This window comes from Gopherus flavomarginatus, chromosome 11 (assembly GCF_025201925.1).
Source record: "Gopherus flavomarginatus isolate rGopFla2 chromosome 11, rGopFla2.mat.asm, whole genome shotgun sequence".
Lineage (NCBI taxonomy): Eukaryota > Metazoa > Chordata > Testudines > Testudinidae > Gopherus > Gopherus flavomarginatus.
In genome coordinates this window covers 19503804-19647604 of record NC_066627.1, presented here as the reverse complement: position 1 = coordinate 19647604, position 143801 = coordinate 19503804, and the positions used below count along the sequence as shown (strand labels likewise).

The 143801-nt window shown below is 46.1% G+C and overlaps 8 protein-coding genes and 1 pseudogene across 8 annotated transcripts; 6 read left to right on the top strand and 3 right to left on the bottom strand.

The window, feature by feature from the left end:
- Positions 1-7043: 7043 nt before the first annotated feature.
- Positions 7044-8065, top strand: LOC127030965 (olfactory receptor 12D1-like). The gene has a single exon (XM_050917645.1). The coding sequence runs from the start codon at positions 7055-7057 to the stop codon at positions 8063-8065; it is 1011 nt and encodes a 336-aa protein (XP_050773602.1). The 5' UTR covers positions 7044-7054.
- A 15031-nt stretch (positions 8066-23096) lies between these two features.
- On the top strand, positions 23097-24016 carry LOC127030964 (olfactory receptor 10A4-like; annotated as a pseudogene).
- Positions 24017-27885: 3869 nt separating this feature from the next.
- Positions 27886-28812, bottom strand: LOC127031255 (olfactory receptor 10AG1-like). Its single transcript, XM_050918009.1, has one exon. The coding sequence runs from the start codon at positions 28810-28812 to the stop codon at positions 27886-27888; it is 927 nt and encodes a 308-aa protein (XP_050773966.1).
- A 28271-nt stretch (positions 28813-57083) lies between these two features.
- LOC127030963 (olfactory receptor 12D1-like) lies at positions 57084-58141 on the top strand. The gene has a single exon (XM_050917644.1). It carries the CDS (start codon positions 57131-57133, stop codon positions 58139-58141), a length of 1011 nt encoding a protein of 336 aa, XP_050773601.1. The 5' UTR covers positions 57084-57130.
- Positions 58142-73050: 14909 nt separating this feature from the next.
- LOC127030962 (olfactory receptor 10A4-like) lies at positions 73051-74001 on the top strand. The gene has a single exon (XM_050917643.1). The coding sequence runs from the start codon at positions 73051-73053 to the stop codon at positions 73999-74001; it is 951 nt and encodes a 316-aa protein (XP_050773600.1).
- Positions 74002-77869: 3868 nt separating this feature from the next.
- LOC127031139 (olfactory receptor 10AG1-like) lies at positions 77870-131403 on the bottom strand. Its single transcript, XM_050917910.1, has 2 exons — positions 131388-131403; positions 77870-78852 (listed from the first exon to the last, which is right to left on the bottom strand). The coding sequence occupies exon 2, from the start codon at positions 78845-78847 to the stop codon at positions 77870-77872; it is 978 nt and encodes a 325-aa protein (XP_050773867.1). The 5' UTR covers positions 78848-78852; positions 131388-131403.
- Positions 109333-110473, top strand: LOC127030961 (olfactory receptor 12D1-like). The gene has a single exon (XM_050917642.1). The coding sequence runs from the start codon at positions 109463-109465 to the stop codon at positions 110471-110473; it is 1011 nt and encodes a 336-aa protein (XP_050773599.1). The 5' UTR covers positions 109333-109462.
- On the top strand, positions 125594-126544 carry LOC127030960 (olfactory receptor 10A4-like). Its single transcript, XM_050917641.1, has one exon. It carries the CDS (start codon positions 125594-125596, stop codon positions 126542-126544), a length of 951 nt encoding a protein of 316 aa, XP_050773598.1.
- Positions 130405-131331, bottom strand: LOC127031259 (olfactory receptor 10A7-like). Its single transcript, XM_050918015.1, has one exon. The coding sequence runs from the start codon at positions 131329-131331 to the stop codon at positions 130405-130407; it is 927 nt and encodes a 308-aa protein (XP_050773972.1).
- Positions 131404-143801: the final 12398 nt, after the last annotated feature.

Below are 143801 nucleotides of genomic sequence, written 5' to 3'. Positions count from 1 at the left end.
GACTATGATGGAAGATTGAAGAAATGGGGTTTGTTTAATCTGGAGAAGAGAAGACTGAGGGGGGACATGATAAGAGTTTTCAAGTTCATCAAAGGTTGTTACAAGGAGGAGGGAGAAAAATTGTTCTCCTTAAATGCCGAGGACAGGACAAGAAGAAATGTCTTTAAATTGCAGCAAGGGAGATTTAGGTTGAACATTAGGGAAAACTTCCTATTTGGGTGGTTAAGCACTGGAACAAATTGCACAGGGCAGTTATGGAATCTCCATCATTGGAGGTTTTAAGAGGAGGTTAGACAAACACCTGTCAGGGATGTTCTAGACAGTACTTAGTCCTGTCATGAGTGCAGATGACCTCTTGAGGCCCCTTCATTTATCACAGACCCCAATGAAACGGCCCATTTTTCTGGCGATCTCACCCCAGTGCTAAAACTCTCCTGCAGCAACACCAGCCTGATCACCCCGGTTCTTTATACAGGTACCTTCCTAGGTGCACTTTCCCCATTTCTATTAACTTTGATGTCCTATATTTGTGCCATCAGCACCATTCCGTGAATCCCATCCACTAGCGGGAGGCATAAGGCCTTTTCCACCTGTTCCTCTTTGTAGCATTGTAGCACTTTACTATGGGACTATAATGCTTTGTTCTTGTCTCTTTCCAGAGAAGATAGAAGGAATGGTCTGGGCCCCAAGGAGATCACAGTAGTTTAGACTGTGCTTTTTCTCTACTCATCTGAGCGGGGCGCTGGAGGGGGAAATAGTCGCAGTTTCACAACCTCTTGTTTGCAGCTTGCTCACCAGATACTTGTTCCTGCCAGTGTCATGCTTCCCAAGGGAGATCAGGGCCTTCATTTTTGAGCCTCATTTTTGAGCCTTCATTTTTTTAAATAAAAGTAAAAATATGTCATCAATATTTAACAATGAGGACAATTAGTCATTGGAACATCACTGACAATTTTTAAATCAACATGGGATTTGTTCTAAATCAAGATCTGCTTGGGGAATTATTTTGGAGGAAGTTCTATGGCCTGTACTATACAGGAGGCCAGACTGGATGACCACAGCGGTCCCTTCTTTCCTTGCGATCTGTTAATCCTTTATCTTTCGCCAAAAGCACACCCTGCTCACAACCTGCTCTTTTCTTTCTGCGGCATTGGCATTGAGAGAGAGAGAGAGAGAGGGAGAGAGAGAGAGTACTGGTGTGGAGGGAGGAAGATTCAGGAGATGAATTAATGCAAACAGAGATTGTACTTAGATTTCTTTAAGAGAGTTAATTCTGTGGACAAGACTTTCAATTATGGGAGCCCACAGAACAGCTTCTAAAGTAAGACTTTCCAAGGGACCTAGAGGAGCACTAAATAAGAAAAATAAATGAAAAGGGCTAGACAAAAATGAGCAAGTGAACAAAAAGCCTTCAAGTCCTTTGTCGTTTATGTTTGTCTGCAAATGACCAGCAAGGCAACTATGGCGCATTCGCAGAGTCCTTTCACCAGAAATCCTGAAAACACGAGAGCCTGCTGTGACACATTGTACTTCCAAATAGTGCCCTGTAACCTCCATATTCATCCTTCATAGGTGGTTGTGATATTCCATACAGAGCTGTCCATGTAAGATATCGTAAGAAAGGTCATGATCTGCTGAAACCTGTTGTTCTATCCAAACATGTATGTCATTAGTGTGTATGAAACTATGATATTTTGCTATATTGTTGTCACTGAAATACGTTGTAAGTTTGAGAACCTCTACTGGCAAGTGGGTGTTAACAAGCCACTCATCAACTTTATGACACAGTTGTACAAGTCCACCACAAAGGGGGTTTACTTGATCCCTGTGAGTCAGCAAAGCCCACCAGGACCTGTCTGGGCAACTCTCTTCTAGGCCCCTGAACTAAGGATATAAAACAGGGGACTAGAGCATCATGCTTGGGCCTTTCTCCTCCCTCACCTATGCTGAAAGCAACAAGACTGCTGGAGAGACAGAAGACTTCAACACAGGAGCCTGGTCCCAGACTTGAGTGAGAGGCCTGTGTATTGTGAACTGTAACATCCAGTGGGCTGAGAAAATTCCTTGTTCTAAATACTGCCTCGTGTAATAAGGTTTAAGATTTAGATTATGCACTTATCTTTTATTTTCTTTGGTAACTATCTCTGACCTTTTAAGCCTACTACTTATAACAACTTAAAATCTATCTTTCTGTAGTTAATAAATCTGTTTTATATTTTACCTAAAACTGTATTTCACTTGAAGTGCTTGGGAAATCTCAACTCAGGGTACAAAGGCTGGTGCATGTCCTGTCCACATTGAGGGAGGGGCGGACTGGGTAATAAACTTACATTGGTCAGGATTCTGACCAGGGCAAGATGGTACAGCTCTGGGGTACAAGGCTGGGGAGATGCTGGGGAATTGGCTGGTGCCTTTCTCGGTGTGATTCCTGAATGGCTCTGGGAACATTCATGGAAGCTAGTTGGATGTAGGTCTCCACATGCTATTGGGCTGAGTGAACATCTAGAAGGGTTTGCTGCTTGTCACTAGCAAAGCATTGTCAGGGACAGCCCAGCTGGAGAGTTAAGGGGGCACAGTGGTACCCCAGTTCCGGGTTGTACCCTGGGGATCCCATCACACATGGACAATCTGGAAACGGTTTAAATTTGGTTTTTTTTTTTGCAACAGTCTGTGCTTCTGTCAACCCAAGTTGAGCTTTTCAAAGAGGCCTGTGGGACTTAGGGGCTAGAGGAAAGGTCTACACGTTAAATGCCACATCAGCACAATTTCACCGCTGTAGCACTTAAATGAAGGCACTCCTACACCGATGGGAGAGCTCACTCTTTAAACTGATTCAGTTGTTTGCCCCCCTACCAAACACCCATTGGGAGGCTTCTCCACAACCTCATTTCTCTGGTGATTAGAAACCAGCTTCAAATTTCCAGTCTGAATTTGCTCACGGCCAGTTCATCTCCATTTGTTCTGGAGCCAACCTTTCCTTTAACTTCAATAGCTCTTCACCATCCCTGGTATTTAACCTCCACCCAATGTATTTAGCCAGAGCACTCTGCTGTCTTTTCACTAGACTAAACAAGACAGCCTCTTCCCGTTTCCTCTCAGAAGATAGGCCTTCCGTTTCACGGATCATCCTAGTAGCTGTTCTCAGCACCCGAGCATAGCCTGGGAAAGGGCAGACGTCTCAGTGAAGTCCAGTAGGGACTCTGTTGTGCCAGTCTGTGTCCCTGGGAGGCCTCAGATAATATCAGGATGGGCAGACACCAGTACAAACAGATGGATAGACAGACAATGAAACTATTGCACAATGAAATGTTGCATGGAAGCCAACAGAGAGGGGTTCTCTGAACAAAAGTAAAACATTCACACTTGGGAGACCAGTCAGAGTTAACTAGCGCCTGCTGTTTTCTCCAAGAAACAGTGACTCCCTGCTGTTAATCCCCAGTGTGTTGAGAGGAGGAGGCCTATTAAATATGATCAGATTGTAGTAGGAATGAGAACACGCAGGGAAGAGCAGCAGCGCTGCTGCCTACGCGATTCTTCACTTGGCAGAAAGGAAGAGGTAGAACAAGCAGGTCTGTTTGCTTTGTACAATCGTTTGTTTCAAACAAAACAAAAGGGTGGAGGAATATCAAGGGGGGAAATGTTCCTGCTGGCTCCTGAACAGCTGGGAAGGTTAATTATGTACAAGACACATTCAGCTACAAGGTACGGTGCTTCAGCCAGCGCAGAGTCCCTTTGGCATTTGCCTATAGTTAAATCCTGGAATGTCTCTAACCCGCTGGCTCATCTATCCACCTTGGTCACCATGCAGAGGTCAGGGACCAAAACTCAGTGAGGAAGATACACCACTTACCAAAGGGCTGATTTTGCCACTGGTATTTCCCATTATCTATCTATCTATCTATCTATCTATCTATCTATCTATCTATCTATCTATCTATCTATCTATCTAATCTTATTCCCATTCTTTGATAACCTCCCTTTCAACTCCCTCCCTCTCCTCTTCTCTGGCATTTGCATCTTGGTTTTCAGTCCCTCAGTCTTTCTTCCCTGAAAGTCATGGCTCCTGCCAAGCTCCCCACTGCATAGTCTGTGGTCCCCTCTCAAAAACGGCTTCACTGAGCACTTTCATTTAACCCCAAGAGTGCTTTCTTGGGAGTTATTCAGATTCTGTGGTGATGATCCCCAGTATAAGTGCTTGCGTAGAAAGCTGTATAGCTAGTCATGAAACTGATAGGGAAACCAGTTGATTTTATCCAGGGCAATGTTGTTCTGATAAACTGTCTCTTAAAGACTGGACTCCTGGTGGCACTGACATTGTCACTGCGAGGTCAATGAGAGCCAGGGCTTTCCGTAAAGTCCTCACTGAAAGGGTCTCTTCTTTAGCTGGAATCATTCTTTTAAGTCACCTATGTTTCTTCTCCTCCCCAAACTTCACTCGCTAACTGGAAAAGCTGGGTTACATAGTTTGTTCTCTGTTTCTTACCTGACTGGGTTTAAGCTTCTCTCACTGTCCTAGACTATATGGAGTTTATAAACAGAGCTGGTCAGAAAATGTTTTGGTTTTGTATAGAAATTTTCAACAAAAAATAAAAACCACACAATTTTTGATCATAATTTACACTGAAAAACTGAAATACATGAAAACCCAATTTTTTTTGGCATTTTGTTTGTTGACAAAAAAATTAATATATTTTGAGGAAATCGCACTTTCTGCCAAAAACCCAATTTTCTGTCAAAATGATTGGTGGAAAACTTCTGACCAGTCCTGTGATAAATGCAGATAGGAGAGTATTTCAGCTCAGAGATTGTGGAAATGGATTAAAACAGCCTCTGTAGATAACCTGTCACATTCCTGTTCTTTTTCCTCTAAAAACCGTGCGGTTCACGCTTGCTGTCTTGACTCTGTTCAGATGGTATATTCTCCCAGTTTACTTTCAGCAAAGTCAGAGGGACTCTTCATTTCTCTTCAGTTCCTTGAACACCTGCCTCTTCCTGCCACTCCTATGAACATGCCTGTGAGTCAATCCTGGGTTTCTCACAAACCGTTGCCTCAAAAATTTCATACGAACCTAAGAATAGCCAGACTGGGTCAGATGAATGGTCTTTCTAGCCCAGTATCCTGTCTTCCAACAGTAGCTAGTGCCAGGTGCCCCAGAGGGAATGAACAGAACAGGGCAATTTATGGAGTGATCCACCCTTTGTTGTCCAATCCTAGCTTCTGGGAAACAGAGGTTTAGGGACACCCAGAGCATGAGGTTTTGTCCCTGACCTTCTGGGTTAATAGCCATTGATGGATCTACCCTGCAGGAATATATCTCTTTCTGTTTTGAACCCAGGCATATTTAGGCCTTCACAACATCCCTCGGCAATGAGTTCCACAGACTGACTATTCGTTGTGTGAAGAAATACTTCCTTATGTTTATTTTAAACCTGCTACCTATTAATTTCATTTGGTGGTCCCTAGTTCTTGAGTTATCAGAAGAAGTAATTAACATTGCCTTATTTACTTTCTCTATACCAGTCATGATTTTATAGACCTCAATCATATCCCCCCAAACTCTCTCTTTTCCAAGCTGAGCAGTCCCAGTCTTTTTATTTTCATCCCCCTAATTATCTTTGTTGCCCTTCTCTATACCTTTTCCTTTTCTAATATGTCATTTTTGAGATGGGGCAACCAAAGCTGAACACAGTATTCAAGATGGACAAGTGCAAAGTACTCCACTTAGGAAAGAAGAGTCATTTGCACACATACAAAATGGGAAATGACTGCCTAGGATGGAGTACTGCCGACAGGGATCTGGGGGTCATAGTGGACCACAGGCTAAATATGAGTCAACAGTGTAACACTGTAGCAAAAAAAGTGAATATCCAGCAGGAGTGTTGTAAGCAAGATATGTGAAGTAATTCTTCTGCTCTACTGCGCACTGATAAGGACTCAGCTGGAGTATTGTGTCCAGCTCTGGGTGCCACATTTCAGGAAAGATGGGGACAAATTGCAGAAAGTGCAGAGAAGAGCAACAAAAATGATGAAAGGCCTAGAAAACATGGCCTATAAGGGAAGATTGAAGAAATTGGGTTTGTCAAGTCTGGATAAGAGAAAATTGAGAGGGGACATGATAACAGTCTGCAAGCACATAAAAGGTTGTTACAAGGAGGAGGGAGAAAAATTGTTCTTCTTAACATCTGAGGATAGGACAAGAAGCAATGGGCTTAAACTGTATCAACGGAGGTTTAATTTGGATTTTAGGAAAAACTTCTTAACTGTCACGGTGGTTAAACACTGGAATAAATTGCCTAGGGAGGTTGTGGAATCTCCATCATTGGAGTTTTTAAAGAGCAGGTTAGACAAACACCTGTCAGGGATGGTCTAGATGCCCCATGAGTGCAGGGGCCAGGGCGAGATGACCTCTCGAGGTCCCTTCCTGTCTTACGATTTATGATTCTATGTGGGTGTACAATGGAGTTATATAGAAGCAATATGATATTTTGTGTCTTATTATCTTTTCCTTTCCTAATACTCAGTTAGCTTTTTTGTCTGCTGCTGCATATTGAGTGGATGTTTTCAGAGAACTAGCCACAATGAGTCCACAATGATCTCTTCCTGATTGGTAATAGCTAATTTAGACCTCATCATTTTATACGTATAGTTGGGATTCTGTTCTCCTATGTGCATTACTTTGCATTTATCAACTTTGAATTTCATCTGCCATTTTGTTGCCCAGTCACACAATTTTGTGAGTTCCCTTTGTAACTCTTTGCAGTTTGCTTTGCTCTTAGCTGTCTTGAGTAGTTTTGTATTGTCTGTGAATTTTGCCACCTCACTGTTTACCCCTTTTTCCAGATCTTTTATGGCTGTGCTGGACAGACCTGGTCCAATGAATCCCCACTCCCCTCAGTTTTATAAAAGAATGCAAACTGCTCTAATTATTCTGCCTCTTTTTACTGCTCAGTCATATCTGGGTACAGATTGCACCTGTGGCTGTAGCCAGAAAACAAAACCCCTAAGTGTTTGATTCCATCCAGCTCTGTTGGATTGGGAATAGGACCATTTGAGATGGTGGTGGATGCTACCTTCAGCCTGTTTGCTTTTCTCCTGCTTTGTCCTCTTCTCTCCACAGCAATGGAGAACCAGACAGCGGTGAGTGAGTTTGTCCTCCTGGGCCTGAGCCATCTCCTGGTGCTACAGCACCCTCTCTTTGTTCTCTTCCTCCTGCTCTACGTGACCAGCCTGCTGGGTAATGGGGCCATCATAGCTGTGATGTTGGCTGAGCCCCGGCTTCACACCCCCATGTATTTCTTCCTGGGCAACCTCTCCTGCCTGGACATCTTCTACTGCACGGTCACCGTGCCCAAGATGCTGATCGGCTTCCCCTCGAGGCACCAAACCATCTCCTTTGCTGGCTGCCTGGCCCAGCTCCACTTCTTCCACTTTCTGGGCAGCAGTGAGGCCATGCTGCTGGCTGTCATGGCCTATGATCGCTATGTTCCCATTTGCAACCCGCTGCGCTACAGGCTGGTCATGAGCCCACAGACCTGCCTGCTCCTGGCAGCGGCCACCTGGTCCAGTGGCTTCCTGCATGCCCTGATGCACACAGTCATGACATCACAAGTGAATTTCTGTGGCCCCAATGAAATCCAGCACTTCTTCTGTGACATCAAGCCCCTGCTGAGCCTCGCCTGTAGCAGCACCCACCTCAATTTAACCCTACTCAGTATCGTTACTGGGGGCATTGGCCTGGGTTCCTTTGCTCTCACACTCCTCTCCTACCTCTACATCATCTCCTTCCTTCTCCTGAAGGTCCGCTCCCAGGAAAGCAGGAGAAAGACCTTCTCCACCTGCATCTCCCACCTCATGGTAGTGGCATTGCTCTATGTGCCGGTCATCTTCAATTACATGCTCTCCTCTGCGGGAAGCTCCTCTGATAGGGAGATGGTCGCCACCTTCATGTACAGCATTGTCACCCCAGCCCTGAACCCTCTGATCTACACCCTGAGGAACCAGGAAGTGAAATCTGCTCTGAGGAAAGCACTAAGGAGAAACTGCTTCCTGGAAAAGAATAACTGAAGTAGAGACAATCATCAACCCAACAAAGGGTCTGCCTCTGATATTGTCATGGGGAGTGGGCTGTACAATGTAAGGCACAGTCCTGCATAGGGCACATATTTTAGGGAAACATTAATTACCATTTGTTGTATTATTTACATTACAACCGTGCAGGGAAATCACAGGGTAGGGAACCATTCTAAATTGTCCTTGTCATCTCTATCTGCATCACAGCTGTACCAAGCGAAGAGAGCATTGGGAATGAGTGAATCATCATTGTTCTAATGGTTTTTTTTTAACACCAGTGTGAATGAAATAGATTGCTGCAAATAGAAGTGAATGGATTTTTGTGCTGGCAAGGAAAAGTTAATTGAAAATTTTATATATATATATATATAATATTTGTCGATATTTTCACTGGAGAACTTTGACTGTTCATCAAAAATCTGAACACCCAAAGATCAGAAATATTTTGGTTTTCAGCAACCAAACACCAAAAATATTATTATGAAAACTGCCCAAAACCAAAAAAGTTGGGGGAGAAGGGGGAGGGAGAGATGTTTGACCAATTTTTTTTTCAGGGTCTCAGGTTTTGATCAAAATTTGAAAAAAATTGAAAAGAGCAGACTCGTTCTGTGAACAGTTTTGTTTAGTCAAAACTCATTTTTAAATTAAAATAAACAAACGATGGAAATTTTTCAATAAACTTTTATTAGCATCCTGTCTGATTTATTATTATTACCATCTCAGGGTGGTAGAAATCTGCAGGTAAATTTGCTGCAGAGCTTTCATTACAACAGAAGTGGTAAATATTTAGTTTTAAGAAATGTAAAAGTGACAAAAATGGCTATTGCAAATAACTTATAATTGTTTTTTCACGTTGGGTTTGTGCTGATTGGGTTGACCTTATGAGCTCCTCAGAAGCGAAAGATTAAAGGATTGGAGAACGTGCTTTCTAGTCGTGCACTCAGGGGGCTCATTCTATTTAGCTTAGCTAAGGGATGGTTAAGGAGTGACGTGATCAGAGTCCATAAGTACCTACATGGAGAACAAATCATTAGTAATGGTCTCTACTGGCTAGTAGACACTGGTGTAACACGATGGAAGTTGAAGCTAGACCAATTCCTAGTGGAAATAAAAAGTGCCCATTTTTCACAGTGAGGGTGATTAATCACTGGAAGAACTTAGCAAGGGTTGAGTGACTTCTCCATCAATGACAATTTTAAAATTTCCAAGGGGCTGAAGGAGTGCGCTGCCATTGGTGTTCTTGGGACCTTTCCTGAGACAGAGGCTGGCAGTCAATATTTGCTGGTCGCTCTGGACTGCTTCACAAAAGGGCTTGTTGAGGCTTGTACAATAAGAGCTCTAGAGCTGTGACAACAATTGCGGTCCTAGTGAATGAATTCTTCCCCACATGTGGGATTCCGGATAAGTAACACACAGATCAAGGGACACACTTTGAATACAAAGCATTTCTGCAGATTTGGGAAATTCTAGGGCTCCTCAAAACCTGTCCCACCCCAGCACACTCACATCTGATGGGATGGTGGAAAGGTTCGCTAGGACACCAGGAGCTGAGCAGGCTGCCTTTCTAGAACAGCACCGAAGGGACTGGGGCCAGCATGTCCCATTCCTTCAATGGCTTATAGCAGTGGTCTTCAACCAGGGGTACACGTACACCTGGGGTATACAGAGGCAAAGGCACCAACTTCCTCTCTACCTAGGGGGTGCTCGACCCCCCCTCTGCCCTATGCCCACCCCCACTCCATCTCTTCTTCCAAGTCCCCACTCCTACCCCACTTCCTCCTGCCACTGCTGCACCCCAGCCCCACCCCCACTCCACCCCTTCTTCAAGGCTCCGTCCCTGCTCCACCCCAGCCCACCCCCACTCCATCTCTTCTTCCAAGGCTCCACCCCTGCCCTGCCTCTTCCTACCCCCACTCTGTCTCCTTCCTGCCTCTTCCCATCCCCTCCCCCGAGTGCACCCCATCCCCGCTCCTCCCCTTCTCTCCCAGTGCCTCCTGCATGCTGCTGAACAGCTGTTCTGTGACATACAGGAGATGCTGGGAAGGAGGGGGAGGAGTTGATCACAGGGTCTGCTGGTGGGTGGGAGGCACTGGGAAGAGGGAGGGAGCTTGACTGCTAGTGGTTGCTAAGCACCCGCTAAGTTTTTTCTGTGGGTGCTCCAGCCCTGGAGCACCGATGGAGTGGGTGTCTATTCATGGAATTCTTCCAGAGGGTACATCAAGTCTACAGAAAAAGCACCAGCGGAGTCAGTATAAACTACAATTTCATACAGACAATGGCTTGTTCCTACTGCTCTATAGACTATACACTGAAATGGAAGTGCAGTATTTATCTTACAGTTAGGCCATTCAAGCCATTAAAAAATTAATCACACAATTAAAAAATTAATTGTGATTAATCATGTGATTAATTGCATATTTAATTGAGCTGTAAACAATAATAAAATACCATTTAAATATTTTTGGATGTTTTCTACATTTTCAAACATATTGATTTTAATTAAACACAGAATACAAAGTGTACAGTGTTCACTTTATAGTTACTTTTTATTACAAATATTTGCATTTTAAAAAACAAAAGAAATAGTATTTTTCAATTCACCTAATACAAGTACTGTGGTGCAATCTCTTTCTCGTGAAAGTTGAACTTACAAATGTAGAATTATGTCCAAAAATAGCTTCATTCAAAAAGAAAACAATGGAAAACTTTAGAGCCTGCAAGTCCACTCAGTCCTACTTCTTGTTCAGCCAATCACTCAGACAAACAAGTCTGATTACATTTGCAGGAGATAATGCTGCCTGTTTCTTGTTTACAGTATCACCTGACTGTCGTAGCTGGCACCATAAAATATTTACTTGCCAGATGTGCTAAAGATTCATGCTTCAACCACCATTCCAGGGGACATGTATCCATGCTGATGATGGGTTCTGCTTGATAACCATCCAAAGCAGTGCAGACTGACAGATGTTCATTTTCATTATCTGAGTCAGATGCCACCAGCAGAAGGTTGATTTTCTTTTTTGATGATTTGGGTTCTGTACTTTCTGTAACAGAGTGTTGCTCTTTTAAGACGTCTGAAAGCATGCTTCACACACCGTCCCACTTCAGATTCTTAAACCTTGGGTCGAATGCTGTAGCTATCTTTAGAAATCTCACATTGGTACTTTCTTTACGTTTTGTCAAATCTGCGGTGAAAGTGTACTTAAAATGAACAACATGTGCTGGGTCGTCATCCGAAATTGCTATAACATGAAATATATGGCAGAATTCAGGTAAAACAGAGCAGGAGACATAAAATTCTCCCCCAATGGGTTCAGGCACAAATTTAATTAATGCATTATATTTTTAATCAGCGTCATCAGCATGGAAGCATGTCCTCTGCAATAGTGGCCGAAGCGTGAACGGGCATATGAATATTTAGCATATCTGGCATATAAATGCCTAGCAATGCCAGCTACAAAATTGCCATGTGAATGCCTGTTGTCACTTTCAGCCGGCATTGTAAATAAGAAGTGAGCAGTATTATCTTCTGTAAATGTAAACAAACTTGTTTGTCTTAGCGATTGGCTGAACAAGAAGTAGGACTGAATGGACTTGTAGGCTCTAAAGTTTTACATTGTTTTGTTTTTGAGTGCAGTTATGTAATAAAAAAATCTATATTTGTAAATTGCACTTTCACGATAAAGAGACAGCACTACAGTACTTGTATGAGGTGAATTGAAAATGCTATTCCTTTTGTTTATCATTTTTATAGTGCAAATATTTGTAATAAAGAATAATAATATAAAGCGAGCACTGTACGCTTTGAATTCTGTGTTGTAATTGAAATAAATATATTTGAAAATGTAGGAAAACATCCAAATTATTTAACAAATTTCAATTGGTATTCTGTTGTTTAACCGTGAGATTAAAATTACTTGTAGTTTTTTTTGCAATTATTTTTTGAGTTAATCACATGCATTAACTGCAATTAATCGACAGCCCTAATAACAATCCATTTATTTTATAATGATGTGGTTAAAAATGAGAAAGAAGCAAGTTTTCAGTTTCAGTGTGGTTGTGACACTTTTGTAGTTTAGATCTGATTTTGTAAGCAAGTGGATTTTAAGTGAGGTGCAACTTGGTGGTACACCAGACAACTCAGACTCCTGAAAGGGATACAGTAATGTGGAAAGGTCGAGAGCCCCTGGCTTATAGAACCGCAGCACAAAGCGTACTCCAACATTGCTCACATAAGGGCAAGAGCTCAGGATCCAGGCAAACCTCTTGTGTGGAGTTCTGATGAGATATAAAAGATGCATGTCCTGGCTTGCCATGTGGTAACTTGCTGTAAGGGCAGGCCCTGCCAGGCTCTTGGTCTCTTCTGTGTCTCATGTGATTGCTGAAGTGTTGCTGTATTTTAACGTGTCATTTGTTTGGCGTGCAAGCTGAGTCACCCAGGAATGGTATTTTTCTTTGATGCTTCCAACACACCTGCCCGGCCCACCAGGGGCTTTCGCTACACAAGCGGTGACCCCTGTTTGAGAAACCCTGGGTTAGCAAAGCCCTGCCAGGTGGCTTTGCATGGTCTGGTTCTAGGACTGGAGGGGTAGCCATGGGTTTGATATGAAATGGGCTCAGGCTACCAAACAGTCATCCCTTTTTACCAGCATTGAGACAGCACCTGGATCCCTTCCAACACTGAGAGATGAAACGTCCAGCTGAATTTGCCTTGAGCTAGCCTGTTCCTAACAACTGGGGAACATGGGATTTAAACAGCTCACGTATAAACACAACATAATGACTCCTAAGTGGAGTTTAAAGTGTGTGCGGTGATGGAGGGTTTGCAATTAGGCCCTTTGGGTATTAATTAAAAACATTATTTCGGCATGATCGAGCCCGAGCTCAGGGCAAGGAGTTTTCATTGGCATGACTGGGCCAAATCACTCCCTGGTGTAACTGCACCAATTTCACCATGATTACACCAGGGATGTATCTGGCCCAGTGCATTGACTTCCTCGAGAGAGTGGCTGAGGTTCTGGTAACAGAGATAGAGACAGCACTGGAGCCAGTGGAATGACTCCAGATTCACACCACCATGAGAATCTGGGCCTTTGGGCAAGTTCAAAGTTCTCCAGTAGCTCAAAATACTAACGTGCCAGTTACACTAGATACTTTGCATGTGTCCGCACACCCTCCATCCCCACCACCAGGGATCTGAGTTTAGCACACTGGCTCTTTGGTGCCAAACTCGCAGGACCAGAGTGTAAAAGGCATTTATTTGCCTCAAGATGTAGCTAGGCATCAAGTGAGATGTTCAAGTGCCTCATTGCTATTGAATCAATGGGCATTCAGGGCCTGCTTCCTTCTGACAATGTCACTGGGTGCCTGCATTTTTTCTAGCCACTTAAATACCGTTCAAAATCTTGCCCTCAGGAGAAAATTGAGCTAAAGGGCAAACTCCATAGATGATATTTGTTAGAATTGGGTCCTTCTTCTTCTGTCTCTCATCACTGTGGAGTGAAATCAGAACCAAACACACAGAGAATACTCCCTTCATTGGGAGCTCCTAGATTCATACTTTCAGAGCTCTCAAAACAGAAGAGGCCATGATGAGCGTCTTGTTTTACCTCCTGCAAACTACAGGCCAGTGATTTTCTCCTCCCTCTTAAACGTGGACCAGACCCACTGAGCTAGGGGCTATTCTAATGTTAGGTCTCCTTCAGTCTCTCCTGCTGAAGCTGTTCCACTTTGGATAAATATTGAAATAGTCATTGGAGGACTCCATTTTGGGTCTTCCACAGCCCCGCTGAATGCACGACCCACCAGGCTGTAGTGTCAGGCCTGGTCTACACTACACAGTTAGGTCGACATAAGGCAGCTTCCGTCGACATAGTCATGTCAGTGTCCACATTACAGCCTTGCTCCTGGCCAGGTAAGTGTCCCACTCCCCCCACATCATCACTCCACCTCCACCAGAGCCGTAGGGCTTATGGTGCTGTAGTTAGGTTACTTTCGTCGGTTGGCTCCTGCTGTGAAATTGACAAGAAAGCCAGGCAGCAAGAGCCCAGCTGCCCCTTGCTCCTCTGGAGAGCTGGGAGGCCAGACCCCACTCCCAGCTGGGAGCTGGGGCTTCTCCACACCAGTTCTCCCAAGGGGCCGTGAAATTGACAAGGCTCTCCAGCTCCTGGCAGGGAATGGGGATTTGAGAAACCTAGGGTGGGTTCCCCTGCTCCCAGTGGAGAATGGGGAACCGAGGGTGGGGACAGCCTGCCGGGAGCCTGGGAGTCTGTGCGGCAGCCAAGCTTCCAGCAGGAAGCTGCCAGTGGAGCTGAGAGCCCGGGGTCTCAGCTCCGCACACAGCCCCTTTTAGGTCGGTGGAAGCGCTCCTCGTGAGGCCATGCACCACCGACACAGGAAGGGTTGTGTGACCATGCACCGCTGCGGTAATTACTGCAGTGGCTGTAAGTCCGCCTACTATCGGGCGACTTTACTTTCTAGTCTAAACATACTCCTAATGTCTCTCTTGCGCTCTCTCTCCTCCTGGCCCAATGACTGAATTCTATCTCTACTGCTGTGATGCTCAGTGACAGCCATGAAATTAAAGGAAGCCACAGAACTGTAACAATAAACAAGGAGAAGAAGACTTGACACGTGATTAGACTTGGCTGAAAATTTTCCATCAAAATCCAAATTCCTGAAACTGTAAACTTTCAGCTGATTTCCTTCCCCAATTTTCAGTCTCAAATTTTGAGTGTGGGCTGTTTTTGGGCCACATTTTTTTAATTTCAGTTCCTGAGAAGTGAAATGCTTTTGGTTTCCAGTTTTTCAATGAAAAGTCTAAATGTACCATGGAAAATTTGAACAAAAACTCAAACCGTTTTGTTTTGATCTAAATGTCCTCTGGGAAAGAAAAAAGACCAACAACACTTGACAGCTCCTTGCTGATCAGAATGGAAGCCGTTGGTAAGTCCCAACCTATTAGCATTAATTGACTGTCTCTGTGTAGTGAGGCGACCTGGCTCCCAGCCGCTCCAGAGAGGGACAAGCCCTTACAGATGCCAAAGTGGGTGGAGCCACAGGAGCCTCTGTCCCCCGCCCCCAGAGGTCAAGGAGCAGGGCATGAAGTATAAAAGCCCAGCCCCAGGGCTCAGAAGCTGCCTGGCCACCGGAGAGGCCAGACGCTGGTGCCTTAGCTCCCGCTGGGGAGACTCCTGCTACCTGCGACCGACCCGAGGACTAGCTGTACCTGCGGAGCCTGGACGCCGACCGGCTCTGGAAGAGCCCCTAGGCCGGCCTGTACAAAGGGACCCAGAGGAGCTGCCCAGTTTACCCCTCGCTCAGTATCCTGAGGAGCCCATGGTGTGGGACGCTGCGGAAGACACCACTGAGACAGAGGTACCGATAGATTGGAAGGTCGGAAGTAGCCCGGGGGCAGCCGACCCTAGTCTGGCTGCAGCTCACCCAGAGCCAATGTCAGTGTGTTGCAGCCAGGATCCCCACTGACACAGCAGCAGGCTGCCTGCTGCTGTTATGGCCCTGGGCTGGGAAGCAGAGGAGTGGGCAGGTCTGTATCCCCCCTGCCACCTGACTCATGGGTGGCAGTCTCCCCTCTTGCCCCGAGGCTCAGGCCCAGGAGCCTGGGCTTACCTTACAGAACTGTTTGCTCAGCCCTGCCTGAGGGTCTGAGCCCTGAACTGTTGTTTGTTGCCCCACCCTGAGCTAGGGCCCGGGCTTAAATTACTGAAGTGTTTGCTCAGCCCCTGCCTGAGGGTCTGAGCCCCTGAACTATTGTTTGTGCCCCACCCTGACTTAGTGCTTGGGCTTAATAGACTGAGCTGTTTGCTCAGCCCTGCCTGAGGGTCTGAGGCCTGAGCTTTCATTTGTTGCCCCAGTTAGTGAGGCGGCCTGGCTCCCAGCCACCCCAGAGAGGGGCGAGCCCCGACAGCACATGCTTACATGTGGTACCAGAAGTGGGGATCTCCGTCCCGAACCCTGATCCCTGTGAGGAGGGATCTGAGGAGACTTGTTCGAGGCAGCCATGGACCTGGACAAGCTTATTAAATTCTTGGCAGAGAACCAACAGCAGCAGCAGCAGGCGGCCCAGCTTCAGCAGCAGCAGCAGCAGGCCGCCAGCCAGCTCCAGCAGTAGCAGCAGGCGGCCCAGCTTCAGCAGCAGCAGCAGCAGGCCGCCACCCAGCTCCAGCAGTAGCAGCAACTGGTCCAGCAGCTTGGGACACAACAGCAGCAGCTGATCGTGGAACTGGGATGCCAGAACAGGGACCACTAGCAACAATGCCTGCAGCAGCTGGCAACATTACTGCCCCATCCCGCCGAGCCCCAGTCGGTGGGGCTCCTGGCACCACCCGGCACCACCCCGCCTATCTGGCTAATGAAGATGAGCCCTAACGACGACCCGGAGGCCTTTCTCGTAACGTTTGAACGGGTGGCAGTCGTCGCTGGTTGGGCCCCAGACCAATGGGCTATCCTCCTGGCCCCATACCTGACTGGGACCGCTCAGACGGTCTATCGGGGCCTGTGCATGGATGCAGCATGGGACTACAGCCAAGTAGAGGCGGCAATTTTAGATGCCCTGGACATGAGTCTGGAAACTTCCGGCAGCGGTTTCAGAGCTTGGCCTACCCCACAGGGGCCAGGCCCCGGATGGTGGCTCAGGAGCTAAGGAAGGCGTGCAAGCGGTGGCTGCAGCCCGAAAGACGAACTCCGGAGTTGCTCACCGAACAAATTGTGCTGGAACAATTAGTCCCCATACTCCCGCCATGAGGAAGGGCCTGGGTTCTCTGTCATCAGCTTGCGATGCTAGACGCCGCCATCACCCTGATGGAGGACTTTCTAGCCGCCGAAGTACTGGTGGGTCTGACCATTAAAGTAGCCTCCCCCCTGGGTTGGTTGCTCTAGCCCAGAGAGGAGGGGGGCGCCTGACTGGATTGACTCACAAGTTTCCTCGTGGGGTCCAGAGCCCCGAACCCGTCCAGTGGAGGCCCCAGGGCGACAAGCTCCAGCACCTTCTCCAGTCGCTCGAGGGGTCAACCGGAGCCCTCCCAGGGGAGCCGCAGGAACACGTCCATGGCTGGAACGGGCAGATCTTGGGCCCTGTTTTTCCTGCAGGGAGTATGGCCATTTACACCAGGACTGCACAGCGATGGAGTGCAACTTTGGCCAGGTTTGCTCAGGGGAAGCCTGTGCCTGAATTCCACAAGGCGCCAAGATCACAGTGCCAGTGGTCATTGAGGGTTACCCAACGGTGGCCCTCATTGATTTAGGCTGTGGCCAGACACTGATCTGCCAAAACTTAAGCTCCCAGACCGATGCCCATCTGGGGATGATCCAGCTGCAGTGTATCCACGAGAACATACGGCCCTACCCCAGTACTTGAGCCCAGGTAACAGTAGACGGGTTACCCGACCAACGGTGGTGGGTCTCGCCCTGCGCCTTGCATATCCAGTGATCCTGGGGCGGGACTGGCAGGAGTTCCCAGAAGTCCTGTGCTGCAACACCGGGGAACGCCCGAAGGTCACTCCAGTCTTGGAAGGAGACCCCCCCGAAACCAGGGAAGAGGAAGCACTCGACCCTACCAAACCAACGCGAGAATCGGAGGACTCTCCCCTGGAAGCTGTTGGGGAGCCCTCGCTTCACACTGACTTTTGCCGTGATCAAAGGGCCGATCCCACGCTCAAGCAGGTGTATGAGCAGTTGGCCACGGTCGATGGCACCATCATTGATCCACACCGGGAGGCCCAGTGGCCACACTTTGAACTGCGTCAGGAGCGCCTTTATAGGGTGGAGAGGGACCCCCGCATGGGGGAGTCCCAGGCCCAACTCCTTGTTCCCCAATGCCATTGGCGAGTCATCATGAAACTAGCCCACAACGTCCCGGCGGCTGGACACCTGGGCCACGAGAAGACTCTGTCCCATATATTGATGTGCTTCTTCTGGCCGGACATACACCAGGAGGTAAGAAACTATAAGTCCTGCCCAGACTGCCAGTTGGCTGCTCCTGCACAGACTCCAAAGGCGCCCCTGGTCCCCATGCCCTTGATCGAAACCCCCTTTAAGCGTGTGGCCATGTACTTAGTGGGGCCTCTCCCCAAAAGCATTGCCGGGTTTCAGTATATACTGGTCATGGTGGATTATGCTACCCGGTTCCCCAAGGCAATACCCCTTCAAAACCTCACTGCCCACAGTATCGCAGGTGAGCTCGTGAAGATCTTCGCCCGCGTAGGCCTGCCCCGGGAGATTCTCACAGACCAGTGCACCAACTTTACTTCTCGGCTGTTGCGACAGGTGTGTGAGCTCCTGGGGATCAAGCTGCTACGTATGTCCGTCTACCATCCCCAGACCGACGGGTTGGTCGAACGATTTAACCGGACCCTTAAGGACATGCTGCGCAAGATCCCCCAAGAAGATCTCGGCCGATGGGACCAGTTACTTCCACCTCTGCTCCTGGTGGTTTGGGAGGTTCCTCAGTCATCTACAAAATTTTCCCCTTTTGAATTACTGTACGGTCGTTGCCCAGGGGGCCTATTGGACCTAATGACGGAGACATGGGAGCAAGCCCCGTCACCCGCCTAGAGCCTGTTAAAATACATACTCCAGCTCCAGGAGCGTCTTACGCAGGCTAGGGCCCTGGCACACGAGAATTTGAAGGCCGCCAAGAAGCTCAGACACAGACCTACAACCAGGATGCTCGGACTCGCAACTTCCAACCCGGAGATCAGGTTTTACTCCTCCTCCCCTCAAGCGAATCAAAGATTCTGGCCCGGTGACAAGGGCCTTATGAGGTGGTCCGAAAGATTGGGCCTGTCACGTATGAGATCCACCAGCCCGACCGGCGCAAGAAAAGGCAACGCTATGATGTGAACCTTCTCAAACCTTGGCGGGAGCGAGAGGGACTCTTAATTAATCCATACCTGCCGGAACCTGAGCTGGGTCCCCAGATAACACGTTCGGAGGACCCCAGAGGGCCCCAGCTTGGAGAGACACTGACCGACGAATAACTCAAACAGACCCAGTGTTTCCCTCGCACCTGCACAACCAACCGGGATACACCACCCTCGTCCAGCACACCATTCAGACAGAGCCTGGGGTGGTGATCCGGGGCGTGACCAGGCCCTTGCCATATCACATGCGATAGGTCGTCGAAGAGGAAGTACAGGCCATGCTGGACTTGGGAGTCATCGAACCGTCACAAAGCGAATGGCGCAGCCCGGTAGTGCTGGTACTGAAGCCCGATGGCACCCAACGGTTCTGCATCGATTTCAGATGCATCAATGCCATCTCAAAGTTCGATGCGTATCTGATGCCCCTGGTAGATGAACTGCTCAGCTGGTTGGGAGAGGCCTGCTACATTACCACCCTCGATCTGAGCAAGGGATATTGGCAGATCCCCCTCGAGCCGGCCTCCAGGAAGAAGACCACTTTTGCCACCCCTACGGGTCTGTATCAGTTTACGCGGATGCCCTTCGGCCTCCATGGGGCCCCAGCCACGTTTCAGTGGCTGATGGACTGCCTCCTGCAGCCCCATCGGGTCCACGCTGCTGCCTACCTGGATGATGTCGTTATTTATAGTCACCAATGGGAGAACCATCTAGAGCGGGTAGCAGCAGTCCTGAGGTCCCTGTGGACAGCCGGGTTAACTGCCAACCCAAAGAAGTGCCACAATGGCTGGTAAGAAACGACCTACCTGGGGTATACCACATTGAATGGACAAGTAAAACCCCTTGTGGGAAAAGTTCAGGCCATTGCAACCTGCCCACCGCCGGGCACAAAATGCCACATATGCCAGTTCCTGGAACTGGCTGGCTATTATTGGCGGTTCATCCCCCAATTTGTGGCAATTGCGGCCCCCTTGACTGGACTGTTGACCAAGGATAGCCCGTGGCAAGTACTATGGACCCGAGAGTGCGTGAGCCCTGAACTGTTATTTGTTCCCCCGCCCTGACCTAGGGCCTGGGCTTAATAGACTGAACTGTTTGCTCAGCCCCTGCCTGAGGGCCTGACCCCTGAGCTGTTGTTTGTTGCCTCAGTTAGTGAGGCGGCCTGGCTCCCAGCCGCCCCAAAGAGGGGCGAACCCCGACAGCACACGCTTACACTCTGTTAGAACGCTAAACAGAGTGGGGAAAGTTTGAATTGCTTATAAAGTCCGAATTCCCCTGAGTCCATTTCCATCTTGCCCCTTGTGGATATTGATAGCGCTATACAGCACTTCTCCCCGAACACTAATTTGGAGCAAACAAACAAGAAGAGCATTATTAGCCTGTTTGGTGGATCACATACTTGAGGGATGAGCCACCTGCTCTATTTTGGCCATCACATTCTCTGGGGATCTTAGGGAGAGTTTAAAAGCTCCTCTTCACTCCATTCCCGGGTACTCGGCATCAGTAACACAAGCACGAGGAAACAAATTCTTCATCTCAGAGTTTGGCGTTTGCCTAGCGAGTTAGGTGTCCAGATCCCGTTGACTTTGCTCTGAAAACCCCAGCCCACTAGTGCCAAGGAAGCTCCGTCATTGCTTCAGAGGCTGCTGTGATTTGAAAAGTTTGTCCATGACAAAGATTACAAATCAGAGATTAAGCAACAAAAGGCTCCTTGGCTTGGCGGAGGGTGAGTTAAGTGGGGAGGGCTGTGTTGGTTCATCACTCACCAGCCCAGATAAGAGCAATGGAAGATGCTGGAAATGAAGAACCTCAAGGATGAAGCCTTCAATCTCACCGCTTGCTAAGCAAAGGTAATCTCATGGTGAAAGCAGTAAAGGTGGCTTCAGTCCCTCGCTTTGGGACCCTGGGCAAAGTGACATTTTTTTAAAAGCACCAAAATAATTTAGGAGCCTAAATCTCCTTGACTTTCAAAAAGATCTAGGCTCTTCCGTGTCTACAGGACAGATTGGCAACATTATTTAGGTGCCTGAAGATGCAGACAGACTCCTAGTGGAATTTTCATAAGTGTTTGAATACATTAGCTGCATAACTCTCATTGATTTCACTGGCGGTAGGTTCCTAGCTTGCTTGGGTGCTTTTGAAATTCCCAGCAGGGGCCTAAATACCTTGGAAAATCTGGCCCTTAGGCACCTTCAGAAAATTTCACCCTCGGTCACTTTGTGCCTCAGTTTTCCTATCTGAAATATGTTGTAAATAGTAGTTCATTGTCTGGCTTCTGTATTCAGATTAACATGCCCACTGAGGCAAGAACTGCCTCTCACTATGTCTGTGCAGCACCTGGCCCAATGGGGCTGTTATTCTGCATGGGCCCTGTAGGTCCTATGGTGGTTTAAATATCAATAAGATTTGTTTTGTCCCCTATGGAACAAATACCCTATGGGTGTTGGACGAGTGCAGCATCTTTCACGGCTGCTTTCTGTGTGCTTTCTGTTCTCTGGCTGATGGCAGAAATTCACTCTCACCAGCATAAAGTTCAATAAAAACATATAAATGATTGGCTGGCATATGACATATTTTGGAAAGAGACTCAGGAAGACACCAAGTCTTGAGCTGCGTACTCAGTTTTTATCCAGTCTTTACTCCTTCCAAGCTCTCGCTGACTTTGCCTGAATCCCAAGTGAGCTTCAGCATTTGAGCAACGGTGAGGGAAGTGTCAGAGAGCGTACAATGTTGCAGTGCCCTTGTAGTGCTCCGCCTATTGTGATGCTAGGACAAAGAACTACCTTAGAGACAACCTAATGCCATTCCAAAGGTAAGAGGATGCAGGAGACCCTATTCACTGTTGCTTTGCACCTTGAGTCACCATTCACAAGTGTGCAAAAGAGTGCAAAGCAGGGGTGAAATGCAACTACCAGTGTGAATGAATGGAGAGATTTTACATGGCCTTGTTTCTTTTAAAGACACATCCTGTCTTGATTTAAAAATTGCCAGTGATGCAGAATCCACCACAACATTTGGTAAATTGTTCCGATGGTTAGTTATCCTGATGGTTACAAAACCTATGGCTGATTTCCAGTCTGAATTTGTCTAGCTTCAGCTTCCAGCCTTTTGAAGCCACTTTGAATTCTCTTTGCTCAGGTGTTCAAGACAACACAGCAGACAGGGCAGTGGAAGAATTAGACCATTTTATTTTATTGCACAGGTTTCCATAAACCTTCCTGTAAGATATCTATCTATCTATCTAATCTCCTGGTCAGTGATTGACACATCTTCTCTTAAAAGTGTTGGTTGGATGAACTCTGAGTGCCTCGTGAAGGTGACAGAGAGAGGGAAGTTATGGGTGACTTGGGTTGTGAGGGATCTGTTTGCTGCACTCACTTTGCTTTTGGATGGAGGTTCATACTGAAGATCTCCATACTGCATCTCCCCTGATGCCCTGTGCTTTGCAAAAGAGCTACTTCAGCAGACAAACTTGGAACTGGAGGTGTCTGAAAGATGCCGAAAAAATGAATGATTTTTTATGAGTTTTTCTTTTTTCTGTTTAAATCTAAAATTGAATTTATGAGCATAAATTTTGAAAACTCAAAATTTGGAAAATTGAATCTTTTCTGCTTAGAACAAATCATGGATTAGATTCCCAAGGCACTGGGGCAGGCTCTTTCCTGGGGAGCCAGGGTGGGCTAGTGAATAAGAATTTAATCAGAGCTTTTCCTTTGACCTGCTGTGAGACCTTAGAAAAATCACATCTTTTCACTCTTCATCAGCTTGCTCATATGCAGAATGGAGATAATGGTACGTACTCACCTTTGTCAACTGCTTTGAGATCTACAGATTAAAAAAAGAGAAATACTCTTATGATTCAGTGTTAAAATTGTGATGGATTGTGTAGGGACAGAATCTTCTTTGGTTATTCCAGCTTCCTACTCAGAAATATCAAAGGGGTATTTTTCAGGATGTTAAAAGTTAGAATTGATGCCAGATATGTATTATGAAACCTCCAGTAAGCTAGCGGGTGTATAGAGTGGAGACTTGCTGGCCAATCCACCTCTGTCCACTACCATCAATTTATCTTCCCACGAAAACATTTAACACCTGTAAATTTCTTTGCAGTCTCCATGGACTCTGCACGAGTCAAGTAAGTTGAAGAGATGTGGAAAAGCAACCAGACCTGTGTGACAGAGATCGTGTTCCTGAGGTTCTCAGATTTCCAGGCACTGCAAGTCCTGCTCTTTGTAGTGGTATTCACCTTCTACATGGTGGCCCTGCTGGGTAACTCTCTGATAGTTATTGTCACAGTGACAGATTGGGCTTTTTGCACCCTGATGTACTTCTTCCTCAGGAACTTGTCCTTCTTGGAAATTGGCTATACCTCGGTTGTGATCCCCAAGATGCTGCTGAACCTGCTGTCAGAGATCCAGACCATCTCCTTTGCGGGCTGCGGCACTCAGATGTACTTCTTCATTCTCGTCGGCATCACAGAGTGCTGCCTGCTCTCCGTTATGGCGTATGACCGCTACGTGGCCATATGCCACCCCCTGAAATACACCCTGGTTATGAGCCAGAGAGTCTGCTCTCAGATGGCAGCTGGTTCCTGGACCATTGGTACCTTGGTGGCTTTCTGTCAAACAGCTTCAATATTTACTCTGCCTTTCTGTGAGTCTAATACTATCAGCCATTTCTTCTGTGACATTCTCCCTGTTCTCAGACTGGCCACCACAGACACCCGCAAGAATGAAGCTTCATCCCATTTTTGCTCATTCTCTTGTCCTACATCCTCATCCTCTCTGCCATCCTGAGGATGCCCTCAGCTGCGGGCCAGCGCGAAGCCTTCTCCACCTGCTCCTCACACCTCATTGTGGTTTCTCTCTTCTATGGGACTGTCACGTTCATCTATGTGAGGCCCAAGTCAGTCTATTCTCTGGGCAGTGACAGGCTGCTCTCTCTGCTCTACACGGTGGTGACGCCCATGTTCAACCCCATTGTTTACTGTCTAAGGAACAAGGAGGTGAGGAGAGCACTCAGAAAGTCAATAGTAAGACAGACTTCCTTCCTCATATGGTGTGGGTGAAGAGTGACTCTTATTTGTGGACATTGGGGGCAGGGGGAGGTCATTGCTCATTTCCAGTGTTTTCTGAAACTATTGTGAACCTGGTTTTCACCACTCTTGCATGAGCCTCCTCTGTTACTCTTGATTTACACCAGCGTAAGTAACTCCATTGGCATTAAATGGACCCAATTCTCCTCTCACTTGCTGGCTTGTAAATAAGAAATAACCACAGCTGGTTGAATGGCACTGTGCAGCTGTAAAGTCTTTGACTCTGCCCATAACTGTGCTTCCTGGACATTGGAACATGCGTATCTTATACAGATTGTTTGATTTAAAAAGCAGGGTGTTTGGCACACCAACTCGGCTCTCCTATAGCATCTCTCAGCATGGTGGGCTCTGTAAAACAAGGAATAGCGACACTCTGCAGAAAAGTGACTATGCACAAATTAGGGCTGTTGTGCCATATTGGCTGGCTAACGAGAGAAATGAGCAAACCTATAAATAAATGGTCCAGCTCCTCTGTCTGCTTCTGCTTGGGATGTTAGTTCTTTACGACTGTTGAGCTAACCATTATGGATTCATTAAAGTGTCTGTAAATCCTAGAAATTCCAGGGGATTTAGCGCAGATGATTAGTTGCTGGAAGTTCATCCCAGCAATTGATTGGTTATTTATCAATCAGAGTGAAGCAATTAGCTGCATGCAGTCAGTGACCAATCACAAATAAGGAATAGTTAAGGTGAACAATTCACGAACAACTCACTGGCTGAAAACTGTACAAGTAACATTTTCATGTGTCAATTGGTCCTGTTGTCTTCCATTGAAGCTCAGGGGGAAGTCATCACACACAATCCACAAAACCCACCAGTACAGGGAGCTGGGACTACACACAAAACCATGGACAGACACGTCTGTCACTGGAGCTAAAGGAAATAACATTAGGCTGGTAGCTGGGATGACTCTTTAGTCTTTCTGAGGCTGCATCCACAAGCGAGACCATGCTCTAATGCCAGCATATTACAAATGTTCATGGTGTGGGAAGGGAGAATGGAGGTGGCCCTCATGTTCCACTAAGCCTGCAGGTTGGCTGGAGGGCCATTACTTTATGTAGGCTTGCTGCCATGACACAGGTTTAAATCCCTCCACTGGTTCTGAGGTAGGTCAGCCATCTGGGGTAGCAAGTTAGGGAGCCCCTGACTTAGGTTCTGGAACTATGGGTGATGAGGGTGCTGCAGCACCCCCTGGCTTGAAGTGGTTTCTTTTATATCCAGGATTTGAAGTTTGGTTCAATGAGTCTCAGCACCCCCACTATATAATTTGTTCCACCACCCCTGGCCCTTGATGATGCTCAAACACAGCTAAGTTGGGTCAGAAGACTGGCTCAACCAGACACTTCATCAACTGACCCCCATCCGAGTGAGAGGATGTTGAACATACCAGAGATTTCGCTTCAGCACAATCCAGAACCAAGATGATATAATTAAAAACAAGACTTAGCACAGAACAGAGCCAGAACATCATATTACAGCTGAACAGAAAAAAGGGGCTAGGGATAGGGTTACCAGATGTCCTGATTTTATAGAGACAGTCCTGATGTTTGAGTCTTTTTCATATATAGGCTCTTATTACCTCTAATCCCCATCCCAATTTTTTACACTTGCTGTCTGGTCACCCTAGATGGGGGGAAGAGATGGAGAATGACTTTTAATTGAAAAACTAAAAATCCCCAAATCAATATATATCATTTCAACAAATGAAAACCAAAATTTTCAATTTAGATCCAGAAAAAATTCAATTTACTGTTGAGAATTTTACATGTCAAACAAAAAAAAGATATCACAACCCCCCCCCAAACAACAACAACAACAACAACAACATTTTTTTCATGGGAATTTCCATTTAGTTAAAAAGTCACTTTTTGGACAAATAAATGTTTTGGTGACATTTTCTGACCTGCTTTAACCTCAACACAATCCATGACTCAAGTGGGGTAATTAAAATCTAGAATTGTTAAGAACGGAGAGACACCATCAGATTTTAACCAACTATGCAGTATGTTAAACCAGATGGACAGTCCTCTGGGTGGTTTTGCAATAAAAGAACAGCCTCACCTTTCTAGAGAGGCCTTTTTTCCTCACTTCCTGCGATGCATTAAGCTACTTGGTATGTCAGAGAAGAATCTTACCTTGTTTCCTCTCTGTTGTTACATTGATTGCCCCGGATCATGTGAGGTACCTGGCTGTTATTGTACCAAATACACCATTATCCCGATATAACGCGACAGGATATAACAGGAATTTGGCTATAACACGATAAAGCAGCACCCTGGGGGGCTGGGGCTGTGCACTCCGGCGGATCAAAACAAGTTCGATATAACGTGGTTTCACCTATAACATGGTAAGATATTTTTGGCTCCTGAGGACAGCCAAAAATCAGGGTAGACTGGTGTTTTCACTCAGGTTTGTTCCCGGATTGATTCAGGACAATAGTAACTCTGTGGCTAAACAATTTTGATTCCCACGTTCTGGTTCCACGATTTCATCTTGTCATCACCAATTACACCAAGCAAATACGTGCTTGCAAATGCACACGCGCGATCCCCTCCACACGCACTGTTGAGGCCACACACAAAATGCTACTGATGTACCCAATCAATTGGCACGCACACCTTTAGTTATTTTTAAAGCTGGTCAAAATTTTGTTAAGAAGTTTTTTGTAAGAAAATGCTGCTTTGACAAAATTAATTTTTTTATGGGGACGTGTTAAGTCTCACAAAATGTTAGATGGAAATTTTGGAACAATTTGTTTCAACTTTCTTGTTTTGATAACAGCAAAATATTTCATGTCAACCTTTTCCTTATTACCTGGGAAGGTAACTTAGGGTTAAATGGACATTTCAGTAATAAAATAATTTCTGTGTTTAGAAATTCCTTTTGGTTGAATAGTCACTGATGTTTTGAAATTTGACTGGGATCAAGTTTACCCGGCAAGTTGCTAAGGACGTCCACCAAGGATCACATTGTACCAAAATTACCTACCCAAAAGGGAAAAAATTGGAAGCAATTTAACGTCTTGTGATAAGACTTTGATTTATTATCCTGTGATTCTAAAGCTCTTGTTATTCTTTAGCATCATGCCATATTTTACTTTAATCCATTTTAACTTTGATAGCATGGCTATAGAATTGTTTTATCTTTTGCATTTTCTTATTGATCTTTAAGTTCTGCTTTGATTAATGAAACACTCTGGGCTCTACACTTTAGGGCCTCTCTGTGAAGGAAATCAGTGCTTAACTTTAAACCTATGCTCATGTCCCATTAAAGTTTGTGTATGTTCTCAAGTGCCTGAATCAGGGCCTAGCTAAGCAACATCAACATTCAAAATGATGTGAACAATAGTGTATCTATTCTAATGCTCTCAGTATCTATCCATTGCACAGAGAGTTCCCGACCCCTAGCCATGGTTGCAAAATGCTTAAACGCTATGGTCAGTGGTGAGCTGGAGCCGGTTCCCACCAGTTCGCGGGAACCTGTTGTTAAATTTAGAAGCTTTGGTTATGAGATTTCCCCTAATATTTTTTTCTTCATTCAAAATATACATGATGAAGTTCTACATGCAAATCAAGCTATATCTTGAGGAATATGAAATGTGTCATGTTGAAGGTCTCTGAATGAATCATTTCAGGACTTCAGGATGTCTAGAATGTGTCTTGAGTAATCTAGCATGAATACTAATGAGCAGTATGTCTGATGGACTCTTCAAGTGGTCTAGATTATATCTTCAGAAATCTTGAGCATCTCTTGAGGAACCAGAAAGGTATCTTGTGGGTTCCGCGTTGTCTTAGGAGAAATCTAGAACATTATCTGAGGAACATGGTGTGTATTTTATGGAATCATTTTCTCCCTACTAATTTCCTTAGGGCAGCTTTCACTTCCTTGTTCCTCAGACTATATATGAAGGGATTGAACATTGGAGTCACAATGATGTAGAACAGTGAGAGTAGTTTGTCGGTGTCCACTGACTCCTTTGACTTTGGTTCTAAATACACAATCATGCCAGAGCCATAGAACAGAGTCACCAGAATGAGGTGTGAGGAGCAGGTGGAGAAGGCCTTATGCCGGCCCAGGGCTGACGGCATCTTCAAAATCGTCCTGGCGATTTTAATATAAGAAATAACTATCAAGAAAAAGGGGATGATTAGGAATAGCAGGACTGCCATGACGATAACCATTTTATTCCTGTAGGTGTCCACGCAGGACAGCTCCAGCACAGGGGGGACATCACAGAAGATATGGTTAATTTCATGAGACCCACAGAAGGGCAAAGAAAACACCGAATACGTCTGCCCAAAATGTAGCAGGATGCTGACAAGCCAGGACCCAGATACCATTGTAGCACAAAACTCCCTGTTCATAATGTGTGTGTAATGCAGGGGGTTACATATGGCCATGTAACGGTCATAGGCCATGGCTGTCAGAAGAAAACACTCTGTGCCAGCTAGTAAAAGGAAGAAATACATCTGGGCAGCACAGCCGATGAATGAGATACTTCCATCCTCTGCCAGGCAACTAGCCACCATCTTGGGCAGGATAACAGAGGAGTAGCAGATCTCCACAAAGGACAAGTTCCTGAGGAAGAAATACATGGGGGTTTGAAGGGCAGAGTCCAGCACTGTGACCAAGACAATGACACCATTCCCGAGCAGGATCACCATGTAGATGACCAGGAAGACCACAAAGAGCAAACCCTGCAGGTTTGTGAGGTTGGAGAAGCCCAAGAGGATGAAGCCAGGTGTTGTGGTTTGATTTCCACCCGCCATTGGATGGGTGCATTGAATCCTGAAAGACGCTAAAGGCAAAGGACAAGGGCATGTCACCTAGAGTGCAGGCACATAACGGTCTCTCACAGACATGAAATCAGGCATCTCAGCTGTCAGCAATAGAAACCTGCATAGATACCCACACCCTTATGACTGTGACAGTGGTGTATTCCATCTCATGTACGTACGGGAGCATTGTGAAATTGCTGCCCCAGCACGCCCACTTCTGGCTGGCTGCGGCAACTTCTGCCTTGGTTTTCCCCACTGTCCTTTAGCATCCAGCCACAAGAGGGTCCCAGCCCTTCATGTTTCACAGTCCTTCACCCAAAGTCCAACAGAAATGTGTATTAACCAGACCTGCAGCCCGGCTGGGTTCAGCTGGCAGCCACCTTGTCACAGCTGTGCCTCTACTGTTCTAGCCAGATCCCTGACACATTCCTCCATATGAAGGAGTCCACGCAGGCCACAGCTCTTTGGGGCACCTGAGTCCACTCCGGCTGCTAGCTCACCCCTGCAGTGATCGCTCTGCTCTACTCTTCTTTCAGGCTGCTTCCCAGAGAGAGGGAACTCTCTTCTCCTCTCCTCTCACTCTCCATTCCCGAGCTGGGCTCCCCCTGCTTGGCTTGATCTTTAACTAGACCTCGCCTATCCCTAGGTGAGAGCAGGCAGAGTCATTGACCCCTTAGACCCATTTTAACCCATTCCCAACATGCGTGGGGTGAGAGCGCCCCATCACAGGCAGCATGATCAGAACTGCTTCTCTGCTTGTCAAAGGCCTTGTCCTGTGACAGGTAACACAGGTGCTCTTTGAGCTTCAGAGCCTGAGGCCTGGGATTTCAGAGCAGGATGAATTTGGGGGGAAGGGTCACCTAAGGCTGGTTGACATTTTTTCAACCAAAAATTGAAAAATGAGATATTGACAAAAAGTCAGTGGAAAAAAGTTTTTATTTTTTAAAAAGAAGAAAAAGTTGGGAGGTAAAACACGTCCCCATGTTTTAAAACTCCCCCGTCCCACTGGAAAAGTGTTTAAAAATGTTAACAAGTAAGAAAGAAGCTGCTTTCTCTCCTATTTTAAACCTTTAAAAAGCCTCACCCCCCTGTTTGATACTGAGGGGAGTACAAGGAATTAAATAAAAACAGGAAAGAAAGTGAGTTTTCCCCATTTTCTCTCACTTTTTTCTTTCACTGGAAAAAATATTTTTTTAAACACACAAACAAGTGCTAGAAATTAAAGAGAAGGGCCACTGGCAGCAGAGTCCAGATCCAATTTTGGGTGGTTTCTGGTTTGTCCTGTTATCGGACTAGAAACCATCTTACCCATGAACTCCAAAGCCTGGCACCAGAACCTTCAGCACCTTTATCGCTCCCCTCAGCCCAGGAATATCTTAGCAGAAGCCCTTAGCCTTTGCCCTGACCTCCCTGCTTCTTTTTACCAGCTCCCTGAGGAATACCCCAGTGTCAACTGCACCCAACTCCTTCTAACACAAGGAGAAGGAACCCATGTACGGTAATATTGGCTATGAACAGTCTGTAGCAAGGAACAGTTTATTTGACTGAAAATCCAGCTCTGGTGTTCAGGCCTGATTCCACAGACTCTTATCACCAAGGTATAGTGCTTACTACCATGACCAGGTCCATTCAAAGAGGCCTAAAGTGGACAGGTAGCAGCACCTAGTGAAATTCAATTAGATTTGGGTTCCCAACCCACTTAGAATCCTTTAAAAATCCCAACCCAGACATCTGCCACTCATCCCTCTAGCGAGTGGCACCTAACTCCAGGAAGAGTCCCAGAGAATGGATATTCCTATTTGGAGATTAAGGTACTACACTGTGAGAGGGAGAACGGCACATTCTGGCCCTTGATGAATTTAAAGTAGAACCATCTTTATAAGAATTAATTAACTGAAGCTGAAAATGAGAGAGGTTTCAATAAATAAAAATGTAGATGTTATTTAAGAAGCTACAGAGAAGCTGGGACTCTGAAAGCAAAGGGATAGGATGAAAAGTGCTGAAGGCAAATCCAAACAATAGGGAAAAATCAATGGAGGAAAATATCAGAACTTCAAAAAAGTGAAAGTTTTAAATAAAATATACCTTTTTCTTAAAGATTTTGTAAAAATGTTTTGCTCAGCTCATGGAAGGGTTGGTATTTTTCAAAAATGTGAAATTTTGACCAAAAAAAAATTAAAATATAATGTTTGCATTTTTCACCAGTCCCAGGTTTTTGTTTTCAAATTAAATACAGGTCTGGGAAAATGAATAATTTGTTTCTCACATCCTCCATTGAATCCTGCCACTACTAACAGACATGAGTAATATTATTCACTAGTGTAAGCTGGCTGACTTCTGAAGTATCAATAACTTGTTGCTTTAGGAGCACAGGACAAAATACAATCCACTGAAACGTAATGGGGCAGATTCTGCTTTCAGTTATTTTGGCGTAAATCTGAGCTAGCTTCACTGAAAATGAGGCTGCCCAATGGCTAATGCATCGAATTCAGACCCTCCTCACACATGTACTGTTCCTGGTTTTCTTGTTTCGCCATCTCTAAAATGGGGCTATTGTTCATGTTGGCTGATCTTTTCCAAAGCTCAGACACAAGGGCAGAAATACACATCTGGACACAAATACACAACAGGAAGACTTAGTGGCACACTCACAAACACAATGGTATAAACACAAATGTTTTCTTGCTCACACAGAAACAAACAAACCTGCTAATTATGAGCATCAAAACATACGTGGACAAAGGGTCACAGGTATCACACATCCCAACCCCTACCCACACACTAGCAATACGTATACACAAGGACACACTCCCTAAGAAATCCCTAACAGACAGACACAGATACAGGTGCAAACACACAGTTAGAGACTGTAACACAATCACAGACAGATGCAAATAGACACCACTGCAAAGGAACTCTATTTTTGGGAACACATATTTGTTATAAACATACATGAGGACTTTTACAGACACATAAAGCTTACTTCAAACACATGCAACAATTACTGTGAAATACAGCTCTGGACTCCCCAACAAACACCTGCGCACAGACTAACAATTCAAACATGTGCTTGATATTGGTTTTTGAACGAAAAATTCATACCTTTGTTATGTTATAGCTTCTTTTTTAGTGACCTAAAATAAAAATGAATTATTTAGATGGCTGATGAGGTCACTGACTTGAATGATCTATCCTTCACCAAAGGGAAATTGTTCAGAGATGGTGCTATTCGAGCCAAAGCAGAATCTCCCAAGACTATCATTTTCTGAGCAGACCTGTCTCATTTAAAAGCAACTTTTGGAAATGCCCCAACTTAAGGGCACTACTTTGTGACTTGCCCTCTCATTGTTCGGTTTGTGTCACTCCAAAGGTCTGGAAGGGTGTTATCTGCTCTGATAGTGACCCACCAGCATATTTAAATCCATTCACTCCAAGTGGCTAGGGCCAACTCAAAAGGGGCAGAGCTAAGGTTATTTTGCAGGGCTGGCATGTACCTTAATACTTTGTTTCCTGCTCTTCAGAGATTGAAGTTTAGCTCCTGGAAGGGTGTGAGGCTGTGCTGGGTGCCTGAACTCTGCATCAAGAAAGGTTTTGGGTGGGAATGTGGACTAAGGAAATGATTTTTTAAGAGAGGGGGGTGCCCAGCAGTTCCTGTTGATAGTCCTAGCTACTGTTGAAAATCCAATCCTAACATGTTCAGGATGAATAAAGTTGGCCAGAAAATGGCTGAGAAAAAAATCTTGAACTATTGTTGATTAAATACATAAATAATAAACAAACAGATAAATAATGTGTCTTCTGCGGGAATTTTCAAAAGTATGTTAGGGAGTTAGGAGCCCCGACTTTCAAATGAACTTATTTCCAAAATTCCCTTTGGTGCTTTTGAAATTCTCACCCTTTCTTCAATAATTTTTGCAATTAAAATTTTCTAAGAAGGTCTATTCGGTATTCATATTTTATTTTCACAGAAAATAACAGCTGTCCTATCCATCCACTCACCCACCCATCCAGCCCCTTCCCGCAGCCAGGTGGAAAATTTTATGAAAATGTTCACTGTTTCAAAATTTGGTTTCAGGTTGCAATTTTCAAACCTTCCTGGCAAAAATTTATTAAAAAATAGTGTTTAGTTTAATTTTTTTTGAAGAATCAGCATTTACAAATGAATTTTTTTAAAAAAAAATTCTGGACCGGCTCCAGCCCATTATCTATCCAGCTTAAATTGCTTGTCTCTGCTGCACAAGAAGTTAGGATCCTGACACACACACGAGTAACTCCTTTCACATGCTCTCAACAGAGTCACTCGCATGAAGGAAGTGAGTCATGGGCATTGGTTTTGTAGCACCAAAGCACAAAAGATGACTGCTGAGGCTTAGTCAGATGTTTCAGACCAGGCAAGCAAGTGACCAACACAGCTTTAGCTTGACCGAGGCTGATAATGTGCAAGAAAAGTTACACTGCCCATGCCCCGCAGAGTCTCTCAGCCTGGTCTTCTGAGACAGCCAGAATCCTAGACACATATGTGTTTGCTTTTCTTTGCCTAAAGGGGGGGAAGAGATTGGTGAAATAAATGAGAGGGTTTTACCCACTTCAGGAGCAAAGATGAAAGAGGAGTGAGTCCACGCTCCCAGTAAGAGACGCTTTCTGGCCCTCTCTGTGCTAGTCGCCTTCCTGCTTTTGCATCTTTTGGAAAACACTCGAATGTCCTCAGCTGAAGAACTTTCTCATCAGTCTGTCCCCACTGGCCTATATGCATTTGTTGCAGTGATCTCTCACTGAGTGACAAGGTAGAGGCCCTGGGGCACATGGTTCCTAACCCATTCTCCAAAAGGCACTGTTAGCAGTTTTAGAAATGGGCTAGGGCTGCCACAGGGAACTTGGTCTCATTAGCTGCATCCGAGCAGCCTCGACACTAGTTCTAGTCACTTTAAGGTTACAGGGGCTGCATTCAAAAGTGAGAGGAACCCACCCACCACAGGCAGCACTGACCAGGATGCTCCAATGACAGAGCTGTGGGTCTGAAACTTGAAGGCTCAGGTGCTGTGTTGGAGGCACATAGTGGTTCTTACAGTTAAACATGATGGGAAGCCTCTTGGGGTGGGTCCGTGGGGCAGCAGGGGTGTGGGTCACTCACAGTCACTAACACACTGTGCTCACATTGCATGGAGAGTTTGTGGTCCTGGCCCAACAAGACAGTAAATATGTGGCTAAACGTTTGCATTGGAATGGTCCCACTGACTTCTATGAGATCAATCACATGCTTAGCGAAGGCCCATGCTTAGAGTCTGTGGGCAATCCCAGTCTAGAGTCTCTCTTTCGTTCTTAGAAATAAAACTAAGATTTTGTCATGGTTAGTTTTAGTAAAAGTCACGGGCAACCAAAAATAATGGGAGCCGTGACCTGTTTATGACTTCATTAAAAATAACCAGGGGGCAGGGCTAGGTAGGGGGTAGGAATCAAAGCTGGAGTCCCATGGAACCTACACGCCTGGACCCTGTAGGACAAGGGGAGTCAATTATTTTTTGTGAAGATCCAAACTTCTTGGTCAAGATCCAAGCTCTAGAGAAACGTTTTTCACACCGCAATAACAATCATGATAATAATAAGGAAGTAAAAAGCTGAAGCCAAAGAAGTCACAGAGGTCCAGTAAGGTCACGGGATCCGTGACCTTCGTGACTAAATTGTAGCCTTACTTAGAAATATATGACTTGAATGCACATGATGGAGCGCCTAATTCCACAGCTGTCCTTACCTCTGTATTGGGAGAAAGCAAAACTCTAGTTCAGAGCCCCTCAGCATTTGCAGGGAATGCTCAAACCCACATTACATGGTTTTGGCTCATCCATGGAATGGTTTGGAATCTTTTTTGTATTTGTTTTGCCATGGAAACTTTTGACAAAACAATTTTTTTTCTATAGAATTTTTCAGCAGAACATGGTGGCTTTTTGTCAATCCCCATCCGTCCATCCCCCCAAAAACCTCATCTTGAGAACAAAAATTATTTCCATTTCCTGTTGAAATGCCCACAAGGAAGATTGGAAAAATCTCAGCCTCATTTCTCAGGGCTTGTGTAGACAGTTTGCAGCAAGCCAGAGTGTAAATCTACCTTTCACTAGTGTGACACATATGGAGTGTCCATGTAGACCCTGGTGCCGCGCACTAACATTCCCTAGTGCACATTAATCTACTCTTGTTTCAAAAGAGGTGAATGAATGAATAAAAATGCATGAAGGAGTTTGGTTCATTCATAGAATCACAAACTCGTAGAAGACCCCAACTAAATCATCCCAGCCAGGACTTTGTCAACAACTTCCTTTTAAAACAAAAAGCAGGGATGGGGAAGGTGGAAAAAAGAAGAAAAAAAGAAAAAATAATGGAAAAGATAGACAGACTAAAAAAACCCCAAAATGGGGAAATGAAAAAAGAGAGAGAGAGAAAGAGCAAAAATGTAAGAAGATAGAAAAGAAAAGAATTGCCTTGCTTCAGGGCTAGATGAGCCTCAGCCCCACCTCCTGGTCTCACCGAATGGACCCACCCCAGGTGTCAGGTCATGATCCTTTGCCTCTCTGGTGAGGAATCGTGGGACTCTCCCAGGCCCGAGCAGGTCCCTGGATGACAGCACTGTGGGTACTAGTCAGGATCGCTCAGCAGCTCTGACTGGACTCGGCAGACGTGCGTGTCCCCTTGGGGAGCTGTGACCTGCAGTGATAATAGTCACCCAAAACAGCCTGTTTAAAACAAAGTGTTGTTCAATCTTTATAGTAGGAACATTGCACAGAAAGAGACAAAGATTAAAGCCCCTAGCAGGCTAAGCTTCCCTGAGAAATCCCTCAGCCTCTGGAACGTCAGGAGACTATTTTATCCCATAAAATCAGGCTCTCCTCTAATCAGGAAGTGTGTCTTTTGAAATCATTCTCAGTCTTTTGATCTTGGGGAAGCTGGTCTGGCAGGCCCCCCATGGGCAGGCAGGTGGAGGTAGTGTATCACAGTTAATTGTCATGATGTTTGCAGAGGAGCTCTTATCTGAGCTACTGTCCATCTTCCTGGGTGGTTTCCTGAACACCAAGCCGTTGAATTAACCCAATATGTGCACACAAGAATGCCTTTACAATAGTCAGATTTCAGACAAACACACGGCTCATACAGTATTCACAGATTGCAGCCCTTAGAGCTCGCTTTAGCAGTTATTTTATTCAGCAGTAAGGCAAGGAACCTGCAGGCCTGGACCCTGTAAGACAAAAGGAGTCAATTATTTTTTGTCAAGGTCCAAATTTCTTGGTCAGGATCCAAACTCTAGAGAAACATTTTTCACACCGCAATAACAATCATGATAATAATAAGGAAATAAAAAGATTTCACAGCTTGTTCAAAAGCACCTGGTGGTGTGGATTTGGCCCACAGTCCTCCTATTGACTACCTTGGCACACCATGTTATAAAAGTGGCATCCCAGCCTGTGGGCAGGAGGAGAGAGAGCATAGCCCTCGGGTTGTGCCAGGATGATGGCCACAGGTGATGAGGAAGACAATGGCTGACATTTCAGGCTGTTCTTCAAGGGATGGATGTTCAGGTGGACATTCTGTACTATCTGTATCTACTTCGCTGGGTTAGAGTGTTTGTAACTTGGCTAAACATATTAATGAATTATGACAAATACAGAAGGGTTTCTAAAGTGTGAAGGTTGCAACTGAACACATTGGGATTCCCAACTCAACAGCAATTTTAATATTACTGGGCCTGATGTTAGGATAAGAACCTGAAGAGTGATCACTGGCCATAAGTCCCATTTTGGCAGGGATAGATTCTTTTTAAGCCCTGCAGTGGCTGTCCAGACATTTCTGGAAAAGTGGACATTTGTCCCCTTTGATCAGTTGGCAAGAGCAAACAGGACACATGTGCACACTGTTGTCAAAAAGGGGAGGGCAGAGGAATGTGCAAGGAGGCGAGTGGCCATGCCAACCCTGCACAGGATGGGAGGCAGGGCTCGGGCGGTGGGCAGACAGGGCTCGGGTGATCAGTGAACCCAGCCCCGCAAGGGGAGAGGAGCTTGGGAGAGCCTAGTGTGAGGAGGGGAGGGAAAGGGGTTCGAGCTAGCCCCACATGGTGTCTTGTTTTCCCTTTAGGAAATATGATCACACTACATATGCAATACCCTCACTATCTATCTATCTATCTTCATAGAGCACCCATTAAAAGTGTACTTAGCAGCCCAGACTCTGATTACATTGTTTTCAGGAACAGAACTATGCTAAGTTCAGTGGGTGATGGTTGTGTAACTCCCTTAGGTTCCTTTGGAAATTCCAGCTCTGAATTAGAATTCTTTGTACTATTCCTTAGTATAACACAACAATCAGGGAAGAGGAAGAGCACACCAGTGGCTGACTCCCTGTGCCCTTGTACCATGTGTAATCATTTATACCAATGCAAGGTGAGTGCAAAGTGATTCCGTATCAGGATTACCCACTTCTACTGGCAGGTTCCCACAGCCAGTCAGCACTCACATGGAAATGATTACACAAAGGTACAAAGCAGAGGAGAAAAAGGACCAAGGTAGAGCTATGCACCAATGTGCTTGGTTAAAAAGAAATAACGCACAGAAAAAATATTGACTTTAAAAAAATATTCTAATCTCATATAATCATGTACTGTAAAATTTACGGGCAGTGGAGCAAACAGTGCATTTCCCAACTCTGAAGAGGCCACATCTCAAGGGGTCTGAGTATTTAAGTTCTTTTATGTCTCTATTGAGACAGGTTCCCTTATGCATTGAATCCTTGCTACGTCAAAGATTCAGAGATGAGACAAGGGCTTTTAGTTTTTCTTTGGTATGGAGAATAGAGGGTTTAAGTTTCCAGGGACAGCTGTTTTCCCAAAAACTTTTAGAAAACGGGACTTAAGTCTTTAAATTACTGATTTGAGCTTATTACTCATAAAGAACCTCACTATTTCTCTCTCTGCAAGGTCCATGTAGGAGTAAGTGCCTCACACTCTTAATATCGTGAGCCTCACAACACCCCTGTGACGTATATCATGCTATTGTCCGCAAATTGCAAACAGGGAGCAGATGCACACAGAGATGTGGGGCAGTGTGCGGGGTGTCCTTGAAAAGGTATTTAAGAGTCTAAAGATGCAGACAGGAACCTAGTGGGTTTTCAAAATCGCCTACACAGGGAACGGTCCAATTCACAAATGCACTTAGGTGACTACCTACCACTTTAGGCAGCTACAGATCCCAGATTCAGGCCCCCTGGGGTTTCACAAAACTGCTGCTCAGGTGCCACTAAACGCCATCAGTGCCTAAACTCACTGGGCTCCTACTTTTCTGCTGGAAAATTTCTCCAGGTGCCTCTGGGTATGTCCTTGGTAGCTCCAGGCCAGTCATCCTGACAGCTGATTCCCAGAGCCATGCATGAGCTGGGGAGAGAAAGCCAGGCCTTTGCCTCACTTGCCCATGGGGCTCAGCTGGATAAGCACTTTCAGAGCTCACCTGAACTCTATGGATTGGGCCTGTATAGGTGAGCTTACACAAGGCGACGACAGGCTGGAGTGTGGGGAAGAGGAGGACCTTCCTCATAAGTTTCAGCCCAGTGGTTAGGTTATGTAGCTGGGACATGGGGTAACCGTGCCTCAGGTCGCCCCTCTGCCTCAGGGGGAGGTGGGACTTGGACAGAAATCTGCCATCTCTCTGGGTTCATAGATTCCTAGGCCAGAAGGGACCATTATGATCATCTAGTCTGACCTCCTGTGTAATAGAGGCCAGAGATCTGCCCCGCAATGATTCCTAGAGCAGATCTCTTAGAAAAACGTCCAATCTTGGTTTATAAATTGTTAGTGATTGAGAATCCTCTGCAACCTTTGTTAAACTGTTCCAATGGTTAATTTCCCCCACTCTTATACATTTATGCCTTATTTCTAGTCTGAATCTGTCTAGTTTTGACTTCCCGCCACTGGATGGTGTTAGAACCTTTCTCTGCTAGACTGAAGAGCCCGTTATAAAATATTGGTTCCCCAGAAGATACTCTAAGGTGTCACGCAGGTGCTTAAAACCCTTAGTGAATCTAGCTCCTGGCAGGATTTAAAAAATTCATCCAAGCAGCATATGTACCCAAATCCCTATGAAAATCTTGCCCACAGAGACCGAGCAATTTGCCCCAAGGTCACACACAAAGTCCATGGTAGAGCAATACATTGAACCTGGATGTTCCGCCACTGGACGTAGGATGCCAACCACTGTACCGCCCTTCCGCACAACTGTTCAAGGGCAAATTCAAATCTTTTTGTTGTGTATGCTCTTCAGGGGCACAGTCTGTGGATAAAACTGAGCAGAACGAGGCCCTAGTTCTGCAACCTTTGTCAGTTCCCAGGGTAATTAAGAAAAACAACAACAACAACAATTAATTCCAAATGAATCTTTATTCAGGCAAGTCTGGATGGATGTGAACTCAGTTCAATTTCTGAGAAAATATTTCTGGGAATCGGTTAATAATATTCATCCTGATCAGTTATTAATAAAGGGATGAATCCAATTAATAAAGGGATTAATCCCTTTGTATATTGTATAATTGTATCTGTCTATTAGAGCCCGCAGAATTCCAAAGCTAGTTAAATAAAGAAGGTAAATGGCTAGAGAGAACAATTTTAATGGAAATTGGGCATTACAATCCTTGACACGGCTTTTAAAATCTAACCCATGCTGTAAATCACAAGCCAAATCCTCCACTGCTGTAAATCAGAGTTACAGTGACCTCACTGGAGTGACGCTGCTTCACACTGGCGGAGGGTCTGGCCCACTGCCTCCAATGGATTGATGCCAATTTACACTGTTGGACGGTTGACTGAAAGGGAGCTATGCTGGGGATCTGGCACTTTATTACCAGCCGGAGATCCAAGGCTGCGAGTTTTGGGAGAATATGTTGCACTTCCCATGCAAATAGAGGCAGCTGAATCCTTTCTTTAAGCGCTGAACTCACCCTTAAGGTCAGGTCTACGCAGGGAGTTGGTCAGGAACAGCTATAACTGGGGAATCACTAGCTGGGGGGCAGCACTGCGGACAAGGATCTGGAGGTTCCTCTGGGTCACAAATGGAACATGAATCAAGAGTATGATGCAGATGCGAAAAAGACTACTCTCATTCTAGAGTGTGTAAACAGGATTGTCGTATGGAAGACATGGGAAGTCATTGTTCTACTCCACTCGGCACTGGGGAGATCTCAGTTGCAGTGCTGGGTCCCATTCTGGGTGCCACACTTAAGGAAAGATTTGGACAAATTGGCGAGAGTCCAGAGGAGAGCAACAAAAATGATCAAAACCAAGGAAGGCTGTGGAGGCCCTGTCACTGGAGGTTGTTAAGAACAGGCTGGACAGATGCCTCTTGTGGCTTCAGCACAGGGGGTAGGACTGTTGAAGTCCCTTCCAGCCCGGCATTCCTATGGCTCTAACTCTCCCTCTGTGGACACACTATGGGATTTCCAAATGTGCCTAGGTGTCGAACTCCCATTGAAATCAACAGATGCTATTCTGAAAACCCCCACTAGGGGTCTTACCTGAAACCTCAGGCACCTAAACGCCTTTACAAATCTGCCCCATGATCATCCCTTGTCCTGATGGACAGAAATGACAGTGGGAAACACAGTCATTTGGACATGAGGTTTGTCACAGAGAGCCCAGAAACCATATAACCCTTTGGTCTCCTGGGATGTTTGGATTATGGGGTTCCACAGTTAGGGTGTGATGTTACCATGTGTAATCATAATGGTACCTCCACAGAGGAAACTTCCTGGATGTGCAGTTGTTATGTACACATCACACTGGGCATACGGTCTCCCCTGTGATGCTGGGTGTGACAATTTAACCACTTTGCAGAATGTAACCCCTGCAGGTAATATGGATGACAACTTGGAAGACTCCTGATCTAAGATGGCTGCAGCTAGGAGCCGGAAATACTTCCTGATAAGTGAATGCATGGGAGCCACTGTGGGAGCGGGTGCAACCAGCACTTTTCAATGTGTCTTTCCAGTCCCATAATATGGGTGGTGCACCGCAGAAAATGGTGGGTGGACTAGATACACCCCAGCTGCAGTTCATACATAGAAGTGTTGAAGCAACAATTTAATTGGGGTGTGTGTGAGGAGACATACATGGAATTATCACTGGAAAAGAGATTTGTGGGCAGCAGGAAACACAGGGTTGGGTGTATGAAGTCTGAGGGACCATGGGGTAACTAAGTAACTGATGAGCCAAAATGTGAAATTGCAGCAGCAAATCAATGAGCTAGGGGCACAAAAGCTGTCTGCAACCACAATGGGATGGAAAAGGGTGGCAAAAGTGAACCTGCGGCTAACTCAATGGACAGGAAACCTCGTGACATGAGTGGAGCATGGCTTCAAAAGGCTAACTTGGGAGGGGGAGGTGTGTATGGGGATACAAAATGCTCAATTCTGGGGCTAGCACCTGTGTAATAGTTACTGTGGTACCTTGGAATGGGACAGCTACTAACGTGGGCCCCATGAGCCCTATGGGAATAATGAGAAAGGGAGGAGCTCGCTGGGAACCACAGGGAGATAGATGGGGAGGATAGAATGGTGTAAAATGGGCAATAATTCAGTTAAGTAATTGTTTGTCCAGAGACAAGATTTGAATGTGTCCCTCCTCAAGGAGGGGTAGAATTAATGGCCTGTTGCAAATGGGGGCCATTAGGAGCATGGGGTGTTTGGGAATGTATACAACACTTGGGGACACAAGTGCAGCAGTCTCTGTCACAATTATGCACATTTATACGCTGCCATTGGGACTTCGGTGCACAAATGGATCTGTGGAACTCATTGCTGTGAACAACCGAACCAGTGCATACTACCCAATCCCATACCAAGTGGTCAAGCTGGTTTAGACAATACCCCATTTTTCTGTGAATAGTCAGTGGACTCATGATATGGACAAAAGCCTGTGAAACCTGCAGGCACAGCTCTCTGCAACTGCCAACAACTGGACACATTTCAAATGTACACTTCAGGATGGCGTTAACAGGGTTTTAACCCTGTCAGAGTAGGCAAAGCAGTGTTTCTGGTAGTGGCTCGGATGTTGGCCTATATTACGATGGGCAGGACTGACAATATTACTGGGGATTATTGTGGCTATTGGCCTCTTGTTAAGTATGCTAATTTTGCGATGTATACTGCGGTGGTTAAGGGGGACACAGACCCACAAGGTACAGCCACTAATTGTCAAATATAAGTAATGTAATAGGCCCTCCTCCCAGTGTACTAGACAACTGGGACCCAACCTTCTTGGGCCCACTATAAGGGAAAGGCTGGAACACTAATTGGAGTAGGTGCGGTATGACCGTATGAGAGAAGGTGCAGGGCATTCTACTGCATAAGGGGCAGTGGGACAGATGGAGCATCGACACATTCCACCTTGACGTCTGGCTCTATCAGGAAATGTGTCACCATATGTCCTATGCTTTTCCAGGGGATCCCAAAAGAAAAAGAAAGGGGTGGAGTGTTAGAATACAGATAATCTGGCCTGCCTGTAAAGGCCTATACTTTAGGAACTTAGGTGTATTTTTATCACTTAGCTAGTTACAGGGGTATAAAACAAAGAATCAAAATCACAGTCCACCTGTGTATGGACCTTCTCTCGCTAGGACATTCTGAGGCCTTGTTCTTAGGCTAAGGCCTTTGGCTAAGCAGCAGGGGCAGCCATAAGCTTGGAAACGTATGATCACATCCTCACATCCCAAACTGGTCACATTGAAATAAGGGGGTATTGGGCTGTTAGGAAGATGATCCTGTCCTGATAGTGCCCATCACCAGATAAAGAAACAGATCTTAAGATAGCATCCTGTCTGGCAAGAAATCACTTATCAGTGTTTGTGGTTGTGAAAACCTCATTGCTGTATTGTTTTATCTCTGTGGCCCCCACTTTCCTGTTGTTAATCTGTCTGGTTCTCTATTTATTTCTGTCTGCTGTATAATTAATTTTGGTAGGTGTAAGTTAATTAGGGTAGTGGGATATAATTGGTTAGAGAATTATGTTACAATGTGTTAGGATTGGTTAGTTAAATTTCAGTAAAATAATTGGTTAAGATATAGCTGAGAATATTACTATATAAACTGGGTTGAAACAGTAAATGGAAGGGAAATTAGAATCATGTTTGCTGGGGGGAAGGGAGGGACAGGAACAAGGAATAAGGATCAGGGACTAGGGACACAGGCAAGACTCTGTCGTGTCAGAGCTGGGAAGCGGGATCTGGGGTGAACGTTCTGCGGTGTCAGAGCCAGGAAGGGGGATGCGAGGTGAACACTCTGTAGCGTTGGAGAAGGGAAGGGAGACGTGGGGTGAAAGCTCTGTGGCGTTGGAGCAGGGAAGGGGGACGCAGGGTGAACACTCTGTGGCATCAGATCCGAGAAGGGGAACGTAGGGTGAATGCTCTGCAGTGTCAGAGCCGGGAAGCGGGACACGGGGTGAACACTCTGCAGCATTGGAGCAGGGAAGGGGTTGTGGGATGAATGCTCTACGGCGCTGGAGCCAGGAAGGGGGACGCGGGATGAACGCTCTGCGGCGTCAGAGCCGGGATGGGAGACGTGAGGTGAACGCTTTGTGGCATTGTAGCTGGGAAGGGGGAGGCAGGGTAAACGTTCAACGGCGTCAGAGCCAGGAAGGGGGATGGGGGGTGAACGCTCTGTGGCGCTGGAGCCCGGAAGGAGGGATGCGGGGTGAATGCTCTGCGGCTTCAGAGCCGGGATGGGGGACGCAGAGTGAACGCTCTGCGGTGTCGAAGCCGGGAAGGGATGTGGGGTGAACGCTTTGAGGCACTGGAGCCCGGAAGGGGGACGCGGGATGAATGCTCTGCAGCTTCAGAGCCGGGAAGGGGGACGCAGGATGAATGCTCTGCGGCGTTGGAGCCGGGAAGGGAGTGTCATAACCTAGTCCCAGATTTGGACCTTAGCGTCCAAAATATGGGGGTTAGCATGAAAACCTCCAAGCTTAGTTACCAGCTTGGACCTGGTAAAGCTGCCACCACCCAAAAAATTAGAGTGTTTCGGGGCACTCTGGTCCCCCCAAACCTTCCCTGGGGACCCCAAGACCCAAATCCCTTGAGTCTCACAACAAAGGGAAATAAACCTTTTTCCTTCCCCCCTCCAGGTGTTCCTGGAGAGATACACAAAAGCAAGCTCCGTGAATCTAAACAGAGGGATTCCACCCTCCCCGTTTCCAGCCTTGGAAAACAGAAGTACCGAGAGCTAATCTCTCTTCCCCCCTCACCCAGAGGGAATGCAAAGTCAGGCTAGTAAATCTCACACACACAGATTTCCCCCTGACTTCTTCCTCCCACCAATTCCCTGGTGAGCACAGACTCAATTCCCTGGAGTTCCCCACTAAAGAAAAACTCCAACAGGTCTTAAAAAGAAAGCTTTATGTAAAAAGAAAGAAAAATACATAAAAATGGTCTCTCTGTATTAAGGTGACAAATACAGGGTCAATTGCTTAAAAGAAATATGAATAAACAGCCTTATTCAAAAAGAATACAATTCAAAGCACTCCAGCAACTGCACACATGTAACTACAAAAAAACAAACCTATCTTTTTGTACTTACAACTGGGAAACAGAAGATTAGAAAGCAGGAAATAGAGAAATCCTTCCCATAGCCGAGAGGGACAGATACAAGACAAAGACTCAGACACAAACTTCCCTCTACCCAGATTTGAAAAAGTCTTGTTTCCTGATTGGTCCTCTGGTCAGGTGTTTCAGGTTTCTTCTTTCCAGGTGTAAGAGACATTAACCCTTAGCTATCTGTTTATGACACACCCCCCAAATTGCAGACAGTGGGGAAGCTCACTGGCTGCGATTTCCTTCTAGAACTTTAAAATAACCAGATTAATACAACACATGCACCTTTACATATACTGCTAAGTATATAACTAACAGACTTCTACATTTTAAAAACACTTTTTAACTACTGGATTCTGGGAAACTTTCACGTGAGAGTGCATCAGCTACTTTGTTAGAAGCTCCTGAGATGTGCGGAATTTTAAAATCAAAATCTTGGAGAGCTAAACTCCAACGAAGAAGTTTCTTGTTGTTCTTCTTCGAGTGATTGCTCACATCCATTCCAGTTAGGTGTGCGCGCCGCGCGTGCACGTTCGTCGGAAACTTTTTTACCCTAGCAACTCCGGTGGGCCGGCAGGTCGCCCCCTGGAGTGGCGCCGCCATGGCGCCCAATATATATCCCTGCCGGCCCGCCCGCTCCTCAGTTCCTTCTTACCGCCGTGTCGGTCATTGGAACTGTGGAGCGCGGCATAGCTGTCCTCCACGTCCCTAGCTCTCCTTGTTATCTCTCGATTATCTCTCATACTGTTATAGTTGTTAGTTAGATTGTTAAGTGTAGATAGTAGTAATTAAGTTAAATAGGTTGTAAATAGTTGTTCGCCGGGGGCTTAGCCCTTCCCGGCACCCGGCACCGGGCTCAAGTTTTTTTGGGAAAGGACCCAGAATATCCACAGCTACTCGCTGAAATGGGACCTCAATTATGGGGAGTGGCTGGAGAGGGGCCTTGACCTGGTCTTGGGGTTTTCCCACTCTTTGGCATACCTCACAAGACCGGACATACTTGGCAACGTCCTTGCCCATCCCCTCCCAGTGGAAGGACTTCCCCAACCGGTCCTTGGTTCTGTTCACCCCAGCATGGCCACTGGGATGATCATGGGCTAAGCTTAAGAGCTTCCCCCGGTACTTAGTTGGAACCACCAACTGTTTTTGCGGCTGCCATTCTTCCCGGTGTCCACCAGAAAGAATCTCCTTGTATAAAAGTCCTTGGTTTATAACAAACCGGGATCGATTTGAAGAGCTGAGAGGCGGTGGGGTGCTTCGTGCCACCGCCCAAGTTTTCTGAAGGCTGTCATCTGCTTCCTGCTCAGTCTGGAACTGTTCCCTTGAGGCTGGAGTCACCAGTTCTTCCTCAGACTGTGGACTTGGGTTTGGTCTCTCTGAAAGAGATGTAGGTGATGGGGTTGTTTCCGTTGCTGGTGAACCGCTCTCCGCTGGTGCACCTGAGGGTATTTCAGGCTCTGGGTGAGCCTTTTGGGTATGGCTGACTGTTGCTTCTGAGATTGTGGAGCACACAGCAAGCAGCAATAGCAATGGGGGTATTGGTTTCGCTGAGGTCTGAGCAAGTCAGTAAACTGTGCCAGCATCCCTTTAAATGTCCAAATGCACATTCTATCACCATTCTGTACTTGCTCAGCCGGTAGTTGAACAGCTCCTGACTCCTGTCCAGGCTGCCTGTGTATGGCTTCATCAAGGGGTAGGCTGGGTCCCCAAGGATAACTATAGACATGTCAACATCCCCAACACTTATTTTCTGGTCTGGGAAGTAAATCCCTTCCTGCAGCTGTTTAAACAGACCAGAGTTTCTGAAGATGCGAGCATCATGAACCTTTCCCGGCCATCCCATGTTGATGTTGTGATTTACCAGTGCTTGCAACACCATTGAAAACTACCCATTGTGGTTTATGTACTTTCTGCCTTGGTGCTCCGGTGCCAAGATAGGGATAGGGGTTCTGTTTATCAACCCATCACAGTTAGAGAATCCCACTGCAGGAAAGCCATCTACTATAACCTGCATATTTCCCAGAGTCACTACCTTTGATAGCATCAGCTTAGTGATTGCATTGGCTACTTGCATGACAGCAAGTAGATTTGCCCACTCCAAATTGATTCCGGACCGGTCGGTAGCTGTCTGGCATTGCAAGCTTTCAGAGGGCTATTGACACTCGCTTGTGAACTGTGAGGGCTGCTCTCATCTTGGTATTCTTGTGCTTCAGGGCAGGGGAAAGCAAGTCATAAAGTTCCATGAAAGTGCCCTTACGCATGCGAAAGTTTCGGAGCCACTGGGAATCATCCCAGACTGGCAACACTATGAGATGCCACCAGTCTGTGCTTGTTTCCCAGGCCCAGAATCAGCATTCGATAGCATGAATTTTCCCCATTAACACCATGATGTCCACATTGCTGGGGCCTGCAGTTTGAGAGAAGTCCGTGTCCATGTCCTAATCACTCTCATCACCGCGCTGCCATCACCTTCTCTCCTGGTTTTTCAGCTTCTGGTTCTGCATAAACTGCACGATAATGCACGAGGTGTTTACAATGCTCATAACTGCTGCGGTGAGCTGAACAGGCTCCATGCTTGCCGTGCTATGGAGTCTGCTCGGGCAATCCAGGGAAAAGGGCACAAAATGATTGTCTGCCATTGCTTTCACGGAGGGAGGGTTGACTGATGACATTTACCCATAACAACAAATTTTGGCCCCATCAGGCATTGGGAGCTCAACCCAGAATTCCAATGGGCAGCGGGGACTGCGGGAACTGTGGGATAGCTACCACAGTGCACCGCTCAGAATGTCGACACTTGCCACGGTACTATGGACGTACACTGCCGAATTAATGTGCTTAGTGTGGATGTGTGCACTCCACTTTATACAATCTGTTCCCAAAAATCAACTTCTGTAAAATCAGAATAATTTCATAGTGTAGACATACCCTAAGTATACGGAAAAGTTCTTGAGCTTAGCTCACGATCACTCTAGTGACCATGCTGTGGTGAACAGGACCAAGGACAGTTTGTGGAAATCATTCCACTAGGTGGGGATGGGCAAGGACATTTCTACCTATGTCCGGTCTTGTGAAGAAGGTGTGCCAGAGGGTGGGAAAGCCCCAAGACCAGGTCAAGGCCCCTCTCCAGCCACTTCCCATAATTGAGGTTCCATTTCAGCATGTAGCTGTGGATATTCTGGGTCCTTTCCCTGAGAAGACACCCAGCGTAAAGCTGGATATACTAACTTTCATGGATTTTGCCACCCAATGGCCGGAAGCAGTAGCTCTAAGCAACACCAGGACTAAAAGAGGATTCAGGAACTAACTTCCTGGCAGGGACTATGAAATCTCTTTGGGAAGCTCATGGGGTAAACCACTTGGTTCCCACCCCTTGCCACCATTAAAATGAATGGCCTAGTGGAGAAGTTTAATGAGACTTTGGGGGCCATGATACATACATTTGTGAATGAGCACTCCAATGACTGGGCAACAAATCACTCCTCAAGCCAAAACTGCAATAGAAAGGGAGATCAAGGACATGTTACATATGGGTGTAATCTGCCCCTCTGAGAGTGCATGGGCCTCTCCAGTGGTTCTGGTTCCCAGGCAGATGGGGAAATCTGCTTTTGTGTAGACTACTGTAAGCTAAATGCCATAAATTACCCAGAAAACTATCTAATGCCACATACAGATAAGCTATTGGAGAAACTAGGACATGTCCAGTTCATCTCCACCTTACACTTAACTAAGGGGTACTGGCAAGTGCCGCTAGATGACCCCACCAAGGAAAAGTCAGCCTTCTTCACCCACGTAGGGCTGTATGAATTTCATGTGCTCCCTTTCCGACTGCAGAATGCACCTGCCACCTTCCAGAGACTGGTATATAACCTTCTGGCTGGATTTGGGGAATTTGCAGTCACCTACCTTGATGATATGGCCATATTCTCAGATTCACGAGCAGAACACTTGGAACACTGCCAGGCTGTCTTCTAGGACAGTAGGATTAACCGTTAAGGCCAAAAAATGTTAAATAGGCCTAAACAGGGTAATGTACCTTTGACACCAGGTGGGTCAAGGAACTATCAACCCCCTACAGACTAAAGTGGATGCTATCCAAAATTGGCCTGTCCTGAAGTCAAAGAAGCAGGTCCAGTCCTTCTTGGGCTTGGCCGGGTATTACCGACGATTTGTACCACACTATATGTACATTTGAAGTATGGATTGATGCTTTTTCACAACTGCTCTGTGTCTCTGCTCTCCGAAGAACAACTCCACCGCACAAAGGGAAAGCTTTTCTTCCAATTTTAAAAAGTTCTAGTCGTCTCACTGGGTCTTTTGGTCAGGTGCCCACTCCCTTTCTTTTACCTGGCCAGGGAAACTTTTTAACCCTTTACAGGTAAAGCAAGCAGAGGACAGCCACCAAGAAGGACTTTATATTTGTGTGGCTGGGTGTCCATAAAAAGGAGTTCTTCCCCACCCCCTTCATTTATCACAGGGTCACAGAGAATTAATTGGGACAGCAAATACATGGATGGTCTCCAAACTAGAAATCAATTTACCTAACATACAGCTGTGAGATTTGTCCACAGTTCACACCAGTCCCTCCCACACCCCCTCCAATCCCCCAGAAATCCCCAAATAACCCCCTCCTATAGCCCCCATCTCCTTCACCTCCGCTTCCCATCCAACTCCACTGTGCTCCTGTTTAATCCCATCCAACCCTGTTGCACCATCCCCAAATAAGCACATCCAACTCCCCTCACTGAGAGGAGCCCCCACAGCAAATCTGTGAGTGAGGAGAGCCAATGTACCGGAGTGGGGACCTGAGCCCAGCCCCACCCCACAGGAGAGGACCCACTGCTGTGGGATGAGTGCAGGGTGAACTCGCTCCCCAGTCCCCCATTCTTCCCTTGCTGAGGCCTCACAGCCACACAAGGCTGGGGTAGAGACAGAGAGAGTGGGGCCTGGCAGTTTTACTGAGCTCCCCCAAAGGGAATCTTCTCCAGCCCGCAGTGCGCTGGCGCTGAGTCACCAATCCCCGGCTGGCCTGCTCTGGCCTCTGCTGGGCACCAGCTGTGCTTACCATGATCAGAATGGACTTTTTTCATCTTAAAAGCTACGAATCCCTGAGTTTCTGCCCCACACTCTCCGGAAGAGTGGGTTAATGGGGAAGTATGACTCTTGCAGGGTGGAGAGAAGGTGTCTGCATGGAGCGGGGCAGGGTTAGGAATCCAGGGACCCTCTTTCTCCTGTCCTTCCACGTGTGAGTAGAAAAGGGCACTGTGTAAACCATGCTGATCTCCTTGGGGCACAGACCATTCCTTCTCCCAAGCTGCCAGGGGGTGTAAGTGCTTTGGAGGATAGCAATAAAATTCATAATGATCTGAACAAACTGGAGAAATGGTCTGAAGTAAATAGAATGCAATTCAATATGGACAAATGCAAAGTACTCTACATAGGAGGGAACAATCAGTTGCACACATATAGAATGAGAAATTACTGCATAGGAAGGAGGAGAGTTGTAAGCAAGACATGAGAAGTAATTCTTCCACTCTACTCCACATTGATAAAGCCTCAGCTGGAGTATTGTGCCAGTCCTGGGCACCACATTTCAGGAAAGATGGGGACAAACTGGAGAAAACCCAGAAAAGAGCAACAAAAATGATGAAAGGTCTATGAGGGAAAATTGAAGAAATGGGGTTTGTTTAGTCTGGAGAAGAGAAGACTGAGGGGGGACATGATTAGAGTTTTAAAGTGCATCAAAGGTTGTTACAGGAGGAGGGAGAAAAATTGTTCTCCTTAAATGCCGAGGACAGGACAAGAAGAAATGTCTTTAAATTGCAGCAAGGGAGATTTAGGTTGAACATTAGGGAAAACTTCCTATTCGGGTGGTTAAGCACTGGAACAAATTGCATAGGGCAGTTATGGAATCTCCATCATTGGAGGTTTTAAGAGCAGGTTAGACAAACACCTGTCAGGGATGTTCTAGACAATACTTAGTCCTGTCATGAGTGCAGATGACCTCTTGAGGCCCCTTCATTTATCACAGACCCCAATGAAACGGCCCATTTTTCTGGCGATCTCACCCCAGTGCTAAAACTCTCCTGCAGCAACACCAGCCTGATCACCCCGGTTCTTTATACAGTTACCTTCCTAGGTGCACTTTCCCCATTTCTATTAACTTTGATGTCTTATATTTGTGCCATCAGCACCATTCTGTGAATCCCACCCACCAGCGGGAGGCATAAGGCCTTTTCCACCTGTTCCTCTTTGTAGCATTGTAGCACTTTACTATGGGACTATAATGCTTTGTTCTTGTCTCTTTCCAGAGAAGATAGAAGGAACGATCTAGGCCCCAAGGAGATCACAGTAGTTTAGAGTGTGCTTTTTCTCAACTCATCTGAGCAGGGGCGCTGCAGGGGGAGATAGTTGCAGTTTCACAACCTCTTGTTTGCAGCTTGCTCACCAGATACTTGTTCCTGCCAATGTCATGCTTCCCCAGGGAGATCAGGGCCTTCATTTTTGAGCCTCATTTTTGAGCCTTCATTTTTTTAAATAAAAGTAGAAATACGTCATCAATATTTAACAATGAGGGCAATTTGTCATTGGAACATCACTGACAATTTTTAAATCAACATGGGATTTGTTCCAAATCAAGATCTGCTTGGGGAATTATTTTGGAGGAAGTTCTATGGCCTTTACTATACAGGAGGCCAGACTGGATGACCACAGCGGTCCCTTCTGGCCTTGCGATCCATTAATCCTTTATCTTTCGCCAAAAGCACACCCTGCTCACAACCTGCTCTTTTCTTTCTGCGGCATTGGCATTGAGAGAGAGAGATAGACAGACAGAGAGAGAGAGTACTGGTGTGGAGGGAGAAAGATTCAGGAGATGAATTAATGCAAACAGAGATTGTACTTAGATTTCTTTAAGAGAGGTAATTCTGTGGACAAGACTTTCAATTATGGGAGCTCAAAGAACACCTTCTAAAGTGTGACTTTCCAAGGGACCTAGAAAAGCACTAAATAAGAAAAATAAATGAAAAGGGCTAGACAAAAATGAGCAAGTGAACAAAAAGCCTTCAAGTCCTTTGTCGTTTATGTTTGTCTGCAAATGACCAGCAAGGCAACTATGGCGCATTCGCAGAGTCTTTTCACCAGAAACCCTGAAAACACGAGAGCCTGCTGTGACACATTGTACTTCCAAATAGTGCCCTGTAACCCCCATATTCATCCTTCATAGGTGGTTGTGATATTCCATACAGAGCTGGCCATGTAAGATATCATAAGAAAGGTCATGATCTGCTGAAACCTGTTGTTCTATCCAAACATGTATGTCATTAGTGTGTATGAAACTATGAGATTTTGCTATATTGTTGTCACTGAAATTGTAAGTTTGAGAACCTCTACTGGCAAGTGGGTGTTAACAAGCCACTAATCAACTTTATGACTCAGTTGTACAAGTCCACCACAATGGGGGTTTACTTGATCCCTGTGAGTCAGCAAAGCCCACCAGGACCTGTCTGGGCTACTCTCTTCTAGGCCCCTGAACTAAGGATATAAAACAGGGGACTAGAGCATCATGCTTGGGCCTTTCTCCTCCCTCACCTATGCTGAAAGCAACAAGACTGCTGGAGAGACAGAAGACTTCAACACAGGAGCCTGGTCCCAGGCTTGAGTGAGAGGCCTGTGTATTGTGAACTGTAACATCCAGTGGGCTGAGAAAATTCCTTGTTCTAAATACTGCCTCGTGTAATAAGGTTTAAGACTTAGATTATGCACTTATCTTTTATTTTCTTTGGTAACTATCTCTGACCTTTTAAGCCTACTACTTATAACAACTTAAAATCTATCTTTCTGTAGTTATTAAATCTGTTTTATATTTTACCTAAAACTGTATTTCACTTGAAGTGCTTGGGAAATCCCAACTCAGGGTACAAAGGCTGGTGCATGTCCTGTCCACATTGAGGGAGGGGCGGACTGGGTAATAAACTTACATTGGTCAGGCTTCTGACCAGGGCAAGATGGTACCGCTCTGGGGTACAAGGCTGGGGAGATGCTGGGGAATTGGCTGGTGCCTTTCTCGGTGTGATTCCTGAATGGCTCTGGGAACATTCATGGAAGCTAGTTGGATGTGGGTCTCCACATGCTATTGGGCTGAGTGAACATCTAGAGGGGTTTGCTGCTTGTCACTAGCAAAGCATTGTCAGGGACAGCCCAGCTGGAGAGTTAAGGGGGCACAGTGGTACCCCAGTTCCGGGTTGTACCCTGGGGATCCCATCACACATGGACAATCTGGAAACGGTTTAAATTTGGTTTTTTTTTTTTTGCCACAGTCTGTGCTTCTGTCAACCCAAGTTGGGCTTTTCAAAGAGGCCTGTGGGACTTAGGGGCTAGAGGAAAGGTCTACACGTTAAATGCCACATCAGCACCATTTCACCGCTGTAGCACTTAAATGAAGGCACTCCTACACCGATGGGAGAGCTCTCTCTTTAAACTGATTCAGTTGTTTGCCCCCCTACCAAACACCCATTGGGAGGCTTCTCCACAACCTCATCTCTCTGGTGATTAGAAACCAGCTTCAAATTTCCAGCCTGAATTTGCTCACGGCCAGTTCATCTCCATTTGTTCTGGAGCCAACCTCTCCTTTAACTTCAATAGCTCTTCACCATCCCTGGTATTTAACCTCCACCCAGTGTATTTAGCCAGAGCACACTGCTGTCTTTTCACTAGACTAAACAAGACAGCCTCTTCCCGTTTCCTCTCAGAAGATAGGCCTTCCGTTCCACGGATCGTCCTAGTAGCTGTTCTCAGCACCCGAGCATAGCCTGGGAAAGGGCATATGTCTCAGTGAAGTCCAGTAGGGACTCTGTTGTGCCAGTCTGTGTCCCTGGGAGGCCTCAGATAATATCAGGATGGGCAGGCACCAGTACAAACAGATGGATAGACAGATAATGAAACTATTGCACAATGAAATATTGCATGGAAGCCAACAGAGAGGGGTTCTCCGAACAAAAGTAAAACATTCACACTGGGGAATCCAGTCAGAGTTAACTAGTGCCTGCTGTTTTCTCCAAGAAACAGCGACTCTCTGCTGTTAATCCCCAGTGTGTTGAGAGGAGGAGGCCTATTAAATATGAGCAGGTTGTAGTAGGAATGAGAACACGCAGGGAAGAGCAGCAGCGCTGCTGCCTACGCGATTCTTCACTTAGCAGAAAGGACGAGGTAGAACAAGCAGGTCTGTTTGCTTTGTACAATCGTTTGTTTCAAACAAAACAAAAGGGTGGAGGAATATCAAGGGGGGAAATGTTCCTGCTGGCTCCTGAACAGCTGGGAAGGTTAATTATGTACAAGACACATTCTGCTACAAGGTACGGTGCTTCAGCCAGCGCAGAGTCCCTTTGGCATTTGCCTATAGTTAAATCCTGGAATGTCTCTAACCCTCTGGCTCATCTATCCACCTTGGTCACCATGCAGAGGTCAGGGACCAAACTCAGTGAGGAAGATACACCACTTACCAAAGGGCTGATTTTGCCACTGGTATTTCCCATTATCTATCTATCTATCTATCTATCTATCTATCTATCTATCTATCTATCTATCTATCTATCTAATCTTATTCCCATTCTTTGATAACCTCCCCATCACCTTTCAACTCCCTCCCTCTCCTCTTCTCTGGCATTTGCATCTTGGTTTTCAGTCCCTCAGTCTTTCTTCCCTGAAAGTCATGGCTCCTGCCAAGCTCCCCGCTGCACAGTCTGTGGTCCCCTCTCAAAAACTGCTTCACTGAGCACTTTCATTTAACCCCAAGAGTGCTTTCTTGGGAGTTATTCAGATTCTGTGGTGATGATCCCCAGTATAAGTGCTTGCATAGATAGCTATATAGGTAGTCATGAAACTGATAGGGAAACCAGTTGATTTTATCCAGGGCAATGTTGTTCAGATAAACTGTCTCTTAAAGACTGGACTCCTGGTGGCATTGACATTGTCACTGCGAGGTCAATGAGTGCCAGGGCTTTCCATAAAGTCCTCACTGAAAGGGTCTCTTCTTTAGCTGGAATCATTCTTTTAAGTCACCTATGTTTCTGCTCCTCCCCAAACTTCACTCGCTAATTGGAAAAGCTGGGTTACATAGTTTGTTCTCTGTTTGTTACCTGACTGGGTTTAAGCTAGCTCTAACTGTCCTAGACTATATGGAGTTTATAAACAGAGCTGGTCAGAAAATGTTTTGGTTTTGTATAGAAATTTTCAACAAAAAATAAAAACCACACAATTTTTGATCAGAGTTTGCACTGAAAAACTGAAAAACTTGAAAACTCAATTTTTTTGGCATTTTGTTTGTTGACAAAAAAATTAAAATATTTTGAGGAAATCACACTTTCTGCCAAAAACCCAATTTTCTGTCAAAATGATTGGTGGAAAACTTCTGACCAGTCCTGTGATAAATCCAGATAGGAGAGTATTTCAGCTCAGAGGTTGTGGAAATGGATTAAAACAGCCTCTCTAGATAACCTGTCACATTCCTGTTCTTTTTCTTCTAAAAACCGTGCGGTTCACGCTTGCTGTCTTGATTCTGTTCAGATGGTATGTTCTCCCAGTTTCCTTTCAGCAAAGTCAGAGGGACTCATGATTTCTCTTCAGTTCCTTGAACACCTGCCTCTTCCTGCCACTCCTATGAACATGCCTGTGAGTCAGTCCTGGGTTTCTCAGAAACCATTGCCTCAAAAATTTCATACGAACCTAAGAATAGCCAGACTGGGTCAGATGAATGGTCTTTCTAGCCCAGTATCCTGTCTTCCAACAGTGGCCAGTGCCAGGTGCCCCAGAGGGAATGAACAGAACAGGGCAATTTATGGAGTGATCCACCCTTTGTTGTCCAATCCTAGCTTCTGGGAGACAGAGGTTTAGGGTCACCCAGAGCATGAGGTTTTGTCCCTGACCTTCTGGGTTAATAGCCATTGATGGATCTACCCTGCAGGAATATATCTCTTTCTGTTTTGAACCCAGGCATATTTAGGCCTTCACAACATCCCTCGGCAATGAGTGCCACAGACTGACTATTCGTTGTGTGAAGAAATACTTCCTTATGTTTACTTTAAACCTGCTACCTATTAATTTCATTTGGTGGTCCCTAGTTCTTGAGTTATGAGAAGAAGTAAATAACATTGCCTTATTTACTTTCTCTATACCAGTCATGATTTTATAGACCTCAATCATATCCCCCCAAACTCTCTCTTTTCCAAGCTGAGCAGTCCCAGTCTTTTTATTTTCATCCCCCTAATTATCTTTGTTGCCCTTCTCTATGCCTTTTCCTTTTCTAATATGTCATTTTTGAGATGGGGCAACCAAAGCTGAACACAGTATTCAAGATGGACAAGTGCAAAGTACTCCACTTAGGAAAGAACAGTCATTTGCACACATACAAAATGGGAAATGACTGCCTAGGATGGAGTACTGCCGACAGGGATCTGGGGGTCATAGTGGACCACAGGCTAAATATGAGTCAACAGTGTAACACTGTAGCAAAAAAAGCGAATATCCAGCAGGAGTGTTGTAAGCAAGATATGTGAAGTAATTCTTCTGCTCTACTGCGCACTGATAAGGCCTCAGCTGGAGTATTGTGTCCAGCTCTGGGTGCCACATTTCAGGAAAGATGGGGACAAATTGCAGAAAGTGCAGAGAAGAGCAACAAAAATGATGAAAGGCCTAGAAAACATGGCCTATGAGGGAAGATTGAAGAAATTGGGTTTGTCAAGTCTGGATAAGAGAAAATTGAGAGGGGACATGACAACAGTCTGCAAGCACATAAAAGGTTCTTACAAAGAGGAGGGAGAAAAATTGTTCTTCTTAACATCTGAGGATAGGACAAGAAGCAATGGGCTTAAACTGTATCAACGGAGATTTAATTTGGATTTTAGGAAAAACTTCTTAACTGTCAGGGTGGTTAAACACTGGAATAAATTGCCTAGGGAGGTTGTGGAATCTCCATCATTGGAGTTTTTAAAGAGCAGGTTAGACAAACACCTGTCAGGGATGGTCTAGATGCCCCATGAGTGCAGGGGCCAGAGCGAGATGACCTTTCAAGGTCCCTTCCTGTCTTACGATTTATGATTCTATGTGGGTGTACAATGGAATGATATAGAGGCAATATATTTTGTGTCTTATTATCTTTCCCTTTCCTAATACTCAGTTAGCTTTTTTATCTGCTGCTGCATATTGAGTGGATGTTTTCAGAGAACTAGCCACAATGAGTCCACAATGATCTGTTCCCTGATTGGTAATAGCTAATTTAGACCTCATCATTTTATACGTATAGTTGGGATTCTGTTCTCCTATGTGCATTACTTTGCATTTATCAACTTTGAATTTCATCTGCCATTTTGTTGCCCAGTCACACAATTTTGTGAGTTCCCTTTGTAACTCTTTGCAGTTTGCTTTGCTCTTAGCTGTCTTGAGTAGTTTTGTATTGTCTGTGAATTTTGCCACCTCACTGTTTACCCCTTTTTCCAGATCTTTTATGACTGTGCTGGACAGACCTGGTCCAATGAATCCCCACTCCCCTCAGTTTTATAAAGAAATGCAAACTGCTCTAATTATTCTGCCTCTTTTTACTGCTCAGTCATATCTGGGTACAGATTGCACCTGTGACTGTAGCCAGAAGACAAAACCCCTAAGTGTTTGATTCCATCCAGCTCTGTTGGATTGGGAATAGGACCATTGAGATGGTGGTGGACGCTACCTTCAGCCTGTTTGCTTTTCTCCTGCTTTGTCCTCTTCCCTCCACAGCAATGGAGAACCAGACAGCGGTGAGCGAGTTTGTCCTCCTGGGCCTGAGCCATCTCCTGGTGCTACAGCACCCTCTCTTTGTTCTCTTCCTCCTGCTCTACGTGACCAGCCTGCTGGGTAATGGGGCCATCATAGCGGTGATGTTGGCTGAGCCCCGGCTTCACACCCCCATGTATTTCTTCCTGGGCATCCTCTCCTGCCTGGACATCTTCTACTGCACGGTCACCGTGCCCAAGATGCTGGTCGGCTTCCCCTCGAGGCACCAAACCATCTCCTTTGCTGGCTGCCTGGCCCAGCTCCACTTCTTCCACTTTCTGGGCAGCAGTGAGGCCATGCTGCTGGCTGTCATGGCCTATGACCGCTATGTTGCCATTTGCAACCCGCTGCGCTACAGGCTGGTCATGAGCCCACAGACCTGCCTGCTCCTGGCAGCGGCCACCTGGTCCAGTGGCTTCCTGCATGCCCTGATGCACACAGTCATGACATCACAAGTGAATTTCTGTGGCCCCAATGAAATTCAGCACTTCTTCTGTGACATCAAGCCCCTGCTGAGCCTCGCCTGCAGCAGCACCCACCTCAATTTAACTCTGCTCAACATCGTTACCGGGGGCATTGGCCTGGGTTCCTTTGCCCTCACATTCCTCTCCTACCTCTACATCATCTCCTTCCTTCTCCTGAAGGTCCGCTCCCAGGAAAGCAGGAGAAAGGCCTTCTCCACTTGCATCTCCCACCTCATGGTAGTGGCATTGTTCTATGTGCCGGTCATCTTCAATTACATGCTCTCCTCTGCGGGAAGCTCCTCAGATAGGGAGATGGTCGCCACCTTCATGTACAGCGTTGTCACCCCAGCCCTGAACCCTCTGATCTACACCCTGAGGAACCAGGAAGTGAAATCTGCTCTGAGGAAAGCACTAAGGAGAAACTGCTTCCTGGAAAAGAATAACTGAAGTAGAGACAATAATCAACCCAACAAAGGATCTGCCTCTGATATTGTCACGGGGAGTGGGCTGTACAATGTAAGGCACAGTCCTGCATAGGGCACATATTTTAGGGAAACATTAATTACCATTTGCTGTATTATTTACATTACAACCGTGCAGGGAAATCACAGGGTAGCGAACCATTCTAAATTGTCCTTGTCATCTCTATCTGCATCACAGCTGTACCAAGTGAAGAGAGCATTGGGAATGACTGAATCATCATTGTTCTAATGGTTTTTTTTTAACACCAGTGTGAATGAAATAGATTGCTGCAAATAGAAGTGAATGGATTTTTGTGCTGGCAAGGAAAAGTTAATTGAAAATTTTATATATATATAATATTTGGCGATATTTTCACTGGAGAACTTTGACAGTGCATCAAAAAACTGAACACCCAATGATCAGAAATATTTTGGTTTTCAGCAACCAAACACCAAAAATATTATTATGAAAACTGCCCAAAACCAAAAAAGTTGGGGGAGAAGGGGGAGGGAGAGATGTTTGACCAATTTTTTTTTCAGGGTCTCAGGTTTTGATCAAAATTTGAAAAAAATTGAAAAGAGCAGACTCGTTCTGTGAACAGTTTTGTTTAGTCAAAACTCATTTTTAAATTAAAATAAACAAACGATGGAAATTTTTCAATAAACTTTTATTAGCATCCTGTCTGATTTATTATTATTACCATCTCACGGTGGTAGAAATCTGCATGTAAATTTGCTGCAGAGCTTTCATTTCAACAGAAGTGGTAAATATTTAGTTTTAATAAATGTAAAAGTGACAAAAATGGCTATTGCAAATAACCTATAATTGTTTTTTCACGTTGGGTTTGTGCAGATTGGGTTGACCTTATGAGCTTCTCAGAAGCGAAAGATTAAAGGATTGGAGAACGTGCTTTCTAGTCGTGCACTCAAGGGGCTCATTCTATTTAGCTTAGCTAAGGGATGGTTAAGGAGTGACGTGATCAGAGTCCACAAGTACCTACATGGAGAACAAATAATTAGTAATGGGCTCTAGTGGCTAGTAGACACAGGTGCAACACGATGGAAGTTGAAGCTAGACCAATTCCTAGTGGAAATAAAAAATGCCCATTTTTCACAGTGAGGGTGATTAATCACTGGAAGAACTTAGCAAGGGTTGAGTGGCTTCTCCAGCAAAGACAATTTTAAAATTTCCAAGGGGCTGAAGGAGTGCGCTGCCATTGGTGTTCTTGGGACCTTTCCTGAGACAGAGGCTGGCAGTCAATATTTGCTGGTCGCTCTGGACTGCTTCACAAAAGGGCTTGTTGAGGCTTGTACAATAAGAGCTCTAGAGCTGTGACAGCAATTGCGGTCCTAGTGAATGAATTCTTCCCCACATGTGGGATTCCGGATGAGTAACACACAGATCAAGGGACACACTTTGAATACAAAGCATTTCTGCAGATATGGGAAATTCTAGGGCTCCTCAAAACCTGCCCCACCCCAGCACACCCACATCTGATGGGATGGTGGAAAGGTTCGCTAGGACACCGGAAGCTGAGCAGGCTGACTTTCTAGAACAGCACCGAAGGGACTGGGGCCAGCATGTCCCATTCCTTCAATGGCTTATAGCAGTGGTCTTCAACCAGGGGTACACGTACACCTGGGGTACACAGAGGCAAAGGCACCAACTTCCTCTCTACCTGGGGGGTGCTCGACTCCCCCTCTGCCCTATGCCCACCCCCACTCCATCTCTTCTTCCAAGTCCTCACTCCTACCCCACTTCCTCCTGCCACTGCTCCACCCCAGCCCCACCCCCACTCCACCCCTTCTTCAAGGCTCCACCCCTGCCCCACTTCCTCCCACCCCTGCTCCACTCCAGCCCCACCCCCACTCCATCCCTTCTTCCAAGGCTCCACCCCTGCCCTGCCTCTTCCTACCCCCACTCTGTCTCCTTCCTGCCTCTTCCCACACCCTCTCCCGAGTGCACCCCATCCCCGCTCCTCCCCTTCTCTGCCAGTGCCTCCTGCATGCTGCTGAACAGCTGTTCTGTGACATGCAGGAGATGCTGGGAGGGAGGGGGAGGAGTTGATCAGAGGGTCTGCCGGTGGGTGGGAGGCACTGGGAGGAGGGAGGGAGCTTGGCTGCCAGTGGTTGCTAAGCACCCGCTAAGTTTTTCCTGTGGGTGCTCCAGCCCTGGGGCACCGATGCAGTGGGTGTCTATTCACGGAACTCTTCCAGAGGGTACATCAACTCTGTAGAAAAAGCACTAGCGGAGTCAGTACAAACTACAATTTCATACAGACAATGGCTTGTTCATACTGCTCTATAGACTATACACTGAAATGGAAGTGCAATATTTATCTTACAGTTAGGCCATTCAAGCAATTAAAAAATTAATCACACAATTAAAAAATTAATCGTGATTAGTCATGTGATTAATTGCGTGTTTAATTGAGCTGTAAACAATAATAAAATACCATTTAAATATTTTTGGATGTTTTCTATATATTCAAATATATTGATTTTAATTAAACACAGAATACAAAGTGTACAGTGTTCACTTTATAGTTACTTTTTATTACAAATATTTGCATTGTAAAAAACAAAAGAAATAGTATTTTTCAATTCACCTAATACAAGTACTGTAGTGCAATCTCTTTCTCGTGAAAGTTGAACTTACAAATGTAGAATTATGTCCAAAAATAGCTTCATTCAAAAAGAAAACAATGGAAAACTTTAGAGCCTGCAAGTCCACTCAGTCCTACTTCTTGTTCAGCCAATCACTCAGACAAACAAGTCTGATTACATTTGCAGGAGATAATGCTGCCTGCTTCTTGTTTACAGTGTCGCCTGACTGTCCTAGCTGGCACCATAAGATATTTACGTGCCAGATGTGCTAAAGATTCATGCTTGAACCACCATTCCAGGGGACATGTATCCATGCTGATGATGGGTTCTGCTTGATAACCATCCAAAGCAGTGCAGACTGACAGATGTTCATTTTCATTATCTGAGTCAGATGCCACCAGCAGAAGGTTGATTTTCTTTTTTGATGGTTTGGGTTCTGTACTTTCCGTAACGGAGTGTTGCTCTTTTAAGACTTCTGAAAGCATGCTTCACACCCCGTCCCACTTCAGATTCTTAAACCTTGGGTCGAGTGCTGTAGCTATTTTTAGAAATCTCACATTGGTATTTTCTTTACGTTTTGTCAAATCTGCGGTGAAAGTGTACTTAAAATGAACAACATGTACTGGGTCGTCATCCGAGATTGCTATAACATGAAATATATGGCAGAATTCAGGTAAAACAGAGCAGGAGACATAAAATTCTCCCCCAATGGGTTCAGGCACAAATTTAATTAATGCATTTTTATTTAATCAGTGTCATCAGCATGGAAGCATGTCCTCTGCAATAGTGGCCGAAGCATGAACGGGCATATGAATATTTAGCATATCTGGCACATAAATGCCTAGCAATGCCGGCTACAAAATTGCCATGCGAATGCCTGTTGTCACTTTCAGCTGACATTATAAATAAGAAGTGGGCAGTATTATCTTCTGTAAATGTAAACAAACTTGTTTGTCTTAGTGATTGGCTGAACAAGAAGTAGGACTGAATGGACTTGTAGGCTCTAAAGTTTTACATTGTTTTGTTTTTGAGTGCAGTTATGTAATAAAAAAAAATCTATATTTGAAAATTGCACTTTCACAATAAAGTGACAGCACTACAGTACTTGTATGAGGTGAATTGAAAATGCTATTCCTTTTGTTTATCATTTTTACAGTGCAAATATTTGTAATAAAAATAGTAATATAAAGTGAGCACTGTACACTTTGAATTCTGTGTTGTAATTGAAATAAATATATTTGAAAATGTAGGAAAACATCCAAATTATTTAACAAATTTCAATTGGTATTCTGTTGTTTAACCGTGCGATTAAAGTTACTTGTAATTTTTTTTGCAATTACTTTTTTGAGCTAATCACATGCGTTAACTGCAATTAATCGACAGCCCTAATAACAATCCATTTATTTTATAATGATGTGGTTAAAAATGAGAAAGAAGCAAGTTTTCAGTTTCTGTGTGGTTGTGACACTTTTGTCGTTTAGATCTGATTTTGTAAGCAAGTGGATTTTAAGTGAGGTGCAACTTGGTGGTACACCAGACAACTCAGACTCCTGAAAGGGGTACAGTAATGTGGAAAGGTTGAGTGCCCCTGGCTTATAGAACCGCAGCACAAAGCGTACTCCAACATTGCTCACATAAGGGCAAGAGCTCAGGATCCAGGCAAACCTCTTGTGTGGAGTTCTGATGAGATATAAAAGATGCATGTCCTGGCTTGCCATGTGGTAACTTGCTGTAAGGGCAGGCCCTGCCAGGCTCTTGGCCTCTTCTGTGTCTCATGTGATTGCTGAAGTGTTGCTGTATTTTAACATGTCATTTGTTTGGTGTGCAAGCTGAGTCACCCAGGAATGGTATTTTTCTTTGATGCTTCCAGCACACTTACCCGGCCCACCAGGGGCTTTCGCCACACAAGCGGTGACCCCTGTTTGAGAAACCCTGGGTTGGCAAAGCCCTGCCAGGTGGCTTTCCATGGTATGGTTCTAGGACTGGAGGGGTAGCCATGGGTTTGATATGAAATGGGCTCAGGCTACCAAACGGTCATCCCTTTTTACCAGCATTGAGACAGCACCTGGATCCCTTCCAACACCGAGAGATGAAACGTCCAGCTGAATTTGCTGTGAGCTAGCCTGTTCCTAACAACTGGGGAACATGGGATTTAAACAGCTCATGTATAAGCACAACATAATGACACTTAAATGGAGTTTAAAGTGTGTGTGGTGATGGAGGGTTTGCAATTAGGCCCTTTGGGTATTAATTAAAAACATTATTGCGGCATGATCTAGCCCGAGCTCAGAGCAAGGAGTTTTCATTGGCATGACTGGGCCAAATCACTCCCTGGTGTAACTGCCCCAATTTCACCATGGTTACACCAGGGATGTATCTGGCCCAGTGCATTGACATCACCGAGAGAGTGGCTCAGGTTCTGGTAACAGAGACAGAGACAGCACTGGAGCCAGTGGAATGACTCCAGATTCACACCGCCATGAGAATCTGGGCCATTGGGCAAGTTCAAAGTTCTCCAGTAGCTCAAAATACTAACGTGCCAGTTACACCAGATACTTTGCATGTGTCCGCACAACCTCCATCCCCACCACCAGGGATCTGAGTTTAGCACACTGGCTCTTTGTTGCCAAACTCGCAGGGCCAGAGTGTTAAAGGCATTTATTTGCCTCAAGATGTAGCTAGGCATCAAGTGAGATGTTCAAGTGCCTCATTGCTATTGAATCAATGGGCATTCAGGGCCTGCTTCCTTCTGAAAATGTCACTGGGTGCCTGCATTTTTTCTAGCCACTTAAATACCATTCAAAATCTTGCCCTCAGGAGAAAATTGAGCTAAAGGGCAAACTCCATAGATGATATTTGTTAGAATTGGGTCCTTCCTCTTCTGTCTCTCATCACTGTGGAGTGAAATCAGAACCAAACACACAGAGAATACTCCCTTCATTGGGAGCTCCTAGATTTATACTTTCAGAGCTCTCAAAACAGAAGAGGTCATGATGAGCATCTTGTTTTACCTCCTGCAAACTACAGGCCAGTGATTTTCTCCTCCCTCTTAAATGTGGACCAGACCCACTGAGCTAGGCGCTATTCTAATGATAGGGCTCCTTCAATCTCTCCTGCTGAAGCTGTTCCACTTTGGATAAATACTGAAATAGTCATTGGAGGACTCCATCTTGGGTCTTCCACTGCCCCGCTGAATGCACGACCCACCAGGCTGTAGTGTCAGGCCTGGTCTACACTACACAGTTAGGTCGACATAAGGCAGCTTCCGTCGACGTAGTCATGTCAGTGTCCACACTACAGCCTTGCTCCTGCCCAGGTAAGTGCCCCACTCCCTCCACATCATCACTCCACCTCCACCAGAGCCGTAGGGCTTATGGCGGTGTAGTTAGGTTACTTTCGTCGATTGGCTCCTGCTGTGAAATTGACAAGAAAGCCAGGCAGCAAGAGCCCAGCTGCTCCCTGCTCCTCTGGAGAGCTAGGAGGCCAGACCCCACTCCCAGCTGGGAGCTGGGGCTTCTCCACACCAGTTCTCCCAAGGGGCCGTGAAATTGACAAGGCTCTCCAGCTCCTGTCAGGAAATGGGGACTTGAGAAACCTACGGTGGGTTCCCCTGCTCCCAGTGGGGAATGGGGAACCGAGGGTGGGGACAGCCTGCTGGGAGCCTGGGAGTCTGTGCGCAGCCTAGCTTCCAGCAGGAAGCTGCCAGTGAAGCTGAGAGCCCGGGCTCTCAGCTCCGGACACAGCCCCTTTTAGGTCGGTGGAAGCGCTCCTCGTGAGGCCATGCACCACCGACACAGGAAGGGTTGTGTGACCATGCACCGCTGCGGTAATTACTGCAGTGGCTGTAAGTCCGCCTACTATAGGGCGACTTTACTTTCTAGTCTAAACATACCCCTAGTGTCTCTCTTGCGCTCTCTCTCCTCCTGGCCCAATGACTGAATTCTATCTCTACTGCTGTGATGCTCAGCGACAGCCATGAAATTAAAGGAAGCCACAGAACTGTAACAATAAACAAGGAGAAAAAGACTTGACACGTGATTAGACTTGGCTGAAAATTTTCCATCAAAATCCAAATTCCTGAAACTGTAAACTTTCAGCTGATTTCTTTCCCCAATTTTCAGTCCCAAATTTTGAGTGTGGGCTGTTCTTGGGCCACATTTTTTTAATTTCAGTTCCTGAGTAGTGAAATGTTTTTGGTTTCCAATTTTTCAATGAAAAGTCTAAATGTACCATGGAAAATTTGAACAAAAACTCAAACCATTTAGTTTTGATCTAAATGTCCTCTGGGAAAGAAAAAAGACCAACAACACTTGACAGCACCTTGCTGATCAGAATGGAAACCGTTGGTAAGTCCCAACCCATTAGCATTAATTGACTGTCTCTGTGTAGTGAGGCGGCCTGGCTCCCAGCCGCTCCAGAGAGGCACAAGCCCTTACAGACGCCAAAGTGGGTGGAGCCACAGGAGCCTGCGGTCCCCCGCCCCCAGAGGTCAAGGAGCAGGTCAGGAAGTATAAAAGCCCAGCCCCAGAGCTCAGAAGCTGCCTGGCCACCGGAGAGGCCAGACGCGGGTGCCTTAGCTCCCGCTGGGGAGACTCCTGCTACCTGCGACCGACCCGAGGACTAGCTGTACCTGCGGAGCCTGGATGCCGACCGGCTCTGGAAGAGCCCCTAGGCCGGCCTGTACAAAGGGACCCAGAGGAGCTGCCCAGTTTACCCCTCGCTCAGTATCCTGAGGAGCCCATGGTGTGGGATGCTGCGGAAGACGCCGCCGAGACAGAGGTACCGATAGAGGGGAAGGTCGGAAGTAGCCTGGGGGCAGCCGACCCTAGTCTGGCTGCAGCACACCCAGAGCCAATGTCAGTGTGTTGCGGCCAGGATCCCCACTGACACAGCAGCAGGCTGCCTGCCGCTGTTATGGCCCTGGGCTGGGAAGCAGAGGAGTGGGCAGGTCTGCATCCCCCCTGCCACTTGACTCACGGGTGGCAGTCTCCCCCCTTGCCCCGACGCTCAGGCCCAGGAGCCAGGGCTTACCTTACAGAACTGTTTGCTCAGCCCTGCCTGAAGGCCTGAGCCCTGAGCTTTCGTTTGTTGCCCCAGCTAGTGAGGCGGCCTGGCTCCCAGCCACCCCAGAGAGGGGCGAACCCCGACAGCACATGCTTACATGTGGTACCAGAAGTGGGGATCTCCGTCCCGAACCCTGATCCCTGTGAGGAGGGATCTGAGGAGACTTGTTCGAGGCAGCCATGGACCTGGACAAGCTTATTAAATTCTTGGCAGAGAACCAACAGCAGCAGCAGCAGGCGGCCCAGCTTCAGCAGCAGCAGCAGCAGGCCGCCACCCAGCTCCAGCAGTAGCAGCAACTGGTCCAGCAGCTTGGGACACAACAGCAACAGCTGATCGTGGAACTGGGATACCAGAACAGGGACCACTAGCAACAATGCCTGCAGCAGCTGGCGACATTACTGCCCCATCCCGCCGAGCCCCAGTCAGTGGGGCCCCTGGCACCACCCGGCAACACCCTGCCTATCTGGCTAATGAAGATGAGCCCCAACAATGACCCGAAGGCCTTTCTCGTAACATTTGAACGGGTGGCAGTCGTCGCTGGTTGGGTTCCAGACCAATGGGCTATCCTCCTGGCCCCGTACCTGACTGGGACCGCTCAGATGGTCTATCGGGGCCTGTCCACGGATGCAGCATGGGACTACAGCCAAGTAGAGGTGGCAATTTTTGATGCCCTGGACATGAGTCCGGAAACTTCCGGCAGCGGTTTCAGAGCTTGACCTACCCCACAGGGGCCAGGCCCCGGATGGTGGCTCAGGAGCTAAGGAAGGCGTGCAAGCGGTGGCTGCAGCCCGAAAGACGAACTCCGGAGTTGCTCGCTGAACAAATTGTGCTGGAACAATTTGTCCACATACTCCCGCCGTGAGGAAGGGCCTGTGTCCTCTGTCATCGGCCTGCGACGCTAGACGCCGCCATCACCCTGTTGGAGGACTTTCTAGCCGCCGAAGCACTGGTGGGTCTGACAATTAGAGTAGCCTCCCCCCGGGTTGGGTGCTCTAGCCCAGAGAGGAGGGGGACGCCTGCCTGGATTGACTCACAAGTTTCCTTGTGGGGCCCAGAGCCCCGGACCCGTTGAGTGGAGGCCCCAGGGTGACAAGCTCCAGCACCTTCTCCAGTCGCTCGAGGGGTCAACCGGAGCCCTCCCAGGGGAGCCGCAGGAACACGTCCACGGCTGGGACGGGCAGATCTTGGGCCCTGTTTTTCCTGCAGGGAGTATGGCCATTTACAACAGGACTGCACAGCGATGGAGTGCAACTTTGGCCAGGTTTGCTCAGGGGAAGCCCGTGCCTGAATTCCACAAGGCGCCAAGATCACAGTGCCAGTGGTCATTGAGGGTTACCCAACGGTGGCCCTCATTGATTTAGGCTGTGGCCAGACACTGAACTGCCAAAACTTAAGCTCCCAGGCCGATGCCCGTCTGGGGATGAACCAGTTGCAGTTTATCCATGGGAACATACGATTCTACCCCAGTACTTGAGCCTAGGTAACAGTAGACGGGTTACCCGACCGATGGTGGTGGGTCTCGCCCTGCGCCTTGCATATCCAGTGATCCTGGGGCGGGACTGGCAGGAGTTCCCAGAAGTCCTCCGCTGCAACACCGGGGAACGCCTGAAGGTCACGCCAGGCTTGGAAGGTGACCCCCCGAAACCGGAGAAGGGGAAGCACTCGACTCTACCAAACCAATGCGAGAATCGGAGGACTCTCCCCCGGAAGCTGTTGGGGAGCCCTCGCTTCACACTGACTTTTGCCGTGATCAAAGGGCCGATCCCACGCTCAAGCAGGTGTATGAGCAGTTGACCACGGTCGATGGCACCGTCATTGATCCATACCGGGAGGCCCAGTGGCCACACTTTGAACTGCATCAGGAGCGCCTTTATCGGGTGGAGAAGGACCCCCGCATGGGGGAGTCCCAGGCCCAACTCCTTGTACCCCAATGCCATTGGCGAGTCATCATGAAACTAGCCCACAACGTCCCGGCGGCTGGACACCTGGGCCACAAGAAGACTCTGTCCCAGATATTGATGCGCTTCTTCTGGCCGGACATACACCAGGAGGTAAGAAACTATAAGTCCTGCCCAGACTGCCAGTTGGCTGCTCCTGCACAGACCCCAAAGGCGCCCCTGCTCCCCATACCCTTGATCGAAACCCCCTTTAAGCGTGTGGCCATGGACTTAGTGGGGCCTCTCCCCAAAAGCATTGCCGGGTTTCAGTATACACTGGTCATGGTGGATTATGCTACCCAGTTCCCCGAGGCAATACCCTTCCAAAACCTCACTGCCCACAGTATCGCAGGTGAGCTCGTGAAGATCTTCGCCCGCATAGGCCTGCCCCGGGAGATTCTCACAGACCAGGGCACCAACTTTACTTCTTGGCTGTTGCGACAGGAGTGTGAGCTACTGGGGATCAAGCAGCTACGTATGTCCATCTCCCATCCCCAGACCGACGGGTTGGTCGAACGATTTAACCGGATACTTAAGGACATGCTGCGCAAGATCCCCCAAGAAGATCTCGGCCGATGGGACCAGTTACTTCCACCTCTGCTCCTGGCGGTTCGGGAGGTTCCTCAGTCATCTACAAAATTTTCCCCTTTTGAATTACTGTACGGTCGTCGCCCAGGGGGCCTATTGGACCTAATGAGGGAGACATGGGAGCAAGCCCCGTCACCCGCCTAGAGCCTCTTAAAATACGTACTCCAGCTCCAGGAGCGTCTTACGCAGGCTAGGGCCCTGGCACACGAGAATTTGAAGGCCGCCAAGAAGCTCAGACACAGACCTACAACCAGGATGCCCGGACTCGCAACTTCCAACCCGGAGATCGGGTTTTACTCCTCCTCCCCTCAAGCGAATCAAAGATTTTGGCCCGGTGGCAAGGGCCTTATGAGGTGGTCCGAAAGATTGGGCCTGTCACGTTTGAGATCCACCAGCCCGACTGGCGCAAGAAAAGGCAACGCTATCATGTGAACCTTCTCAAACCTTGGCGGGAGCGAGAGGGACTCTTAATTAATCCATACCTGCCGGAACCTGAGCTGGGTCCCCAGATAACATGTTCGGAGGACCTCGGAGGGCCCCAGCTTGGAAAGACACTGACCGAGGAATAACTCAAACAGACCCAGTGTCTCCCTCGCACCTTCACAACCCAACCGGGATACACCACCCTCGTCCAGCACACCATTCAGACAGAGCCTGGGGTGGTGATCCGGGGCATGACCAGGCCCTTGCCATATCACATGCGATAGGTCATCGAAGAGGAAGTACAGGCCATGCTGGACCTGGGAGTCATCGAACCGTCACAAAGCGAATGACGCAGCCCGGTAGTGCTGGTACTGAAGCCCGATGGCACCCAACGGTTCTGCATCGATTTAAGATGTGTCAATGCCATCTCAAAGTTCGATGCGTATCTGATGCCCCGGGTAGGTGAACTGCTCAGCTGGTTGGGAGAGGCCTGCTACATTACCACCCTTGATCTGAGCAAGGGATATTGGCAGATCCCCCTCGAGCCGGCCTCCAGGAAGAAGACCACTTTTGCCACCCCTACGGGTCTGTATCAGTTTACGCGGATGCCCTTCAGCCTCCATGGGGCCCCAGCCACGTTTCAGCGGCTGATGGACTGCCTCCTCCAGCCCCATCGTGTCTACGCTGCTGCCTACCTGGATGATGTCATTATTTATAGTCACCAATGGGAGAACCATCTAGAGCGGGTAGCAGCAGTCCTGAGGTCCCTGCGGACAGCCGGGTTAACTGCCAACCCAAAGAAGTGCCACATTGGCTGGTAAGAAACGACCTACCTGGGGTATGCCACAGGGAATGGACAGGTAAAACCCCTTGTGGGAAAAGTTCAGACCATTGCAACCTGCCCACCGCAGGCCACAAAATGCCACGTATGCCAGTTCCTGGGACTGGCCGGCTATTATTGGCGGTTCATCCCCCAATTTGTTACAATTGCGGCCCCCTTGACTGGACTGTTGACCAAGGATAGCCCGTGGCAAGTAGTATGGACCCGAGAGTGCGTGAGCCCTGAACTGTTATTTGTTGCCCCGCCCTGACCTAGGGCCCGGGCTTAGTATACTGAACTGTTTGCTCAGCCCCTGCCTGAGGGTCTGAGCCCCTGAACTATTGTTTGTGCTCCGCCCTGACCTAGGGCCTAGGCTTAATAGACTGAACTATTTGCTCAGCCCCTGCCTGAGGGCCTGACCCCTGAGCTGATGTTTGTTGCTCCAGTTAGTGAGGCGGCCTGGCTCCCAGCCGCCCTAAAGAGGGGCGAACCCCGACAGTGCACGCTTACACTCTGTTAGAACGCTAAACAGAGTGGGCAAAGCTTGAATTGCTTATAAAGTCCGAATTCCCCTGAGTCCGTTTCCATCTTGCCCCTGATGGATATTGATTGCGCTATACAGCACTTCTCCCCTAACACTAATTTGGAGCAAACAAACAAGAAGAGCATTATTAGCCTGTTTGGTGGGTCACATACTTGAGGGACGAGCCACCTGCTCTATTTTGGCCATCACATTCTCTGGGGATCTTAGGGAGAGTTTAAAAGCTCCTCTTCACTCCATTCCCGGGTACTCAGCATCAGTAACACAAGCACGAGGAAACAAATTCTTCATCTCAGAGTTTGGCTTTTGCCTAGCGAGTTAGGTGTCCAGATCCCGTTGACTTTGCTCTGAAAACCCCAGCCCACTAGTGCCAAGGAAGCTCCGTCATTGCTTCAGAGGCTGCTGTGATTTGAAAAGTTTGTCCATAACAAAGATTACAAATCAGAGATTAAGCAACAAAAGGCTCCTTGGCTTGGCGGAGGGTGAGTTAAGTGGGGAGGGCTGTGTTGGTTCACCACTCACCAGCCCAGATAAGAGCAATGGAAGATGCTGGAAATGAAGAACCTCAAGGATGAAGCCCTCAATCTCACCGCTTGCTAAGCAAAGGTAATCTCATGGTGAAAGCAGTCAAGGTGGCTTCAATCCCTCGCTTTGGGACCCTGGGCAAAGTGACATTTTTTTAAAAGCACCAAAATAATTTAGGAGCCTAAATCTCCTTGACTTTCAAAAAGATCTAGGCTCCTCCGTGTCTACAGGACAGATTGGCAACATTATTTAGGTGCCTGAAGATGCAGACAGACTCCTAGTGGAATTTTCAGAAGTGTTTGAATACATTAGCTGCATAACTCTCATTGATTTCACTGGCGGTAGGTTCCTAGCCTGCTTGGGTGCTTTTGAAATTCCCAGCAGGGGCCTAAATACCTTGGAAAATCTGGCCCTTAGGCACCTTCAGAAAATTTCACCCTCGGTCACTTTGTGCCTCAGTTTTCCTATCTGAAATATGTTGTAAATAGTAGTTCATTGTCTGGCTTCTGTATTCAGATTAACATGCCCACTGAGGCAAGAACTGCCTCTCACTATGTCTGTGCAGCACCTGGCCCAATGGGGCTGTTATTCTGCATGGGCCCTGTAGGTCCTATGGTGGTTTAAATATCAATAAGATTTGTTTTGTCCCCTATGGAACAAATACCCTATGGGTATTGGAAGAGTGCAGCATCATTCACGGCTGCTTTCTGTGTGCTTTCTGTTCTCTGGCTGATGGCAGAAATTCACTCTCACCAGCATAAAGTTCAATAAAAACATATAAATGATTGGCTGGCATATGACATATTTTGGAAAGAGACTCAGGAAGACACCAAGTCTTGAGCTGCGTACTCAGTTTTTATCCAGTATTTACTCCTTCCAAGCTCTCGCTGACTTTGCCTGAATCCCAAGTGAGCTTCAGCATTTGAGCAACGGTGAGGGAAGTGTCAGAGAGCGTACAATGTTGCAGTGCCCTCGTAGTGCTCCGCCTATTGTGATGCTAGGACAAAGAACTACCTTAGAGACAACCTAATGCCTTTCCAAAGGGAAGAGGATGTAGGAGACCCTATTCACTGTTGCTTTGCACCTTGAGTCACCATTCACAAGTGTGCAAAAGAGTGCAAAGCAGGGGTGAAATGCAACTACCAGTGTGAATGAATGGAGAGTTTTTACATGGCCTTGTTTCTTTTAAAGACACATCCTGTCTTGATTTAAAAATTGCCAGTGATGCAGAATCCACCACAACATTTGGTAAATTGTTCCAATGGTTAGTTACCCTGATGGTTACAAAACGTATGGCTGATTTCCAGTCTGAATTTGTCTAGCTTCAGCTTCCAGCCTTTTGAAGCCACTTTGAATTCTCTTTGCTCAGGTGTTCAAGACAACACAGCAGACAGGGCAGTGGGAGAATTAGACCATTTTATTTTATTGCACAGGTTTCCATAAACCTTCCTGTAAGGTATCTATCTATCTATCTAATCTCCTGGTCAGTGATTGACACATCTTCTCTTAAAAGTGTTGGTTGGATGAACTCTGAGTGCCTCGTGAAGGTGACAGAGAGAGGGAAGTTATGGGTGACTTGGGTTGTGAGGGATTTGTTTGCTGCACCCACTTTGCTTTTGGATGGAGGTTCATACTGAAGATCTCCATACTGCATCTCCCCTGATGCCCTGTGCTTTGCAAAAGAGCTACTTCAGCAGACAAACTTGGAACTGGAGGTGTCTGAAAGATGCAGAAAAAATGAATGATTTTTTATGAGTTTTTTCTTTTTTCTGTTTAAATCTAAAATTGGATTTATGAGCAAAAAATATTGAAAACTCAAAATTTGGAAAATTGAATCTTTTCTGCTTAGAACAAATCATGGATTAGATTCCCAAGGCACTGGGGTAGGCTCTTTCCTGGGGAGCCAGGGTGGGCTAGTGAATAAGAATTTAATCAGAGCTTTTCCTTTGACCTGCTGTGAGACCTTAGAAAAATCACATCTTTTCACTCTTCATCAGCTTGCTCATATGCAGAATGGAGATAATGGTACGTACTCACCTTTGTCAACTGCTTTGAGATCTGCAGTTTAAAAAAAGAGAAATACTCTTATGATTCAGTGTTAAAATTGTGATGGATTGTGTAGGGACAGAATCTTCTTTGGTTATTCCAGCTTCCTACTCAGAAATATCAAAGGGGTATTTTTCAGGATGTTAAAAGTTAGAATTGATGCCAGATATGTATTATGAAACCTCCAGTAAGCTAGCGGGTGCATAGAGTGGGGACTTGCTGGCCAATCCACCTCTGTCCACTACCATCAATTTATCTTCCCACGAAAACATTTAACACCTGTAAATTTCTTTGCATTCTTTGCAGTCTCCATGGACTCTGCATGAGTCAAGTAAGTTGAAGAGATGTGGAAAAGCAACCAGACCTGTGTGACAGATATCGTGTTCCTGGGGTTCTCAGATTTCCAGGCACTGCAAGTCCTGCTCTTTGTGGTGGTATTCACCTTCTACATGGTGGCCCTGCTGGGTAACTCTCTGATAGTTATTGTCACAGTGACAGATTGGGCTTTTTGCACCCTGATGTATTTCTTCCTCAGGAACTTGTCCTTCTTGGAAATTGGCTATACCTCGGTTGTGATCCCCAAGATGCTGCTGAACCTACTGTCAGAGACCCAGACCATCTCCTTTGCGGGCTGCGGCACTCAGATGTACTTCTTCATTCTCTTCAGCATCACAGAGTGCTGCCTGCTTTCCGTTATGGCGTATGACCGCTACGTGGCCATATGCCACCCCCTGAAATACACCTTTGTTATGAGCCAGAGAGTCTACGCTCAGATGGCATCTGGTTCCTGGACCATTGGTACCTTGGTGGCTTTCTGTCAAACAGCTTCAATATTTACTCTGCCTTTCTGTGGGTCTAATACTACCAACCATTTCTTCTGTGACGTTCTCCCTGTGCTCAGACTGGCCACCACAGACACCCGCAAGAATGAAGCTGCTGTTGCCATAGTGACAGTGGTCTTTATCTTCATCCCATTTTTGCTCATTCTCTTGTCCTACATCCTCATCCTCTCTGCCATCCTGAGGATGCCCTCAGCTGCGGGCCAGCGCAAAGCCTTCTCCACCTGCTCCTCACACCTCATTGTGGTTTCTCTCTTCTATGGGACTGTCACGTTCATCTATGTGAGGCCCAAGTCAGTCTATTCTCTGGGTAGTGACAGACTGCTCTCTCTGCTCTACACGGTGGTGACGCCCATGTTCAACCCCATTGTTTACAGTCTAAGGAACAAGGAGGTGAGGAGAGCACTCAGAAAGTCAATAGTAAGACAGACTTCCTTCCTCATATGGTGTGGGTGAAGAGTGACTTTTATTTGTGGGACATTGGGGGCAGGGGGAGGTCATTGCTCATTTCCAGTGTTTTCTAAAACTATTGTGAACCTGGTTTTCACCACTCTTGCATGAGCCTCCTCTGTTACTCTTGATTTACACCAGTGTAAGTAACTCCATTGCCATTAAATGGACCCAGTTCTCCTCTCATTTGCTGGCTTGTAAATAAGAAATAACCACAGCTGGTTGAATGGCACTGTGCAGCTGTAAAGTCTTTGACTCTGCCCATAACTATGCTTCCTGGACATGAGAACATGTGTATCTTATACAGATTGTTTGATTTAAAAGACAGGGTGTTTGGCACACCAACTCGGCTCTCTTATAGCATCTCTCAGCATGGTGGGCTCTGTAAAACAAGGAATAGCGACACTCTGCAGAAAAGTGATTATGTACAAATTAGGGCTGTTGTGCCATATTGGCTGGCTAATGAGAGAAGTGAGCAAACCTATAAATAAATGGTCCAGCTCCTCTGTCTGCTTCTGCTTGGGATGTTAGTTCTTTACGACTGTTGAGCTAACCATTGTGGATTCATTAAAGTGACTGTAAATCCTAGAAATTCCAGGGGGTTTAGCGCATATGATTAGTTACTGGAAGTTCATCCCAGCAATTGATTGGTTATTTATCAATCAGAGTGAAGCAATTAGCTGCATGCAGTCAGTGACCAATCACAAATAAGGAATAGTTAAGGTGAACAATTCACGACAACTCACTGGCTGAAAACTGTACAAGTAACATTTTCATGTGTCAGTTGGTCCTGTTCTCTTCCATTGAAGCTCAGGGGGAAGTCATCACACACAATCCACAAAACCCATCAGTACAGGGAGCTGGGACTACACACAAAACCATGGACAGACACGTCTGTCGCTGGAGCTAAAGGAAATAACTTTAGGCTGGTAGCTGGGATGACTCTTTAGTCTTTCTGAGGCTGCATCCACAAGCGAGACCATGCTCCAATGCCAGCATATTACAAATGTTCATGGTGTGGGAAGGGAGAATGGAGCTGGCCCTTATGTTCCACTAAGTCTGCAGGTTGGCTGGAGAGCCATTACTTTATGTAGGCTTGCTGCCATGACACAGGTTCAAATCCCTCCACTGGTTCTGAGGTAGGTCAGCCAACTGGGGTAGCAAGTTAGGGAGCCCCTGACATAGGTTCTGGAACTATGGGTGATGAGGGTGCTGCAGCACCCCCTGGCTTGAAGTGGTTTCCTTTATATTCAGGATTTGAAGTTTGGTTCAATGAGTCTCAGCACCCCCACTATATAATTTGTTCCACCACCCCTGGCCCTTGATGATGCTCAAACACAGCTAAGTTGGGTCAGAAGACTGGCTCAACCAAACACTTCATCAACTGACCCCCATCCGAGTGAGAGGATGTTGAACATACCAGAGATTTCACTTCAGCACAATCCAAAACCAAGATGATATAATTAAAAACAAGACTTAGCACAGAACAGAGCCAGAACATCATATTACAGCTGAACAGAAAAAGGGGGCTAGGGATAGGGTTACCAGATGTCCTGATTTTATAGGGACAATCCTGATGTTTGAGTCTTTTTCATATATAGGCTCTTATTACCCTCCATCCCCATCCCAATTTTTTACACTGGCTGTCTGGTCACCCTAGATGGGGGGAAGAGTTGGAGAATGACTTTTAATTGAAAAACAAAAAATCCCCAGATCAATATATATGATTTCAACAAATGAAAACCAAAATTTTCAATATAGATCCAGAAAAAATTCAATTTACTGTTGAGAATTTTAGATATCAAACAAAATAAGATATCACAATCCCCCCCCAAACAACAACAACAACAACATTTTTTTATGGGAATTTCCATTTAGTTAAAAAGTCACTCTTTGGACAAATAAATGTTTTGGCGACATTTTTTGACCTGCTTTAACCTCAACACAATCCAAGACTCAGGTGGGGTAATTAAAATCTAGAATTGTTAAGAACGGAGAGACATCATCAGATTTTAACCAACTGTGCAGTATGTTAAACCAGATGGACAGTCCTCTGGGTAGTTTTGCAATAAAAGAACAGCCTCACCTTTCTAGAGAGGCCTTTTTTCCTCACTTCCTGTGATGCATTAAGCTACTTGGTATGTCGGAGAAGAATCTTCCCTTGTTTCCTCTCTATTGTTACATACATTGATTGCCCCAGATCATGTGAGGTACCTGGCTGTTATTGTACCAAATACACCACTACCCCGATATAACGTGACAGGATATAACAGGAATTTGGCTATAACACGATAAAGCAGCACCCTGGGGGGCTGGGGCTGCGCACTCCGGCGGATCAAAGCAAGTTCAATATAACGTGGTTTCACCTATAACATGGTAAGATATTTTTGGCTCCTGAGGACAGCGCTATATCAGGGTAGACTGGTGTTTTCACTCAGGTTTGTTCCCGGATTGATTCAGGACAATAGTAACTCTGTGGCTAAACAATTTTGATTCCCACATTCTGGTTCCACAATTTCATCTTGTCATCACCAATTACACCAAGCAAGTACGTGTGTGCGAATGCACACGTGCGCTCCCCTCCACACGCACTATTGAGGCCACACACAAAATGCTACTGAAGTACCCAATCAATTGGCACGCACACCTTTAGTTATTTTTAAAGCTGGTCAAAATTTTGTTAAGCCGTTTTCTGTAAGAAAATGCGGCTTTGACAAAATTATTTTTTTTTAATGAGGACGTGTTAAGTCTCACAGAATGTTAGATGGAAATTTTGGAACAATTTGTTTCAACGTTCTTGTTTTGATAACAGCAAAACATTTCATGTCAACCTTTTCCTTATTATCTGGGAAGGTAACTTAGGGTTAAATGGACATTTCAGTAATAAAATAATTTCTGTGTTTAGAAATTCCTTTTGGCTGAAAAGTCACTGATGTTTTGAAATTTGACTGGGATCAAGTTTATCCTGCAAGTTGCTAAGGACGTCCACAAAGGATCACATTGTACCAAAATTACCTACCCAAAAGGGCAAAAAATTGGAAGTAATTTAACGTCTTGTGATAAGACTTTGATTTATTATCCTGTGATTCTAAAGCTCTTGTTATTCTCTAGCATCATGCCATATTTTACATTAATCCATTTTAACTTTGATAGCATGGCTATAGGAATGTTTTATCTTATGCACTTCCTTTTTGATCTTTAAGTTCTGCTTTGATTAGTGAAACACTCTGGGCTCTACACTTTAGGGCCTCTCTGTGAAGGAAATCAGTGCTTAACTTTAAACCTATGCTCATGTCCCATTAAAGTTTGTGTATGTTCTCAAGTGCCTGAATCAGGGCCTAGCTAAGCAACATCAACATTCAAAATGATGTGAACAATAGTGTATCTATTCTAACGCTCTCAGTATCTATCCATTGAACAGAGAGTTTCCGACTCCTAGCCATGGTTGCAAAGTGCTTAAACGCTATGGTCAGTGGTGAGCTGGAGCCGGTTCCCACCAGTTCGCGGGAACCGGTTGTTAAATTTAGAAGCTTTGGTTATGAGATTTCCCCTAATATTTTTTTCTTCATTCAAAATATACATGATGAAGTTCTACATGCAAATCAAGCTATATCTTGAGGAATATGAAATGTGTCATGTTGAAGGTCTCTGAATGAATCATTTCAGTACTTCAGGATGTCTAGAATGTGTCTTGAGTAATCTAGAATGAATACTAATGAGCAGTATGTCTGGTGGATTCTTCAAGTGGTCTAGATTATATCTTCAGAAATCTTGAGCATCTCTTGAGGAACCAGAAAGGTATCTTGTGGGTTCCGCGTTGTCTTAGGAGAAATCTAGAACATTATCTGAGGAACATGGTGTGTATTTTATGGAATCATTTTCTCCCTACTAATTTCCTTAGGGCAGCTTTCACTTCCTTGTTCCTCAGACAATATATGAAGGGGTTGAACATTGGAGTCACAATGGTGTAGAACAGTGAGAGCAGTTTGTCGGTGTCCACTGACTCCTTTGACTTTGGTTCTAAATACACAGTCATGGCAGAGCCATAGAACAGAGTTACCACAGTGAGGTGTGAGGAGCAGGTGGAGAAGGCCTTGTGCCGGCCCAGGGCTGACGGCATCTTCAAAATCGTCCTGGCGATTTTAATATAAGAAATAACTATCAAGAAAAAGGGGATGATTAGGAATAGCAGGACTGCCATGAGGATAACCATTTTATTCCTGTAGGTGTCCACGCAGGACAGCTCCAGCACAGGGGGGACATCACAGAAGATATGGTTAATTTCATGAGACCCACAGAAGGGCAAAGAAAACACCGAATACGTCTGCCCAAAATGTAGCAGGATGCTGACAAGCCAGGACCCAGATACCATTGTAGCACAAAACTCCCTGTTCATAATGTGTGTGTAATGCAGGGGGTTACATATGGCCACGTAACGGTCATAGGCCATGGCTGTCAGAAGAAAACACTCTGTGCCAGCTAGTAAAAGGAAGAAATACGTCTGGGCAGCACAGCCGATGAATGAGATACTTCCATCCTCTGCCAGGCAACTAGCCACCATCTTGGGCAGGATGACAGAGGAGTAGCAGATCTCCACAAAGGACAAGTTCCTGAGGAAGAAATACATGGGGGTTTGAAGGGCAGAGTCCAGCACTGTGACCAAGACAATGACACCATTCCCGAGCAGGATCACCATGTAGATGACCAGGAAGACCACAAAAAGCAAACCCTGCAGGTTTGTGAGGTTGGAGAAGCCCAAGAGGATGAAGCCAGGTGTTGTGGTGTGATTTCCACTCGCCATTGGATGAGTGCATTGAATCCTGAAAGATGCTAAAGGCAAAGGACAAGGCATGTCACCTAGAGTGCACGCACATAACGGTCTGTCACAGACATGAAATCAGGCATCTCAGCTGTCAGCAATAGAAACCTGCATAGATACCCACACCCTTATGACTGTGACAGTGGTGTATTCCGTCTCATGTACGTACGGGAGCATGGTGAAATTGCTGCCCCAGCATGCCCACTTCTGGCTGGGTGTGGCAACTTCTGCCTTGATTTTCCCCACTGTCCTTTAGCCTCCAGCCACAAGAGTGTCCCAGCCCTTCATGTTTCACAGTCATTCACCCAAAGTCCAACAGAAATGTCTATTAAACAGACCTGCAGCCCGGCTGGGTTCAGCTGGCAGCCACCTTGTCACAGCTGTGCCTCTACTGTTCTAGCCAGATCCCTGGCACATTCCTCCATCTGAAGGGGTCCACGCAGGCCACAGTTCTTTGGGGCACCTGAGTCCACTCCGGCTGCTAGCTGACCCCTGCAGTGACCGCTCTGCTCTACTCTTCTTTCAGGCTGCTTCCCAGAGAGAGGGAACTCTCTTCTCCTCTCCGCTCACTCTCCATTCCCCAGCTGGGCTCCCCCTGCTTGGCTTGATCTTTAACTAGACCTCGCCCATCCTAGGTGAGAGCAGGCAGAGTCATTGGCCCCTTAGACCCATTTTAACCCATTCCCAACATGCGTGGGGTGAGAGCACCCCATCACAGGCAGCATGATCAGAACTGCTTCTCTTCTTGTCAAAGGCCTTGTCCTGTGACAGGTAACACAGGTGCTCTTTGAGCTTCAGAGTCTGAGGCCTGGGATTTCAGAGCAGGATGAATTTAGGGGGGAAGGGTCACCTAAGGCTGGCTGACATTTTTTCAACCAAAATTTGAAAAATGAAATATTGACAAAAAGTCAGTGGAAAAAAGTTTTTATACTTTAAAAAGAAGAAAAAGTTGGGACGTAAAACACGTCCCCATGTTTTTATACTCCCCCGTCCCACTGGAAAAGTGTTTAAAAATGTTAACAAGTAAGAAAGATGCTGCTTTCTCTCCTATTTTAAACCTTTAAAAAGCCTCATCCTCCTGTTTGATACTGAGAGGAGTACAAGGAAATAAATAAAAACAGGAAAGAAAGTGAGTTTTCTCCATTTTCTCTCATTTTTTTCTTTCACTGGAAAAAATATTTTTTTAAACACACAAACAAGTGCTAGAAATTAAAGAGAAGGGCCACTGGCAGCAGAGTCCAGATCCAATTTTGGGTGGTTTCTGGTTTGTCCTGTTATCGGACTAGAAACCATCTTACCCATGAACTCCAAAGCCTGGCACCAGAACCTTCAGCACCTTTATCGCTCCCCTCAGCTCCCCCTCAAGAATATCTTAACAGAAGCCCTTAGCCTTTGCCCTGACCTCCCTGCTTCTTTTTACCAGCTCCCTGAGGAATACCCCAGTGTCAACTGCACCCAACTCCTTCTAACATAAGGAGAAGGAACCCATGTACGGTAATATTGGCTATGAACAGTCTGTAGCCAGGAATAGTTTATTTGACTGAAAATCCAGCTCTGGTGTTCAGGCCTGATTCCACAGACACTTATCACCAAGGTATAGTGCTTACTACCATGACCAGTTCCATTCAAAGAGGCCTAAAGTGGACAGGTAGCAGCACCTAGTGAAATTCAATTAGATTTGGGTTCCCAACCCACTTAGAATCCTTTAAAAATCCCAACCCAGACATCTGCCACTCATCCCTCTAGCGAGTGGCACCTAACTCCAGGAAGAGTCCCACAGAATGGATATTCCTACTTGGAGATTAAGGTACTACACTATGAGAGGGAGAACGGCACATTCTGGCCCTTGATGAATTTAAAGTAGAACCATCTTTATAAGAATTAATTAACTGAAGCTGAAAATGAGAGAGGTTTCAATAAATAAAAATGTAGATGTTATTTAAGAAGCTACAGAGAAGCTGGAACTCTCAAAGCAAAGGGATAGGATGAAAAGTGCTGAAGGCAAATCCAAACAATAGGGAAAAATCAATGGAGGAAAATATCAGAACTTCAAAAAAGTGAAAGTTTTAAATAAAATATACCTTTTTCTTAAAGATTTTGTAAAAATGTTTTGCTCAGCTCATAGAAGGGTTGGTATTTTTCAAAAATGTGAAGTTTTGACCAAAAAAAATTAAAATATAATGTTTGCATTTTTCACCAGTCCCAGGTTTTTGTTTTCAAATTAAATACAGGTCTGGGAAAATGAATAATTTGTTTCTCACATCCTCCATTGAATCCTGCCACTACTAACAGACATGAGTAATATTATTCACTAGTGTAAGCTGGCTGACTCCTGAAGTATCAATAACTTGTTGCTTTAGGAGCACAGGACAAAATACAATCCACTGAAACGTAATGGGGCAGATTCTGCTTTCAGTTATTTTGGCGTAAATCTGAGCTAGCTTCACTGAAAATGAGGCTGCCCAATGGCTAATGCATCGAATTCAGACCCTCCTCACACATGTACTGTTCCTGGTTTTCTTGTTTCGCCGTCTCTAAAATGCGGCTATTGTTCATGTTGGCTGATCTTTTCCAAAGCTCAGACACAAGGGCAGAAATACACATCTGGACACAAATACACAACAGGAAGACTTAGTGGCACACTCACAAACACAATGGTATAAACACAAATGTTTTCTTGCTCACACAGAAACAAACAAACCTGCTAATTATGAGCATCAAAACATACGTGGACAAAGGGTCACAGGTATCACACATCCCAACCCCTACCCACACACCAGCAATACGTATACACAAGGACACACTCCCTAAGAAATCCCTAACAGACAGACACAGATACAGGTGCAAACACACAGTTAGAGACTGTAACACAATCACAGACAGATGCAAATAGACACCACTGCAAAGGAACTCTATTTTTGGGAACACATATTTGTTATAAACATACATGAGGACTTTTACAGACACATAAAGCTTACTTCAAACACATGCAACAATTACTGTGAAATACAGCTCTGGACTCCCCAACAAACACCTGTGCACAGACTCACAATTCAAACATGTGCTTGATATTGCTTTTTGAACGAAAAATTCATACCTTTGTTATGTTATAGCTTCTTTTTTAATGACCTAAAATAAAAATGAATTATATAGATGGCTGATGAGGTCACTGACTTGAATGATCTATCCTTCACCAAAGGGAAATTGTTCAGAGATGGTGCTATTCGAGCTAAAGCAGAATCTCCCAAGACTATCATTTTCTGAGCAGACCTGTCTCGTTTAAAAGCAGCTTTTGGAAATGCCCCAAATTAAGGGCACTACTTTGTGACTTGCCCTCTCATTTTTCAGTTTGTGTCACTCCAAAGGTCTGGAAGGGTGTTATCTGCTCTGATAGTGACCCACCAGCATATTTAAATCCATTCACTCCAAGTGGCTAGGGCCAACTCAAAAGGGGCAGAGCTAAGGTTATTTTGCAGAGCTGGCATGTACCTTAATACTTTGTTTCCTGCTCTTCAGAGATTGAAGTTTAGCTCCTGGAAGGGTGTGAGGCTGTGCTGGGTGCCTGAACTCTGCATCAAGAAAGGTTTTGGGTGGGAATGTGGACTAAGGAAATGATTTTTTAAGAGAGGGAGGTGCTCAGCAGTTCCTGTTGATAGTCCTAGCTACTGTTGAAAATCCAATCCTAACATGTTCAGGATGAATAAAGTTGGCCAGAAAATGGCTGAGAAAAAAATCTTGAACTATTGTTGATTAAATACATAAATAATAAACAAACAGATAAATAATGTGTCTTCTGCGGGAATTTTCAAAAGTACATTAGGGAGTTAGGAGCCCCGACTTTCAAATCAACTTATTTCCACAATTCCCTTTGGTGCTTTTGAAATTCTCACCCTTTCCTCAATAATTTTTGGCAATTAAAATTTTCTAAGAAGGTCTATTCAGAATTTATATTTTATTTTCACAGAAAATATCAGCTGTCCTATCGATCCACTCACCCACCCATCCAGCCCCTTACCACAGCCAGGTGGAAAATTTTATGAAAATGTTCACTGTTTCAAAATTTAGTTTCAGGTTGCAATTTTCAAACCTTCCTGGCAAAAGTTTATTAAAAAATAGTGTTTAGTTTAATTTTTTTTGAAGAATCAGCATTTACAAATGAATTTTTTTTTAAAAAAAATTCTGGACCGGCTCCAGCCCATTATCTATCCAGCTTAAATTGCTTGTCTCTGCTGCACAAGAAGCTAGGATCCTGACACACACATGAGTAACTCCTTTCACATACTCTCAACAGAGTCACTCGCATGAAGGAAGTGAGTCATGGGCATTGGTTTTGTAGCACCATAGCACAAAAGCTGACTGCTGAGGCTTAGTCAGATGTTTCAGACCAGGCAAGCAAGTGACCAACACAGCTTTAGCTTGACCGAGGCTGACAATGTACAAGAAAAGTTAAACTGCCCATGCCCCGCAGAGTCTCTCAGCCTCGTCTTCTGAGACAGCCAGAATCCTAGACACATATGTGTTTGCTTTTCTTTGCCTAAAGGAGGGGAAGAGATTGGTGAAATAAATAAGAGGGTTTTACTCGCTTCAGGAGCAAAGATGAAAGAGGAGTGAGTCCACGCTCCCAGTAAGAGACGCTCTCTGGCCCTCTCTGTGCTAGTCGCCTTCCTGCTTTTGCATCTTTTGGAAAACACTCGAATGTCCTCAGCTGAAGAACTTTCTCATCAGTCTGTCCCCACTGGCCTATATGCATTTGTTGCAGTGATCTCTCACTGAATGACAAGGCAGAGGCCCTGGGGGACATGGTTCCTAACTCATTCTCCAAAAGACACTGTTAGCAGTTTTAGAAATGGGCTCGGGCTGCCACAGGGGACTTGGTCTCATTAGCTGCATCCGAGCAGCCTCGACACTAGTTCTAGTCACTTTAAGGTTACAGGGGCTGCATTCAAAAATGAGAGGAACCCACCCACCACAGCCAGCACTGACCGGGATGCTCCAATGACAGAGCTGTGGGTCTGAAACTTGAAGGCTCAGGTGCTGTGTTGGAGGTACATAGTGGTTCTTATAGTTAATCATGATGGGAAGCCTCTTGGGGTGGGTCCGTGGGGCAGCAGCGGTGTGGGTCACTCACAGTCACTAACACACTGTGCTTACACTGCATGGAGAGTTTGTGGTCCTGGCCCAACAAGACAGTAAATATGTGGCTAACCCTTTGCATTGGAATGGTCCCACTGACTTCTATGAGACCAAACACATGCTTAGCATAGGCCCATGCTTAGAGTCTGTGGGCAATCCCAGTCTAGAGTCTCTCTTTCGTTCTTAGAAATAAAACTAAGATTTTGTCATGGTTACTTTTAGCCATGGCAGCCAAAAATAATGGGAGCCGTGACCTGTTTATGACTTCACTAAAAATAACCAGGGGGCAGGGCTAGGTAGGGGGGAGTAATCACAGCTGGAGTCCCATGGAACCTACACGCCTGGACCGTGTAGGACAAGGGGAGTCAATTATTTTTTGTTAAGATCCAAATTTCTTTTTCAAGATCCAAGCTCTAGAGAAATGTTTTTCACACCGCAATAACAATCATGAGAATAATAAGGAAGTAAAAAGCTGAAGCCAAAGAAGTCACGGAGGTCCAGTAAAGTTACGGGATCCGTGACCTTTGTGACTAAATTGTAGCCTTACTTAGAAATATATGACTTGAATGCACATGATGGAGCGCCTAATTCCACAGCTGTCCTTACCTCTGTATTGGGAGAAAGCAAAACTCTAGTTCAGAACCCCTCAGCATTTGCAGGGAATGCTCAAACCCACATTACATGGTTTTGGCTCATCCGTGGAATGGTTTGGAGTATTTTTTTTGTTTGTTTTGCCATGGAAACTTTTGACAAAACAATTTTTTTTTCTATAGAATTTTTCAGCAGAACATGGTGGCTTTTTGTCAATCCCCATCCGTCCATCCCCCCAAAAACCTCATCTTGAGAACAAAAATTATTTCCATTTCTTGTTGAAATGCCCACAAGGAAGGTTGGAAAAATCTCAGCCTCATTTCTCAGGGCTTGTGTAGACAGTTTGCAGCAAGCCAGAGTGTAAATCTACCTTTCACTGGTGTGACACATATGGAGTGTCCATGTAGACACTGGTGCCGCGCACTAACATTCCCTAGTGCACATTAATCTACTCTTGTTTCAAAGAGAGGTAAACGAATGAATAAAAATGCATCAAGGAGTTTGGTTCATTGAGAGAATCACAAACTCATAGAAGACCCCAACTAAATCATCCCAGCCAGGGATTTGTCAACAACTTCCTTTTGAAACAAAAAGCAGGGATGGGGAAGGTGGAAAAAAGAAGAAAAAAAGAAAAAATAATGGAAAAGATAGACAGACTAAAAAATCCCCCAAAAGAAATGAAAAAAGAGAGAGAGAGAGAAAGAGCAAAAATGTAAGAAGATAGAAAAGAAAAGAATTGTCTTGCTTCAGGGCTAGATGAGCCTCAGCCCCATCTCCTGGTCTTACTGAATGGACCCATCCCAGGTGTCAGGTCATGATCCTTCGCCTCTCTGGTGAGGAATCGTGGGACTCTCCCAGGCCTAGAGCAGGTCCCCAGGTGACAGCTCCGTGGGTACTAGCCAGGATCGCTCAGCAGATCCAACTGGACTCGGTAGACGTGCATGTCCCCTTGGGGAGCTGTGACCTGCAGTGATAATAGTGACCCAAAACAGCCTGTTTAAAACAAAGTGTTGTTCAATCTTTATAGTAGGAACATTGCACAGTAAGAGACAAGAATTAAAGCCCCTAGCAGGCTCAGCTTCCCTGAGGAATCCCTCAGCCTCTGGAAGGTCAGGAGGCAATTTTGTCCCATAAAATCAGGCTCTCCTCTAATCAGGAAGTGTGTCTTTTGAAATCATTCTCAGTCTTTTGATCTTGGGGAAGCTGGTCTGGCAGGCCCCCCATGGGCAGGCAGGTGGAGGTAGCATATCACAGTTAATTGTCATGATGTTTGCAGAGGAGCTCTTATCTGAGCTACTGTCCATCTTCCTGGGTGGTTTCCTGAACACCAAGCCGTTGAATTAACCCAATATGTGCACACAAGAATGCCTTTACAATAGTCAGATTTCAGACAAACACACGACTCATACAGTATTCACAGATTGCAGTCCTTAGAGCTCGCTTTAGCAGTTATTTTATTCAGCAGTAAGGCAAGGAACCTGCAGGCCTGGACCCTGTAAGACAAGGGGAGTCAATTATTTTTTGTCAAGGTCCAAATTTCTTGGTCAGGATCCAAACTCTAGAGAAACATTTTTCACACCGCAATAACAATCATGATAATAATAAGGAAATAAAAAGATTTCACAGCTTGTTCAAAAGCACCTGGTGGTGTGGATTTGGCCCACGGTCCTCCTATTGACTACCCCGACACACCATGTTATAAAAGTGGCATCCCAGCCTGTGGGCAGGAGGAGAGAGAGCATAGCCCTCGGGTTGTGCCAGGATGATGGCCACAGGTGATGAGGAAGACAATGGCTGACATTTCAGGCTGTTCTGCAAGGGATGGATGTTCAGGTGGACATTCTGTACTATCTGTATCTACCTCGCTGGGTTAGAGTGTTTGTAACTTGGCTAAACATATTAATGAATTATGACAAATACAGAAGGGTTTCTAAAGTGTGAGGGTTGGAACTGAACACATTGGGATTCCCAACTCAACAGCAATTTTAATATTACTGGGCCTGATGTTAGGATAAGAACCTGAAGAGTGATCACTGGCCATAAGTCCCATTTTGGCAGGGATAGATTCTTTTTAAGCCCTGCAGTGGCTGTCCAGACATTTCTGGAAAAGTGGGCATTTGTCCCCTTTGATCAGTTGGCAAGAGCAAACAGGACACATGTGCACACTGTTGTCAAAAAGGGGAGGGCAGAGGAATGCGCAAGGAGGCGAGTGGCCATGCCAACCCTGCACAGGATGGGAGGCAGGGCTCGGGCGGTGGGCAGACAGGGCTCGGGTGATCAGTGACCCCAGCCCCGCAAGGGGAGAGGAGCCTGGGAGAGCTTAGTGTGAGGAGGGGAGGGAGAGGGGCTCGAGCTAGCCCCATATGGTGTCTTGTTTTCCCTTTAAGAAATATGATCACACTACATATGCAATACCCTCACTATCTATCTATCTATCTATCTATCTATCTGACAAGGTGGGTGAAGTAATATTTTTTACTGCAGTGGCTCTCATCCTTTCCAGACTACTGTACCCCTTTCACGAGTCTGGTTTGTCTTGTTTATCCCCAAATTTGACCCCACTTAAAAACTACTTGCTTACGAAATCAGACATAAAAATACTAAAGTTTCACAGCACCTATTACTGAATAAACTGCTCACATTCTCATTTTAACCATATAATTATAAAATAAGTCAACTGAAATATAGTGTACTTACATTTCAGGGTATAGTGTATAGAGCAGTATATACAAGTAATTGTTCGTATGACATTTTAGTATGTACTGACTTCATTAGTGCTTTTTAGGTCACCTGTTGTAAAAGTAGGCAAATATCTAGATGAGTTAATGTACTTCCAGGAAGACCTCTCCTTACCCCCAGGGGTACATGTACCCTGGTTGAGAATCACTGTTTTACTGGACCAACTTCTGTTGGTAAGAGATGGAACAGATTGTTCAGCATAAGTAGCTAACAAGTATTTCAAGGGACAATTCAAGGTGAAGTGGCCCGTTAACACCCCTCCAGTCATTTGCCTGTGTGAGATCATTCGAGAGAGTAGGGGCTGTATGGTTTCACCCACATAGTTGCTATTGGGCATTTAGTGATTTAATGAACTCACACAGGAAAATGATAAAAGACAAAGGCCATGTCTACTTGAGCAATTTGTTCCACCTTGTGTTTAGCTGGGATACACTGAGTATGTTTCCCAGACCTGAAGGAAAGCTCGAAAGCTTGCCTCTGTCTTGCCAACAGAAGGTGGTCCAACAAAAGATATCACCTCACCCACCTTTTCTCGCTAATATCCTAGGACTGGCATGGCTACAAGGACACTGTATCCATCCATCATCTGCCTATCCCCATATAACCCCTCTATCTATCTATCTATCTATCTATCTATCTTCATAGAGCACCCATTAAAACTGTACTTAGCAGTCCAGACCCTGATTACATTGTTTTCAGGAACAGAACTATGCTAAGTTCAGTGGGTGATGGTTGTGTAACTCCTTTAGGTTCCTTTGGAAATTCCAGCTCTGAAATAGAATTCTTTGAACTATTCCTTAGTATAACACAACAGTCAGGGAAGAGGAAGAGCACACCAGTGGCTGACTCCCTGTGCCCTTGTACCATGTGTAATCATTTATACCAATGCAAGGTGAGTGCAAAGTGATTCCGTATCAGGATTACCCACTTCTACTGGCAGGTTCCCACAACCAGTCAGCACTCACATGGAAATGATTACACAAAGGTACAAAGCAGAGGAGAAAAAGGACCAAGGTAGAGCTATGCACCAATGTGCTTGGTTAAAAAGAAATAACGTGCAGAAAAAATATTGACTTTAAAAAAATATTCTAATCTCATATAATCATGTACTGTAAAACTTACGGGCAGTGGAGCAACTCTGAAGAGGCCACATCTCAAGGGGTCTGAGTATTTAAGTTCTTTTATGTCTCTATTGAGACAGGTTCTCTTATGCATTGAATCCTTGCTACGTCAAAGATTCAGAGATGAGACAAGGGCTTTTAGTTTTTCTTTGGCATGGAGAATAGAGGGTTCAAGTTTCCAGGGACAGCTGTTTTCCCAAAAACTTTTTGAAAACGGGACTTAAGTCTTTAAATTACTGATTTGAGCTTATTACTCATAAAGAACCTCACTATTTCTCTCTCTGCAAGGTCCATGTAGGAGTAAGTGCCTCACACTCTTAATTTCGTGAGCCTCACAACACCCCTGTGACGTATATCATGCTATTGTCCGCAAATTGCAAACAGGGAGCAGATGCACACAGAGATGTCATGCAGTGTGCAGGGTGTCCTTGAAAAGGTATTTAAGAGCCTAAAGATGCAGACAGGAACCTAGTGGGTTTTCAAAATCGCCTACACAGGGAACGGCCCAATTCACAAATGCAATTAGGTGACTACCTACCACTTTAGGCAGCTACAGATCCCAAATTCAGGCCCCCTCGGGTTTCACAAAACTGCTGCTCAGGTGCCACCAAATGCCGTCAGTTCCTAAACTCACCGGGCTCCTACTTTTCTGCTGGAAAATTTCTCCAGGTGCCTCTGGATATGTCCTTGGTAGCTCCAGGCCAGTCATCCTGACAGCTGAGTCCCAGAGCCATGCATGAGCTGGGGGGGGAAAACCAGGCCTTTGCCTCACTTGCCCATGGGGCCCAGCTGGGTAAGCATGTTCAGAGCTCACCTGAACTCTATGGATTGGGCCTGTATAGGTGAGCTTACACAAGGCGACGACAGGCTGGAGTGTGGGGAAGAGGAGGACCTTCCTCATAAGTTTCAGCCCAGTGGTTAGGTTATGTAGTTGGGACATGGGATAACCGTGCCTCAGGTCCCCCCTCTGCCTCAGGGGGAGATGGGACTTGGACAGAAATCTGCCATCTCTCTGGTTTCATAGATTCCTAGGCCACAAGGGACCATTATGATCATCTAGTCTGACCTCCTGTGTAATAGAGGCCAGAGACCTGCCCCACAATAATTCCTAGAGCAGATCTCTTAGAAAAACGTCCAATCTTGGTTTATAAATTGTTAGTGATTGAGAATCCTCTGCAACCTTTGTTAAACTGTTCCAATGGTTAATTTCCCCCACTCTTACACATTTATGCCTTATTTCTAGTCTGAATCTGTCTAGTTTTGACTTCCCGCCACTGGATGGTGTTAGAACCTTTCTCTGCTAGACTGAAGAACCCGTTATCAAATATTGGTTCCCCAGAAGATACTCTAAGGTGTCAGGCTGGTGCTTAAAACCCTTAGTGAATCTAGCTCCTGGCAGGATTTAAAAAATTCATCCAAGCAGCATATGTACCCAAATCCTTATGAAAATCTGGCCCACAGAGACTGAGCAATTTGCCCGAAGGTCACACACAAAGTCCATGGTAGAGCAATACATAGAACCTGGATGTTCCGCCGCTGGACGTAGGATGCCAACCACTGTACCGCCCTTCCGCACAGCTCTTCAAGGGCAAATTCAAATCTTTTTGGTGTTTATGCTCTTCAGGGGCACAGTCTGTGGATAAAACTGAGCAGAACGAGGCCCTAGTTCTGCAACCTTTGTCAGTTCCCAGAGTAATTAAGAAAAACAACAACAACAACAATTAATTCCAAATGAATCTTTATTCAGGCAAGTCTGGATGGATGTGAACTCAGTTCAATTTCTGAGAAAATATTTCTGGGAATCGGTTAATAATATTCATCCTGATCAGTTATTAATAAAGGGATGAATCCAATTAATAACGGGATTAATCCCTTTGTATATTGTATAATTGTATCTGTCTATTAGAGCCCACAGAAGTCCAAAGCTAGTTAAATAAAGAAGGTAAATGGCTAGAGAGAACAATTTTAATGGAAATTGGGCATTACAATCCTTGACACGGCTTTTAAAATCTAACCCATGGTGTAAATCACAAGCCAAATCCTCCACTGCTGTAAATCAGAGTTACAGTGACTTCACTGGAGTGACGCTGCTTCACACTGGCGGAGGGTCTGGCCCACTGCCTCCAATGGATTGATGCCCATTTACACTGTTGGACGGTTGACTGAAAGGGAGCTATGCTGGGGATCTGGCACTTTATTACCAGCCAGAGATCCAAGGCTGCGAGTTTGGGGAGAATATGTTGCACTTCCCATGCAAATAGAGGCAGCTGAATCCTTTCTTTAAGCGCTGAACTCACCCTTAAGGTCAGGTCGACGCAGGGAGTTAGTCAGGAACAGCTATAACTGGGGAATCACTAGCTGGGCGGCAGCACTGCGGACAAGGATCTGGAGGTTCCTCTGGGTCACAAATGGAACATGAATCAAGAGTATGATGCAGATGCGAAAAAGACTACTCTCATTCTAGGGTGTGTAAACAGGATTGTCGTATGGAAGACATGAGAAGTCGTTGTTCTACTCCACTCGGCACCGGGGAGGTCTCAGCTGCAGTGCTGGATCCCATTCTGGGTGCCACACTTAAGGAAAGATTTGGACAAATTGGCGAGAGTGCAGAGGAGAGCAACAAAAATGATCAAAACCAAGGCGGGCTGTGGAGGCCCTGTCACTGGAGGTTTTTAAGAACAGGCTGGACAGATGCCTCTTGCGGCTTCAGCACAGGGGGTAGGACTGTTGAAGTCCCTTCCAGCCCGGCATTCCTATGGCTCTAACTCTCCCTGTGTGGACACACTATGGGATTTCCAAATGTGCCTCGGTGTCGAACTCCCATTGAAATCAACAGATGCTATTCTGAAAACCCCCACTAGGGGTCTTACCTGAAACCTCAGGCACCTAAATGCCTTTACAAATCTGCCCTATGATCATCCCTTGTCCTGATGGACAGAAATGACAGTGGGAAACACAGTCATTTGGACATGAGGTTTGTCACAGAGAGCCCAGAAACCATATAACCCTTTGGTCTCCTGGGATGTTTGGATTATGGGGTTCCACAGTTAGGGTGTGATGTTACCATGTGTAATAATAATGGTACCTCCACAGAGAAAACTCCCTGGACGTGCAGTTGTTATGTACACATCATACAGTCTCCCCTGTGATGCTGGGTGTGACAATTTTACCACTTTGCAGAATGTAACCCCTGCAGGTAATATGGATGACAACTTGGAAGACTCCTGATCTAAGATGGCTGCAGCTAGGAGCCGGAAATACTTCCTGATAAGTGAATGCATGGGAGCCACTGTGGGAGCGGGTGCAACCAGCACTTTTCAATGTGTCTTTCCAGTCCCATAACATAGGTGGTGCACCCCAGAAAATGATGGGTGGACTAGATACACCCCAACTGCAGTTCATACATAGAAGGGTTGAAGCAACAATTTAATTGGGGTGTGCGTGAGGAGACATACATGGAATTATCACTGGAAAAGAGATTTGTGGGCAGCAGGAAACACAGGGTTGGGTGTATGAAGTCTGAGGGATCATGGGGTAACTAAGTAACTGATGAGCCAAAATGTGAAATTGCAGCAGCAAATCAATGAGCTAGGGGCACAAAAGCTGTCTGCAACCACAATGGGATGGAAAAGGGTGGCAAAAGTGAACCTGCGGCTAACTCAATGGACAGAAAACCTCGTGACATGAGTGGAGCATGGCTTCAAAAGGCTAACTTGGGAGGGGGAGGTGTGTATGGGGATACAAAATGCTCAATTCTGGGGCTAGCACCTGTGTAATAGTTACTGTGGTACCTTGGAATGGGATAGCTACTAACGTGGGCCCCATGAGCCCTATGGGAATAATGAGAAAGGGAGGAGCTCGCTGGGAACCACAGGGAGACAGATGGAGAGGATAGAATGGTGTAAAATGGACAATAATTCAGTTAAGTAATTGTTTGTCCAGAGACAAGATTTGAATGTGTCCCTCCTCAAGGAGGGGTAGAATTAATGGCCTGTTGCAAATGGGGGCCATTAGGAGCATGGGGTGTTTGGGAATGTACACAACACTTGGGGACACAAGTGCAGCAGCCTCTGGCACACTTATGCACATTTATACGCTGCCATTGGGACTTCGGTGCACAAATGGATCTGTGGAACTCATTGCTGTGAACAACCGAACCAGTGCATACTACCCAATCCCATACCAAGTGGTCAAGCTGGTTTAGACAATACCCCATTTTTCTGTGAATAGTCAGTGGACTCATGATATGGACAAAAGCCTGTGAAACCTGCAGGCACAGCTCTCTGCAACTGCCAACAACTGGACACATTTCAAATATACGCTTCAGGATGGCGTTAACAGGGTTTTAACCCTGTCAGAGTAGGCAAAGCAGTGTTTCTGGTGGTGGCTCGGATGTTGGCCTATATTACGATGGGCAGGGCTGACAATATTACTGGGGATTATTGTGGCTATTGGCCTCTTGTTAAGTATGCTAATTTTGCGATGTATACTGCGGTGGTTAAGGGGAACACAGACCCACAAGGTACAGCCACTAATTGTCAAATATAAGTAATGTAATAGGCCCTCCTCCCAGTGTACTAGACAACTGGGACCCAACCTTCTTGGGCCCACTATAAGGGAAAGGCTGGAACACTAATTGGAGTAGGTGTGGTATGACCGTATGAGAGAAGGTGCAGGGCATTGTACTGCATAAGGGGCAGTGGGACAGATGGAGCATCGACACATTCCACCTTGACGTCTGGCCCTATCAGGAAATGTGTCACCATATGTCCTATGCTTTTCCAGGGGATCCCAAAAGAAAAAGAAAGGGGTGGAGTGTTAGAATACAGATAATCTGGCCTGCCTGTAAAGGCCTATACTTTAGGAACTTAGGTGTATTTTTATCACTTAGCTAGTTACAGGGGTATAAAACAAAGAATCAAAATCACAGTCCACCTGTGTATGGGCCTTCTCTTGCTGTCTGCTGTATAATTAATTTTGGTAGGTGTAAGTTAATTAAGGTAGTGGGATATAATTGGTTAGAGAATTATGTTACAATGTGTTAGGATTGGATAGTTAAATTTCAGTAAAATAATTGGTTAAGATATAGCTGAGAATATTACAATATAAACTGGGTTCAAACAGTAAATGGAAGGGAAATTAGAATCATGTTTGCTGGGGGGAAGGGAGGGACAGGAACAAGGAATAAGGATCAGGGACTAGGGACACAGGCAAGACTCTGTTGTGTCAGAGCTGGGAAGCGGGATCTGGGGTGAACGTTCTGCGGTGTCAGAGCCAGGAAGGGGGATGCAGGGTGAACACTCTGTAGCGTTGGAGAAGGGAAGGGAGATGTGGGCTGAAAGCTCTGTGGCATCGGAGCAGGGAAGGGGGACGCAGGGTGAACACTCTGTGGCATCAGATCCGAGAAGGGGGACGTAGGGTGAATGCTCTGCGGTGTCAGAGCCGGGAAGTGGGACGCGGGGTGAACACTCTGCAGCATCGGAGCAGGGAAGGGGGATGTGGGGTGAATGCTCTACGGCGCCGGAGCCAGGAAGGGGGACGCGGGATGAACGCTCTGCGGCGTCAGAGCCGGGATGGGGGACATGAGGTGAACGCTTTGTGGCGTTGGAGCTGGGAAGGGAGACGCAGGGTAAATGCTCAACGGCGTCAGAGCCAGGAAGGTGGACACGGGGTGAACGCTCTGTGGCGCCGGAGCCGGGAAGGGGGATGTGGGGTGAACGCTCTGCGGCGCTGGAGCCCGGAAGGGGGGATGCGGGATGAATGCTCTGCGGCTTCAGAGCCGGGAAGGGGGACGCAGAGTGAATGCTCTGCGGTGTCGGAGCCGGGAAGGGATGTGGGGTGAACGCTTTGAGGCGCTGGAGCCCGGAAGGGGAACGCGGGATGAATGCTCTGCGGCTTCAGAGCCGGGAAGGGGGTGTCATAACCTAGTCCCAGATTTGGACCTTAGCGTCCAAAATATGGGGGTTAGCATGAAAACCTCCAAGCTTAGTTACCAGCTTGGACCTGGTAAAGCTGCCACCACCCAAAAAATTAGAGTGTTTTGGGGCACTCTGGTCCCCCCAAACCTTCCCTGGGGACCCCAAGACCCAAATCCCTTGAGTCTCACAATAAAGGGAAATAAACCTTTTCCCTTCCCCCCTCCAGGTGTTCCTGGAGAGATACACAAAAGCAAGCTCCGTGAATCTAAACAGAGGGATTCCACCCTCCCCGTTTCCAGCCTTGGAAAACAGAAGTACCGAGAGCTAATCTCTCTTCCCCCCTCATCCAGAGGGAATGCAAAGTCAGGCTAGTAAATCTAACACACACAGATTTCCCCCTGACTTCTTCCTCCCACCAATTCCCTGGTGAGCACAGACTCAATTCCCTGGAGTTCCCCACTAAAGAAAAACTCCAACAGGTCTTAAAAAGAAAGCTTTATGTAAAAAGAAAGAAAAATACATAAAAAATGGTCTCTCTGTATTAAGGTGACAAATACAGGGTCAATTGCTTAAAAGAAATATGAATAAACAGCCTTATTCAAAAAGAATACAATTCAAAGCACTCCAGCAACTACACACATGTAACTACAAAAAAACAAACCTATCTTTTTGTACTTACAACTGGGAAACAGAAGATTAGAAAGCAGGAAATAGAGAAATCCTTCCCATAGCCTAGAGGGACAGATACAAGATAAAGACTCAGACACAAACTTCCCTCCACCCAGATTTGAAAAAGTCTTGTTTCCTGATTGGTCCTCTGGTCAGGTGTTCCAGGTTTCTTCGTTCCAGGTGTAAGAGACATTAACCCTTAGCTATCTGTTTATGACACCCCCCCCCAAATTGCAGACAGTGGGGAAGCTCACTGGCGGCAATTTCCTTCTAGAACTTTAAATAACCAGATTAATACAACACATGCACCTTTACATATACCGCTAAGTATATAACTAACAGACTTCTACATTTTAAGAACACTTTTTAACTACTGGATTTTGGGAAACTTTCACGTGAGAGTGCATCAGCTACTTTGTTAGAAGCTCCTGAGATGTGCTGAATTTTAAAATCAAAATCTTGGAGAGCTAAACTCCAATGAAGAAGTTTCTTGTTGTTCCCCTTGGCAGTATGAAGCCACTTTAGCGCAGCATGGTCAGTTTGTAGCTGGAACCGCCGTCCCCAAACATATGGGCGTAGCTTTTCCAGGGCGTACACAATGGCATAGCATTCCTTTTCACTGACTGACCAGTGACTTTCCCTCTCAGACAGTTTCTTGCTGAGAAACACGACAGGATGGAAGTTGTGATCTGTTGCTTCCTGCATGAGAACTGCTCCTATACCATGCTCAGATGCATCCGTGGTTACTAGGAATGGCTGGTCAAAATCCGGGGCCCTGAGCACAGGGTCAGACATGAGCGTCGCCTTAAGATGGGTAAAGGCCTTTTGACACTCATCAGTCCACTTAACTGCATTTGGCTGGGTCTTTTTGGTCAGGTCGGTCAGTGGGGCAGCGATTTGGCTGTAGTGTGGTACAAATCGCCTGTAGTACTCGGCCAAGCCTAAGAAGGATTGGACCTGTTTCTTTGACTTTGGGACAGGCCACTTTTGGATAGCATCCACCTTGGCCTGTAGGGGGTTTATGGTTCCTCGACCCACCTGGTGCCCCAGGTAAGTCACTCTGTTTTGGCCTATTTGACACTTTTTGGCCTTAACAGTTAGTCCGGCCTGCCTGATGCGCTCAAAGACCTTTTCCAGGTGTAGTAGGTGTTCGGGCCAGGAGTCTGAAAAAATGGCCACATCATCGAGGAAGGCAAGTGCATATTCTCCCAGTCCTGCTAGTAGACCATCTACCAGCCTCTGGAAGGTGGCGGGTGCATTTTGAAGGCTGAAAGGAAGGACATTAAATTCATACACCCCCGCATGGGTGACGAATGCTGACCTTTCCTTGGCATGTTCATCTAGCGGTACTTGCCAGTACCCCTTGGTTAAGTCTATTGTAGAGATGAACTGGGCCCGTCCCAACTTTTCCAATAGCTCATCGGTGCGAGTCATTGGATAGTTGTCCGGACGAGTTACCGCATTTAGCTTATGGTAGTCCACGCAAAAGCGTATTTCCCCATATGGTTTGGGTACCAGAACCACTGGAAATGCCCATGCACTGGTAGATGAGCGGATTATACCCATCTGTAGCATGTTCTGGATCTCCCGTTCTATAGCAGCTTGGGCATGAGAAGACACCCGGTAAGGTGGGGTTCTGATTGGGTGAGCATTACCTGTGTCAATGGAGTGGTATGCCCGTTCAGTCCGTCCTGGGGTGGCTGAGAACAATGGGGCGAAGCTAGTGCACAGCTCCTTGATTTGTCGCCGCTGCAGATGTTCCAGGGTGGTTGAGAGGTTCACCTCTTCCACGCCACCGTCTTTTTTCCCGTCGTAGTAGACACCGTCAGGCCACTCAGCATCATCTCCCTGGACTGTAAACTGACAAACCTGTAAGTCTCTGGAATAGAAAGGCTTGAGAGAATTAACATGGTACACTCTGGGCTTTAGTGAGGAATTGGGAAATGCTATGAGGTAGTTCACAGTTCCCAGGGGCTCTAGGACTGTGAACGGCCCTTCCTATGATGCTTCCATCTTATGGGCCTGTTGCGCCTTTAAGACCATAACCTGGTCTCCTACCTTGAAGGAACGTTCTTTGGCATGGTTGTCATACCAGGCCTTTTGCTCTTCCTGAGCATCCTTTAGGTTCTCTTTAGCAAGGGCTAAAGAGTGTCGGAGGGTGCTTTGTAGGTTGCTTACAAAGTCCAGAATGTTAGTTCCTGGAGAAGGCGTAAACCCCTCCCATTGCTGCTTCACCAACTGTAATGGCCCCTTAACCTCTTGACCATACACAAGTTCAAACGGTGAAAACCCTAAACTGGGATGTGGTACAGCCCTGTAGGCAAACAGCAACTGCTGCAACACTAGGTCCCAATTATTGGAGTATTCGTTGATGAATTTACGTATCATGGCCCCCAAAGTTCCATTAAACCTTTTACCCGGCCATTGGTTTGATGGTGGTACGGGGTGGCAACCAAGTGGTTCACCCCATGAGTTTCCCACAGTTTTTGCATGGTCCCTGCCAGGAAATTAGATCCTGAATCTGTAAGGATGTCGGAGCGCCAACCTACCCTGGCAAAAATGTCTGCTAGGGCCAGGCACACAGTGTTAGCCCTGGTGTTGCCTAGAGCTACTGCTTCCGGCCATCGGGTAGGAAAGTCCACTAAAGTCAGTACATACTGCTTTCCTCTGGGTGTCTTTTTTGGGAAAGGACCCAGAATATCCACAGCTACTCGCTGAAATGGGACCTCAATTATGGGGAGTGGCTGGAGAGGGGCCTTGACCTGGTCTTGGGGTTTTCCCACTCTTTGGCATACCTCACAAGACCGGACATACTTGGCAACGTCCTTGCCCATCCCCTCCCAGTGGAAGGACTTCCCCAACCGGTCCTTGGTTCTGTTCACCCCAGCATGGCCACTGGAATGATCATGGGCGAAGCTTAAGAGCTTCCCCCGGTACTTAGTTGGAACCACCAACTATTTTTGCGGCTGCCATTCTTCCCAGTGTCCACCAGAAAGAATCTCCTTGTATAAAAGTCCTTGGTTTATAACAAACCGGGATCGATTAGAAGAGCTGAGAGGCAGTGGGGGGGGTCTTCGTGCCACCGCCCAAGCTTTCTGAAGGCTGTCATCTGCTTCTTGCTCAGTCTGGAACTGTTCCCTTGAGGCTGGGGTCACCAGTTCTTCCTCAGACTGTGGACTTGGGTTTGGTCCTCTGGAAGCGATGTAGGTGATGGGGTTGTTTCCGTTGCTGGTGAACCGCTCTCCGCTGGTGCACCTGAGGGTATTTCAGGCTCTGGGTGAGCCTTTTGGGTATGGCTGACTGTTGCTTCTGAGATTGTGGAGCACACAGCAAGCAGCAATAGCAATGGGGGTATTGGTTTCACTGAGGTCTGAGCAAGTCAGTAAACTGTGCCAGTGTCCCTTTAAATGTCCAAATGCACATTCTACCACCATTCTGTACTTGCTCAGCCGGTAGTTGAACAGCTCCTGACTCCTGTCCAGGCTGCCTGTGTATGGCTTCATCAAGGGGTAGGCTGGGTCCCCAAGGATAACTATAGACATGTCAACATCCCCAACACTTATTTTCTGGTCTGGGAAGTAAATCCCTTCCCGCAGCTGTTTAAACAGACCAGAGTTTCTGAAGATGCGAGCATCATGAACCTTTCCCGGCCATCCCATGCTGATGTTGTGATTTACCAGTGCTTGCAACATCATTGAAAACTACCCATTGTGTTTTATGTACAGACTGCCTTGGTGCTCCGGTGCCAAGATAGGGATATGGGTTCTGTTTATCACCCCATCACAGTTAGAGAATCCCACTGCAGGAAAGCCATCTACTATGACCCGCATATTTCCCAGAGTCACTACCTTTGATAGCATCAGCTCAGTGATTGCATTGGCTACTTGCATGACAGCAAGTAGATTTGCCCACTCCAAACTGATTCCGGACCGATCGGTAGCTGTCTGGCATTGCAAGCTTTCAGAGGGCTATTGACACTTGCTTGTGAACTGTGAGGGCTGCTCTCATCTTGGTATTCTTGTGCTTCAGGGCAGGGGAAAGCAAGCCATAAAGTTCCATGAAAGTGCCCTTACGCATGCGAAAGTTTCGGAGCCACTGGGAATCATCCCAGACTGGCAACACTATGAGGTGCCACCAGTCTGTGCTTGTTTCCCAGGCCCAGAATCAGCATTCGATGGCATGAACTTTCCCCATTAACACCATGATGTCCACATTGCTGGGGCCTGCAGTTTGAGAGAAGTCCGTGTCCATGTCCTAATCACTCTCATCACCGCGCTGCCATCACCTTCTCGCCTGGTTTTTCAGCTTCTGGTTCTGCATAAACTGCACGATAATGCACGAGGTGTTTACAATGCTCATAACTACTGCGGTGAGCTGAACAGGTTCCATGCTTGCCATGCTATGGAGTCTGCTCGGGCAATCCAGGGAAAAGGGCACAAAATGATTGTCTGCCATTGCTTTCACGGAGGGAGGGTTGACTGATGACATTTACCCACAACAACAAATTTTGGCCCAATCAGGCATTGGGAGCTCAACCCAGAATTCCAATGGGCAGCGGGGACTGCGGGAACTGTGGGATAGCTACCACAGTGCACCGCTCAGAATGTCGACACTTGCCACGGTACTATGGACGTACACTGCCTAATTAATGTGCTTAGTGTGGATGCGTGTACTCCACTTTATACAATCTGTTCCCAAAAATCAACTTCTGTAAAATCAGAATAATTTCATAGTGTAGACATACCCTAAGTATACGGAAAAGTTCTTGAGCTTAGCTCACGATCACTCTAGTGACCATGCTGTGGTGAACAGGACCAAGGACAGTTTGTGGAAATCATTCCACTAGGTGGGGATGGGCAAGGACATTTCTACCTATGTCCGGTCTTGTGAAGAAGGTGTGCCAGAGGGTGGGAAAGCCCCAAGACCAGGTCAAGGCCCCTCTCCAGCCACTTCCCATAATTGAGGTTCCATTTCAGCGTGTAGCTGTGAATATTTTGGGTCCTTTCCCTGAGAAGACACCCAGCGGAAAGCAGGACATACTGACTTTCATGGATTTTGTCACGTATGGCCGGAAGCAGTAGCTCTAAGCAACACCAGGACTAAAAGAGGATTCAGGAACTAACTTCCTGGCAGGGACTATGAAATCTCTTTGGGAAGCTCATGGGGTAAACCACTTGGTTCCCACCCCTTACCACCATTAAAATGAATGGCCTAGTGGAGAAGTTTAATGGGACTTTGAGGGCCATGATACATACATTTGTGAATGAGCACTCCAATGATTGGGCAACAAATCACTCCTCAAGCCAAAACTGCAATAGAAAGGGAGATCAAGGACATGTTACAGATGAGTTTAATCTGCCCCTCTGAGAGTGCATGGGCCTCTCCAGTGGTTCTGGTTCCCAGGCAGATGGGGAAATCTGCTTTTGTGTAGACTACTGTAAGCTAAGTGCCATTAATTACCCAGAAAGCTATCCAATGCCACATACAGATAAGCTATTGGAGAAACTAGGATATGCCCAGTTCATCTCCACCTTACACTTAACTAAGGGGTACTGGCTAGTGCCGCTAGATGACCCCACCAAGGAAAAGTCAGCCTTCTTCACCCACGTAGGGCTGTATGAATTTCATGTGCTCCCTTTCCGACTGCAGAATGCACCCGCCACCTTCCAGAGACTGGTATATAACCTTCTGGCTGGATTCGGGGAATTTGCAGTCACCTACCTTGATGATATGGCCATATTCTCAGATTCATGAGCAGAACACTTGGAACACCTCCAGGCTGTCTTCTAGGACAGTAGGATTAACCGTTAAGGCCAAAAAATGTTAAATAGGCCTAAACAGGGTAATGTACCTTTGACACCAGGTGGGTCGAGGAACTATCAACCCCCTACAGACTAAAGTGGATGCTATCCAAAATTGGCCTGTCCTGAAGTCAAAGAAGCAGGTCCAATCCTTCTTGGGCTTGGCCGGGTATTACCGACGATTTGTACCACACTATATGTACATTTGACGTATGGATTGATGCTTTTTCACACCTTCTCTGTGTCTCCGCTCTCCGAAGAACAACTCCACCTCACAAAGGGAAAGCTTTTCTTCCAATTTTAAAAAGTTCTAGCAGTCTCACTGGGTCTTTTGGTCAGGTACCCACTCCCTTTCTTTTACCTGGCCAGGGAAACTTTTTAACCCTTTACAGGTAAAGCAAGCAGAGAACAGCCACCAAGAGGGACTTTATATTTGTGTGGCTGGATGTCCATAAAAAGGAGCTCCTCCCCGCCTCCTTCATTTATCACAGGGTCACAGAGAATTAATTGGGACAGCAAATACATTGATGGTCTCCAAACTAGAAATCAATTTACCTACCATACAGCTGTGAGATTTGTCCACAGTTCCCACCAGTCCCTCCCACACCCCCTCCAATCCCCCAGAAATCCCCAAATAACCCCCTCCTATAGCCCCCACCTCCTTCACCTCAGCTTCCCATCCAACTCCACTGTGCTCCTGTTTAATCCCATCCAACCCTGTTGCACCACCCCCAAATAAGCACATCCAACCCCCCTCACTGAGAGGAGCCCCCACAGCAAACCTGTGAGTGAGGAGAGCCAATGTACCGGAGTGGGGACCCGAGTCCAGCCCCACCCCACAGGAGAGGACCCACTGCTGTGGGATGAGTGCAGGGTGAACTCGCTCCCCAGTCCTTCATTCTTCCCTTGCTGAGGCCTCACAGCCACACAAGGCTGGGGTAGAGACAGAGAGAGTGGGGCCTGGTAGTTTTACTGAGCTCCCCCAAAGGGAATCTTCTCCAGCCCGCAGTGCGCTGGCGCTGAGTCACCAATCCCCGGCTGGCCTGCTCTGGCCTCTGCTGGGCACCAGCTGTGCTTACAATGATCAGAATGGACTTTTTTCACCTTAAAAGCTACGAATTCCTGAGTTTCTGCCCCACACCCTCCAGAAGAGTGGGTTAATGGGGAAGTGTGACTCTTGCAGGGTGGAGAGAAGGTGTCTGCATGGAGCGGGGCAGGGTTAGGAGTCCAGGGACCCTCTTTCTCCTGTCCTTCCATGTGTGAGTAGAAAAGGGCACTGTGTAAACCATGCTGATCTCCTTGGGGCAAAGACCATTCCTTCTCCCAAGCTGCGAGGGGGTGTAAGTGCTTTGGAGGATAGCAATAAAATTCATAATGATCTGAAGAAACTGGAGAAATGATCTGAAGTAAATAGAATGCAATTCAATAAGGACAAATGCAAAGTTCTCTACATAGGAGAGAACAATCAGTTGCACACATACAGAATGAGAAATTACTGCATAGGAAAGAGGAGAGTTGTAAGCAAGGCACGAGAAGTAATTCTTCCACTCTACTCCACATTGATAAGGCCTCAGTTGGAGTATTGTGCCAGTCCTGGGCACCACATTTCAGGAAAGATGGGGACAAACTGGAGAAAGCCCAGAAAAGAGCAACAAAAATGATGAAAGGTCTATGAGGGAAGATTGAAGAAATGGGGTTTGTTTAGTCTGGAGAAGAGAAGACTGAGGGGGGACATGATAAGAGTTTTCAAGTACATCAAAGGTTGTTACAGGAGGAGGGAGAAAAATTGTTCTCCTTAAATGCCGAGGACAGGACAAGAAGAAATGTCTTTAAATTGCAGCAAGGGAGATTTAGGTTGAACATTAGGGAAAACTTCCTATTCAGGCGGTTAAGCACTGGAACAAATTGCACAGGGTAGTTATGGAATCTGCATCACTGGAGGTTTTAAGAGCAGGTTAGACAAACACTTGTCAGGGATGTTCTAGACAATACTTAGTCCTGTCATGAGTGCAGATGAGCTCTTGAGGCCCCTTCATTTATCACAGACCCCAATGAAACGGCCCATTTTTCTGGCGATCTCACCCCAGTGCTAAAACTCTCCTGCAGCAACAACAGCCTGATCACCCCGGTTCTTTATACAGTTACCTTCCTAGGTGCACTTTCCCCATTTCTATTAACTGTGAATCCCATCCACCAGCGGGAGGCATAAGGCCTTTTCCACCTGTTCCTCTTTGTAGCATTGTAGCACTTTACTATGGGACTATAATGCTTTGTTTTTGTCTCTTTCCGGAGAAGATAGAAGGAACGGTCTAGGCCCCAAGGAGATCACAGTAGTTTAGACTGTGCTTTTTCTCTACTCATCTGAGCAGGGGTGCTGCAGGGGGAGATAGTCGCAGTTTCACAACCTCTTGTTTGCAGCTTGCTCACCAGATACTTGTTCCTGCCAATGTCATGCTTCCCCAGGGAGATCAGGGCCTTCATTTTTGAGCCTCATTTTTGAGCCTTCATTTTTTTAAATAAAAGTAGAAATATGTCATCAATATTTAACAATGAGGGCAATTAATCATTGGAACATCACTAACAATTTTTAAATCAACATGGGATTTGTTCTAAATCAAGATCTGCTTGGGGAATTATTTTGGAGGAAGTTCTATGGCCTTTACTATACAGGAGGCCAGACTGGATGACCACAGCGGTCCCTTCTGGCCTTGCGATCCGTTAATCCTTTATCTTTCGCCAAAAGCACACCCTGCTCACAACCTGCTCTTTTTTTTCTGCGGCATTGGCATTGAGAGAGAGAGAGAGAGAGAGAGGGAGAGAGAGAGAGTACTGGTGTGGAGGGAGAAAGATTCAGGAGATGAATTAATGCAAACAGAGATTGTACTTAGATTTCTTTAAGAGAGGTAATTCTGTGGAAAAGACTTTCAATTATGGGAGCCCAAAGAATAGCTTCTAAAATGAAACTTTCCAAGGGACCTAGAGGAGCTCTAAATAAGAAAAATAAATGAAAAGGGCTAGACAAAAATGAGCAAGTGAACAAAAGGCCTTAAAGTCCTTTGTCATTTATGTTTGTCTGCAAATGACCAGGAAGGCAACTATGGCGCATTCACAGAGTCCTTTCACCAGAAACCCTGAAAACACGAGAGCCTGCTGTGACACATTGTACTTCCAAATAGTACCCTGTAACCCCCATATTCATCCTTCATAGGTGGTTGTGATATTCCATACAGAGCTGGCCATGTAAGATATCATAAGAAAGGTCATGATCTGCTGAAACCTGTTGTTCTATCCAAACATGTATGTCATTAGTGTGTATGAAACTATGAGATTTTGCTATATTGTTGTCACTGAAATATGTTGTAAGTTTGAGAACCTCTACTGGCAAGTGGGTGTTAACAAGCCACTAATCAACTTTATGACTCAGTTGTACAAGTCCACCACAATGGGGGTTTACTTGATCCCTGTGAGTCAGCAAAGCCCACCAGGACCTGTCTGGGCAACTCTCTTCTAGACCCCTGAACTAAGGATATAAAACAGGGGACTAGAGCATCATGCTTGGGCCTTTCTCCTCCCTCACCTATGCTGAAAGCAACAAGACTGCTGGAGAGACAGAAGACTTCAACACAGGAGCCTGGTCCCAGGCTTGAGTGAGAGGCCTTTGTATTGTGAACTGTAACATCCAGTGGGCTGAGAAAATTCCTTGTTCTAAATACTGCCTCGTGTAATAAGGTTTAAGATTTAGATTATGCACTTATCTTTTATTTTCTTTGGTAACTATCTCTGACCTTTTAAGCCTACTACTTATAACAACTTAAAATCTATCTTTCTGTAGTTAATAAATCTGTTTTATATTTTACCTAAAACTGTATTTCACTTGAAGTGCTTGGGAAATCTCAGCTCAGGGTACAAAGGCTGGTGCATGTCCTGTCCACACTGAGGGAGGGGTGGACTGGGTAATAAACTTACATTGGTCAGGCTTCTGACCAAGGCAAGATGGTACAGCTCTGGGTTACAAGGCTGGGGAGATGCGGGGGAATTGGTTGGTGCCTTTCTCAGTGTGATTCCTGAATGGCTCTGGGAACATTCATGGAAGCTAGTTGGATGTGGGTCTCCACATGCTATTGGGCTGAGTGAACATCTAGAGGGGTTTGCTGCTTGTCACTAGCAAAGCATTGTCAGGGACAGCCCAGCTGGAGAGTTAAGGGGGCACAGTGGTACCCCAGTTCCGGGTTGTACCCTGGGGATCCCATCACACATGGACAATCTGGAAACTGTTTAAATTTGGGGTTTTTTTTGCAACAGTCTGTGCTTCTGTCAACCCAAGTTGGGCTTTTCAAAGAGGCCTGTGGGACTTAGGGGCTAGAGGAAAGGTCTACACGTTAAATGCCACATCAGCACAATTTCACCGCTGTAGCACTTAAATGAAGGCACTCCTACACCAATGGGAGAGCTTTCTCTTTAAACTGATTCAGTTGTTTCCCCCCTACCAAACACCCATTGGGAGGCTTCTCCACAACCTCATCTCTCTGGTGATTAGAAACCAGCTTCAAATTTCCAGCCTGAATTTGCTCACGGCCAGTTCATCTCCATTTGTTCTGGAGCCAACCTTTCCTTTAACTTCAATAGCTCTTCACCATCCCTGGTATTTAACCTCCACCCAGTGTATTTAGCCAGAGCACTCTGCTGTCTTTTCACTAGACTAAACAAGACAGCCTCTTCCCGTTTCCTCTCAGAAGATAGGCCTTCCATTCCACGGATCTTCCTAGTAGCTGTTCTCAGCACCCGAGCATAGCCTGGGAAAGGGCAGACGTCTCAGTGAAGTCCAATAGGGACTCTGTTATGCCAGTCTGTGTCCCTGGGAGGCCTCAGATAATATCAGGATGGGCAGGCACCAGTACAAACAGATGGATAGACAGACAATGAAACTATTGCACAATGAAATGTTGCATGGAAGCCAACAGATACGGGTTCTCCGAATAAAAGTAAAACATTCACACTGGGGAGACCAGTCAGAGTTAACTAGTGCCTGCTGTTTTCTCCAAGAAACAGCGACTCTCTGCAGTTAATCCCCAGTGTGTTGAGAGGAGGAGGCCCATTAAATATGAGCAGGTTATAGTAGGAATGAGAACACGCAGGGACGAGCAGCAGCGCTGCTGCCAATGCGATTCTTCACTTAGCAGAAAGGACGAGGTAGAACAAGCAGGTCTGTTTGCTTTGTACAATCGTTTGTTTCAAACAAAACAAAAGGGTGGAGGAATATCCAGGGGGGAAATGTTCCTGCTGGCTCCTGAACAGCTGGGAAGGTTAATTATGTACAAGACACATTCTGCTACAAGGTACAGTGGTTTAGCGAGCACAGAGTCTCTTTGCCATTTGCCTATAATTAAATCCTGGAATGTCTCTAACCCGCTGGCTCATCTATCCACCTTGGTCACCATGCAGAGGTCAGGGACCAAACTCAGTGAGGAAGATACACCACTTACCAAAGGGCTGATTTTGCCACTGGTATTTCCCATTATCTATCTATCTATCTATCTATCTATCTATCTATCTATCTATCTATCTATCTAATCTTATTCCCATTCTTTGATAACCTCCTCATCACCTTTCAACTCCCTCCCTCTCCTCTTCTCTGGCATTTGCATCTTGGTTTTCAGTCCCTCAGTCTTTCTTCCCTGAAAGTCATGGCTCCTGCCAAGCTCCCCGCTGCATAGTCTGTGGTCCCCTCTCAAAAACTGCTTCACTGAGCACTTTCATTTAACCCCAAGAGTGCTTTCTTGGGAGTTATTCAGATTCTGTGGTGATGATCCCCAGTATAAGTGCTTGCATAGATAGCTATATAGGTAGTCATGAAACTGATAGGGAAACCAGTTGATTTTATCCAGGGCAATGTTGTTCAGATAAATTGTCTCTTAAAGACTGGACTCCTGGTGGCATTGACATTGTCACTGCGAGGTCAATGAATGCCAGGGCTTTCCATAAAGTCCTCACTGAAAGGGTCTCTTCTTTAGCTGGAATCATTCTTTTAAGTCACCTATATTTCTGCTCCTCCCCAAACTTCACTCGCTAATTAGAAAAGCTGGGTTACATAGTTTGTTCTCTGTTTGTTACCTGACTGGGTTTAAGCTAGCTCTAACTGTCCTAGACTATATGGAGTTTATAAACAGAGCCGGTCAGAAAATGTTTTGGTTTTGTATAGAAATTTTCAACAAAAAATAAAAACCACATAATTTTTGATCAGAGTTTACACTGAAAAACTGAAAAACTTGAAAACCCAATTTTTTTTGGCATTTTGTTTGTTGACAAAAAATTAAAATATTTTGAGGAAATCACACTTTCTGCCAAAAACCCAATTTTCTGTCAAAATGATTGGTGGAAAACTTCTGACCAGTCCTGTGATAAATGCAGATAGGAGAGTATTTCAGCTCAGAGGTTGTGGAAATGGATTAAAACTGCCTCTGTAGATAACCTGTCACATTCCTGTTCTTTTTCTTCTAAAAACCGTGCGGTTCACGCTTGCTGTCTTGATTCTGTTCAGATGGTATGTTCTCCCAGTTTCCTTTCAGCAAAGTCAGAGGGACTCTTGATTTCTCTTCAGTTCCTTGGACACCTGCCTCTTCCTGCCACTCCTATGAACACGCCTGTGAGTCAGTCGTGGGTTTCTCACAAACCATTGCCTCAAAAATTTCATACGAACCTAAGAATAGCCAGACTGGGTCAGATGAATGGTCTTTCTAGCCCAGTATCCTGTCTTCCAACAGTGGCCAGTGCCAGGTGCCCCAGAGGGAATGAACAGAACAGGGCAATTTATGGAGTGATCCACCCTTTGTTGTCCAATCCTAGCTTCTGGGAGACAGAGGTTTAGGGTCACCCAGAGCATGAGGTTTTGTCCCTGACCTTCTGGGTTAATAGCCATTGATGGATCTACCCTGCAGGAATATATCTTTCTGTTTTGAACCCAGGCATATTTAGGCCTTCACAACATCCCTCGGCAATGAGTTCCACAGACTGACTATTCGTTGTGTGAAGAAATACTTCCTTATGTTTATTTTAAACCTGCTACCTATTAATTTCATTTGGTGGTCCCTAGTTCTTGAGTTATCAGAAGAAGTAAATAACATTGCCTTATTTACTGTCTCTATACCAGTCATGATTTTATAGACCTCAATCATATCCCCCCAAACTCTCTCTTTTCCAAGCTGAGCAGTCCCAGTCTTTTTATTTTCATCCCCCTAATTATCTTTGTTGCCCTTCTCTATACCTTTTCCTTTTCTAATATGTCATTTTTGAGATGGGGCAACCAAAGCTGAACACAGTATTCAAGATGGACAAGTGCAAAGTACTCCACTTAGGAAAGAAGAGTCATTTGCACACATACAAAATGGGAAATGACTGCCTAGGATGGAATACTGCCGACAGGGATCTGGGGGTCATAGTGGACCACAGGCTAAATATGAGTCAACAGTGTAACACTGTAGAAAAAAAAGTGAAAATCCAGCAGGAGTGTTGTAAGCAAGATATGTGAAGTAATTCTTCTGCTCTACTGCGCACTGATAAGGCCTCAGCTGGAGTATTGTGTCCAGCTCTGGGTGCCACATTTCAGGAAAGATGGGGACAAATTGCAGAAAGTGCAGAGAAGAGCAACAAAAATGATGAAAGGCCTTGAAATCATGGCCTATGAGGGAAGATTGAAGAAATTGGGTTTGTCAAGTCTGGATAAGAGAAAATTGAGAGGGGACATGATAACAGTCTGCAAGCACATAAAAGGTTGTTACAAGGAGGAGGGAGAAAAATTGTTCTTCTTAACATCTGAGGATAGGACAAAAGCAATGGGCTTAAACTGTATCAACGGAGATTTAATTTGGATTTTAGGAAAAACTTAACTGTCAGGGTGGTTAAACACTGGAATAAATTGCCTAGGGAGGTTGTGGAATCTCCATCATTGGAGTTTTTAAAGAGCAGGTTAGACAAACACCTGTCAGGGATGGTCTAGATGCCCCATGAGTGCAGGGGCCAGGGCGAGATGACCTCTCCAGGTCCCTTCCTGTCTTACGATTTATGATTCTATGTGGGTGTACAATGGAGTGATATAGAAGCAATATGATATTTTGTGTCTTATTATCTTTCCCTTTCCTAATACTCAGTTAGCTTTTTTATCTGCTGCTGCATATTGAGTGGATGTTTTCAGAGAACTAGCCACAATGAGTCCACAATGATCTGTTCCCTGATTGGTAATAGCTAATTTAGACCTCATCATTTTATACGTATAGTTGGGATTCTGTTCTCCTATGTGCATTACTTTGCATTTATCAACTTTGAATTTCATCTGCCATTTTGTTGCCCAGTCACACAATTTTGTGAGTTCCCTTTGTAACTCTTTGCAGTTTGCTTTGCTCTTAGCTGTCTTGAGTAGTTTTGTATTGTCTGTGAATTTTGCCACCTCACTGTTTACCCCTTTTTCCAGATCTTTTATGGCTGTGCTGGACAAACCTGGTCCAATGAATCCCCACTCCCCTCAGTTTTATAAAGAAATGCAAACTGCTCTAATTATTCTGCCTCTTTTAACTGCTCAGTCATATCTGGGTACAGATTGCACCTGTGACTGTAGCCAGAAGACAAAACCCCTAAGTGTTTGATTCCATCCAGCTCTGTTGGATTGGGAATAGGACCATTGAGATGGTGGTGGATGCTACCTTCAGCCTGTTTGCTTTTCTCCTGCTTTGTCCTCTTCCCTCCACAGCAATGGAGAACCAGACAGCAGTGAGCGAGTTTGTCCTCCTGGGCCTGAGCCATCTCCTGGTGCTACAGCACCCTGTCTTTGTTCTCTTCCTCCTGCTCTACGTGACCAGCCTACTGGGTAATGGGGCCATCATAGCTGTGATGTTGGCTGAGCCCCGGCTTCACACCCCCATGTATTTCTTCCTGGGCAACCTCTCCTGCCTGGACATCTTCTACTGCACGGTCACCGTGCCCAAGATGCTGGTCAGCTTCCCCTCGAGGCACCAAACCATCTCCTTTGCTGGCTGCCTGGCCCAGCTCCACTTCTTCCACTTTCTGGGCAGCAGTGAGGCCATGATGCTGGCTGTCATGGCCTATGACCGCTATGTTGCCATTTGCAACCCGCTGCGCTACAGGCTGGTCATGAGCCCACAGACCTGCCTGCTCCTGGCAGCGGCCACCTGGTCCAGTGGCTTCCTGCATGCCCTGATGCACACAGTCATGACATCACAAGTGAATTTCTGTGGCCCCAATGAAATCCAGCGCTTCTTCTGTGACATCAAGCCCCTGCTGAGCCTCGCCTGTAGCAGCACCCACCTCAATTTAACCCTGCTCAACATCGTTACCGGGGGCATTGGCCTGGGTTCCTTTGCTCTCACACTCCTCTCCTACCTCTACATCATCTCCTTCCTTCTCCTGAAGGTCCGCTCCCAGGAAAGCAGGAGAAAGGCCTTCTCCACTTGCATCTCCCACCTCATGGTAGTGGCATTGTTCTATGTGCCGGTCATCTTCAATTACATGCTCTCCTCTGCGGGAAGCTCCTCTGATAGGGAAATGGTCGCCACCTTCATGTACAGCATTGTCACTCCAGCCCTGAACCCTCTGATCTACACCCTGAGGAACCAGGAAGTGAAATCTGCTCTGAGGAAAGCACTAAGGAGAAACTGCTTCCTGGAAAAGAATAACTGAAGTAGAAACAATAACCAACCCAACAAAGGGTCTACTTCTGATATTGTCACAGGGAGTGGGCTGTACAATGTAAGGCGCAGTCCTGCATAGGGCACATATTTTAGGGAAACATATTAATTACCATTTGTTGTATTATTTGCATTACAACCATGCAGGGAAATCACAGGGTAGGGAACCATTCTAAATTGTCCTTGTCATCTCTATTTGCATCACAGCTGTGCCAAGCGAAGAGAGCATTGGGAATGACTGAATCATCATTGTTCTAATAGTTTTTTTTTAACACCAGTGTGAATGAAATAGATTGCTGCAAATAGAAGTGAATGGATTTTTGTGCTGGCAAGGAAAAGTTAATTGAAAATTATATATATATATATAATATTTGGCAATATTTTCACTGGAGAACTTTGACCGTTCATCAAAAAACTGAACACCCAAAGATCAGAAATAATTTGGTTTTCAGCAACCAAACACCAAAAATATTATTATGAAAACTGCCCAAAACCAAAAAAGTTGGGGGAGAAGAGAGAGGGAGAGATGTTTGACCAATTTTTTTTCAGGGTCTCAGGTTTTGATCAAAATTTGAAAAAAATTGAAAAGAGCAGACTCGTTGTGTGAACAGTTTTGTTCAGTCAAAACTCATTTTTAAATTAAAATAAACAAACTTGATGGAAATTTTTCAATAAACTTTTATTAGCATCCTGTCTGATTTATTATTATTACCATCTCAGGGTGGTAGAAATCTGCAGGTAAATTTGCTGCAGAGCTTTCATTTCAACAGAAGTGGTAAATATTTAGTTTTAAGAAATGTAAAAGTGACAAAAAAGGCTATTGCAAATAATCTATAATTGTTTTTTCATCTTGGGTTTGTGCAGATTGGGTTGACCTTATGAGCTCCTTGGAAACGAAACATTAAAGGATTGGAGAACGTGCTTTCTAGTCGTGCACTCAGGGGGCTCATTCTGTTTAGCTTAGCTAAGGGATGGTTAAGGAGTGATGTGATCAGAGTCCATAAGTACCTACATGGGGAACAAATCATTAGTAATGGGCTCTACTGGCTAGTAGACACAGGTGTAGCACGATGGAAGTTGAAGCTAGACCAATTCCTAGCGGAAATAAAAAGTGCCCATTTTTCACAGTGAGGGTGATTAATCACTGGAAGAACTTAGCAAGGGTTGAGTGGCTTCTCCATCAATGACAATTTTAAAATTGCTAAGGGGCTAAAGGAGTGCGCTGCCATTGGTGTTCTTGGGACCTTTCCTGAGACAGAGGCTGGCAGTCAATATTTGCTGGTTGCTCTGGACTGCTTCACAAAAGGGCTTGTTGAGGCTTGTACAATAAGAGCTCTAGAGCTGTGACAGCAATTGCGGTCCTAGTGAATGAATTCTTCCCCACATGTGGGATTCCGGATGAGTAACACACAGATCAAGGGACACACTTTGAATACAAAGCATTTCTGCAGATATGGGAAATTCTAGGGCTCCTCAAAACCTGCCCCACCCCAGCACACCCACATCTGATGGGATGGTGGAAAGGTTCGCTAGGACACCGGGAGCTGAGCAGGCTGCCTTTCTAGAACAGCACCGAAGGGACTGGGGCCAGCATGTCCCATTCCTTCAATGGCTTATAGCAGTGGTCTTCAACCAGGGGTACACGTACACCTGGGGTACACAGAGGCAAAGGCACCAACTTCCTCTCTACCTGGGGGGTGCTCGACTCCCCCTCTGCCCTATGCCCACCCCCACTCCATCTCTTCTTCCAAGTCCCCACTCCAACCCCACTTCCTCCTGCCACTGCTCCACCCCAGCCCCACCCCCACTCCACCCCTTCTTCAAGACTCAACTCCTGCTCCACCCCAGCCCACCTCCACTCCATCCCTTCTTCCAAGGCTCCACCCCTGCCCTGCCTCTTCCTACCCCCATTCTGTCTCCTTCCTGCCTCTTCCCATCCCCGCCCCCGAGTGCACCCCATCCCCGCTCCTCCCCTCTCTCCCAGTGCCTCCTGCATGCTGCTGAACAGCTGTTCTGTGACATGCAGGAGATGTTGGGAGGGAAGGGGAGGAGTTGATCAGAGGGTCTGCTGGTGGGTGGGAGGCACTGGAAAGAGGTTGGCTGCCAGTGGTTGCTAAGCACCCGCTAAGTTTTTTCTGTGGGTGCTCCAGCCCTGGGGCACCGATGGAGTGGGTGTCTATTCGTGGAACTCTTCTAGAGGGTACATCAACTCTACAGAAAAAGCACCAGCGGAGTCAGTACAAACTAAAATTTCATACAAACGATGGCTTGTTCATACTGCTCTATAGACTATACACTGAAATGGAAGTGCAATATTTATCTTACAGTTAGGCCATTCAAGCAATTAAAAAATTAATCACACAATTAAAAAATTAATTGTGATTAATCATGTGATTAATTGCATGTTTAATTGAGCTGTAAACAATAATAAAATATCATTTAAATATTTTTGGATGTTTTCTACATATTCAAATATATTGATTTTAATTAAACACAGAATACAAAGTGTACAGTGTTCACTTTATAGTTACTTTTTATTACAAATATTTGCATTGTAAAAAACAAATGAAATAGTATTTTTCAATTCACCTAATACAAGTACTGTAGTGCAATCTCTTTCTCGTGAAAGTTGAACTTACAAATGTAGAATTATGTCCAAAAATAGCTTCATTCAAAAAGAAAACAATGGAAAACTTTAGAGCCTGCAAGTCCACTCAGTCCTACTTGTTCAGCCAATCACTCAGACAAACAAGTTTGATTACATTTGCAGGAGATAATGCTGCCTGCTTCTTGTTTACAGTGTCACCTGACTGTCCTAGCGGGCACCATAAGATATTTACGTGCCAGATGTGTTAAAGATTCATGCTTCAACCACCATTCCAGGGGACATGTATCCATGCTGATGATGGGTTCTGCTTGATAACCATCCAAAGCAGTGCAGACTGACAGATGTTCATTTTCATTATCTGAGTCAGATGCCATCAGCAGAAGGTTGATTTTCTTTTTTGATGGTTTGGGTTCTGTACTTTCCGTAACGGAGTGTTGCTCTTTTAAGACTTCTGAAAGCATGCTTCACACCCCGTCCCACTTCAGATTTTTAAACCTTGGGTCGAGTGCTGTAGCTATTTTTAGAAATCTCACATTGGTACTTTCTTTACGTTTTGTCAAATCTGCAGTGAAAGTGTACTTAAAATGAACAACATGTGCTGGGTCGTCATCCGAGTTTGCTATAACATGAAATATATGGCAGAATTCAGGTAAAACAGAGCAGGAGACATAAAATTCTCCCCCAAGGGATTCAGGCACAAATTTAATTAATGCATTATTTTTTTAATCAGCATCATCAGCATGGAAGCATGTCCTCTGCAATAGTGATTGAAGCATGAATGGGCATATGAATATTTAGTATATCTGGTACATAAATGCCTAGCAATGCCGGCTAGAAAATTGCCATGTGAATGCCTGTTGTCACTTTCAGCTGACATTGTAAATAAGAAGTGGGCAGTATTATCTTCTGTAAATGTAAACAAACTTGTTTGTCTTAGCGATTGGCTGAACAAGAAGTAGGACTGAATGGACTTGTAGGCTCTAAAGTTTTACATTGTTTTATTTTTGAGTGAAGTTATGTAACAAAAAAAATCTATATTTGTAAATTGCACTTTCACGATAAAGAGACAGCACTACAGTACTTGTATGAGGTGAATTGAAAATGCTATTCCTTTTGTTTATCATTTTTACAGTGCAAATATTTGTAATAAAAAATAATATAAAGTGAGCACTGTACTCTTTGAATTCTGTGTTGTAATTGAAATAAATATATTTGAAAATGTAGGAAAACGTCCAAATTATTTAACAAATTTCAATTGATATTCTGTTGTTTAACTGTGCGATTAAAGTTATTTGTAGCTTTTTTTGCAACTTCTTTTTTGAGTTAATCACATGCGTTAACTGCAATTAATTGACAGCCCTAATAACAATCCATTTATTTTAAAATGATGTGGTTAAAAATGAGAAAGAAGCAAGTTTTCAGTTTCTGTGTGGTTGTGACACTTTTGTAGTTTAGATCTGATTTTGTAAGCAAGTGGATTTTAAGTGAGGTGCAACTTGGTGGTACACCAGACAACTCAGACTCCTGAAAGGGGTACAGTAATGTGGAAAGGTTGAGCGCCCCTGGCTTATAGAACCGCAGCACAAAGCGTACTCCAACATTGCTCACATAAGGGCAAGAGCTCAGGATCCAGGCAAACCTCTTGTGTGGAGTTCTGATGAGATATAAAAGATGCATGTCCTGGCTTGCCATGTGGTAACTTGCTGTAAGCGCAGGCCCTGCCAGGCTCTTGGTCTCTTCTGTGTCTCATGTGATTGCTGAAGTGTTGCTGTATTTTAACGTGTCATTTGTTTGGTGTGCAAGCTGAGTCACCCAGGAATGGTATTTTTCTTTGATGCTTCCAGCACACTTGCCCGGCCCACCAGGGGCTTTCGCCACACAAGCGGTGACCCCTGTTTGAGAAACCCTGGGTTGGCAAAGCCCTGCCAGGTGGCTTTGCATGGTCTGGTTCTAGGACTGGAGGGGTAGCCATGGGTTTGATATGAAATGGGCTCAGGCTACCAAACAGTCATCCCTTTTTACCAGCATTGAGACAGCACCTGGATCCCTTCCAACACCGAGAGATGAAACGTCCAGCTGAATTTGCCTTGAGCTAGCCTGTTCCTAACAACTGGGGAACATGGGATTTAAACAGCTCATGTATAAACACAACATAATGACACTTAAATGGAGTTTAAAGTGTGTGTGGTGATGGAGGGTTTGCAATTAGGCCCTTTGGGTATTAATTAAAAACATTCTTGCGGCATGATCTAGCCCGAGCTCAGAGCAAGGAGTTTTCATTGGCATGACTGGGCCAAATCACTCCCTGGTGTAACTGCCCCAATTTCACCATGGTTACACCAGGGATGTATCTGGCCCAGTGCATTGACATCACCGAGAGAGTGGCTCAGGTTCTGGTAACAGAGACAGAGACAGCACTGGAGCCAGTGGAATGACTCCAGATTCACACCACCATAAGAATCTGGGCCATTGGGCAAGTTCAAAGTTCTCCAGTAGCTCAAAATACTAACGTGCCAGTTACACCAGATACTTTGCATGTGTCCGCACAACCTCCATCCCCACCACCAGGGATCTGAGTTTAGCACACTGGCTCTTTGGTGCCAAACTCGCCGGGCCAGAGTGTTAAAGGAATTTATTTGCCTCAAGATGTAGCTAGGCATCAAGTGAGATATTCAAGTGCCTCACTGCTATTGAATCAATGGGCATTCAGGGCCTGCTTCTTTCTGAAAATGTCACTGGGTGCCTGCATTTTTTCTAGCCACTTAAATACCATTCAAAATCTTGCCCTCAGGAGAAAATTGAGCTAAAGGGCAAACTCCATAGATGATATTTGTTAGAATTGGGTCCTTCCTCTTCTGTCTCTCATCACCGTGGAGTGAAATCAGAACCAAACAAACAGAGAATACTCCCTTCATTGGGAGCTCCTAGATTCATACTTTCAGAGCTCTCAAAACAGAAGAGGCCATGATGAGCATCTTGTTTTACCTCCTGCAAACTACAGGCCAGTGATTTTCTCCTCCCTCTTAAATGTGGACCAGACCCACTGATCTAGGGGATATTCTAATGTCAGGGCTCCTTCAATCTCTCCTGCTGAAGCTGTTCCACTTTGGATAAATACTGAAATCATCATTGGAGGACTCCATCTTGGGTCTTCCACTGCCCCGCTGAATGCACGACCCACCAGGCTTTAGTGTCAGACCTGGTCTACACTACACAGTTAGGTCAACATAAGGCAGCTTCCGTCGAAGTAGTCATGTCAGTGTCCACACTACAGCCTTGCTCCTGCCCAGGTAAGTGCCCCACTCCACCCACATCATCATTCCACCTCCACCAGAGCCGTGGGGCTTATGGCGGTGTAGTTAGGTTACTTTCGTCAGTTGGCTCCTGCTGTGAAATTGACAAGAAAGCCAGGCAGCAAGAGCCCAGTTGCCCCCTGCTCCTCTGGAGAGCTGGGAGGCCAGACGCCACTCCCAGCTGGGAGCTGGGGCTTCTCCACACCAGTTCTCCCAAGGAGCCGTGAAATTGACAAGGCAGCCCAGCTCCCGGCAGGGAATGGAGACTTGAGAAACCTGGGATGGGTTCCCCTGCTCCCAGTGGGGAATGGGAAACCGAGGGTGGGGACAGCCTGCCGGGAGCCTGGGAGTCTGTGCGGCAGCCAAGCGTCCATGAGGAAGCTGCCAGTGGAGCTGAGATCCCGGGCTCTCAGCTCCGGACACAGCCCCTTTTAGGTCGATGGAAGCGCTCCTCGTGAGGCCATGCACCACCAACACAGGAAGGGTTGTGTGAACATGCACCGCTGCGGTAATTACTGCAGTGGCTGTAAGTCCGCCTACTATAGGGCGACTTTACTTTCTAGTCTAAACATACTCCTAATGTCTCTCTTGCGCTCTCTCTCCTCCTGGCCCAATGACTGAATTCTATCTCTACTGCTGTGACGGTCAGCGACAGCCATGAAATTAAAGGAAGCCACAGATCTATAACAATAAACAAGGAGAAGAAGGTTTTACACATGATTAGACTTGGCTGAAAATTTACCATCAAAGTCCAAATTCCTGAAACTGTAAACTTTCTGCTGATTTCTTTCCCCAATTTTCAGTCCCAAATCTTGAGAGTGGGCTGTTCTTGGGCCGCATTTTTTTAATTTCAGTTCCTGAGAAGTGAAATGTTTTTGGTTTCCAATTTTTCAATGAAAAGTCTAAATGTACCATGGAAAATTTGAACAAAAACTCAAACCATTTAGTTTTGATCTAAATGTCCTCTGGGAAAGAAAAAAGACCAACAACACTTGACAGCACCTTGCTGATCAGAATGGAAGCCGTTGGTAAGTCCCAACCCATTAGCATTAATTGACTGTCTCTGTGTAGTGAGGCGGCCTGGCTCCCAGCCGCTCCAGAGAGGGACAAGCCCTTACAGACGCCAAAGTGGGTGGAGCCACAGCAGCCTGTGTCCCCCGCCCCCAGAGGTCAAGGAGCAGGGCAGGAAGTATAAAAGCCCAGCCCCAGAGCTCAGAAGCTGCCTGGCCACCGAAGAGGCCAGACGCTGGTGCCTTAGCTCCCGCTGGGGAGACTCCTGCTACCTGCGACTGACCCGAGGACTAGCTGTACCTGCGGAGCCTGGACGCCGACCGGTTCTGGAAGAGCCCCTAGGCCGGCCTGTACAAAGGGACCCAGAGGAGCTGCCCAGTTTACCCCTCGCTCAGTATCCTGAGGAGCCCATGGTGTGGGATGCTGCGGAAGACGCCGCTGAGACAGAGGTACTGATAGAGGGGAAGGTTGGAAGTAGCCCGGGGGCAGCCGACCCTAGTCTGGCTGCAGCACACCCAGAGCCAATGTCAGTGTGTTGCGGCCAGGATCTCCACTGACACAGCAGCAGGCTGCCTGCCGCTGTTATGGCCCTGGGCTGGGAAGCAGAGGAGTGGGCGGGTCTGCATCCCCCCTGCCACCTGACTCACGGGTGGCAGTCTCCCCCCTTGCCCCGACGCTCAGGCCCAGGAACCTGGGCTTACCTTACAGAACTCTTTGCTCAGCCCTGCCTGAGGGCCTGAGCCCTGAGCTTTCGTTTGTTGCCCCAGGTAGTGAGGCAGCCTGGCTCCCAGCCGCCCCAAAGAGGGGCGAATCCCGACAGCACATGCTTACATGTGGTACCAGAAGTGGGGATCTCCGTCCCAAACCCTGATCCCTGTGAGGAGGGATCTGAGGAGACTTGTTCGAGGCAGCCATGGACCTGGACAAGCTTATTAAATTCTTGGCAGAGAACCAACAGCAGCAGCAGCAGGCAGCCCAGCTTCAGCAGCAGCAGCAGCAGGCCGCCACCCAGCTCCAGCAGTAGCAGCAACTGGTCCAGCAGCTTGGGACACAACAGCAGCAGCTGATCGTGGAACTGGGATGCCAGAACAAGGACAACTAGCAACAATGCCTGCAGCAGCTGGTGACACTACTGCCCCATCCCGCCGAGCCCCAGTCGGTGGGGCCCCTGGCACCACCCGGCAACACCCTGCCTATCTGGCTAATGAAGATGAGCCCCAACAATGACCCGAAGGCCTTTCTTGTAACCTTTGAACGGGTGGCAGTCGTCGCTGGTTGGGCCCCAGACCAATGGGCTATCCTCCTGGCCCCGTACCTGACTGAGACCGCTCAGATGGTCTATCGGGGCCTGTCCATGGATGCAGCATGGGACTACAGCCAAGTAGAGGCGGCAATTTTTGATGCCCTGGACATGAGTCCGGAAACTTCCGGCAGCGGTTTCAGAGCTTGGCCTACCCCACAGGGGCCAGGCCCCGGATGGTGGCTCAGGAGCTAAGGAAGGCGTGCAAGCGGTGGCTGCAGCCCGAAAGACGAACTCCGGAGTTGCTCATCGAACAAATTGTGCTGGAACAATTTGTCCACATACTCCCGCTGTGAGGAAGGGCCTGGGCCATCACCCTGATGGAGGACTTTCTAGCCACCGAGGCAATGGTGGGTCCGACCATTAGAGTAGCCCCCCCCGGGTTGGGTGCTCTAGCCCAGAGAGGAGGGGGGCGCCTGCCTGGATTGACTCACAAGTTTCCTCGTGGGGTCCAGAGCCCCGAACCCGTCCAGTGGAGGCCCCAGGGTGACAAGCTCCAGCACCTTCTCCAGTCGCTCGAGGGGTCAACCGGAGCCCTCCCAGGGGAGCCGCAGGAACACGTCCACGGCTGGGACGGGCAGATCTTGGGCCCTGTTTTTCCTGCAGGGAGTATGGCCATTTACAACAGGACTGCACAGCGATGGAGTGCAACTTTGGCCAGGTTTGCTCAGGGGAAGCCCGTGCCTGAATTCCACAAGGCGCCAAGATCACAGTGCCAGTGGTCATTGAGGGTTACCCAACGGTGGCCCTCATTGATTTAGGTTGTGGCCAGACACTTATCTGCCAAAACTTAAGCTCCCAGGGCGATGCCTGTCGGGGGATGATCCAGCTGCAGTGTATCCACGGGAACATAGGATCCTTCCCCAGTACTTGAGCCTAGGTAACAGTAGACGGGTTACCCGACCGATGGTGGTGGGTCTCGCCCTGCACCTTGCATATCCAGTGATCCTGGGGCGGGACTGGCAGGAGTTCCCAGAAGTCCTCCGCTGCAACACCGGGGAACGCCCGAAGGTCACGCCAGTCTTGGAAGGAGACCCCCCCGAAACTGGGGAAGGGGAAGCACTCGACCCTACCAAACCAATGCGAGAATCGGAGGACTCTCCCCCGGAAGCTGTTGGGGAGCCCTCGCTTCACACTGACTTTTGCCGTGATCAAAGGGCCGATCCCACGCTCAAGCGGGTGTATGAGCAGTTGGCCACGGTCGATGGCACCGTCATTGATCCATACCGGGAGGCCCAGTGGCCACACTTTGAACTGCATCAGGAGCGCCTTTATCGGGTGGAGAGGGACCCCCGCATGGGGGAGTCCCAGGCCCAACTCCTTGTACCCCAATGCCATTGGCGAGTCATCATGAAACTAGCCCACAACGTCCCGGCGGCTGGACACCTGGGCCACGAGAAGACTCTGTCCCAGATATTGATGCGCTTCTTCTGGCCGGACATACACCAGGAGGTAAGAAACTATAAGTCCTGCCCAGACTGCCAGTTGGCTGCTCCTGCACAGACCCCAAAGGCGCCCCTGGTCCCCATGCCCTTGATCAAAACCCCCTTTAAGCATGTGGCCATGGACTTAGTGGGGCCTCTCCCCAAAAGTATTGCCGGGTTTCATATACACTGGTCATGGTGGATTATGCTACCCAGTTCCCCGAGGCAATACCCCTCCAAAACCTCACTGCCCACAGTATCGCAGGTGAGCTCGTGAAGATCTTCGCCCGGATAGGCCTGCCCCGGGAGATTCTCACAGACCAGGGCACCAACTTTACTTCTCGGCTGTTGCGACAGGTGTGTGAGCTCCTGGGGATCAAGCAGCTACGTATGTCCGTCTACCATCCCCAGACCGACGGGTTGGTCGAAAGATTTAACCGGACCCTTAAGGACATGCTGTGCAAGATCCCCCAAGAAGATCTCGGCCGATGGGACCAGTTACTTCCACCTCTGCTCCTGGCGGTTCGGGAGGTTCCTCAGTCATCTACAAAATGTTCCCCCTTTGAATTACTGTACGGTCATCGCCCAGGGGGCCTATTGGACCTAATGAGGGAGACATGGGAGCAAGCCCCGTCACCCACCTAGAGCCTCTTAAAATACGTACTCCAGCTCCAGGAGCATCTTACGCAGGCTAGGGCTCTGGCACACGAGAATTTGAAGGCCGCCAAGAAGCTCAGACACAGACCTACAACCAGGATGCCCGGACTCGCAACTTCCAACTCGGAGATCGGGTTTTACTCCTCCTCCCCTCAAGCGAATCAAAGATTTTGGCCCGGTGGCAAGGGCCTTATGAGGTGGTCCGAAAGATTGGGCCTGTCACGTATGAGATCCACCAGCCTGACTGGCGCAAGAAAAGGCAACGCTATCATGTGAACCTTCTCAAACCTTGGCGGGAGGGAGAGAGACTCTTAGTTAATCCATACCTGCCGGAACCTGAGCTGGGTCCCCAGATAACACGTTCGGAGGACCCCAGAGGGCCCCAGCTTGGAGAGACACTGACCGAGGAATAACTCAAACAGACCCAGTGTCTCCCTCGCACCTTCACAACCCAACCGGGATACACCACCCTCGTCCAGCACACCATTCAGACAGAGCCTGGGGTGGTGATCCGGGGCGTGACCAGGCCCTTGCCATATCACATGCGATAGGTCATCGAAGAGGAAGTGCAGGCCATGCTGGACTTGGGAGTCATCAAACCGTCACAAAGCGAATGGCGCAGCCTGGTAGTGCTGGTACTGAAGCCCGATGGCACCCAACGGTTCTGCATCGATTTCAGATGCGTCAATGCCATCTCAAAGTTCGATGCGTATCTGATGCCCCGGGTAAATGAACTGCTCAGCCGGTTGGGAGAGGCCTGCTACATTACCACCCTTGATCTGAGCAAGGGATATTGGCAGATCCCCCTCGAGCCAGCCTCCAGGAAGAAGACCACTTTTGCCACCCCTACGGGTCTGTATCAGTTTACGCGGATGCCCTTCGGCCTCCATGGGGCCCCAGCCACGTTTCAGCGGCTGATGGACTGCCTCTTCCAGCGCCATCGGGTCTACGCTGCTTCCTACCTGGATAATGTCGTTATTTATAGTCACCAATGGGAGAACCATCTAGAGCGGGTAGCAGCAGTCCTGAGGTCCCTGCGGACAGCCGGGTTAACTGCCAACCCAAAGAAGTGCCACATTGGCTGGTAAGAAACAACCTACCTGGGGTATACCACAGGGAATGGACAAGTAAAACCCTTTGTGGGAAAAGTTCAGGCCATTGCAACCTGCCCACCGCCGGCCACAAAACGCCACGTATGCCAGTTCCTGGGACTGGCCGGCTATTATTGGTGGTTCATCCCCCAATCAGTGGCAATTGCGGCCCCCTTGACTGGACTGTTGACCAAGGATAGCCCGTGGCAAGTAGTATGGACCCGAGAGTGCGTGAGCCCTGAACTGTTATTTGTTGCCCCGCCCTGACCTAGGGCCCGGGCTTAGTATACTGAACTGTATGCTCAGCCCCTGCCTGAGGGTCTGAGCCCCTGAACTATTGTTTGTGCTCCGCCCTGACCTAGGGCCTGGGCTTAATAGACTGAACTGTTTGCTCAGCCCCTGCCTGAGGGCTGACCCTGCCTGACCCCTGAGCTGTTGTTTGTTGCTCCAGTTAGTGAGGTGGCCTGGCTCCCAGCCGCCCCAAAGAGGGGCGAACCAAGAGAGCACACGCTTACACTCTGTTAGAACGCTAAACAGAGTGGGCAAAGCTTGAATTGCTTATAAAGTCCGAATTCCCCTGAGTCCGTTTCCATCTTGCCTCTGGTGGATATTGATAGCGCTATACAGCACTTCTCCCCTAACACTAATTTGGAGCAAACAAACAAGAAGAACATTATTAGCCTGTTTGGTGGGTCACATACTTGAGGGACGAGCCACCTGCTCTATTTTGGGCATCACATTCTCTGGGGATCTTAGGGAGAGTTTAAAAGCTCCTCTTCACTCCATTCCCAGGTACCTGGCATCAGTAACACAAGCACGAGGAGACAAATTCTTCATCTCAGAGTTTGGCGTTTGCCTAGCGAGTTAGGTGTCCAGATCCCGTTGACTTTGCTCTGAAAACCCCAGCCCACTAGTGCCAAGGAAGCTCCGTCATTGCTTCAGAGGCTGCTGTGATTTGAAAAATTTCTCCATGACAAAGATTACAAATCAGAGATTAAGCAACAAAAGGCTTCTTGGCTTGGTGGAGGGTGAGTTAAGTGGGGAGGGCTGTGTTGGTTCACCACTCACCAGCCCAGATAAGAGCAATGGAAGATGCTGGAAATGAAGAACCTCAAGGATGAAGCCTTCAATCTCACCGCTTGCTAAGCAAAGGTAATCTCATGGTGAAAGCAGTAAAGGTGGCTTCAATCCCTCGCTTTGGGACCCTGGGCAAAGTGACATTTTTTTAAAAGCACCAAAATAATGTAGGAGCCTAAATCTCCTTGACTTTCAAAAAGATCTAGGCTCTTCCGTGTCTACAGGACAGATTGGCAACATTATTTAGGTGCCTGAAGATGCAGACAGACTCCTAGTGGAATTTTCAGAAGTGTTTGAATACATTAGCTGCATAACTCTCATTGATTTCACTGGCGGTAGGTTCCTAGCCTGCTTGGGTGCTTTTGAAATTCCCAGCAGGGGCCTAAATACCTTGGAAAATCTGGCCCTTAGGCACCTTCAGAAAATTTCACCCTTGGTCACTTTGTGCCTCAGTTTTCCTATCTGAAATATGTTGTAAATAGTAGTTCATTGTCTGGCTTCTGTATTCAGATTAACATGCCCACTGAGGCAAGAACTGCCTCTCACTATGTCTGTGCAGCACCTGGCCCAATAGGGCTTTTAATCTGCATGGGTCCTGTAGGTCCTATGGTGGTTTAAATATCAATAAGATTTGTTTTGTCCCCTATGGAACAAATACCCTATGGGTATTGGACGAGTGCAGCATCATTCACGGCTGCTTTCTGTGTGCTTTCTGTTCTCTGGCTGATGGCAGAAATTCACTCTCACAAGCATAAAGTTCAATAAAAACATATAAATGATTGGCTGGCATATGACATATTTTGGAAAGAGACTCAGGAAGACACCAAGTTTTGAGCTGCATACTCAGTTTTTATCCTTCCAAGCTCTCGCTGACTTTGCCTGAATCCCAAGTGAGCTTCAGCATTTGAGCAACGGTGAGGGAAGTGTCAGAGAACGTACAACGTTGCAGTGCCCTCGTAGTGCTCCGCCTATTGTGATGCTAGGAGAAAGAACTACCTTAGAGACAACCTAATGCCGTTCCAAAGGGAAGAGGATGTAGGAGACCCTTTTCACTGTTGCTTTGCACCTTGAGTCACCATTCACAAGTGTGCAAAAGAGTGCAAAGCAGAGGTGAAATGCAACTACCGGTGTGAATGAATGGAGAGTTTTTACATGGCCTTGTTTCTTTTAAAGACACATCCTGTCTTGATTTAAAAATTGCCAGTGATGCAGAATCCACCACAACATTTGGTAAATTGTTCCAATGGTTAGTTACCCTGATGGTTACAAAACGTATGGCTGATTTCCAGTCTGAATTTGTCTAGCTTCAGCTTCCAGCCTTTTGAAGCCACTTTGAATTCCCTTTGCTCAGGTGTTCAAGACAACACAGCAGACAGGGCAATGGGAGAATTAGACCATTTTATTTTGTTGCACAGGTTTCCATAAACCTTCCTGTAAGGTATCTATCTATCTATCTAATCTCCTGGTCAGTGATTGACACATCTTCTCTTAAAAGTGTTGGTTGGATGAACTCTGAGTGCCTCGTGAAGGTGACAGAGAGAGGGAAGTTATGGGTGACTTGGGTTGTGAGGGATCTGTTTGCTGCACCCACTTTGCTTTTGGATGGAGGTTCATACTGAAGATCTCCATACTGCATCTCCCCTGATGCCCTGTGCTTTGCAAAAGAGCTACTTCAGCAGACAAACTTGGAACTGGAGGTGTCTCATAGACTCATAGACTCATAGACTCATAGGTCAGAAGGGACCAATCTGATCATCTAGTCTGACCTCCTGCACAAGGCAGGCCACAGAACCCCACCCATCCAATTTTATAACAACCCCTATCCCAGGACCGAGTTATTGAAATCCTCAAAAATGGTTTGAAGACCTCAAGCTGCAGGGAAACCACCAGCAAGCGACCCGTGCCCCACACTGCAGGGGAAGGCGAAAAACCTCCAGGGCACCTGCCAATCCGCCCTGGAGGAAAATTCCTTCCCGACCCCAAATATGTCTGAAAGATGCAGAAAAAATGAATGATTTTTTATGAGTTTTTTCTTTTTTCTATTTAAATCTAAAATTGGATTTATGAGCAAAAAATATTGAAAACTCAAAATTTGGAAAATTGAATCTTTTCTGCGTAGAAGAAATCATGGATTAGATTCCCAAGGCACTGGGGCAGGCTCTTTCCTGGGGAGCCAGGGTGGGCTAGTGAATAAGAATTTAATCACAGCTTTTCCTTTGACCTGCTGTGAGACCTTAGAAAAATCGCATCTTTTCACTCTTCATCAGCTTGCTCATATGCAGAATGGAGATAATGGTACGTACTCACCTTTGTCAACTGCTTTGAGATCTACAGATTAAAAGAAGAGAAATACTCTTATGATTCAGTGTTAAAATTGTGATGGATTATGTAGGGACAGAATCTTCTTTGGTTATTCCAGCTCCCTACTCAGAAATATCAAAGGGGTATTTTTCAGGATGTTAAAAGTTAGAATTGATGCCAGATATGTATTATGAAACCTCCAGTAAGCTAGCGGGTGTATAGAGTGGGGACTTGCTGGCCAATCCACCTCTGTCCACTACCATCAATTTATCTTCCCACAAAAACATTTAACACCTGTAAATTTCTTTGCAGTCTCCACGGACTCTGCACGAGTCAAGTAAGTTGAAGAGATGTGGAAAAGCAACCAGACCTGTGTGACAGAGATCGTGTTCCTGGGGTTCTCAGATTTCCAGGCACTGCAAGTCCTGCTCTTTGTGGTGGTATTCACCTTCTACATGGTGGCCCTGCTGGGTAACTCTCTGATAGTTATTGTCACAGTGACGGATTGGGCTCTTTGCACCCCGATGTATTTCTTCCTCAGGAACTTGTCCTTCTTGGAAATTGGCTACACCTCGGTTGTGATCCCCAAGATGCTGCTGAACCTGCTGTCAGAGACCCAGACCATCTCCTTTGCTGGCTGCGGCACTCAGATGTACTTCTTCATTCTCTTCGGCATCACAGAGTGCTGCCTGCTCTCCGTTATGGCATATGACCGCTACGTGGCCATATGCCACCCCCTGAAATACACCCTAGTTATGAGCCAGACAGTCTGCGCTCAGATGGCAACTGGTTCCTGGACCATTGGTACCTTGGTGGCTTTCTGTCAAACAGCTTCAATATTTACTCTGCCTTTCTGTGGGTCTAATACTATCAGCCATTTCTTCTGTGACGTTCTCCCTGTGCTCAGACTGGCCACCACAGACACCCGCAAGAATGAAGCTGCTGTTGCCATAGTGACAGTGGTCTTTATCTTCATCCCATTTTTGCTCATTCTCTTGTCCTACATCCTCATCCTCTCTGCCATCCTGAGGATGCCCTCAGCTGCGGGCCAGCGCAAAGCCTTCTCCACCTGCTCCTCACACCTCATTGTGGTTTCTGTCTTCTATGGGACTGTCACATTCATCTATGTGAGGCCCAAGTCAGTCTATTCTCTGGGCAGTGACAGGCTGCTCTCTCTGCTCTACACGGTGGTGACGCCCATGTTCAACCCCATTGTTTACTGTCTAAGGAACAAGGAGGTGAGGAGAGCACTCAGGAAGTCAATAGTAAGACAGACTTCCTTCCTCATATGGTGTGGGTGAAGAGTGACTCTTATTTGTGGGACATTGGGGGCGGGGGAGGTCATTGCTCATTTCCAATGTTTTCTAAAACTATTGTGAACCTGGTTTTCACCACTCTTGCACGAGCCTCCTCTGTTACTCTTGATTTACACCAGTGTAAGTAACTCCATTGCCATTAAATGGACCCAGTTCTCCTCTCACTCGCTGGCTTGTAAATAAGAAATAACCACAGCTGGTTGAATGGCACTGTGCAGCTGTAAAGTCTTTGACTCTGCCCATAACTATGCTTCCTGGACATTGGAACATGTGTATCTTATACAGATTGTTTGATTTAAAAGACAGGGTGTTTGGCACACCATCTCGGCTCTCCTATAGCATCTCTCAGCATGGTGGGCTCTGTAATACAAGGAATAGCGACACTCTGCAGAAAAGTGATTATGTACAAATTAGGGCTGTTGTGCCATATTGGCTGGCTAACGAGAGAAATGAGGAAACCTATAAATAAATGATCCAGCTCCTCTGTCTGCTTCTGCTTGGGATGTTAGTTCTTTACGACTGTTGAGCTAACCATTGTGGATTCATTAAAGTGTCTGTAAATCCTAGAAATTCCAGGGGGTTTAGCACAGATGATTAGTTGCTGGAAGTTCATCCCAGCAATTGATTGGTTATTTATCAATCAGAGTGAAGCAATTAGCTGCATGCAGTCAGTGACCAATCACAAATAAGGAATAGTTAAGGTGAACAATTCACGAACAACTCACTGGCTGAAAACTGTACAAGTAACATTTTCATGTGTCAATTGGTCCTGTTCTCTTCCATTGAAGCTCAGGGGGAAGTCATCACACACAATCCACAAAACCCACCAGTACAGGGAGCTGGGACTACACACAAAACCATGGACAGACACGTCTGTCACTGGAGCTAAAGGAAATAACTTTAGGGTGGTAGCTGGGATGACTCTTTAGTCTTTCTGAGGCTGCATCCACAAGCGAGACCATGCTCCAATGCCAGCATATTACAAATGTTCATGGTGTGGGAAAGGAGAATGGAGCTGGCCCTCATGTTCCACTAAGCCTGCAGGTTGGCTGGAGGGCCATTACTTTATGTAGGCTTGCTGCCATGACACAGGTTTAAATCCCTCCACTGGTTCTGAGGTAGGTCAGCCAACTGGGGTAGCAAGTTAGGGAGCCCCTGACATAGGTTCTGGAACTATGGATGATGAGGGTGCTGCAGCACCCCCTGGCTTGAAGTGGTTTCCTTTATATCCAGGATTTGAAGTTTGGTTCAATGAGTCTCAGCACCCCCATTATATAATTTGTTCCACCACCCCTGGCCCTTGATGATGCTCAAACACAGCTAAGTTGGGTCAGAAGACTGGCTCAACCAAACACTTCATCAACTGACCCCCATCTGAGTGAGAGGATGTTGAACATACCAGAGATTTCACTTCAGCACAATCCAAAACCAAGATGATATAATTAAAAACAAGACTTAGCACAGAACAGAGCCAGAACATCATATTACAGCTGAACAGAAAAAGGGGGCTAGGGATAGGGTTACAAGATATCCTGATTTTATAGGGACAGTCCTGATGTTTGTGTCTTTTTTATATATAGGCTATTACCCCCCATCCCCATCCCAATTTTTTACACTTGCTGTCTGGTCACCCTAGATGGGGCGAAGAGATGGAGAATGACTTTTAATTGAAAAACTAAAAATCCCCAAATCAATATATATCATTTCAACAAATGAAAACCAAAATTTTCAATTTAGATCCAGAAAAAATTCAATTTACTGTTGAGAATTTTACATATCAAACAAAAAGATATCACAATCCCCCCACCCCAAACAACAACAACAACAACATTTTTTATGGGAATTTCCATTTAGTTAAAAAGTCACTTTTTGGACAAATAAATGTTATGGCGACATTTTCTGACCTGCTTTAACCTCAACACAATCCAAGACTCAGGTGGGGTAATTAAAATCTAGAATTGTTGAGAATGGAGAGACACCATCAGATTTTAACCAACTGTGCAGTATGTTAAACCAGATGGACAGTCCTCTGGGTGGTTTTGCAATAAAAAAACAGCCTCACCTTTCTAGAGAGGCCTTTTTTCCTCACTTCCTGCAATGCATTAAGCTACTTGGTATGTCAGAGAAGAATCTTCCCTTGTTTCCTCTCTGTTGTTACATTGATTGCCCCGGATCATGTGAGGTACCTGGCTGTTATTGTACCAAATACACCACTACCCTGATATAATGCGACAGGATATAACAGAAATTTGGCTATAACACGATAAAGCAGCACCCTGGGGGGCTGGGGCTGCGCACTCCGGTGGATTAAAGCAAGTTCGATATAACGTGGTTTCACCTATAACATGGTAAGATATTTTTGGCTCCTGAGGACAGCGTTACATCAGGGTAGACTGGTGTTTTCACTCAGGTTTGTTCCCGGATTGATTCAGGACAATAGTAACTCTGTAGCTAAACAATTTTGATTCCCACGTTCTGGTTCCAGGATTTCATCTTGTCATCACCAATAACACCAAGCACATACGTGCTTGCGAATGCACACGCGCGCTCCCCTCCACACGCACTATTGAGGCCACACACAAAATGCTACTGACGTACCCAATCAATTGGCACGCACACCTTTAGTTATTTTTAAAGCTGGTCAAAATTTTGTTAAGCAGTTTTCTGTAAGAAAATGCTGCTTTGACAAAATTAATTTTTTTTATGGGGATGTGTTAAGTCTCACAAAATGTTAGATGGAAATTTTGGAACAATTTGTTTCAACTTTCTTGTTTTGATAAGAGCAAAACATTTCATGTCAACCTTTTCCTTATTACCTGGGAAGGTAACTTAGGGTTAAATGGACATTTCAGTAATAAAATAATTTCTGTGTTTAGAAATTCCTTTTGGTTGAATAGTCACTGATGTTTTGAAATTTGACTTGGATCAAGTTTACCCGGCAAGTTGCTAAGGACGTCCACCAAGGATCACATTGTACCAAAATTACCTACCCAAAAGGGCAATAAATTGGAAGCAATTTAACGTCTTGTGATAAGACTTTGATTTATTATCCTGTGATTCTAAAGCTCTTGTTATTCTTCAGCATCATGTCATATTTTACATTAATCCATTTTAACTTTGATAGCATGGCTATAGAATTGTTTTATCTTTTGCACTTTCTTATTGATCTTTAAGTTCTGCTTTGATTAATGAAACACTCTGGGCTCTACACTTTAGGGCCTCTCTGTAAAGGAAATCAGTGCTTAACTTTAAACCTATGCTCATGTCCCATTAAAGTTTGTGTGTGTTCTCAAGTGCCTGAATCAGGGCCTAGCTAAGCAACATCAACATTCAAAATGATGTGAACAATAGTGTATCTATTCTAATGCTCTCAGTATCTATTCATTGCACAGAGAGTTCCCGACCCCTAGCCATGGTTGCAAAATGCTTAAACGCTATGGTCAGTGGTGAGCTGGAGCCGGTTCCCACCGGTTCGCGGGAACCGGTTGTTAAATTTAGAAGCTTTGGTTATGAGATTTCCCCTAATATTTTTTTCTTCATTCAAAATATACATGATGAAGTTCTACATGCAAATCAATCTATATCTTGAGGAATATGAAATGTGTCATGTTGAACGTCTCTGAATGAATCTTTTCAGTACTTCAGGATGTCTAGAATGTGTCTTGAGTAATCTAGAATGAATACTAATGAGCAGTATGTCTGGTGGATTCTTCAAGTGGTCTAGATTATATCTTCAGAAATCTTGAGCATCTCTTGAGGAACCAGAAACGTATCTTGTGGGTTCTGCGTTGTCTTAGGAGAAATCTAGAACATTATCTGAGGAATATGGTGTGTATTTTATGGAATCATTTTCTCCCTACTAATTTCCTTAGGGCAGCTTTCACTTCCTTGTTCCTGAGACTATATATGAAGGGATTGAACATTGGAGTCACACTGATGTAGAACAGTGAGAGCAATTTGTCGATGTCCACTGACTCCTTTGACTTTGGTTCTAAATACACAATCATGCCAGAGCCATAGAACAGAGTCACCACAATGAGGTGTGAGGAGCAGGTGGAGAAGGCCTTGTGCCGGCCCAGGGCTGACGGCATCTTCAAAATCGTCCTGGCGATTTTAATATAAGAAATAACTATCAAGAAAAAGGGGATGATTAGGAATAGCAGGACTGCCATGACGATAACCATTTTATTCCTGTAGGTGTCCACACAGGACAGCTCCAGCACAGGGGGGACATCACAGAAGATATGGTTAATTTCATGAGACCCACAGAAGGGCAAAGAAAACACCGAATACGTCTGCCCAAAATGTAGCAGGATGCTGACAAGCCAGGACCCAGATACCATTGTAGCACAAAACTCCCTGTTCATAATGTGTGTGTAATGCAGGGGGTTACATATAGCCACGTAACGGTCATAGGCCATGGCTGTCAGAAGAAAACACTCTGTGCCAGCTAGTAAAAGGAAGAAATACATCTGGGCAGCACAGCCGATGAATGAGATACTTCCATCCTCTGCCAGGCAACTAGCCGCCATCTTGGGCAGGATGACAGAGGAGTAGCAGATCTCCACAAAGGACAAGTTCCTGAGGAAGAAATACATGGGGGTTTGAAGGGCAGAGTCCAGCACTGTGACCAAGACAATGACACCATTCCCGAGCAGGATCACCATGTAGATGACCAGGAAGACCACAAAGAGCAAACCCTGCAGGTTTGTGAGGTTGGAGAAGCCCAAGAGGATGAAGCCAGGTGTTGTGGTGTGATTTCCACTCGCCATTGGATGGGTGCATTGAATCCTGAAGACGCTAAAGGCAAAGGACAAGGGCATGTCACCTAGAGTGCAGGCACATAACGGTCTCTCACAGACATGAAATCAGGCATCTCAGCTGTCAGCAATAGAAACCTGCATAGATACCCACACCCTTATGACTGTGACAGTGGTGTATTCCGTCTCATGTACGTACGGGAGCATGGTGAAATTGCTGCCCCAGCACGCCCACTTCTGGCTGGCTGTGGCAAATTCTGTCCTGGTTTTCCCCACTGTCCTTTAGCCTCCAGCCACAAGAGTGTCCCAGCCCTTCATGTTTCACAGTCCTTCACCCAAAGTCCAACAGAAATGTGTATTAACCAGACCTGCAGCCCGGCTGGGTTCAGCTGGCAGCCACCTTGTCACAGCTGTACCTCTACTGTTCTAGCCAGATCCCCAGCACATTCCTCCATCTGAAGGGGTCCACACAGGCCACAGCTCTGTGGGGCACCTGAGTCCACTCCGGCTGCTAGCTGAACCCTGCAGTGACCGCTCTGCTCTACTCTTCTTTCAGGCTCCTTCCCAGAGAGAGGGAACTCTCTTCTCCTCTCCGCTCATTCTCCATTCCCCAGCTGGGCTCCCCCTGCTTGGCTTGATCTTTAACTAGACCTAGCCTATCCCTAGGAGAGAGCAGGCAGAGTCATTGGCCCCTTAGACCCATTTTAACCCATTCCCAACATGCGTGGGGTGAGAGCGCCCCATCACAGGCAGCATGATCAGAACTGCTTCTCTGCTTGTCAAAGGCCTTGTCCTGTGACAGGTAACACAGGTGCTCTTTGAGCTTCAGAGCCTGAGGCCTGGGATTTCAGAGCAGGATGAATTTGGGGGGAAGGGTCACCTAAGGCTGGCTGACATTTTTTCAACCAAAAATTGAAAAATGAGATATTGACAAAAAGTCAGTGGAAAAAAGTTTTTATTCTTTAAAAAGAAGAAAAAGTTGGGAGGTAAAACACGTCCCCATGTTTTAAAACTCCCCCGTCCCACTGGAAAAGTGTTTAAAAATGTTAACAAGTAAGAAAGAATCTGCTTTCTCTCCTATTTTAAACCTTTAGAAAGCCTCACCCCCCTGTTTGATATTGAAGGGAGTACAAAGAAATAAATAAAAACAGGAAAGAAAGTGAGTTTTCCCCATTTTCTCTCATATTTTTTCTTTCACTGGAAAAAATATTTTTTTAAACACACAAACAAGTGCTAGAAATTAAAGAGAAGGGCCACTGGCAGCAGAGTCCAGATCCAATTTTGGGTGGTTTCTGGTTTGTCCTGTTATCGGACTAGAAACCATCTTACCCATGAACTCCAAAGCCTGGCACCAGAACCTTCAGCACCTTTATCGCTCCCCTCAGCTCCCCCTCAAGAATATCTTAACAGAAGCCCTTAGCCTTTGCCCTGACCTCCCTGCTTCTTTTTACCAGCTCCCTGAGGAATACCCCAGTGTCAACTGCACCCAACTCCTTCTAACACAAGGAGAAGGAACCCATGTACGGTAATATTGGCTATGAACAGTCTGTAGCCAGGAATAGTTTATTTGACTGAAAATCCAGCTCTGGTGGATTCCTGATTCCACAGACACTTATCACCAAGGTATAGTGCTTACTACCATGACCAGGTCCATTCAAAGAGGCCTAAAGTGGACAGGTAGCAGCACCTAGTGAAATTCAATTAGATTTGGGTTCCCAACCCACTTAGAATCCTTTAAAAATCCCAACCCAGACATCTGCCACTCATCCCTCTAGCGAGTGGCACCTAACTCCAGGAAGAGTCCCACAGAACGGATATTCCTACTTGGAGATTAAGGTACTACACTGGGAGCGGGAGAACGGCACATTCTGACCCTTGATGAATTTAAAGTAGAACCATCTTTATAAGAATTAATTAACTGAAGCTGAAAATGAGAGAGGTTTCAATAAATAAAAATGTAGATGTTATTTAAGGAGCTACAGAGAAGCTGGGACTCTGAAAGCAAAGGGATAGGATGAAAAGTGCTGAAGGCAAATCCAAACAATAGGGAAAAATCAATGGAGGAAAATATCAGAACTTCAAAAAAGTGAAAGTTTTAAATAAAATATACCTTTTTCTTAAAGATTTTGTAAAAATGTTTTGCTCAGCTCATAGAAGGGTTGGTATTTTTCAAAAATGTGAAATTTTGACCAAAAAAAAAATTAAAATATAATGTTTGCATTTTTCACCAGTCCCAGGTTTTTGTTTTCAAATTGAATACAGGTCTGGGAAAATGAATAATTTGTTTCTCTCATCCTCCATTGAATCCTGCCACTACTAACAGACATGAGTAATATTATTCACTAGTGTAAGCTGGCTGACTCCTGAAGTATCAATAACCACGGGATTTTTGTTGTTTTAGGAGCACAAGACAAAATACAATCCACAGAAACGTAATGGGGCAGATTCTGCTCTCAGTTATTTTGGCATAAATCTAAGCTAGCTTCACTGAAAATGAGGCTGTCCTATGGCTAATGCATCGAATTCAGACCCTCCTCACACATGTACTGTTCCTGGTTTTCTTGTTTCGCCGTCTCTAAAATGGGGCTATTGTTCATGTTGGCTGATCTTTTCCAAAGCTCAGACACAAGGGCAGAAATACACATCTGGACACAAATACACAACAGGAAGACTTAGTGGCACACTCACAAACACAATGGTATAAACACAAATGTTTTCTTGCTCACACAGAAACAAACAAACCTGTTAATTATGAGCATCAAAACATACGTGGACAAAGGGTCACAGGTATCACACATCCCAACCCCTACCCACACACCAGCAATACATATACACAAGGACACACTCCCTAAGAAATCCCTAACAGACAGACACAGATACAGGTGCAAACACACAGTTAGAGACTGTAACTCAATCACAGACAGATGCAAATAGACACCACTGCAAAGGAACTCTATTTTTGGGAACACATATTTGTTATAAACATACATGAGGACTTTTACAGACACATAAAGCTTACTTCAAACACATGCAACAATTACTGTGAAATACAGCTCTGGACTCCCCAACAAACACCTGTGCACAGACTCACAATTCAAACATATGCTTGATATTGCTTTTTGAACGAAAAATTCATACCTTTGTTATGTTATAGCTTCTCTTTTAATGACCTAAAATAAAAATGAATTATTTAGATGGCTGATGAGGTCACTGACTTGAATGATCTATCCTTCACCAAAGGGAAATTGTTCAGAGATGGTGCTATTCGAGCTAAAGCAGAATCTCCCAAGACTATCATTTTCTGAGCAGACCTGTCTCGTTTAAAAGCAACTTTTGGAAATGCCCCAAATTAAGGGCACTACTTTGTGACTTGCCCTCTCATTGTTCGGTTTGTGTCACTCCAAAGGTCTGGAAGGGTGTTATCTGCTCTGATAGTGACCCACCAGCATATTTAAATCCATTCACTCCAAGTGGCTAGGGCCAACTCAAAAGGGGCAGAGCTAAGGTTATTTTGCAGGGCTGGCATGTACCTTAATACTTTGTTTCCTGCTCTTCAGAGATTGAAGTTTAGCTCCTGGAAGGGTGTGAGGCTGTGCTGGGTGCCTGAACTCTGCATCAAGAAAGGTTTTGGGTGGGAATGTGGACTAAGGAAATGATTTTTTAAGAGAGGGAGGTGCTCAGCAGTTCCTGTTGATAGTCCTAGCTACTGTTGAAAATCCAATCCTAACATGTTCAGGATGAATAAAGCTGGCCAGAAAATGGATGAGAAAAAAATCTTGAACTACTGTTGATTAAATACATAAATAGTAAACAAACAGATAAATAATGTGTCTTCTGTGGGAATTTTCAAAAGTATGTTAGGGAGTTAGGCACCCCGACTTTCAAATCAACTTATTTCCACAATTCCCTTTGGTACTTTTGAAATTCTCACCCTTTCCTCAATAATTTTTGCAATTAAAATTTTCTAAGAAGGTCTATTCAGTATTCATATTTTATTTTCACAGAAAATATCAACTGTCCTATCCATCCACTCACCCACCCATCCAGCCCCTTACCGCAGCCAGGTGGAAAATTTTATGAAAATGTTCACTGTTTCAAAATTTGGTTTCAGGTTGCAATTTTCAAACCTTCCTGGCAAAAGTTTAGTAAAAAATAGTGTTTAGTTTAATTTTTTTTGAAGAATCAGCATTTACAAATGAATTTTTTTTAAAAAAAATTCTGGACCGGCTCCAGCCCATTATCTATCCAGCTTAAATTGCTTGTCTCTGCTGCACAAGAAGTTAGGATCATGACACACACACGAGTAACTCCTTTCACATGCTCTCAACTAAGTCACTCGCATGAAGGGAGTGAGTCATGGGCATTGGTTTTGTAGCACCAAAGCACAAAAGATGACTGCTGAGGCTTAGTCAGATGTTTCAGACCAGGCAAGCAAGTGACCAACACAGCTTTAGCTTGACCGAGGCTGATAATGTGCAAGAAAAGTTACACTGCCCATGCCCCGCAGAGTCTCTCAGCCTGGTCTTCTGAGACAGCCAGAATCCTAGACACATATGTGTTTGTTTTCCTTTGCCTAAAGGGGGGGAAGAGATTGGTGAAATAAATGAGAGGGTTTTACCCACTTCAGGAGCAAAGATGAAAGAGGAGTGAGTCCACGCTCCCAGTAAGAGACGCTCTCTGGTCCTCTCTGTGCTAGTCGCCTTCCTGCTTTTGCATCTTTTGGAAAACACTCGAATGTCCTCAGCTGAAGAACTTTCTCATCAGTCTGTTCCCACTGGCCTATATGCATTTGTTGCAGTGATCTCTCACTGAATGACAAGGCAGAGGCCCTGGGGGACATGGTTCCTAACCCATTCTCCAAAAGGCACTGTTAGCAGTTTTAGAAATGGGCTCGGGCTGCCACAGGGGACTTGGTCTCATTAGCTGCATCCGAGCAGCCTCGACACTAGTTCTAGTCACTTTAAGGTTACAGGGACTGCATTCAAAAGTGAGAGAAACCCACACACCACAGCCAGCACTGACCGGGATGCTCCAATGACAGAGCTGTGGGTCTGAAACTTGAAGGCTCAGGTGCTGTGTCAGAGGCACATAGTGGTTCTTATAGTTAAACATGATGGGAAGCCTCTTGGGGTGGGTCCGTGGGGCAGCAGCGGTGTGGGTCACTCACAGTCACTAACACACTGTGCTCACACTGCATGGAGAGTTTGTGGTTCTGGCCCAACAAGACAGTAAATATGTGGCTAACCCTTTGCATTGGAATGGTCCCACGGACTTCTATGAGACCAATCACATGCTTAGCGTAGGCCCATGCTTAGAGTCTGTGGGCAATCCCAGTCTAGAGTCTCTCTTTCGTTCTTAGAAATAAAACTAAGATTTTGTCATGGTAACTTTTAGTAAAAGTCACGGGCAACCAAAAATAATGGGAGCCGTGACCTGTTTATGACTTCACTAAAAATAACCAGGGGGCAGGGCTAGGTAGGGGGGAGGAATCACAGCTGGAGTCCCATGGAACCTACACGCCTGGACCCTGTAGGACAAGGGGAGTCAATTATTTTTTGTGAAGATCCAAACTTCTTGGTCAAGATCCAAGCTCTAGAGAAATGTTTATCACACCGCAATAACAATCATGATAATAATAAGGAATTAAAAAGCTGAAGCTAAAGAAGTCATGGAGGTCCAGTAAAGTCACGGGATCCGTGACCTTCATGACTGAATTGTAGGCTTACTTAGAAATATGTGACTTGAATGCACATGATGGAGCGCCTAATTCCACAGCTGTCCTTACCTCTGTATTGGGAGAAAGCAAAACTCTAGTTCAGAGCCCCTCAGCATTTGCAGGGAATGCTCAAACTCACATTACATGGTTTTGGCTCATCCGTGGAATGGTTTGGAGTATTTTTTTTGTTTGTTTTGCCATGGAAACTTTTGACAAAACAATTTTTTTTTCTATAGAATTTTTCAGCAGAACATGGTGGCTTTTTGTCAATCCCCATCCGTCCATCCCCCCAAAAACCTCATCTTGAGAACAAAAATTATTTCCATTTCTTGTTGAAATGCCCACAAGGAAGGTTGGAAAAATCTCAGTCTCATTTCTCAGGGCTTGTGTAGACAGTTTGCAGCAAGCCAGAGTGTAAATCTACCTTTCACTAGTGTGACACATATGGAGTGTCCATGTAGACACTGGTGCCGCGCACTAACATTCCCTAGTGCACATTAATCTACTCTTGTTTCAAAGAGAGGTAAACGAATGAATAAAAATGCATCAAGGAGTTTGGTTCATTCATAGAATCACAAACTCATAGAAGACCCCAACTAAATCATCCCAGCCAGGGCTTTGTCAACAACTTCCTTTTAAAACAAAAAGCAGGGATGGGGAAGGTGGAAAAAGAAGAAAAAAAGAAAAAATAATGGAAAAGATAGACAGACTAAAAAATCCCCCAAAATGGGGAAATGAAAAAAGAGAGAGAGAGAGAAAGAGCAAAAATGTAAGAAGATAGAAAAGAAAAGAATTGTCTTGCTTCAGGGCTAGATGAGCCTCTGCCCCCTCTCCTGGTCTCACTGAATGGACCCACCCCAGGTGTCAGGTCATGATCCTTTGCCTCTCTGGTGAGGAATCGTGGGACTCTCCCAGGCCCGAGCAGGTCCCTGGATGACAGCACTGTGGGTACTAGTCAGGATCGCTCAGCAGATCCAACTGGACTCGGTAGACGTGCATGTCCCCTTGGGGAGCTGTGACCTGCAGTGATAATAGTGACCCAAAACAGCCTGTTTAAAACAAAGTGTTGTTCAATCTTTATGGCAGGAACATTGCACAGCAAGAGACAAGGATTAAAGCCCCTAGCAGGCTAAGCTTCCCTGAAGAATCCCTCAGCCTCTGGAGGGTCAGGAGGCAATTTTGTCCCATAAAATCAGGCTCTCCTCTAATCAGGAAGTGTGTCTTTTGAAATCACTCTGGGTCTTTTGATCTTGGGGAAGCTGGTCTGGCAGGCCCCCCATGGACAGGCAGGTGGAGGTAGCATATCACAGTTAATTGTCATGATGTTTGCAGAGGAGCTCTTATCTGAGCTACTGTCCATCTTCCTGGGTGGTTTCCTGAACACAAAGCTGTTGAATTAACCCAATATGTGCACACAAGAATGCCTTTACAATAGTCAGATTTCAGACAAACACACGGCTCATACAGTATTCACAGATTGCAGCCCTTAGAGCTCACTTTAGCAGTTATTTTATTCAGCAGTAAGGCAAGGAACCTGCAGGCCTGGACCCTGTAAGACAAGGGGAGTCATTTATTTTTTGTCAAGGTCCAAATTTCTTGGTCAGGATCCAAACTCTAGAGAAACATTTTTCACACCGCAATAACAATCATGATAATAATAAGGAAATAAAAAGATTTCACAGCTTGTTCAAAAGCACCTGGTGGTGTGAATTTGGCCCAAGGTCCTCCTATTGACTACCCCGGCACACCATGTTATAAAAGTGGCATCCCAGCCTGTGGGCAGGAGGAGAGAGAGCATAGCCCTTGGGTTGTGCCAGGATGATGGCCACAGGTGATGAGGAAGACAATGGCTGACATTTCAGGCTGTTCTGCAAGGGATGGATGTTCAGGTGGACATTCTGTACTATCTGTATCTACCTCGCTGGGTTAGAGTGTTTGTAACTTGGCTAAACATATTAATGAATTATGACAAATACAGAAGGGTTTCTAAAGTGTGAGGGTTGGAACTGAACACATTGGGATTCCCAACTCAACAGCAATTTTAATATTACTGGGCCTGATGTTAGGATAAGAACCTGAAGAGTGATCACTGGCCATAAGTCCCATTTTGGCAGGGATAGATTCTTTTTAAGCCCTGCAGTGGCTGTCCAGACATTTCTGGAAAAGTGGGCATTTGTCCCCTTTGATCAGTTGGCAAGAGCAAACAGGACACATGTGCACACTGTTGTCAAAAAGGGGAGGGCAGAGGAATGCGCAAGGAGGCGAGTGGCCATGCCAACCCTGCACAGGATGGGAGGCAGGGCTCGGGCGGTGGGCAGACAGGGCTCGGGTGATCAGTGACCCCAGCCCCGCAAGGGGAGAGGAGCCTGGGAGAGCTTAGTGTGAGGAGGGGAGGGAGAGGGGCTCGAGCTAGCCCCATATGGTGTCTTGTTTTCCCTTTAGGAAATATGATCACACTACATATGCAATACCCTCACTATCTATCTATCTATCTATCTATCTATCTATCTATCTATCTATCTATCTGTCTATCTATCTATCTTCATAGAGCACCCATTAAAACTGTACTTAGGAGCCCAGACCCTGATTACATTGTTTTCAGGAACAGAACTATGCTAAGTTCAGTGGGTGATGGTTGTGTAACTCCTTTAGGTTCCTTTGGAAATTCCAGCTCTGAAACAGAATTCTTTGAACTATTCCTTAGTATAACACAACAGTCAGGGAAGAGGAAGAGCACACCAGTGGCTGACTCCCTGTGCCCTTGTACCATGTGTAATCATTTATACCAATGCAAGGTGAGTGCAAAGTGATTCCGTATCAGGATTACCCACTTCTACTGGCAGGTTCCCACAGCCAGTCAGCACTCACATGGAAATGATTACACAAAGGTACAAAGCAGAGGAGAAAAAGGACCAAGGTAGAGCTATGCACCAATGTGCTTGGTTATAAAGAAATAACGCGCAGAAAAAATATTGACTTTAAAAAAATATTCTAATCTCATATAATCATGTACTGTAAAATTTACGGGCAGTGGAGCAAACAGTGCATTTCCCAACTCTGAAGAGGCCACATCTCAAGGGGTCTGAATATTTAAGTTCTTTTATGTCTCTATTGAGACAGGTTCCCTTATGCATTGAATCCTTGCTACGTCAAAGATTCAGAGATGAGACAAGGGCTTTTAGTTTTTCTTTGGCATGGAGAATAGAGGGTTCAAGTTTCCAGGGACAGCTGTTTTCCCAAAAACTTTTTGAAAACGGGACTTAAGTCTTTAAATTACTGATTTGAGCTTATTACTCATAAAGAACCTCACTATTTCTCTCTCTGCAAGGTCCATGTAGGAGTAAGTGCCTCACACTCTTAATTTCGTGAGCCTCACAACACCCCTGTGATGTATATCATGCTATTGTCCGCAAATTGGAAACAGGGAGCAGATGCACACAGAGATGTGGGGCAGTGTGCGGAGTGTCCTTGAAAAGGTATTTAAGAGCCTAAAGATACAGACAGGAACCTAGTGGGTTTTCAAAATTGCCTACACAGGGAACTGCCCAATTCACAAATGCATTTAGGTGACTACCTACCACTTTAGGCAGCTACAGATCCCAGATTCAGGCCCCCTGGGGTTTCACAAAACTGCTGCTCAGGTGCCACCAAACGCCGTCAGTGCCTAAACTCACTGAGCTCCTACTTTTCTGCTGGAAAATTTCTCCAGGTGCCTCTGGGTATGTCCTTGGTAGCTCCAGGCCAGTCATCCTGACAGCTGGGTCCCAGAGCCATGCATGAGCTGGGGGGAGAAAGCCAGGCCTTTGCCTCACTTGCCCATGGGGCCCAGCTGGGTAAGCATGTTCAGAGCTCACCTGAACTCTATGGACTGGGCCTGTATAGGTGAGCTTACACAAGGCGACGACAGGCTGGAGTGTGGGGAAGAGGAGGACCTTCCTCATAAGTTTCAGCCCAGTGGTTTGGTTATGTAGCTGGGACATGGGATAACCGTGCCTCAGATCCCCCCTCTGCCTCAGGGGGAGATGGGACTTGGACAGAAATCTACCATCTCTCTGGGTTCATAGATTCCTAGGCCAGAAGGGACCATTATGATCATCTAGTCTGATCTCCTGTGTAATAGAGGCCAGAGACCTGCGCCACAATAATTCCTAGGGCAGATCTCTTAGAAAAACATTCAATCTTGGTTTATAAATTGTTAGTGATTGAGAATCCTCTGCAACCTTTGTTAAACTGTTCCAATGGTTAATTTCCCCCACTCTTACACATTAATGCCTTATTTCTAGACTTAATCTGTCTAGTTTTGACTTCCCGCCACTGGATGGTGTTAGAACCTTTCTCTGCTAGACTGAAGAGCCCGTTATCAAATATTGGTTCCCCAGAAGATACTCTAAGGTGTCAGGCAGGTGCTTAAAACCCTTAGTGAATCTAGCTCCTGGCAGGATTTAAAAAATTCATCCAAGGAGCATATGTACCCAAATCCCTATGTAAATCTGGCCCACAGAGACCGAGCAATTTGCCCCAAGGTCACACACAAAGTCCATGGTAGAGCAATACATTGGACCTGGATGTTCCGCCGCTGGATGTAGGATGCCAACCACTGTACCGCCCTTCCGCACAGCTGTTCAAGGGCAAATTCAAATCTTTTTGGTATGTATGCTCTTCAGGGGCACAGTATGTGGATAAAACTGAGCAGAAGGAGGCCCTAGTTCTGCAACCTTTGTCAGTTCCCAGGGTAATTAAGAAAAACAACAACAACAACAATTAATTCCAAATGAATCTTTATTCAGGCAAGTCTGGATGGATGTGAACTCAGTTCAATTTCTGAGAAAATATTTCTGGGAATCGGTTAATAATATTCATCCTGATCAGTTATTAATAAAGGGATGAATCCAATTAATAAAGGGATTAATCCCTTTGTATATTGTATAATTGTATCTGTCTATTAGAGCCCACAGAATTCCAAAGCTAGTTAAATAAAGAAGGTAAATGGCTAGAGAGAACAATTTTAATGGAAATTGGGCATTACAATCCTTGACACGGCTTTTAAAATCTAACCCATGGTGTAAATCACAAGCCAAATCCTCCACTGCTGTAAATCAGAGTTACAGTGACTTCACTGGAGTGACGCTGCTTCACACTGGCGGAGGGTCTGGCCCACTGCCTCCAATGGATTGATGCCCATTTACACTGTTGGACGGTTGACTGAAAGAGAGCTATGCTGGGGATCTGGCACTTTATTACCAGCCAGAGATCCAAGGCTGCGAGTTTGGCGAGAATATGTTGCACTTCCCATGCAAATAGAGGCAGCTGAATCTTTTCTTTAAGCGCTGAACTCACCCTTAAGGTCAGGTCGACGCAGGGAGTTATTCAGGAACAGCTATAACTGGGGAATCACTAGCTGGGGGGCAGCACTGCGGACAAGGATCTGGAGGTTCCTCTGGGTCACAAATGGAACATGAATCAAGAGTATGATGCAGATGCGAAAAAGACTACTCTCATTCTAGGGTGTGTAAACAGGATTGTCGTATGGAAGACATGAGAAGTCGTTGTTCTACTCCACTCCGCACTGGGGAGGTCTCAGCTGCAGTGCTGGGTCCCATTCTGGGTGCCACACTTAAGGAAAGATTTGGACAAATTGGCGAGAGTGCAGAGGAGAGCAACAAAAATGATCAAAACCAAGGCAGGCTGTGGAGGCCCTGTCACTGGAAGTTTTTAAGAACAAGCTGGACAGATGCCTCTTGCGGCTTCAGCACAGGGGGTAGGACTGTTGAAGTCCCTTCCAGCCCGGCATTCCTATGGCTCTAACTCTCCCTGTGTGGACACACTATGGGATTTCCAAATGTGCCTCGGTGTCGAACTCCCATTGAAATCAACAGATGCTATTCTGAAAACCCCCACTAGGGGTCTTACCTGAAACCTCAGGCACCTAAATGTCTTTACAAATCTGCCCCATGATCATCCCTTGACCTGATGGACAGAAATGACAGTGGGAAACACAGTCATTTGGACATGAGGTTTGTCACAGAGAGCCCAGAAACCGTATAACCCTTTGGTCTCCTGGGATGTTTGGATTATGGGGTTCCACAGTTAGGGTGTGATGTTACCATGTGTAATAATAATGGTACCTCCACAGAGAAAACTCCCTGGACGTGCAGTTGTTATGTACACATCATACAGTCTCCCCTGTGATGCTGGGTGTGACAATTTTACCACTTTGCAGAATGTAACCCCTGCAGGTAATATGGATGACAACTTGGAAGACTCCTGATCTAAGATGGCTGCAGCTAGGAGCCGGAAATACTTCCTGATAAGTGAATGCATGGGAGCCACTGTGGGAGCGGGTGCAACCAGCACTTTTCAATGTGTCTTTCCAGTCCCATAACATAGGTGGTGCACCCCAGAAAATGATGGGTGGACTAGATACACCCCAACTGCAGTTCATACATAGAAGGGTTGAAGCAACAATTTAATTGGGGTGTGCGTGAGGAGACATACATGGAATTATCACTGGAAAAGAGATTTGTGGGCAGCAGGAAACACAGGGTTGGGTGTATGAAGTCTGAGGGATCATGGGGTAACTAAGTAACTGATGAGCCAAAATGTGAAATTGCAGCAGCAAATCAATGAGCTAGGGGCACAAAAGCTGTCTGCAACCACAATGGGATGGAAAAGGGTGGCAAAAGTGAACCTGCGGCTAACTCAATGGACAGGAAACCTCGTGACATGAGTGGAGCATGGCTTCAAAAGGCTAACTTGGGAGGGGGAG

Excerpts from the sequence above, each read along its gene's own strand:
- LOC127030965 (XM_050917645.1), top strand. The coding sequence starts at position 7,055 with ATGGTGGTGGATGCTACCTTCAGCCTGTTTGCTTTTCTCCTGCTTTGT.
- LOC127031255 (XM_050918009.1), bottom strand. The coding sequence starts at position 28,812 with ATGGCGGGTGGAAATCAAACCACAACACCTGGCTTCATCCTCTTGGGC.
- LOC127030963 (XM_050917644.1), top strand. The coding sequence starts at position 57,131 with ATGGTGGTGGACGCTACCTTCAGCCTGTTTGCTTTTCTCCTGCTTTGT.
- LOC127030962 (XM_050917643.1), top strand. The coding sequence starts at position 73,051 with ATGTGGAAAAGCAACCAGACCTGTGTGACAGATATCGTGTTCCTGGGG.
- LOC127031139 (XM_050917910.1), bottom strand. The coding sequence starts at position 78,847 with ATGCCTTGTCCTTTGCCTTTAGCATCTTTCAGGATTCAATGCACTCAT.
- LOC127030961 (XM_050917642.1), top strand. The coding sequence starts at position 109,463 with ATGGTGGTGGATGCTACCTTCAGCCTGTTTGCTTTTCTCCTGCTTTGT.
- LOC127030960 (XM_050917641.1), top strand. The coding sequence starts at position 125,594 with ATGTGGAAAAGCAACCAGACCTGTGTGACAGAGATCGTGTTCCTGGGG.
- LOC127031259 (XM_050918015.1), bottom strand. The coding sequence starts at position 131,331 with ATGGCGAGTGGAAATCACACCACAACACCTGGCTTCATCCTCTTGGGC.